We start from the raw sequence: 144,179 nt of genomic DNA on the forward strand, positions 1-144,179 counted from the left end.
TTACATTACATGTCATTTAGCTGACGCTTTTATCCAAAGCGACGTACAATAAGTGCCTTTCCACATAGAGATACAAACTCAGAAGAACAAGTAACAAGAAAGTACAATTTTCATCAAATAAGCAGTTTCAAAACAAGTTATAGAAAAGTGTCATTATAAGTACAATTTAAGTGCTACCATTTGTTAGTGCTACGGTTTGCTAGTGTTTTAGTCAAGGTAGAGTCTAAAGAGGTGTGTCTTGAGTTTTCAACGAAAGATGTACAGGCTCTCTGCAGTCCTGATGTCATCAGAGAGCTCATTCCACCATCTGGGAGCCAGGACAGCGAAGAGTCACAATCTCGCCGAGTGCTTTTCTCTCAGTGAGGGAGGAACAAGCAGCTTGGCAGATGCAGAGCGGAGTGTGCGGGTTGGGTTTCACCATGTCCTGGATTTAGACTGGTCCCGATCCATTCACTGCATGGTACGTCAGTACCAATGGTTTGAACTGGATGCGGGCAGCAACTGGTAACCAATGAAGAGAACGGAGAAGTGGTGTGGTGTGGGAGTATTTCGGAAGGTTGAAGACCAGTCAAGCTGCTGCATTCTGGATAAGCTGCAGTGGTCGAATGCCGATGCCCTCTGGTCACACTGACCCTTGGCAACACTCGGGTCGAATCGGCTCACTTCGGCCAGCGCCTCAGCCCAGACGACGGCCTCGGGTCAAACTGACCCTCGGCAACGCTCGGGTTGAATCGGCTCGCTTCACCACCGTTGGCGAGGCCTCGAGAGATGACGGTTTGCTGTGTGTCACGATCACAAGGAGTGGATGTGTTCCAAACCTCTCTCTCACACACACACACACACACACACAGATTTTTCATTTTTAGAAAACCTTTATTTTACATAAAACAATATAAAACGAGCAACAAACATGCAATCAGACCACAACAAAATGCAATGCAACCCTGTGGCTCCTCACATTGTATTGACGTGAGGTTTAAAAACTAGTTCTTTTCCAGGCACACAACACACTATTTCCCCGTAACACCATCTTTCATTAAAATCTCTCATGTTATCCATGCTAGTAAAAAACCTAAAATCAATCCAGATTCTGGCTCTGACCCTTACAATGAAGATATTCAGGGCTTCCTGCACTACTCTGTCTTCTACTCTGTTTTTCCTGCTGGTATAGATTGCCAGTTTTGCCTCTCCAACCAAATGGTTGGGCAGTTTCCCTTTAGCGGCGTTCGTTTTTGTGTAGCTAGCTCCTAAAATAAATGTGACCCTGGACCAGGTCTCACCCTTTAACCCTTTAAAAACATTCTGCAGTGTGTTAAACAGGTCACAGAGCCTCACACAATAATAAAAACAGTGGAACACAGGAACACAAAAAAGGGCAACTTTTGGAAACTGTGGGATTAATAACCGAAATAAAAGCATTAACCGCAATGGCACCGTGTAGTATCCTCCACTGAAGATCCCCCTTCTCTTTTTTATGGGAGGTTTGTACAAAACCCTCCACACGGGTCTCACGCCAATGTCCAAGTTCTGCCTCCACACTGTGTCCGCTCTCTGGTCCAATTTTTTCTTATTGAGCGCTTTCACACACTTTTTATATATTGCCTTCCCCTTCACCATGTGGAAATCCAAGGGTTTTCCAACGGATTCCTGGAATAGTGATCCTAGGGCCCCATCCAGGTGCGGCATTAATCCTAAATCCGGAAAGGGATCTGTAGCATGTGGCGTTTCCTCTCCTTCTCTGTACTGCTGAAGCATCCATCTCGTCCTCGGTCAGCCTCCCTGCCCACCTGCTCAGGATCCTTCTGCTTTGCCGGATGGATTTCAGAGTCGAGATGCTACTGCCGATGCGTCTGCCAGTTCAGGACCAGCTACATCCACCAGTCTCCTCAGGGTGGTGGTTCCAGAGGAGCACAGCATGGTGGTCAGCCCTGGTGTTGTGTCATCTTGGAAGTCCAACCTGGCTCCAAACACAAGCGGTTCCTGAAGCAGCCAGTGTATGGAGCACGGAGGAGTCAAACTTTCGCACGCGCTGACGCATTCGGCCTCTGTCCATGGCCGGAACACATACAAGGGAACGTCTTCGTGGTGTGGGTTGGGGACTTGTATCATCGGATATGTTTGCACTTCTTTTATTTCTTTGTTACTTCTACGGCGATTCTCTATTGGCGAGAAATTCGAGTTTTCGGGATCAGGTTTGGGGTCGCCGACATCTCGCAAGTTGGGATAAATGAGCGCTGATGGGGCTGATATGGGGGCCTGGGGACCGTAGGCCGGAGGAGGGTCCTGTCGTTGGTTCACCCCAGGCCCTCCGGCTTCTTCCCCAACAGCCACGTCGGCAGCGACTGGTGCGGGACGAGCCGCGCGGACTATGGACAGATCATCTAGATCGGTATTTGAATACAGAGTGTCCTCGGCCGCGGCTTTTCCTTTTTGTTTTTTCACTTCTGCTTTACTTTTCTTTGCTTCCACCCATGCTTGCTTTCGGACTTTTGCTGCTTTTAACCCTCACGTTGTCCTCGGGTCTCTCTGACCCTCGGCAACATTCACACAAGAGAGGCCTGCGCTGTTCGGGTCAAAACGACCCGACAAGGTCTCGCGAGATGACGGCTAGCTACGCGTCACCATCAGAAGGGCCGGGACCGTCGTCTCGTCTCCGTCATTCGGGTCAGAACGACCCGGCGAGATGTCGCGAGATGACGGCTCGCTACGAGTCGGCATCGCTCGGGTCTAATCGGCTCGCTCCGGCGAGCGCCTCAGCCCAGACGACGGCGTCGGGTCACACTGACCCTCGCCTCGGCAACGTCATTCGGGTCAGAACGACCCGGCTCGTAGCGAGCCGTCATCTTGCGAGAACTCGCGAGAACTCATCGCTCGGGTCTAATCGGCTCGCTCCGGCGAGCGCCTCAGCCCAGACGACGGCGTCGGGTCACACTGACCCTCGCCTCGGCAACGTCATTCGGGTCAGAACGACCCGGCTCGTAGCGAGCCGTCATATCGCGAGAACTCGCGAGAACTCATCGCTCGGGTCTAATCGGCTCGCTCCGGCGAGCGCCTCAGCCCAGACGACGGCGTCGGGTCACACTGACCCTCGCCTCGGCAACGTCATTCGGGCCAGAACGACCCGGCTCGTAGCGAGCCGTCATCTCGCGAGAACTCGCGAGAACTCATCGCTCGGGTCTAATCGGCTCGCTTCGCCACCGGGGGGGGGGGGGGGGGGGGGGGGTGGGGGCTTCGGCGAGAGATGACGTTTTCCTACATGTCACGATTGCAATGGGTGAATGTGTTCCGAACCTCACACGCACACACACAGAGAGAGAGAGAGAGAGAGAGAGAGAGAGAGAGAGACGATAACATGCATCGCCGCCGAGTGCGAGAGAGGCTTCAGGTACGCGATCAACGTCCGCAAAAGATCCACACAAAGTATAATATCCAACCGCGGCAAGGCCTCTCGAGTTGACCTTTCGCTGTATGTCGCAATCAAAAGGGCCGAAGGGGTGCCGAACCACACACACACACACACACACACACACACACACAGACAGAGCGAGAGAGAGGGATTCTTTTGGTTTTTCAAAAACACTTTATTTTTCAACATCCCAAGAAAACAATTCACAACATCAAATCAGCTCAACACAAAGCACATAATAAACACAACCCCAAATAAACAAAAGTACTAGTAGAGAGAGAGAGAGAGAGAGAGAGACCTCTGCGCTCCTTTGGCTCCTTTAGTGATGCGGTGCAGAAATCCCTCTACGTAGTCCACGGCGTGAAGGCCTCCGGGAGCCGCAGCTGCAGTCGGAGGACTCAGCGGAGGCCTCCTCCTCCTCCTCCGTGCGTGCATGCGTGCCTGCCTGCCTGCCTGCCTGCCTGCCGGAATCGCGATCCGCCGCTCCACTTGTCACTTTTTATTTTTGTGAGAGCCATTTATTTAGCCTGTGAGCTTTCTCCTCTCCCTTCTCTTCGTTCGCGAGGAGGGGCCTCGAGGAGCTGTTTTTCTTCCGCCCCGATCCTCCCCTTTCTACATTACATTACATGTCATTTAGCTGAGGCTTTTGTCCAAAGCGCCGACGTACGAAGTAAGTGCATTTTCACATAGAGTGAGCGTACATTTTTCATCAAATAAGCAGTTTGAAAACACGTTACAGAAAAGTGCCATTACGAGTCCAATTCAAGTGCTACCATTTGTCAGTGCTACGGTCCGCTAGTGTTTTAGTCGAGGTCTGAAAAGGTGCGTCTCGACTTTTCCCGCGGAAGACGTAGAGGCCCTCCGCAGTCCCGACGCCTCATGTCGCAGAGCTCGTTCCGCCATCTGGGAGCCAGGACGACTGCAAAGAGTTGCGATCTCGCCGAGTGCTTTTCTCTCAGAGCGAGGGAGGAACAAGCGGCTTGGCAGATGCAGATCGGAGTGTCGAACCCCGCCGCCGCCTACCTGTCCACCGAGGTCCCTCGCCTCCTGTACAGCACCCCCCCCCCCCCCACACACACACACACACACACACACACACACCCTCTGCAGAGGTCGGTTGGAGGAAAAGGAAGAAGGGGGGGGGGGGGGGAAAGGCCGCCGCGGGAATATAAGTAGCGGCTCCGACCCACAGACGCCAGCCGGTGACGATGGCTTTCTATCTGAAGCTAGCGACCGCCTTGTGTCTCGCCGTCGCAGTCCCGCAGAGTGACCCGCGCGTGCCCTTTTCGGCGGTTTCCTACGCGGGGCGCGGCAGAGCGGTGCGCAGAGACCTCGGAGGAACTGTGTCCATCCGGTGCCGAGCTGTCGGAGCGAGCCCGAGGTCCCTGAGGCTGGTCAAGAGCGTCGGCGACGAGACCTTCACGCTCGCGGCCCGGGGCGCCTCGCCGAGAAAGGTCATGGTCGACGCCGTCGTCGGCGGAAGACTTCGGTTCAGCGGGACGTTCCCGGACTCGGAGGCCGTCATCGAGAACCTGATCGCCGAAGACACGGGCCAGTACTGGTGCTTTTACTCGGGGCGCGAGCCTGGGTTCGACCTGTCCTTGGACCAGCGGGGAACCGGGTCGGTGCTCCTGGTGGTGGCGGCTGGCCCTCCTCCTTCTCAACATTCACGCAAGTTTCCCAAAAGGGCTGCGGGGGGTGTAACGCAGGCTAGCTAAACGCGCCGCGGGCTAAACGCATTTTATTTGTATTTCATTTGCTGTTCCCGACGACGACGACGATGACGACGACAGGTACGGCGAGCTGGGGCGACGGCTTGGCGGCCCTGGTGGCGAACGTGACCTGCGTCGGCGCGCTGCTTCTGGGAACCGCCGTCGTCATAGGGCTCCTCGCGTGGATCATCCACGAGGTAGCCGCGTAGTCCGAGTGGTGTGTGTGTGTGTGTGTGTGTGTGCGCGCGTGCAAGCTTTTCTCAATCCCTCACAACAACAACCGTTCCTGTGTGTGTGTGTGTGTGTGTGTGTGTGTGCGCGTGCGTGCGTCCGCAGACCCGGATGTGCCGAACGGCCGAGCGCGCCCGGCGGCCCGACGACGCCGTTTACGAGGACATGCGGCCGACCGTCGTGCCCTGAAGACGAAGCGAGGGAGCGAGCGGGCGGCCACTTCTCACCGTCGCTTTCGCGTGACGCGAAGGAGCACCCGGACCCTCGTGCGACACGTGTTTTCCACGTAAACGAGCACCCGTCCCCGTCGCTGCGACTTTGGAGTCCGTGTGCGTGCGTGCGTGCGTGCGTGCGTATGTGTGTGAAATAAAATAAAAGGTTAAAACCAATCTCCACGTGTCGTTGCCTTGTCGTGTAGCGTATGGCACAAGATTTGAGGGGCCGCTTGTGACAATTTAATTCGCGGTGGCCACCTCGGTTCGCGTACCCTCGGTCGGGGTTCGTGTGGCCGATGACATCGATGTCGGTGACATACTAACGAATGCGCACGCGGAAACGGTCGCGTGCTACTCACGGATCGCCTCGACGCCGGGAAGCGCTCTGCCGACATGTCGACTTTCTACCTGAGCCTCGCGGCGGCGACCCTGTGCCTCTCCTGCGCGGCGGCCCCGCGCGGTCCCGGTGAGCGTCGCGTGCTTGTTTCTGTGTGTGTGTGTGTGTGTGTGCGGGCGAGGCGAGGCGAAATGATTTGGGGCGTGGTTTTTTTTTTAAATCGTCGCAGGGCCCGACGAAGCGGTGTGGAGGGAGCCCGGAGAAGCCGTGACCGTCCGGTGCCGATCTTCCCATCCGAAGCCCGAGTACCTGAGTCTGATGACGGGTCGCGGCGCCGGCGGCCGCGGCGACGTAAGGGTCCTGTTCAAAGACGACCAGCCGGGCGGCGGCACCGTCGCCCCCGAATACCGAGGCAGACTTCGGTGCAGCGAAACGTTTCCGGACGTGGACGTCGTCATCGACCCCGTGACTCCCGCCGACGCGGGGCGGTACGAGTGTGTGTATTTGAAATACGATCGCCAACGGCGACCCGTGGAGTTGCCGGGCACGGGGTCGGTGTTCCTGGTCCTGCCGCAGCCGTCGTCGCCGGGTGAGCAAAAATATTGCACGCGCGCGAAACAGGACATCGCGTCGAGGCCGAGCGAATGACCCGCTCTCGCTCTCTCTCTCTCTCTCTCTCTCTCTCTCTCTCTCTCTCTCTCGTGTCCGCGACAGGCGAGAGGTGTCGAGACGAGCGATGGGATGACACCCCCCCTACGACACTGGCGACCTGCGCCTTTGTTGTCCTGGTCGTCGTCGTCATCGCGTGGTGCTTCGCGTGGACGCTCCTGAAGGTAGGCGCCCGACCAAAAAAAAAAAAGCCTCGCGACGCTGCAATGACTAACGCGTTCGTTTCCGACACAGGCGTGCAGGATGTCGAAGGAAGCGCTGCGGCGGTGGCGGCAGCGGCAGGAGAGGAAGAAGCTGCAGCGGTTCCCCCTCGACGACGTGTACGAGGACATGAACGCGACGGTGGCGCGCTAGAGACATCGGCCGACCGGGGCAGAGAGAGAGAGAGAGAGAGAGAGAGCGAGAGAGAGAGCGAGAGAGAAATTCCAGCACCTCGGACAGACGCCTCCCCCTGACTCTCTGTCCGCGCGTTTGCCTGCGCTGGCTGCGCTGGCGGGTGACCAAGGAGGAGTTTGTGCAAAGTTCTTGGTAAGAATCATGAAAGTATACATGTCTCTCTATCTCTCTCTCTCCTCGCGCGCTCGCAGATAGAGCTTCAGGGGGTGTGGGACGCGGGGGCCTCTGTCCGAGGTGCTGGAATTTCTCTCTCTCTCTCCTCGCGCGCTCGCAGATAGAGCTTCAGGGGGTGGGGGACTCGGGGGCCTCTGTCCGAGGTGCTGGAATTTCTCTCTCTCTCTCCTCGCGCGCTCGCAGATAGAGCTTCAGGGGGTGGGGGACTCGGGGGCCTCTGTCCGAGGTGCTGGAATTTCTCTCTCTCTCTCCTCGCGCGCTCGCAGATAGAGCTTCAGGGGGTGGGGGACTCGGGGGCCTCTGTCCGAGGTGCTGGAATTTCTCTCTCTCTCTCCTCGCGCGCTCGCAGATCTGTCCGAGGTGCTGGATTTGTGTGTGTGTGTGTGTGTGTGCGTGCGTGCGTGTAGGTGACAGAAGAGACAGACAGAAGAGACAGAACGGGTCGGCGAGAGAGGCGATACTAACGTCGCGCGATAAAGTCGGGCGAGGCGACGCGCGAAACACTCGTCTCCCCGAAAGGGCCCGAAGTCATGACTGCCGCGACGCCGACCGCGCTCGAGCTCCTCGAACGTCTTTTCGCAGATCCGGTGGAGCCGCGAAAGGTCTACCACTACTCTGACATGGGAGAGGGAGAGGCTTCGACCGCGGCTGACAACAAAGAACGAGAGCTACGAGGGGAAGAAGAAGACGACGACGGCGACGACGACGACGACGGCGGCGAAGAATACAACCCAGAGAACGAAGCTTTGTCTTTGGAGGAGGAGGAGGAGGAGGAAGGAGAAGAAGAAGAAGAAGGAGAAGAAGAAGGAGGAGAAGAAGAAGAAGAAGAAGAAGACCGCGCCATGGGCGAAAGACCCGAGACCTGCACCTTTCCGTCCAAAAACGGCGAACTGACGTGGTCCTCGACGGCGCACGGCAGACGGGGCGCGACCGACAAGCAGGGTCGGCCGGGTCCGCCGACCCCCGGGCCCACGGAGGAAGCGGCGTCCCGCGCCACCGACATCGCCTCGACGTTCCGGCTGTTTGTGACGCCCGCGATAGAAGACATTGTCCTGGAGATGACCAACCTCGAAGGTCGCAGAAGATACGGGGACGACTGGAAAGGCATGGACCGGGTCGACCTGCGCGCCTACGTGGGCCTCCTGATCCTGGCGGGCGTGTACAGGTCCAGAGGGGAGGCCGCCGCCAGTCTGTGGGACGCGGAGAGCGGAAGGGCCATTTTCCGCGCCACGATGCCGCTGAAGGACTTTCACGCGTACTCGACACTGTTGCGATTCGACGACCGCGAGACGAGGCGCGAGCGACGAGCGAGCGACAAACTGGCGGCCGTGCGAGACGTGTGGGACGCGTGGGTGCTCCGACTGCCGCTCCTCTACAACCCGGGGCCCGAGGTGACCGTGGACGAGCAGCTGGTTCCGTTCAGAGGTAAGCGGCGGCTGCGGCGGAGGGGCTTTTTTTTATTTTCTTGTAAAGATTCGCGAAAAGACAATGCCGATGATGATGACGACGCTCTCTGTCTTGTCTCTCTCTCTCTCTCTCTCTCTCCTCGTAACCCCCCGCCGCCAAGGGCGGTGTCCCTTCAGGCAGTACATGCCCAGCAAGCCGGCGAAATACGGAATCAAGACGTGGGTGGCGTGCGACGCCAGATCCAGCTACGCGTGGAAGATGCAAGTGTACACCGGCAAGCCGACGACGGGCGGCGGCGGCCCCGAGAGGAACCTGGGGATGAGGGTCGTGCTCGACGTCACGGAGGGCCTGGCGGGTCGCAACGTGACGTGCGACAATTACTTCACGTCCTACGAGCTGGCGCGCCGGCTCCTGGCCAGGGGGATCACCGTGGTCGGCACGGTTCGAAAGAACAAGCCCGAGCTTCCGCCCGCTCTGCTGGCGACGAGGGACAGGGCGGTGTTCTCTTCGATGTTTGCGTTCACGCCCACCACGGCCCTGGTGTCCTACGTGCCCAAGAAAAACCGCAACGTGGTGCTCATGAGCACGCGGCACGCCGAGGCCGAGGTCGGCGACCGCCCGGACGGGAAGCCCGCGATCATCCTGGACTACAACCGCAACAAGGGAGGCGTGGACAACCTGGACAAGGTGATCGGCACGTACAGCTGCAGGAGGATGACGGCCCGCTGGCCCCTGGTCGTGTTCCACAACGTCGTCGACGTGTCCGCCTACAACGCCTTCGTGATATGGCGAGAGGTCCGTCCCGACTGGATGTCCGGCAAGCGGAGCAAGCGCAGGTTCTTCCTCGAGCGGCTCGGAAAAGAGCTCGTGACGCCGCTCGTCGAGAGGAGGGCGTGTCTCCCCCGCACGGAAGCGTCCGCGGCGGTCGTGCGGGCCGCCCGGAGGGCGCGCGGTCGAGCCGAGGCGGCGCCGGAGGCGGAACGGGAGCCGGAAACGCGGGCGGCGGCCGTCGCCTCGGCTCTGTCCAGGGTGGCGAGCAAGAGGAAGAGGTGTCAGATTTGCCCGTCGAAGAAGGACAGCAAGACGCACACCGTCTGCTGCGCGTGCAGGAGGTACATCTGCCGGGGCTGCTCGCGCGCGTTCTGCCCCGCCTGCGCCGACCGGCGTGTCTCGAGCGACGGAGGCGGGGGCGCGGAGACGACGACGGCGGCGACGACGGCGGCGCGGCGCGCACCTGCGACTATTGGAGGACGCGAGGACGACAAGGCGTGGAGGGGGGTGACGGCTGAACGCGTGCGTGCGTGCGTGCGTGCGTGCGTGCTACTAACGGAGGGCGGGGGTGAAGGCTGAATGCTTGACGTAATAAAAACACAATGGATGTACACACCAATCTGCATTGTCTTTATTCACATTTACACAAATACTTGACGGATACATATATATATATATATATATATAGTTTGCTTACTATAGTAAAAGTTGCACCGTTTAACGTGAAATTCTAAAAAAAACGCGGTCATAATACGCGGATGCGACTCGCGCCGCCCATTGTACCCACAATGCATCGGAGCAGGCTCGCCTGTTGTTGCGAGAGCCAAATATCCCAGAATGCATTTCAACCTAAGCGGCAGGCAACAGCGACCGACGGAGGAAAATAAACACACAGTCCGAGTTTTATAAATACTACTTTATTTAAGTAACGTTATGTAATTTTATGACTAAAGTTAGTTGTTAAAGTAAATGTTTGTCAACAGCCTTTAACGTAACAATCTGCCCCGTGGACGTGTAGTCATGACGGACCGTCAGACACCCTCCAGCGCCGGGAGGTCAGCTGATCATCTCGCAGCCCGCGGAGAGCGGCCTGTTTTCGTCGAGTCTGCTGTGAAATGCTCCGCCGGTCGTTTTCGCGTCTCCGTAGCGGTTTATACGTGAGACTTAGCTGTACCACGACGAGTCTTGGTACGTTTTTAACGTGGTGTCAGAGACGGAGGTTGTTCACCGTCCGTTTGTTTAGATTCATAACTTCATGTTTACATGTAACTTTTGTACATACGTATTGTCTGTATGCGCAGAGCGCAGCTTGTTTATTGTCCATCGTTGTGCATTAAAACTAACAATGTTTTAATTAAAGGACACGAGGTGAGCACCGCGCTCGAGAGTCTAAACTGGCGGAAGAGCTTCAAAGAAAATCTGAAGCTCTGAATTGTAAAAATAATGAATAAAAAAATCCACATATGGATTATTGTACTCTGTAAGATCTTTGATGTGCGGTCAGCGGCTTGCTGCACGAGGACCACTACGCTGATTATCAGCCTCTTGATGAGTAACAAGACAAACGGTAGGTGTGTGTGTGTGTGTGTGTGTGTGTGCATTAAATAGTTTATTTTTTATTACAACCTCCTTGATAAAGCTATCTATTTTACGACTGCTTATATATACAATTTCTGAGACAAAAAATGAGACAAAAGCTTGTTAATAGTAAAATATTTAAATCAAAAACTAAATTAAAGCGTATTAGCAAGACCAGCTGACGTGGTGACGTCATCAAGTCAGCTGCTGTTCCAATGGCGGAAAGGACCGTTCTCCCCCCCCCCCGAACCTCCCGAGTGTATTCTCGCGGGAACGCAAGTCCGTTCTCGCCGTCTCAGGTATTGCGAAAGGGCCATAATAGTCTTGCACAGAGAGGTGAAGGCTGAACGCGTGACGTAAGCGCGTACGTTCGTACGTGCGACTGCTGGAGGGCGGGGGTGTGTGATGGCTGAACGCGTGACGTAAGCGCGTACGTACGTGCGTGCGTACGTTCATACGTGCGACTGCCGGAGGGCGGGGGTGTGTGATGGCTGAACGCGTGACGTAAGCGCGTACGTACGTGCGACTACCGGAGGGCGGGGTTGTATGATGGCTGAACGCGTGACGTAAGCGCGTACGTACGTGCGACTACCGGAGGGCGGGGTTGTATGATGGCTGAACGCGTGACGTAAGCGCGTACGTACGTACGTGGGTGCGACTGCTGGAGGATGGGAGGACAACGGGAGGGTTAAGCAAACAGGTGTTTGCACAACTGATGACTGTGTTGAAGCAATTGGTTGGACGGTGTGCTTATTTGACAGTCAGTGCTTTGGTATTGCAAGGACATGACTTCATGATAGATTTTTGTGTGTAATGTATGTTAAGAGTGTTTAGTGTTTTGCAAATCACTGTGTGTAGAGTTTTGCAACAGGTGTGAGGTTGACAATGTGCTTATAGTTGTGCAAATATGGGCTGATGTTTTGCATCTTGAGTGTAGTGTTTTGCTAATAGTGTAATACTTTTAATTTTAGTGTGTAAGCGATCCAAAAAAACTGTAAGACCATTCAAATATTAAAATGTTCAGCTCCTTCAGGAGAGGTGTGCTATGACTCTTCAGATTTTTAGCTCTTATAATTGAATTAATATAAATTAAAATCATCAACCTTTTTAACATGATTTCCAATGGATTACATTTTCAAATCCTGTCAAAACTTCTTCAACTTTCAACTTTTCCAATCTTTCAGCTATAAAAGCCTCAATGATTATCTGTACCACAATGGGTACACCACAATTGCTTTCAAATACTAGTGAAACTAGTACTTACTTCTTCTACTGCTGCTAGAACTAAACCTCATATTACTACAAAACATATATGTTTTAATTCTCAGCTTTTCCTATTTCGATTATTTCAGCTTTTATTATATCTGTGTTTTCAAATTCATAGAAGCTTCTCCCATTTCTGTTTTTTTTTGCGATTCTTTCAAATTCATTTCAGCTTTTCTCATTTCTGTATTTTCAACCATTTTTAAATGTATTTCAGCTGTTTCTATTCTTTCCGCAATGTTTAGAATACTTTCAGCTTGTTTCATTTTTGTACTTTAAGCAACTTTTTCAAATTATTTCAGCTTGCATTCCAACGCATTTTCAGCAGGAAATGCATTTTCTAGTTTTTCTTAGCAGAAATGCATCAGTACAGTACACTGTTTTTCAAGTTTATGTATGATTGGTCATATCACCTGTTAATCACCTCCCTGCGAAGGGTCAATTGCATGCTTAAAACAGAGCATAACGGTTAAAGCCCAGCCCATTTCAAGACAACCCAAAAACAATTCTGTCATACTTGAAACTGAAAACAATTCTGTCATACTTCCAACAAAGTCAACAGTGTGAGTTCATTCTACAGTTGAACCCTGCACAGGGTTGTCCCGCTCTATTGGGGATAATTGTTGGCCATTTAGAAGAACAACAAAGGCCGTCTTGTAGTACTGCAGGTGACACTCTGAGGACATGATGGCCAGAACACAACACTCGTTTTTGTAAAATAAATTAAAAAGCGGTGGTGATCAACTTGCAAAGGTGCATATATTTGGATCCTTAATATAATTCAGAAAATAAACTTGAGTGACCACTCAAGATTTATGGAAACACATATTTTACATTAAAACACCTTATGCATAGCGATTGTGTGCGTAAGTAAACGCTATGGCACCAGGATGGCAATGTTTCACTAAGGTCAACAGCATTAAGATGACCTTTCTAAATTGACTTCTGCTGTTTAACTTGATGATAGTACCTGTAGCACCTGAAAAAGTAAACCCTTCGGAGACACAACTTGTTCGGGAGAAGAGAATGATTTGTTTCAATGTTTGTCTAATAAGAAAAACAGGGTCTTGATGAATGATCAAAGTTGTAAAAGTCCATTTATTACTTGTAAGCAGGAGGTCAAATACACAAGCACGTATTACAGTGCTCTGTGGAGATGGCCTCTCCGAGCAGTTAAAAACACAGAGCTTTTATACAAACACATGAAGGCCATCCTTAGTGGCAGGTATGAAAAATTGCAAACCAAGTTGAGATAAGAACCACGGTTAAGATGGTGTTCCTTTGTCCGAGCATTTGTGTTAAAGTATGTTTGACTGCCCTCTTTTCTTCATACACAGCTGAAAATGGAAACTTTTGAATCACCCTGCTTTTCGCACATTTCTTCAATTCAGACAATAATCACTCTTTTAGCATAACACTGTTATAACATATTTGACCATTACAAGAGTCAGATGGTGGATCCTTACCTTTGCAGGTAGGAAATCTTTTTATGTCATGCCAAAAGTGTTCCTTACATCCATAAGCGCTAATCTAAACTGCGCTTAATGTTAAATATTTAGAAATGGAATGTTCAATTTTAGCAAGCAAATCATGGAAAAACTGATTTTCGGTTGAAATACATTTTCTAGTTGTATAAATTATTTCCGTCTTTTGAATTTAATGTGTTGCAACTCGGTTATGTAATTCATTCTGCATGAATGAAATCTATTGAGTTCTGCCCATCTTGGAAAAGGGTTTCTTCCACCTAAGTTTTCTTCCTCTCCACAAAATATTCAAATTTGGGTAAAATTTCTTATTCCGAAGCGAGGGTCTCGGGACAATCAATGTTGCATGTGTGGAGATTGTTAAGGCTTTTTAGGGCAATTTGTGATTTAATTTGAGCATTGATGTGTTCTGAGCATTAATTGATGAATAAAATGAAGCACTTGCTGTAAACAAAGATGACCTTACCATGTGTTCAAATACACAGTAGGCACCCCCCAAAAACACAAACATCTAACCGTGCTTTTGAGGACATACATAGGACAACATAGAGTTTACCATATTCTGAATAATGGGAGGTGGTGGGTGGAGGTTTAGCGGCAGGTGGTGGGCCAGGGTCATTTCCCAGGCATCGATCAGATGAACTTTCAGTCCTTTGAACATGGCTTTGAGCACCTTATCACACTGCAGCGAATACCAGTCGCTGTTCAGTGGGGGCACTTTATCGTTCAAACTTCTTGAGTTTCCAGTCCGGACGATGACCAGCGTGCCGGGATTTGTGTCCAGCAGCTGCACCACCGCCCTACGGATGCTCTGTAGCCTCCTGATATAGATATCCATTGGGGAAGTGGTAAAGTGAGCCCAGATGCCTAGGACTACGACGTCGTTGGGGCCTGCGTCCAAGTCATCTAGCTCATTAGCAGTGTAACGAAGCTCTCTGATTGGGATAGGGAGCGAAAGAAGAGGAGGAGCGTGGCAGCGGTAACTCACCAAGATGTTGTTTTCATTGTCCAAAGACTTTAAAGGTGCAATGTGTCTGGGGTTGTGCAAGTCAAATTCCTTGAGACCTGAAAGTATGACATGGGTAAAATATTAAACTGCAGTCAAAACAAAATCAAACAATACCTAGAAATGCTTTGGATCAGCTACCTGGTAGAACTGCATTGAGAAAGTCAAACCACTGCCTCACTGTGGAGTCTCCATACATGTGAACTGCTTTGCCTTTCAGACACTGCGTGATGGCAGACGTGTTGAATTGAGATACTGTGATGCCTCCTAGAGCTCGCCACACACCCTGGTAGTAATAACCAGATGGTAGAGATGTCACTGAGCTGCTCTTCACCTTCAGCTGACCTGAGAGGAAGATAATAACGCTTGGATTATCCCATTAAAAAACAAAACTAAGGTATAAAAGGTTATACCCAAGAGATTCTATATATTGCTAACTAAAAATAAATAAATAAATAATACCATCCTCTGGCAACACAGTGACGTTGGAAGGTCCTGCAGCCTGAATGGAGACTTTCATGTTAACGCCACTGAAAAAGGCAAAATAAAAACATGTCTAACAACTTCGTACAACAACTCAAATAAAAGTAAAGCATTTGACATAATTTAAAGTTAAATCTAGGAAAAAATAAAAATCAACATTGTATCAGTTATGCTGCTTTTAAAAAGATTTGTATATACTCCATATCAGAAATTGTGTTTTGGATACTCAAAAACAGGGCTTTTACTTTGAAGAAATCTCCAAATCTTTACAGTAAAAATCCTTCATATTTATTATGGTAGGGAAGAGGTCCTTAACACTGTCTGGAACTATAGAAATTTGTTTTTATTTCAGTTCAAATATGGAGAAATTATCTTTTTGAACTTGCAAAAATGACTTGATATGGGGCTTTTACTTGAGAAATCCCTAGAAATGTACAGTAAAAATATTGCATTTATTGTACAAGGTCCCGAACTCACTTCAGTCATTGTCCCGAATATTTGATTAAACAGCTTTTATTCCGGTTACTTGCTCAATACCGTAACTATCTGCATACACATGCACTAAAATTTAATCGTTGGCTGAGTTGACACGGATCAGTAGTACAAAAGGTATTATGCACTTTGATGCATCAGAATGAGTGATTTGCTGTGCAAAGATACATAGGTGCAAGCTCACAAAACATACAGGTGAATAAAAGCAACCAATTGCATGATTCTTTTTGCACAGAGAGTAAAACCTCCAAATGTGGAAATGGAGAGTGAAGTAGTGTTTGTATTATTTTTAATGTCAATGTTAACTCCCTGAGGTCACAAACCTCTAAGCCTCTCATGATTCTCTGTTCACTCACCTCTGAAAGAGCTTATTCTCCTCAGCTGAAAGGTAATTATCGTATCCTGCCTTGAAGTGGTTGATCCTGGTATCACAGCTCAGGTTCTTTGGCTTGTAACAGAACCAGGGCTCGCCTGATCGGAGGTCAGTGTGGTTACACACCGGCTGTTGGGTTGACCGCAGGCAGACGTTACAGGGGGTGGTTTCAGAGAGTGAGCCTGAGCGGTAGAGGCTCTTGTAGTAAACCCTGTCGGGATGTTGTCTGTTTATCCTGTTTAGCACAGTGACAGCTTCGCCAGGATGAACCAAAGTCACCTGATTGGAAAGAGAACAAGAATTATTTTTCACCATGTTAAAGCATTGAAGCTCCTCAATGTCTCAGCGCTATCAGTCCTACCCTGTAATTTCCACCTAATCAGTATATTCTGTCCAGCTGCTATTCACATTCACCTTGTCAGGCCCAGTGTTGTGCCTGAACGCGTTCATTGAACGATAGTTCATGAACTTGTTCATATTTTGGGCGAACGTGAACTGAACGTACTGTTTTAATGCCCGATGAACGTCACTGTGAACTCGTTCATTCTGGTGTCTGTGAACGGTACGTTCTTTCAGGTTAACATCGTTCAATAGGGTGCCAGATATCTATAGAAAACACTCCGTAAACGCACCTTAATAAGTAGTGGAAAAAACACCCAATCTGGCAACACCAGCCACCAGCGTCGCACCGCACATGCGTCATAAAAAAAAAAGAAATGCATGGAGGCGACAGCTGCGTGTTGCAAGAGGCGGCGTATAAAAATTTAAATGAGTTTTATGAAGTTACTGACAAGGTCGGTGAGGATGGGAGGAATCTGACCTTTCTTTGCAAACATTTGCACCTTAATGATAACTGTCGTGTTTTTATTCCTTATTTTAAAAAGACCATTCAAGCAGCATGTCACAACGAGGGGTGCGAGGTCGAGGCAGGGAGGACTCAGACGCAGGGTTAATGAACAAAATAAAAGGACTTTTAATAGTCAAAGAACTCTAACTCAAAATCACTCCAACCAAAAAAACAGGAAGGAGGCAAAAACAAAAACCAAGAAACACAAACAAGGACCTGGACTTGAAAACACAGACTTGACTTACACATGGACGGGTCGACATGTAATGACGCCACACAAGACAAGAGACTCACAGGGCTTAAATACACAAGGGAGGTGCAGGTGATTGGACACAGGTGGAAACGATCAGGCACGGCAGACAATCACAAGGGACGACAGGACAAGGCAGGAAGTGAAGTCACCCAGGAACACAAGAGACATGAAAACTACAAAATAAGACATAGAGCAGACCCAAACCGTGACACAGCATGTGTTTGAGAATGTACTGTAGGAGGGAACGCTGCAGCTGCTGCTAGTGTGGAGTGAATGGACAGCAACATTAAAGCAACAATCCCCCCAATGCTAATGTAAACTGGTTGGATAAGGATTCAAAATTTGGATATGAAGATGAAATCTGATGCATAGCTTCAGTGTTAAAACTGATAAAATAATTGCTGTCTGTGGTTCTATATGGGCTTTGGCAATACTTTTGAAAAATAATAGCTTGCAGCAACATATGGAAAAAAAGAACTGAACTAGTTGGAACTGTGAACTTAGTTCAAGTAGTTTGAACTATGAAAAATTTGTGAACTGAACTTTGAACTAGTTCATGTAGAAAGTGAACTTTCCCAACACTGGTCAGCCCAATCACACTCATCTGTCTACCCCACTCACCTCATTCAGAATTTAAACCCCTCACTCACTTTCTGCATTGAAATTATGTACCTGAATGTTTTTCAACATTAAAACACCGCAAAAAAATTCAACTTAAAAAAAAAAACTGTTGAAATATTCAGCCGCAACAGAAATGGAGGTTACAATATTAAACCCAAAAAGTTTCAACCTTGACACACCAACATCCGGGATACTAAGGAAGAGCAATCGATTCTATATTCAAGATCAGGAGCGTGCGTCAAGCTAAAGGAGCGAGCACCAAAAACACCTTCGGCTTTGGATTGTAGCCATGTCCAATAATAACAGGGCTTTAACTCTTCTTTATGCCATCAGTGTGGTTTGTGTCTGTAAGATTCCGTAATAGACAGCTGACATTTGTACATTAACAGACTGTATTGGACATGAACTAAGCGGAAGTTAAACGAGAGCGTACAGCCACTCAGAATGCGACTCTTCTTCTAGTTTAGAATTAATTTAATGATGCTGAGATCCTTTGACAAGCTGTTAGGAGAGATTGGCGGAGTTTTGAATCCAGGAGCGCGCTTGAAGAGGCACATGAGCCGCTGTATCGTAGTGGGGGGGGGGGGGGGGGCAGCGGCTTTAACGGAGCGTGGAGACGCATAAACCCGACAGGACATGCAGGAATAACCGCAGTAGCGCGAGTGCGGAAGTGGTTGCTGGAAGGATCCTTTTTCTGAGCGGCACAAGCCGATCTTAGTTGGGTATGAAGCGGCATTCAAAGTCTACGTAACGTTAAATGAAGATCTTCATGACCATGGGTAAACTTTATTGAGGATCTGGCGCAACACAGCGACCTGCAAGTAGCGCAGAGTCTTACATAAAGGGATGTACGTCTTAATGTGAGGCTTTAGAATTCATCTCAAAGGGATTCTGTATTTGCTCATAAAGTCTGAAACAAGAACCCATTTTTCAGTGACGATGTTACGTGCCTACTGGTTTTTGAACTACTGGTTTGGCTACGTGTGTGTGTTTGTTTTCCCCCGACAGGCAGGTGTTGTCTGCCTCCGTCACTTGAGTTGTCACACATTTGCGAACATATTGTGCTGAAAATGTTCAAAAATGCATCCCATATCCATTGCAGCAATTACGATTGTATAGGTGAGCACTAAGTGAGCACCACTTTAGCTTGACGCACGCTCCTGATCTTGAATCTAGAATTGATTCCGCTTCCTTAGTGTCCCGGATGTTGGTGTGTCAAGGTTTACATTTTTGGGGTTGAAAATTGTAACCTCCATTTCTGTTGCGGCTGAATATTTCAACAGTTTTTTTTTTTAGGTTGAATTTTTTTGCGGTGTTTTAATTTAAACATTCAGGTACATCATTCCAATGCATAAATATTCAGTGCTAGAAATTCAATCACCTTTTTATTTCAATCCCCAATGGCACAGATTTACTTCCATAGATTGGTGATTTTCAAATCAAAGCTCAACTTCAAATGGTCTAATATAGGTCTGTCAAACTTGAAAGGTTTGCTTGGGAAGAATATGAATTAGAAGGGACAGGGCTTTGTGAACAATGTATTATGATAATAAAAAGACTTTATGTATCAATTCATTCAACATCATGGTTTAAGCATCACCTCAACACGTGCGTCTCCTTCCCAGAGCAAAGAGAATACAGCAGAGTAGCTCCCATTCAGATGATCCACAACTTGCCCAGCCACACCTGCTTCAAGCTTCCGGTTGTGCAGACTGGCGGTCAGGAAGTCCCCCCCAGACTTCTTGGGATGACCTTGGAAGTCAAAGGTTTGTATCATAACCTCCAGCTGGTCCCCTACATGCCACTGCCCCCCTTTCCTCCCTGGGAAGATGGTGAAGGTGCTGTGGGCTGGATCAGTTGTCTGCTCCAAGGAATTAGGAGATGGTAAAAGTGGATTTTCAGGCCGAGCAATGGAGTCTAGTATGAGGCGTTCCTCCAAGGCGTCCTGGGGGGACCGTGGCTGGAAGGTGCAGAATCTGTGATTAACAATATGATGAGGAGAGACTCGTGGCATGATGATGGTGGAGTTGACTTCAGGCTGAAACTGACAGGGGGTCGAAAGAGAGAAGATGTCAAAATACACTTGCACTGAAAAATCTGCCATATAAATTAAAAACGCAAACATTCCAATAACTATTTCCTAATAATTGACCCATGGGACGATTTTTGGACAGGTTTTGCTTTCTCTTTTGCACAAGCCTAGATTGTATATGTTTTCTGGGATATTCAGAAAGATAATAAATAAAGTACTGTTTAGTATCCACCTCAGTTTTTACAATGATTCCAGTTTAACTTTCACACTCACCATGTCACTTTCTTGACTACCCACCCTCATGCCTTCCAAGTGTGCTGATTGCAGCTCCCCACTTGTGTCTTGTTGACGCACCCTCCCCTTGTGTACATAAGTGAAGTGCTCTCTGTTGTTTGTCTTGTACTGATTGTCATGGGTGCCAGCACCTTTATGCCCTCCCAAGCCTAGTAAGTGGTTTAATGATAAAGTTTACTACATTATCTGGATTTTGGCTCTGCCTGACCCTCTTAAACTTCTGCCTTGAACTATTTTTTGTACCGGACCTTGCCTGCCATTGACTAAATTCATGAATAGAACCTGGGACTTCTACTTCAGTCTAAAGAGTTGTGCACTGGAGTCCTCCTGTGGCTATGCTTCTCAGTTATAGAATAGTGCTAGTTTCATCACTGCAGAAGCTGCTGCTGTCAGCAAGTCAAGGTGCAGGATTGAGGGAAAACACAATTTAAATCAAATTCCTTTTTTTATTTAAACACATTTTAAAACTGTCACAAAACCTGACCAATATTAAATAATTGAAACAAGGTCCTCCCTTCAAAAAAAGTTCTTACTTGCAGAATTTCCATTTGATGTAGCACAAAGATCAAGGCATAGACCATCACAAAGAGGAAGATGATGCCGAAATCCCGTCTTGTACAAGATGTGGTCTTCATGGTGGCAAGTCTTCACCTTTTAGCAAACTTACTCTGAAACAGTGTACAAAGAAAGTTATACAAAAAAAACGGGCTGTCAATAGATTAAAAAAAAAATAACAACAATCACGAATAATGAATTTAAAAATGCTAGTACATTAGTACTAACATGAATATTTTATCATTACAGATTACTTTTTACTTCTACGCCTTTCACACAAATTTCTGTACTTCCTACTCCTTACATTTTAAAAATGGCTTTTGTTACTCCTATTTAATTACGGCTATTCAAAAACACACACACACAAAAAAATTAATTAATTAATTTAAATTAAATAAAGTGATGTATGTCCTGATACAAGGCTTTAGAAATGAACAAAGGGATTCTGTATTTGCTCATGAAGCCTGAAAAAACAGGTTATTAGGCCAGTGTTTTGATAACTGGCTGCTACCAATTCAGTGTTTCCCCATCATCAAAACAGGGGTACGGCCCCCGCCCCGGAAGAAGTCAGACTCTTTCTCCCCCCCCTCCCCCATGAAGTTGTAAACCTAGGGGAGACAATGCAGTATACCTAATCAATGGGAACAACGTGTGTGTAAGTCCTCCGTCCTCATGTCATTAAGCGGTCACTGGAAAATAGACTGGTAGACTGCTGTATATAGTCATGTATATACTGTTATGCGGGTTAGTGTTATGTTTTTTAAAAAGTGCTAAAGGCGGGAAAATGAAAATTTGCATAGCTAACGTTAGTTGGGCCGTTGGGCCAACGGTGGGGGAGGGTAAAAACAGCATTAAAAATCTTTCCAATCCTAAATGAATTGTGAAATCTCTCATAAATGCCATGCATGTGTTCTCTATAAAAGTCTTGGTTTTCTAAAATTTCTCATTTTATATCATTGCTGTACAGGGCTGGTCCCAGTCCAGCCCTGGCATTTTTGCTCAGACCGGCCCACCCCAATCGGTCGAACACAACCACCAAACAGTACACTATCCTTGCGGTCCCTGTAGATATGCATATCTACTGTTCCTTTCCCCAAAACCCAAACAAAGCTGAGAACTACTGTAAGTGCCATGGACCAGTTTACAATTGCAAGTATAGGTTACTTTGTTTTGGACCCCATTGACTTTCATAGTAGGAAAAAAATAGATATGCATATGTGACCGGATGAGGGTTTTCCCCTCCCTCTTTCCTGCACACAGGGGTGTGGACCAGCACACCTGGGGCTAATTGTAATTGATTGGGAGAGGCAGGGATATTACTTAAGCCTCTGGTGTGTGGACTCGTCCTGTGGTCTTCTCCTGCTGGGTGTCTGTGAAGACGTGTCCGGGAGGCACGCTTTATGTTTTGGCCGCTGCCCTAGGTCAACATTCTGCTGTGGTGTGGTAAGGTAAATTTTTCCATCTTTTGTGCCTTTTTAGTCTCCTGTGTATGCGGCACTAATGTGCATCCTTCCATATAGCGACCCTGTCTGGGTCATGGATGTCCCCGCGTGGGTGGATGTATGCCTGGACTGCTGGTGTTCGGTGTCTCGGTACGATGCACGCCTCCCGTTTCCGACACATTTGGGCGTTATTATAAAAATCTAAATTGTCTTAATTGTTATAGTGTGGGCCGCTGTCTGTGAGTGTGTGCGCGCAAGGTGGGTGCCACCGCCGGGGTCTGTGGGCAGCTTGACCTGTAGTTCGCTATGTCTGCCTGTTTGCTGTACATTAATTATTGTCTTGTTCTAATGCTGTGTTTCACAGCATAGCTGGACCGGGCTGCAGCCTGGGACATACTGTTGTGGGGCTATCCTGGTGCCACGACCAATTAATGGGCCAATCTTCCCCGGCGCGCACTCCCCCCCCCCCCTCACTGGGACTGTTCTTGATACCGGCCAAAAACCTTTCTGAAGAACTGATACAAATGTAGCTCTCTATTGGGTGAACTGTTGGACATATTACATGTGGGTTTTTTTCCTGTTTTTTTGTTTGCATTTTCTTTATTATGCATGCTGGTTTATTGATTTGAATTGTTTGTTTATTGTTTTCTTTATAGTCCTCAAACTCCTTATCGCAGAACATATTGCCATTTTAAAGAGTATTAAACAAATAAAACTATATTTTTATAATTATCTTATGGTCTCTGACCCCTGATTTGGTGAACGGCTCTGCGTGCCTTAATAAGAATGGTCTTGGGCCTATCCAAGTGGCGTTGCTGGAGATTATTATTCTTTCTGGAGTGTCATAGGAAGCTCGTATTGCCACACATATCTACTGTTCCGTTCCCACAAACCCATACAACCCATACAAAAACCTAGGGATGAGCGAGTACAGCATTATCTGTATCTGTATCAGTATCTGTTGAACCATAAGAATTATCTGTATCCGTATCTGTACTCTGATTGGGCGGGCTTAACCCGGAAGTATGAAGGATTTTACCCGTTATGCTCTTTTTTTAAGCATGCAATTGACCTGTGGTGGCGGGCGCGGTTTCAGCTCAGCTGCAGGTGTGGGAGAGAGGGGGAGTGGCTCAGGGAACAGTGCCAGGTGCGAACGCCGTGCAATTAGCTGCCTGTAATTGACGTGTGTGTCCTCTCCTCCCTATTTGAACAGTGAGGCGAGCGAGCGAGGAGGTGTGTGTGCGTACGAGCGAGCGAAACGCCGGCACGTTATACTGCCAACGGGAAAAATAAAAACACATTGTGAACTCTTCACCCTGTTGTCACGTCCCTTTGTCCGACGCCAGAACAACCCACACCGTACAGTGGCGCCTAACCCGGCGGAGGATGGCAGACGAGGGACAGCAGGCAAAGGTTAGCTCCCACCTGACGCACCCCGTAATTCTGGGAACGTATTGGGAGGGACGTTAATGGGGCAGGCGGCGGGGGTGCGTTCACGTCCGAGAGGGACATGCGGTATGTGTGCTGTGCTCAGCGGTGACGCGAGGTCGTCCGACACCGCCGGGGGAACCGGCGGAGACTCCCGTGGAGACGCCGGCGGTTCCCGAGTTCCGCTCCATGGAAGATTTTCCACTCGAGCAGTCTCGTGACGATACTCTACGCTCAGCCTACGACCAAGTGATAAGAATTAATGGTCATCTGATGCGCCCTGACGCAGCACAGTCGTACCCGCACTTCTCATTGATTAGGGACAGACTGTATAGAGTGAATCGTGACACTCGGAGAGGGCAGGAAAACACCCAGTTGCTGGTGCCGAAAAGCCGCCGGTAAATGATTTTCCAGGCGGCTCACTATAATCCGATGGCGGGTCACATGGGATACGGGAAAACAATAGACCGGAAAATGGCCCGATTTTATTGGCCAGGCATCCGGGCGGACGCGCGCCGCTGGTGTGCGTCCTGCCCAGTCCACCAGCCACCAGCCATACCGCGTGCCCCGCTGCGGCCACTACCGTTGGTGGAAGTCCCGTTCGAGCGCATCGGCATGGACCTCATCGGGACATTCCACCGGAGCGCACGCGGATACCCCTTTTTGTTAGTCCTCTTGGATTACGCAACCCGGTATCCGGAGGCAGTGCCATTGTGCAATATCTCTGCAAAGAGCGTCGCGCAGGCTCTGTTTTAGGTCATCTCCCGGGTTGGAATCCCGAAAGAGATTCTAACAGACCAGGGCACCTCGTTCATGTCGCGCACACTGGGAGAACTTTACGGGTTACTGGGCATTAAGTCCGTCCGCACTAGCGTTTACCATCCCCAGACCGACGGGTTGGTAGAGCGGATGAATAGGACGCTGAAGTCCATGATTCGTAAATTTATTAGCGACGATGAACGTAATTGGGACAAATGGCTTGACCCTCTGTTTGCAGTCCGGGAGGTCCCCCAGGCCTCCACAGGGTTTTCCCCTTTTGAGCTTCTGTTTGGCAGGTCACTAAGAGAGGGTGCTGGACCTTATTAAAGAAAGCTGGGAGGAAGGTCCGAGCCCCGGAAAAAACGCGATCCAGTACGTCCTGGACCTGCGAGCAAAGCTCCACACACTGGGTAGGATGTCACGGGAGAATTTGCTTCAGGCCCAGGAACGACAACAGCGGCTGTACAACAGAGGAGCCAGGCTGCGAGAATTCACACCGGGAGAAAAGGTACTTCTATTACTTCCTTCTTCCAACTCAAAACTCCTGGCTAAGTGGCAAGGGCCCTTCTAGGTCACACACCGGGTGGGGGATGTTGATTATGAGGTGGTGCGGTCTGACAGGGGCGGTGCTACACAAATATACCACCTCAACCTCCTGAAAGCCTGGAGGGAGGCGGAGTCTGTTTCTCTGATTTCCGCAGTATCGGAAAGAGACGACCTGGGGCCGGAGGTGCCAAAAGCGGTTAATCCCACCCCGCTCCCGTGTGAGGGTCGTCTCTCTGAGGACCAGAGAGCAGACATTGCCCAGTTGCAGAAGCGGTTTGCTGATGTGTTCTCCCCCCGGCCAGGCTGCACTGACCTGATAGTGCACCGAATCGAGACTCCTCCGGGGGTGACGGTAAGGTCACGACACTATAGACTACCCGAACACAAAAGAAAAGTGGTTCGGGAGGAATTAGCGGCTATGTTGGAGATGGGGATAATAGAAGAGTCAAACAGTGCCTGGTGCAGCCCCATCGTTCTGGTGGCCAAGAAGGATGGGACTGTGCGGTTCTGCGTGGACTACCACAAGGTGAACGACGTGTTACGATTCGACGCCTACCCAATGCCCCGGGTCGACGAACTCCTGGACCGGCTGGGCACTGCACGTTTCTTTATGACCCTGGATTTGACTAAGGGCTACTGGTAGATTCCCCTGTCGTCAGAGTCCAAAGAGAAAACGCATTTCTCCACTCCGTATGGTTTGTACCAATTCACCATGCTTCCCTTCGGCTTGTTCGGTGCCCCGGCCACGTTCCAGCGGCTCATGGACAGGGTGCTGCGCCCGCACGCCGCATATGCGGCCGCATACTTGGATGATGTTATTATCCACAGCACCACCTGGGCGGAGCATGTGCGGCGGGTGGACGCAGTGCTGGGGTCGCTGAGGCGGGCCGGGCTCACCGCCAACCCCGGGAAGTGTGCAGTTGGACGGAGGAAGGTACGGGATTTGGGGTACCACTTGGGGGGGGGCAGGTGCGTCCTCAGGTAGACAAGACAGCAGCAATTTGCAGCCTGCCCGCGCCCCAAGATGAAAAAGGAGGTGAGGCGGTTTATGGGGCTGGCAGGTTACTACAGACGGTTCGTCAGATCCGGTCCAGTGGTCGGAGCAGTGCCAGCGGGCGTTTGAGAAGGTAAAACACTCTGTGGGGAGCCGCTCCTCCACACACCTAACTTTTCTCTCCCGTTTGTGCTGCAGACCGACGCGTCGGACAAAGGGCTGGGGGCCGTTTTGTATCTGGCCATGCAGCCGTTTAACCTCTGGAGGGAGGGGGGGGGGGAGTAGGCTAGGCCGAACGGCTCCCCGGCCTAAGTCGGGCGGTTGGGGGTATGTGGTGGCGGGCGCGGTTTCAGCTCGGCTGCAGGTGTGGGAGAGAGGGGGAGTAGCTCAGGGAACAGTGCCAGGTGAGAACGCCGTGCAATCAGCTGCTGGTAATTGACGTGTGTGTCCTCTCGTCCCTATTTGAACAGTGAGGCGAGCGAGCGGAACGCGGGCACGTTATACTGCGAACGGGAAAAATAAAAACCCATTGTGAACTCTTCACCCTGTTGTCACGTCCCTTTGTCGGAAGCCAGAACAACCCACACCGTACATGACCCTTCGCAGGGAGCTTGATTAACAGGTGATATGACCAATATAAAACATGAACTTTGAAAACAGTGTACTGTACTGACGCATTTCTGCGGTTAAAACGGCATTCCTTCTTAATTATTGTGGTGTGTGTGTGTGTGTGTGAAGAGAGCCAGCAGGCGGTAAAAAAAAACTCCGGCAGAGAGAGGAAATGAGAGGTCAGTGCGTGAAGTAAAAAAACTGGTTAGAGCCAAATTAAAAAAAAATTCCGACAGGCAGAGACGCAACGCGAGTCACGTCGAACCACGTCTCAATAAACCCCACGTTTACCTAAACTCTACTAGTTAACAACAACCAAAGTAAAATAAATAAATCTGAAGCCGAAGAAATCCTTTAAATTTATCGCGAAAGACCCGCGAACCTGACGACAGAGAGGGAGAGAGAGCTTTTCACTTCTCAGTGTTCTGTGTGTGAGTGACAACACAGACAGTATGTGTGTAGGGGAGGGGCGCTGTGACTACCAGCCAATCACAGAACGCAGACACAGACAGCTACCCAATGAGGACTTGTATTCAATCCGAGCACAGATATTGACTCGTATTACTCGTATAATACTCGTACTCTGCAAAAGTGCTTTATCCGTACCGGATACTCGTTTCAGCCGAGTATCCGGCTCATCTCTAGTTTCTACGTCATCTTGCTCTAATGCTATGGACACTCCAGAAACCGATTTGGAAGCTTCAATGGATTGTCATGTTTCAGTCCATCGTGAGACTGCAGCTTCATCTGTTGCCAAAATGTACTGTGCATCAAATTCCACCCTAACTGATGTGCAAAAAAGCATTGCTTGCAACAAAGAGCTACTGGACAAAACATTGGATGATTTAAAGGATAAAACTGCATCTGTAATTGATACTCTTTATCAAATGTTGACGCTGTCAAATCTTTAATGCAGGATTTTGAAAATGCACAAAACATATTTTCAGAGGTGGATACTCCCTACAAAATGTCCAAATAATTTTCTGAAAAAAACTCTCTTGTGAAGCCCACAGAAGTTTTCTTAGGGTACAGAGGTGACACGGCAAGAAAGCAGGGGAAATTGACTCAAGTACTGGCTGCAGACAGTATATCTCCATTATACAGTGGGGAAAAAAAGTATTTAGTCAGCCACCAATTGTGCAAGTTCCCCCACTTAAAAAGATGACAGCCTGTCATTTTCATCATAAGTAAACCTCAACTATGAGAGACAAAATGAGGAGAAAAAATCCAGAAGATCATATTGTCTGATTTTTTAAGAATTTATTTGCAAATTATGGTGGAAAATAAGTATTTGGTCAAAAACAAAAGTCCATATCAATACTTTGTTATATACCCTTTGTTGGCAATGACAGAGGTCAAACGTTTTCTATAAGTCTTCACCAGGTTCTCACACACAGTTGCTGGTATTTTGGCCCATTCCTCCATGCAGATCACTTCTAGAGCAGTGATGTTTTGGGGCTGTCGTTGGGCACACGGACTTTCAACTCCCTCCAGAGATTTTCTATGGGGTTTAGATCTGGAGACTGGCTAGGCCACTCCAGGACCTTGAAATGCTTTTTACGAAGCCACTCCTTTATTGCCCAGGCAGTGTGTTTGGGATCATTGTCATCCTGAAAGACCCAGCCACGTTTCATCTTCAGTGCCCTTGCTGATGGAAGGAGGTTTTCACTCAAAATATCACGATACATGGCCCCATTCATTCTCTCCTTCACACGGATCAATCGTCCTGGTCCCTTTGCAGAAACACAGCCCCAAAGCATGACGTTTCCACCCCCATGCTTCACAGTAGGTATGGTGTTCTTTGGATGCAACTCCGCATTCTTCTTCCTCCAAACACGACGAGTTGCGTTTTTACCAAAAAGTTCTACTTTGGTTTCATCTGACCATAGGACATTCTCCCAATCCTCCTCTGGATCATCCAAATGTTCTCTAGCAAACTTCAGACAGGCCTGGAGATGGACTGGTTTAAGCAGGGGGACACGTCTGGCACTGCAGGATTTGAGTCCCTGGTGGCGTAGTGTGTTACTGATGGTAGGCTTTGTTACCTTGGTCCCAGCTCTCAGCAGGTCATTCACTAGGTCCTCCCGTGTGGTTCTGGGATTCTTGCTCACCGTTCTTGTGATCATTTTGACCCCACGGGGTGAGATCTCGCGTGGAGCCCCAGATCGAGGGAGATTATCAGTGGTCTTGTAGGTCTTCCATTTTCTAATAATTGCTCCCACTGTTGATTTCTTCACACCTAACTGCTTACTGATTAGAGATTCAGTCTTCCCAGCCCGGTGCAGGTCTACAACTTTGTTTCTGGTGTCCTTCGACAGCTCTTTGGTCTTGGCCATAGTTGAGTTTGGAGTGTGACTGTTTAAGGTTGTGGACAGCTGTCTTTTATACTGATAACGAGTTAAAACTGGTGCCATTAATACAGGTAACGAGTGGAGGACAGAGGAGCCTCTTAAAGAAGAAGTTACAGGTCTGTGAGAGCCAGAAATCTTGCTTGTTTGTAGGTGACCAAATACTTATTTTCCACCATAATTTGCAAATAAATTCTTAAAAAATCAGACAATAAGATCTTCTGGATTTTTTCTCCTCATTTTGTCTCTCATAGTTGAGGTTTACTTATGATGAAAATGACAGGCATCTGTCATCTATTTAAGTGGGAGAACTTGCACAATTGGTGGCTGACTAAATACTTTTTTGCCCCACTGTATCTCCATTATTGACACTATAAAGTTTCTCTTTAAAAGTGAAAAGATGCAGAGACTCTCTCAGCAATCTAAAAAAAGTGTTAATGGTAAAATGCACAATTATTGTGATGGCACAGTTTGCACATCATGCATTATACAATACTTATCCTAATGCCCTACAAATCCAACTTTATTTTGATGACTTGGAAACGACTAATCCTTTAGGTTCAAAAACCAAAGTTCACAAAATGGGTGCAGTTTACTTTTGCTTGAGCAACTTGCCTGTGCAATTCAACCCATCCCTTGCAAACATTCACCTTTGTCTACTCTTGAGTATCCGGCTCAACCCTAGTGTCATTGCACTTTATTGCATTGACTAAAGTTGAGCCGGATACTCGGCTGAAAGGATTTCTTCGGCTTCAGGTTTATTTTTTTTTACTTCGGTTTGTTGTTAACTAGTAGAGTTTAGGTAAACGTGGGGTTTATTGAGACGTGGTTCGACGTGACTCGCGTTGCGTCTCTGCCTGTCGGAATTTTTTTTTTCAGTCGGCTCTAACCGTTTTTTTTTTTTTTTTTACTTCACGCACTGACCTACTCTCTCTCTCTCTCTCTCTCTCTTGGCCGGTAATTAATATTACAAATTAAGCCACACACACACTTCCCCCCTCTCTCTCATGATCATCGGTGATACAGAATAATGAGTGCTAAACATAAATGAACATAAGAATTAAGAAGGAATGCTGTTTTAACCGCAGAAATGCGTCAGTACAGTACATTGTTTTTCAAGTTCATGTATGATTGGTCATATCACCTGTTAATCACCTCCCTGCGAAGGGTCAATTGCATGCTTAAAAAAGAGCATAACGGTTAAAGCCCAGCCCATTTCAAGACAACCCCACAACTTACGGGGTAAATCCTTCCTACTTCCGGGTTAAGCCCCGCCCACTTTCAGGTTAGGCCCCGCCCAATCCGAGTACAGATACGGATACAGATAATTCATATGGTTCAACAGATACAGATACAGATAATGCTGTAGTCGCTCATCTCTAGCATTGACTAGCAAAGGGGCACTCACAGTTTGTCGTTGCATTTTATTCTTAACCAGTCGTTGTCTTGGGACCCCAAGCCAGCTCAACGCCCCAAGCAATTGCTTGTTTTGCTCGCCTTGTCGCGACGGGCTTGTGTGTGTGTCCTAAACTTATTTCACCACTGCTTTTTAATCTCTTTTCTTTCTTGTGCTAATGTCAGGATATTGTGTCATGTAAGTTGATTCCTAGATGATTTCCTATTGACTTGTCGGGAAAACCCTATGTTTTTAGAAAAAGAACATGATGGCCTAGCACAAAGCCTACATTTCATTATTTCATCTTTCAACTACATATTTCCACTCCGAAGGTGAAGACCTCTGAGTGGCCTTGATGACTGCAAACGTTAAAGATCCTGTTTAATGATTTTACACGGGTGTTGAGTATAATTTTTCTAATAGTATGAGCAAATATGGCAAAACAGTTTTTTTGTAACAAAGCTTTGTTCGACATAAAAATCTGCTTCTGGCTCCGGCTAATTCAGTTGTATTTTAATGCTGATACTTTTGTACTTTAGTTACATCAAGTTTGATTCTATAAACATGGTCGTATATTTTTAAGTGAATGTAAATATTAAATTGACAAAGTATCCAATAGTACAGTTAAATAACACAATTGGAAAAATGTAGCGTGATGTACCAAGAATGAATTTCCCAGTGAAATGTGGTGAAGCAGAAATGGAAGTAAAATGCAATGTCAAACAAGTACAGAAATTACATTTAACTGATACTAATTTTTGGTAAAAACTAGCTTCATATGTTATTTGTTTTAGCGTTTCATCTGACTTACCGCATCTAAGATTCCTTTGGAGAGTCTAATTATCAGCTTGTGATCCGTCACTTGATTTAAACACTGAATTACCACCTCACTGTTTTCTGTGCACTTTTGGTGCACCGCTGAATCTTCGTCACAGATGCAATTAAATACAGGAACAGTAGAGTATCATGTTTCACGTCAATGAACTCTATTGAGAGAAGGTATTACCAGTTTGGCAAACCAGTTTGGCAAACCGTCAGTCTGTCATGGTTCAGATGTGCCTCGCCGCGCCCATTTTAACGGGCATGCATCGGAGCAGACTTGTCTGTTCTTGTGAAAGCCAAATATATATAGAGCCAAGAGCAGCAAGTGTAGTCGCCTACTGCTGCTAACAGCCAAATTATATATTTTATATAAATATAAAATAAATTTTACTCCAGAAATGCCATAAGTTGCAGATGAATGGTTACCTTGTTTATAATGTAATAAGTAAACAATCTATAAATAAGGGTTCTAAAACACATGCTGCTGTTATCATTATTATTGTTACTAATTGTAAGTAGCTTTGGATAAAAGCGTCAGCCAAATGACATGTAATGTATTATTAGTCACTTTTTTATTACTGTCATTGTAAACCCAAATTACAAACTTTGCCTTTTCCCTAAAGTCTTTGTTCTTCCCTACTCACAGGTTCCTGTGGATGGAGTTTGTCCCTGCAGTTGTCCTGCCTTACACCTGGTGTACTACTCTGAATATTTGAATAATTTCTGTCATAGGAATTGAACGTACTGTACATCTTTAAGTTGTTCTTTCTGTACACACCTACTCCTCTGCTGATCACCCTTAGGTTTTGTCAAGTTGAAGGGAGTTTTACCTGTGCCCATGTGATGGTTTTGGGACAAGATGCTGCATGTTTACAGACTGTAATTTTTAATTTTGGGTTAATGATTTGAATTGAATTAACATGTTGACTAGAGGAATCTGCAACTGATGGGTGTTCTGCGCATTCTGAATCATTGAGTGACGATGAGGGAGACGGAGCTGATTTCAGGTATACGATCCCGATTCAAGTGACTCAGAGCCAGATCTTATTACAGAATCTGAAAATGAAGTGCCAATGATTCCGAAAAATGGTTTACAAACACACAATTCTAAACTAACTGGTTCATGTTGTTGCTGCACTTATAATTTCATAGTTTTTCTTTTATTCTGTTTTGTATAGGAAAAGTGTTTAGTGTTATATTGATATTAATAAATACAAATTAATCAAATGTGTTGTCCTTGTTAAGGGTGTGGGATGTGGGGTTCTCTGTGTGTGTCTTCTTGTATTTACTTTTTAGCTTGTAGAATAGATGTCCCCTTGTAGGACAGATGGCGTGACCGGATCGGTCCTTATAAGGCAGACAATGTGAATGGTGGAAGAGAGAGCACAGGAAAAATGAAGATAAAATGTTATCTGAGATAACACACCTGCGACCGAAGGGAGAGCCAGTTTGAACCCATTTTCAGAGCAAGGCCGAAGGCTGCAGGAAAGAGTACCAGACACTCATTGTTCGGGGAAGGCATTTGTTACAGAAGGATGAACTGGGTTGAACCAACGTTCAAGGGCACCAGAGGGTTTAAACAGGTCAGTGCCAGAAGGCTGGCGGACTTTGGAAGGGATTTGCTTGCGATGCGTATTTCATTGTCTCCAGATATATCTGCGGAGAATTGCTCATGTACAACTTTTTAACTAATTCCCTGTAGTGGATTCTTCTAGTCAACCAACTCGGGTGGATAAGGAATATCCTAACAAGGGCTGTTGACATGACAACTGTGACTGTGTGTAACTTTCCACCGAGCAATTTTGCTGTTGAAAAGACGTTGCAAAATGGTTTAAAAGTGAAAGTTGTTTCAACGTCTATGTTTAGACCCATTTTCAACGAGATTTTTAATATCGGTGGTAAACGTACAAATGTGGACGTCATTTCTTTTTCAATTTATAAAATAATGCTTTAGCACAAAGTAGAGGACGACATTTTACCGTATTTAAAATCACGTTGACGTCTTTTCAACGTCTACTAATAAACGTTGAAACAACTTTCACTTTTGAACCATTTTACAACGTCTATTCAACGTCGGGCATAGACGTCTATTCAACGTCTTTTCAACCATAAAATGCTCACTGGGTAGTATTACACGAGTAGTGAGAAGTCCTGTACATACACAATTCTATCATTGTATAGAATTTGGAATTTACTATTTAAATAAGACTTTTTTTCGGTTACTTGCTCAATTCCGTAAATGTCAGAATTAACATGCACTAAAATTCAAGTGTCGGCTCAGTTGCCCGCAGTAAATGGGTCCTTGTTTTATTCTCTAAGTCATATAATACGTCCCTATTGTTTTAGCGCTGCCATGCCTCTCTGAATATCGCTGTTTTAATCATCCCAACGGCCGGTGGTATGATCTGAAGGCACCTTCCGATAATATGGCGGACTGACATGTTCTGTGAGTGAGGTTACACATTAAGCAAAAAGCTTGGGTTGATACTTTTAAACCCTACTATTTATACTTCTACTTGAGTAATGAATGTGAATACATCTGGTTAATGTCGTGGTGTGATTTTTGATACTTGTTGTTTTTTGTGTTCTTCCATTTTCCTGGCAGTAGGAGACGGCGGAGGGCGAGGTTGGTGCTGAACGAGACACACCTGGTTCCCATCCCACTCAATCACTTGTGCCATAAAGACAGGCTCTGCTCGTCACTCCAGTGCCAGAGTATCCCCGCTCGTACCCGCTGTAACTCGTGGCTCCCGGCTCTTTTCTCCCGTGCTCGACTCCAGCCCAGCCAGCTCAACCTCCGTCGTCTCCTCCGTTTCCAGCGCCTTGTGTTTTTTGTGTATCCTGCTGTGAGGATTAAACCTTTTGAAGACCATCTCGTCTCCTGTCTCTGCATTTTGGGGTCCACCGAGAACCGCACCGTGACAGTTAATACACAGTGCTTATGAGGACCAACATGTGAAACTAAATGTCCGATTGGTAGAAGACAATGACAAACAATATCATCCCTATATACTTCAAATTGCAAAGTTGGAGTGACGCTGTGCATGAAATAGAGACTGTGTAGGGTAACTGCAGGGGTGACGATATTGAGCTGCCCCATGTGCTGTGTTGAAGTGTCCTTGAGCAATACACCTAACTTGTCAGATCGCTGTCAGTCCTTACTTGTCCTGTACACTTGCTACTCAAAGTCACCTCGTCAGCACAATCACACTCATCTGTGTCCCCTACTCACTTAAACTCCAGTCACTCACTCAAACACTGCCAGATTATTCTCCTCATTTATTCCAGACCATCCAGCACTCTGTCTTGGACTGCCCCGTCTCAACCCACATTCCGGTAATTACCCAGTCTTCCGTCCCGACCACGATGATTCCCCGTTGCCTACCGTGCCTGTCTTGGGTCCTTTCTCAATATGCGTTCTTGTGTGGACTTTTGACCTCGTGAATCATCGGTCGCAGCCAGGAAACTGTTCCAATTCCCCGCCCATTTTACCGGGCATGCATTCGGAGCAGGCTCGTCTGTTCTTGTGAGAGCCAAATATCCCAGAATGCATTTCACCTCAGCAACAAGCAACAACGACAGAGGGAAATAAATGCAACTTCATGTCGAAGTTGATAAATACTACTATATTTAAGTAACGTAATGTAACTTCTTAGTGTTCTGTGTGCGAGTGAGCCGAGCGGGACAATGCAACACAGACAGTATGTGTGTAGGGGAGGGGCGCTGTGACTACCAGCCAATCACAGAACGCAGACACAGACAGCTGCCCAATGAGGACTTTTATTCAATCCGAGCACAGATATTGACTCGTATTACTCGTATAATACTCGTACTCGGCAAAAGTGCTTTATCCGTACCGGATACTCGTTTCAGCCGAGTATCCGGCTCATCTCTACTCTACAGCTTTTATTACAGACAAGGTTTTTTCATCCAGTGCATCGTAGTTAAAGGACCAGTGGAATACAAGAAAATTTCCACGACACCGTTCTCCCGAACCTGCGAGTCAGGACTCCCGAGTCTATTCTCGCGGGAACGCGAGTCTGTTCTCGCCGTCTTACGTATTGAATCTTGGAGTGAACAGTTAAAATCAAAAGTATTTAATAAATGAAAGGGTGTTGTGCTAAAAAGGACATCTCAGCTGAGGAGCCGCTGGTCTCCGCAACCAACAGGCCACAGGGCAGTCTCACGACCATCCCTAGACCATGTCTGTTGTTTACAACCAGCGAACTCGAGAACAATGGCTGCCTACAAGTATTTATACTGATCAGAAAAGGTGTGAAAGTCGTTGGCCACGCCTCTTGGGAGTGGTGACCACGCCACCTGGGAGTGGTCTCCTGGTGAGTTCATTGTAGCTTGGCTTTTGAAGGCCTCTCAGTCGATCAGTTGTGGCGTTATCAAGTATTACATGAATGCATTTCGGTAGATCTCATTACATTGAATACAATCATAACTGTACATTGATATTATTCTATTGATTACAGTTTCAAAATTACAGTGGTTTTACAACATTCCCATTACTTTATCGAATACATATCCCCAGAATCATGGTTGTGTTTTGTTGTACACTAAATGCATTTTATCTATAGTTAATTTATGAACCTAGTCGTCAATTCATTTTTTAATATCCTACAACTGTCAGACTCCTCCACACCAGGCGGTATTCACATCTCCGCAGCGGTTATACATGAGATATAACTATACTATAACTAGGCATAAGTGTTCATTTAATTTAACTTTCAATCTGTTGTCAGAGACTGATTTTGCTTACAGGTGTTACACCGAAATCTGTGACCCATCAGGAAATGTGAGTGCTAGACAATGGAGGGCGAAGAAGAGCGCCTACGCAAACGTAAACGTTAATACTTTACGTCCACGGATGAAAGCATATGGACCAGCACATTGGCTATGTTGTCAGAATGTGTGACCCCACTGTAACTGCTTAATAAAAGAGTTAAACTTCAAAATATTGTTTGGGGTTGTTATTTCATCTCTTCACATTACTCTGGACACATATTTTCTTATTTGGAGTCTTCACAGAGCCAGTACCTCAGAGGTCACCATATCTGACAAGTAGCAGCCGTCAGAAGGTGTGACCATTAGGCTAATTGCGAGCAATGTTACCTCCCCTTAGCACTGCGGTCACAGTTCCTGATGGGTCACAGATTTTGGTGTAACACCGGTACCGCTACGTCTGTTTGAGGACAGTTTAGATTCATAAATTAATGTTTTAATTGAACTTTGTCTTCTCTGTATCTAGAGAGTGCAGCTTGTTATTGTCTATCATTGTACATTACAACTAACTATGAGATTGTCATCGAGACTCTAAACCGACAGCGGATATGAATTATTATATTTTTCTCTGTAAAATATGTAATGTCTGGTCAGCTGCTGGTGTACGCTTGAAGATGTTTCTATTTATTTAATTGTTTGAAAATGTAAATCTAACTGTAGCACAATTCTATGATCGCTGCATCATAGATATTGAACACTAATGATGTCACCTATTTTAAGATATGTAGCCTCATTGATCACTATATTATATACATAAATACTATAAGATTAAACACTAATAATATAGAGACACGGAAGAGGTTCAGGCATAATTTTATTTTTATAATTATCTGCCTCTTGATGTTTGAGTACCAAGAAGACAAATGGTGGAATGTAGCCTTTTCAAGTAAAATATTAACTGTTTAATTATTACTGTATCCAACTTCTTACTTTTATGAAACCATTAAAAAGCTAATCTAGTGTAATGAAACAACAGCCCTGAATGAAATGTTCACTGCAGTGAAAAAAAGGGTTTTGTGTTTCTTCCATCCAATATGAATACAAATTAGATCTACACCTGTCAGTGTAAACCAGTAAAGTTCAGCAGCACCACAAACTACAGCTGCTCCTCTTCATCTGCTTTAAAAAAATGTTTGACTAGAACTCGATTATATATATATAATGTAGTCCATGAAAACGAAATAAAAGCTTGATAAAAGTAAAATACTTTTATAACTACATATTGATCTATTGAAAACATTAATGTATGTTTCCTCATCCAAGGTGTCATGGCTGCTATACACAGCTGAAATGGTCTACAGATGCTGGATGATGGAGAGGCAGTAACAGGGTTGGACTCAGTCTGAAATCTCTGATGATGACGAACCAGACTATTGTCCAGGTGGCAGTGACAGTCCAACTGAACAGGATCAATCTGACTCAGAAGATTCCTCTTCTGTATCCTCTGAATCATGTCCAACAGAATGCGTCGGAAGTATGGAAGTAAATCTGTGTCATCAGGGGGTTAAAATAAAAAGGTGATTGAATTTCTAGCTCTGAATATTTATGCATTGAAATTATGTATCTGAATGCTTTTCAACATTAAAATACTGCAAAAAATTCAACCTAAAATATTCACTGTTAAAATATATTCAGCCGCAAAAAAAATCATGGTTACAATATTCAGCCCAAAAAATTCAGCGGTGAGACACCAACATCCAGGACACTAAGGTAGGTTCATACGTGGCAGTGACGTAGTGCTCACTTATACAATCGTAATCGCTGCAATGGATATGGGATGCATTTTTGAACATTTTCAACAATATGTTTGTGTTACACTCCAGCTCCCAAAAGGGAGGGGAACATGACAGACCTCTGCTCAGGGCCACCAATGACACAAAAGTAGTGGAGTCGCATCACACGATCAAGGCGCCCTTACTTACAGTTGGTGATCCGCCGAGGTCTAACTAGTGTGTTTAGACAGAAGTAAACCTACGGGTGATGTAAACCCCGGGGTAGCTCTAAATCTACTCCCCAACTCCCTGTGAAAAACAAGAGAAAACAAGATAATTAGAACAAATATATATTTCTCCACAAACAAACAAACAAAAAAAAGTCATACAACGAATTCTTTTAAGGGGTATTCCCCCCACACAGGGTACACACAAACTGGAGAGCCATACAGACTCCAAAACCGAACGGAGAGAAGAGATTCCTGGGCTGTTCCAACTGGGCTTTTTAAAGATTCAATCCAGCTGCAACCACTGACGAGTGGGTGGAGCTCCATGTGACAATAGGATCGTTTGTTGAAGTACTGTTGTACGGGGGACGGATTTAGAGGTCACACCGCACACGCGAAGCGGACGGGATAACGTTGAGGCAGAGTATTAATGACTGCACACTAATAAAGTTCAAGTAAGCAAGACTGCTTTAATCGTCCATTATGTATAGTCTAGAGCAGTGGTTCTCAACTTGTCTGGCTCCGGGACCCACCTTTACCCCTAAACGACATGCCGCGACCCAATTCGATCTGTCGACCGGGGGGGAACTCAGCCTCACTGCTCATTTCAACAGATAGGACAGCTCTCACCCGGCACCCGTGCGCACACTGGTCTGATGCGTCACAACTTCACAACAACCGGGAGTTTTTCGCGCGTCATTGACTTAGAAGCCTGTGATTTGAATCGGGACTGGAGCTGTCCCGGACGGGACAAATCAAAATTGTGACTAGCCTTAGCGATAGCGGTGCTTGCGGCTCGCAGGCAGCAGAGGAGAAAGTGCAGCAGGTGTCTGAGTCTGACAGTGAAGTCAAGGAGGGACAGAGTGAGCAGGAGAGTGTCATTGAAACGGTAAGCAAGCAGGTAGCTACATGAACAGGGAGGGAGTGTTAATCAGGGCGGTGCACGAGGATAGTGTGTGGGCCTGGCTGGGCCACAACAAAGATGACGACGATTTAACAGTTACCTAAATTATTGAATATTATAATAAGGCAACTAACATAATCGTTGTCGGTTGTTGCTATTATAAAGTCTGAGTATCGGGTTGTCATTGGTCAAATTGTCACTTAAAAGTTAGTGCAATGGCCACTCAGCTGAAGTCAAATAACAAAGCATACGCTATTTTGCACTGTTTTTGTAGCTAGCAGAGTTGAGAGTTCACTTATTCAATTGCAACGTCAGATATTCTATTGTAAACATTTAACACTCATAAGGGCCTTCTTCTCTAGAAAAAAACTTAAATGATGCCATTTGATTATTTAATTATTACTCGCCCACAACGAGTTACACGTTAGAAGAGGTAGCTAATGTATGTTATTTGGGGGTTAAAAACCCGCTTTGCATTTTGAAAGCTGTATATTCAACTAACTAGATATTTTCTAATGTTTCATCTGAATTTCCAATATCATCAATATGCAATATTACGGCAAGTGAATACTCTAAATTCTAAGGTTTTTATGGGAAGTATCAACAATTAGAGGTAAATGTTGTTTGGTGTCATATTAAAGAGCTCTTTAAAGGGATAGTTCACCCGAAAAATGAAAATTGTGTCATCATTTACTCACCCCCAAGTTGTTTCAAACCTGTATGAATTTCTTTTCTGCTAAACAAAAAGAAAGATATTTTGAAGAATGTCGGTAATCAGACAGTTGATGGACCCCATTCACTTCCTTTTTCCTACTATGGAAGTCAATGGGGTCCAAAACAAAGTAACCTATACTTGCAATTGTAAACTGGTCCATGGCACTTACAGTAGTTCTCAGCTTTGTATGGGCTTGTATGGGTTTTGGGGAACGGAACAGTAGATATGCATATCTACAGGGACCGCAAGGATAGTGTACTGTTTGGTGGTTGTGTCCGACCGATTGTGGTGGGCCGGTCTGAGCAAAAATGCCAGGGCCCTTTTTTTGTCCCAGTCCAGCCCTGTCAGTAGCCACATTGTAACGGACCTGGAGATGACTGGACTGGACACGGACTGTTTCTGTGCACTATCAGAGCTCTTAACACAGAAATGCATGCTTGATCTTCTGAAATGGACACATCTAAAAAGGATCTGAAGCTAACGGAAATTGACTCTGAAGTGGACCTGCTCATTGGGACGAATGTTCCTATGGCCTTGGAACCATGGGAGGTCATCCGCGGTGCAGACAATGGTCCACTGAGGGGGGGCTGCACTGATGACTCCACCTGCGTCGAACGAGCAGCCACTGTCAGCAGGATTTATATTTTCACACTTGATGATCTATGGGATCAGCAGACAAAGGTTGACTTTAGGGCTGCAACAACGAATCGATTAAAATCGATTATTAAAAGCGTTGGAAATGAATTTCATTATCGATTCGTTGTGTCGCGCGACTATTATGTTTAAGTATTAAAAGAAAGTTGAGAAAAGAGAGAGAGCAGAGAAAAAAAAAAGTTGAGCGCTCGCGCAGCAGAACAGAGAAGAAAAAAAGCTCCGCCCAGCAGAGCACTGCTAAGAAAAATAAATAAAGAGTAGAGCTGAGTCAGAGGAAAGACCATCGGAGAGACCCGTAATACTGTTCTGAAACATGCGGAGGAAGAGAAACCAATGCGACCTAAATCCTCCCAGGTATGGGAATATTTCACACTGGGGGTGCGGGTCCTAGCGGGCAACGGGGGGGGCTAGCGGTTTTCTTTGCAGGGCCAGTCTCATCTTTTTCCGTTCTAATTGCTGCGCTTGACTTCAAGGTGTAACATTTATTATTGTTCGGTCTGAAACGGCGCGCCCAGTGACGGATGGTGCAGCAATATTGTTGTCCGGGTGGAAATCAGGAGAAAGGTCGGTCCGGTATATTTTCGGGAGGGGCTTTGAAATTCGGGAGGGTTGACATGTCTGATTGTAAGATATGCAAAAACGACAAGGCCTGGCACGGGAGCACCACGGCGATGATTCAGTAACTTAAACATGTTGGAAAAATGTAATCTAAATATTTTTTGTGCCTAATATATTTAATTTGGCGGCTGTAAAGTATACATGCGATGTGTGTATGTTTTTTGTGTTAGTCCATTTTATTTGCTTACTTAGGGATGTTCCTCGAGCAATCTGTTGGTGCAAAACATATTTAGAAAGTGCACTGTCAGTTCTATTTTTCAATAAAGGGTTGGAAATTAATGTTTTTAAATGTTTTCTTTTTTTATCCGATTCATCGATTAATCGAACAAATAATTGACAGATGAATCGATTATTAAAATAATCGTTAGTTGCAGCTCTAGTTGACTTCCCTGAATGTGCTCAAGATGAGCAGCCAGGCTTATCCAGAGAAGATAGTTCATGAAGTCGGTTAAGGAGTTAGTCAAGTTGGTTTATGGGCATTACAGCATTGGCTTGCCCCTGAGAAAAGCAGACACAAAGATGCCCAACAGGAATGTGGCAATGCGGCGTGCCTTGAGCCTCAAAAGGAGGTATGCTAAGAAGAGGAAATATTTACCTCTACTTCAGGAGCGACAGGCCATCAAACGGAACTTCATCCCTGGAGACCTAGTTATCATTGTGGATGACACTGCTCCACGCAATTCATGGCTCACTGGAAGAGTTGTGGAAGCAGATCCAGACAGAAATGTCCGCAGAGTTCGTGTCAAAACAAAAACTGGATTCTTGGAGAGACCCATCACTAAGTTATGTCTTCTTCAGGAAGCAGAAGATTAATGAGCTGTATGCATGATGAATAAAGGGAGTAACACAACATACAAAATGTATTGAAAGATTATTCTCAGGAGTTCTAGATCCAAAATTGTTGTCACCTACATATTTGGTTGTTTTGTAATCATGGTCTGAAGCATAATTAGGGGCCGGAATGTAAGAGCATAAATGTTTTTATATATTTTGCTTCCCATAAATCTTAAACTTTATGGGTATTTATATTGATTTGTGTTTTTGTTCATTGGTTATCATGGGACATGGGTGTGGCGGTGGGCGTGTGTGGTGCGCGATTGGAAGTCTTGATTAACCCTACCTGACACCTGTGGGGGTTCAGTTTGCCGTGGGGTGAGGACGGGGGAAGGCGATTCTTTTGTATACTGCACTTCGCACACCGCATTAATTCATTTAAAGCCTGGTATCCAAACGTATTGCTCTGCCTTGCATTTAAAAGGACTATTGAGTCTAAAAAGATGTGGAGAGCAATAAACCAAAGGAACGGGATCAAGTGTGTGGAAATTGGATTCTTCAATGCGCATAAGACAAGTTGATCTCCCCCAACTTAGCCCGCCGCGGCCTCTGAACAAGTTGGTCCGTTGGATCTTGTATAGCCGCAATACATACAATACTTTGAGGTTAATCACTTAATGTAGAGACATAGAAGAGGTTCAGGTACATCGTCAATTTAATTAATAGTGATGTTTGTGCATTTAACGTACATTTAATGTACTGAAGTATTGTAATGGAGGGTCTAACTGCTTGTAGGCATAGTATTCCATGTATATTTTTTGTAACTCCATGATCTCTTTTTGTAGAATTGAAAGACTGCCACATGGGGGTGGGAGGACAGGAATGTTCTCCCCACACCAAGAGACCCGAGTTGTTTATATGGTGCGTGAGAACAATGACATTAAACTGAGTGAAATTCGACAGAAGATCATTGAGGACCATGTAAATTTTGAGGGTATCAACCGTGGCCGCTTCTCTACTGTTGATCGTGTCCTTAAGAGTAACAGAAAATGAAGCAGCTATACGGAGTTCCCTTTGATCGCAACTCAGACAAAGTCAAAGAGCCAAGATTCCAGTATGTACAGGTTTTCATATATCCTGACACATTCAATGTTGATTATTATGTCGTGATTTACTGTAGTGGCCTAAATCACTTTTTCCGTATCACTTACAAAACTATACATCTACATGGATGAAGCTGGGTTTAATCTCACCAAAAGGAGAAGGAGAGGCCGGAATGTGATTGGCCATCGGGGCATTGTTGGTGTTCCTGGGCAGCGCGGTGGCAATGTCACATTATGTGCTGCCATCAGCAATCATGGGGTTGTCCACCATCATGCTAACACTCACCAGCTCCTCATTTTCCTCAATCACATGCGAGATGCTCTGCTAGGGCAGCAGGATGAGCATCCCATCTATGTTGTTGTTTGGGACAATGTGAGTTTTCACAGAGCCCTCCTGGTTAGAGTATGGTTCAATACGAACCAAGGTTTTATCAATCTTTGCCTTCCACCGTACTCCCCTTTCCTAAACCCCATCGAGGAATTCTTCTCCTCATGGCGGTGGAAGGTATATGAACGCCAACCTTACACCAGGGTAAATCTCCTGAAAGCCATGGGACTTGCCTGTGGTGACATAGACATAGCCAAGCCTGGATATGCCATTCCAGGGTTTTTTTCCCCCGTTGCCTGGCCAGAAGAAATGTGGCCTGTGATGTGGATGAAGTCCTGTGGCCTGACCCAGTATGGAGACATGATGTTGTGGCTGAGTAATGCACTTATTTGTATATTTTTGTACTTTATTTTTACATGGGCTTACTGTACACAAGTGGCAAACGCATACGATTTTTTTTTTTACAAGTGCAACATGTAAATGATTTTTCTCTTTATAAAAGAGCTAAATGCGCATGTTATTTTAGTTTTGAAACATGCATTTAGCCTACGGTAAACAATAAACATTTATTTCTAATAGGAAAAACAGGGTATTGATGAATGATCAAAGTTGTAAAAGTCCATTTATTGCTTGCAAGCAGGAGGTCAAATACACAAGCACGTATTACAGTGCTCTGTGGAGATGGCCTCTCCGAGAAGTTACAAACACTGAGCTCTTATACAAACACATGAAGGCCATCCTTAGTGGCAGGTATGAAAAATTGCAAACCAAGTTGAGATAAGAACCACGGTAAAGATGGTGTTCCTTTGTCCAAGCATGTGTTAAAGTATGTTTGACTGCCCTCCTTTCTTCGTACACAGCTGCAAATGGAAACTTTTGAATCACCCTGCTTTTCGCACATTACTTCAATTCAGACAATTATCACTCTTTTAGCATAACACTGTTATAACATATTTGACCATTACAAGAGTCGGATGGTGGATCCTTACCTTTGCAGGTAAGAAATCTTTGTCATGCCAAAAGTGTTTTCACTTATGTTCATCCATAAGCGCTCATCTCAAGTACAAAAATTGCACTTAATGTTAAATATTTAGAAATGGAATGTTCAATTTTAGCCAGCAAATCATAGAGAACGACTCAAGGACCAATGTGTAATGGGTCAACGCATGTTGCAACAGGAATGAAATGTTCTCTTCATTTTTGTTTCAATGCATCAATATTTCCAAATTTGTCTTCAAAACTGAGAAAACCCAATTGTGCATTGCTAAAAAGCAATGCTCAAATGTTCTGTACAAGATGGAGTGCGGACTAGTTAAACTACTTTCTATTTCTGCACTACATCCAGAGTGACCATGACGACAAAAGTGAATTGCTCACTCCTGTCCAGATGAGAAGGGCTGACCCGAGGACCGGCTGGAGTCATGTGGGCGTCCACGGTTCAGTGGAGTAAGTGAGGAAGAAGCTGGTTACTAACATTTACAGACAGCAACAGACATGACATGTGATGCTATATGTTCTAGCTAACCTCCCCAAACATATTTCATTCAATTAATACCATTTGTAGAAGCTGAAGCCTGCATCTTTTCTAGATTATAATAACATGCAAACAATTGTCCCGCAACCCTCGCTTAGGAACAATCCATGTTGTATGTGTGGAGATTGTAAAGGCCTTTTAGGGCAATTTGTGATGTGGTCTGAGCATTTATTGATAAGGAATAAAATGAAACACTTGCTGGAAATTCTGAGATAACAATATCATGTGCTCAAATACACACTCTGCACCCCCAAAACACAAACATCTAACCATGTTTTTGAGGACATATATAGAACAACATAGAGTTGACCATATTCTTAATAATGGGAGGTGGTGGGTGAAGATCATGCGGCAGGTGGTGGGCCAGGGTCATTTCCCAGGCATCGATCAGATGAACTTTCAGTCCTTTGAACATGGCTTTGAGCACCTTATCAAACTGCAGTGAAAGCCAGTCGCTGTTGATTAGGGAAAGTTGAAGGGTCAAAGCTCTGGAGTTTGCAGTCCGGATAATGACCAGTGTGCCGGGATTTGTGTCCAGCAGCTGCACCACCGCCCTACGGATGCTCTGTAGCCTCCTGATGTAAAAATCCATTGGGGAAGTGGTAAAGTGAGCCCAGATGCCAAGGACTACCACAGTGTTGGGGCCTGCGTTCAAGTCATCTAGCTCATTAGCAATGTAACGAAGCTCGCTGGTTGGGGTAGGGGGCCAATAAATAGGTGGACCGTGGCAGCGGTACCTCACCAAGATGTTGTTTTCATTGTCCAAGGACATAAAAGGTCCAACGTCGCTCCGGCTGTGTAAGTCAAATTCCTTAAGACCTGAAAGTTTGACATGGGAAAAATATTAAACTGCAGTCAAAACAAAATCAAACAATCCCTAGAAACGCATTGGATCAGCTACCTGGTAGAGCTGCGTTGAGAAATTCAAACCACTGCCTCACTGTGGAGTCTCCATACATGTGAACTGCTTTGCCTTTCAGACACTGCGTGATGGCAGATGTATTAAATTGAGATACTGTGGGGCCTCCCAGTGCTCGCCACACACCCTGGTAATAATAACCAGATGAGAGATGTCACAGAGCTGCTCTTCACCTTCAGCTGACCTGAGAGGAACATAATAAGGCTTGGTTTATCCCAATAAAAAACAAAACTAAGGTATAAAGATTGAAGCTTTAATAGACTATCCTTATACCCGAGAGATTAGATATAACTAAAAAACTTTAAAATTATACCATCTTCTGGCAACACAGCAAGGTTAGAAGGTCCTGTAGCCTGAATGGAGACTTTCAGGTTAACACCACTAAAGAAGCGGGGAAAAAAAAACATGTCTGAAAACTTAGTACGAAAACTCAAATAAACGTAAAGCATTTGAAGTAATTTAATTATAGTTAAATCTAGAAAAAACAACCACTATAACAAAAGCCTCAGAGGTGATTCAACATTACATGAGTTATGCTGCTTTTATCAAGATTTTTATATACTCTTTTTATTTTATTTTATTGTGTGATTACATTCTGTGACTACATTTCCATCCACTTCGTCTTTGTTAGGGATTTAAGTAGAAGTGCACCCCTAGCGGTGAGAAGTATGTTACATGTATCAATGTTTAGTATAGAATTGTAGTTGTGTGATGTTAGCAGATATTACATTTGTATGTTAAATGAGGTGAATGTATTATAGTCAATAACAATTTAAAGTCATATAAATCATATAAATACTGTACACATCAACATCCTGTCATGATGTAATGTTAAAACCTGGATTACCTAAATGGATTTCTCCTACCTTTCCCCAGAGAGGGTTTTTGGTAGGAGTTTTTGTTCCTGTCAGGTATTAATTTAGCAATTGGATGCAAGACAGCCGCATGAGGCAATGTGTTGCACCAGATAAACTGTGATAAACCATTAAGTACTGTGATCTTATATGTTGTGTTGTAATTGAAGTGTACTAGTTATAAGATGAAGACAAACTATGTATATGATGTTATTTTCACTCTTTGAGGCATAAAGCCAGATGTTTACAAGAGAATGCATTGGAATGTGAGGGAGAGAGAGACAGAGAGGGGGATCCAGAGTCACACGTGGCAGTTCACACCTAGGTGTGAAAAGGCTGGACCAGGATGGAGCCAATGACATTCGAATACACCCAGAAGACCACCCCCCCCAGGAGCCTTTGAATCATCGAACCGGGAGAAGAAGAGTTAGATTTTTCCTGCAGCCGTCCTGAGGAGTCACTTTTGACTTGGCCGGGGAAATCTCTATTTCGCGAAATATATCACTATTCACAATTTTATTTCACTTTGTAATTGTAGGCCTTACTCTTTGTTTAGTTATTAAATACTTTTTGATTTTTAAAACCCGAGCTAGTTGACTTTTGATTCACCGTATCCTGCCTGGACGAGAACAAAGGGAAGCTGGTCTCCCCTTCGGCCTTCAGAACCCAACATCTTCATCCCCTTCACTTTCCTCTTTCGTTCCCTTGTCTCCGTACCAGGTTCTCACCTTAGTAACCTACGCCCGTCCAGTGGCTGCCTGCATTCGTTTCAAAACATTGGTACTTAGGTAACGTGCAGCCAATAGATGAGCAGCAGGGCCAACATCCTTCTTGTGGCATTGGCAAGCAATGGCAGGTCTGTGGCAAGTCACAGACTTGTTGTTTCTTGCCACTGCCACAAAGAAGATCTCGCTGTCTGTCCAGATCAGGGCCCTATTCCTCGTACGTGGTTCAACTAAGTCAATCAAATAAGCCAGCTCAAATTAACAAGATAATTGATATTGGGCAATTTTTGGTACCTCAAAGGTGGATCAATGCTCAAACAATCTTGTTAGTCATCAGGATAATTGCACGTGCACGCCTTACTTCAGAAAGTGGAAGAGCTGATCACCAAAACCAGGATTATTTAACAGTACAACACCAAATAAACTTAAAGGAAGAGCCTATTTTTTTTCTCCGGTGACAAGCAGGACATCGTGAACGCAGATGACTTCCGAGGAGGGCCAAAATTCAGGGTTTTGGGACAAAGGATGTTGCATGTGTACAGACTGTAAAACCTGAGGCAAATTTGTGATTTTGGGCTATAGAAAATACAAGCCCGGCAAAGTATTGGAACGTGTAACTCGTTGTGGACGAGTAATAATTAAAAATAATCAAATGGCATTATTTAGGTTTTCCAAGTGTTGGAAAATGTGTAGGCTCATTTTAATTGTCTGACCACTTTAAACAATCAGATTATATGTTGTTTTTGGATTTGTTGCTGTGGTGATTTTGGCAAACTTGCTTGGTGGAACCAAAAAGCCTGATCTATCATCTTATCCTGAAAATGATCCGATATAACCCGGTTTAGACACGTTCGAGGAACAGAGCCCAGGTCCTGTCTACATCCAGAACACGGTCAAGCCTCACATCACCGCCCACTCGCTCCGCTCTGCGTCTCGACAAACACTCAACAAAATACCCATAGTGCCATTGACCAAACATACTGTTCAGAGCAACGGAAGTGAGCTGCTAAGGAGTGCCGAGAGAGTAGAAAGTGGGAGATGTTCAGAGCGTGTTACAGGAACGATATAAGATCTTTCAGTATGCAGCCATGAATGAGCACCAAATGTATTATGCAGTTGGCTGCATCAGAATGCAAGATTTGCTGTGGAAAGAGGCGCAAGCTAACAAAACGTAAACATGAACAAACCCGGATAGTAAAACTTCCAAATGTGGAAATGGAGAGTAAAGTAGTGTTTGTATTATTTTTAAATCTTAAATTACTATAGGGTCAATGTTAACTCCCTGGGGTCACAAATCTCTAAGCCTCTCATGATTTTCTGTTCACTCACCTCTGAAAGAGCTTCTCCTCCTTGGCTGGCAGGTTATGCTCGAATGCTAACTTGAAGTGGTTGATCCTGGTATCACAGCTCAGGTTCTTTGGCTTGTAACAGAACCAAGGTTCGCCGGTACGAAGGTCAGTGTGGTTACACACAGGCTGTTGGGTTGGCCGCAGGCAGACGTTACAGACGGTGGTTTCAGAGAGTGAGCCTGAGCGGTAGAGGCTCTTGAAGTAACTCCTGTCAGGCTGTTCTCTGTTTAGCCTGTTCAGTATTGTGACAGCTTCACCAGGGTGAACCAAAGTCACCTAATTGGAAAGAGAACCAGAGTACTCAATTGAAATTTACAATTCATAGCTAGAAATTAAACAACGCTTTTGAATTAAATTAAAAGGTATAGTCTGTTACAAATGGACTTGGAGCATTACAATTACAAGCTGAATATTGACAGTACAAAAAGTGAACGTTAACAGGCATACCAACAGTAAGATAGAGAGGGAAGACTTTGTGATCAATCATTGAGAAAATATATTTTTTTGCAGAGCTACACATTACAACAATATACACTCACCGACCACTTTATTAGGTACCCCATGCTAGAAACGGGTTGGACCCCCTTTTGCCTTCAGAACTGCCTCAAATCTTCGTGGCATAGATTCAACAAGGTGCTGGAAGCATTCCTCAGGGAGTTTGGTCCATATTGACATGATGGCATCACACAGTTGCCCCAGATTTGTCGGCTGCACATCCATGATGCGAATCTCCCGTTCCACCACATCCCAAAGATGCTCTATTGGATTGAGATCTGGTGATTGTGGAGGCCATTTGAGTACAGCGAACTCATTGTCATGTTCAAGAAACCAGTCTGAGATGATTCCAGCTTTATGACATGGCGCATTATCCTGCTGAAAGTAGCCATCAGAAGTTGGGTACATTGTGGTCATAAAGGGATGGACATGGTCAGCAACAATACTCAGGTAGGCTGTGGCGTTGCAACGATGCTCAATTGGTACCAAGGGGCCCAAAGAGTGCCAAGAAAATATTCCCCACACCATGACACCACCACCACCAGCCTGAACCGTTGATACAAGGCAGGATGGATCCATGCTTTCATGTTGTAGACGCCAAATTCTGACCCTACCATCCGAATGTCGCAGCAGAAATCGAGACTCATCAGACCAGGCAACGTTTTTCCAATCTTCTATTGTCCAATTTCGATGAGCTTGTGCAAATTGTAGCCTCAGTTTCCTGTTCTTAGCTGAAAGGAGTGGCACCCGGTGTGGTCTTCTGCTGCTGTAGCCCATCTGCCTCAAAGTTCGACGTACTGTGCGTTCAGAGATGCTCTTATGCCCACCTTGGTTGTAACGGGTGGTTATTTGAGTCACTGTTGCCCTTCTATCAGTCTGGCCATTCTCCTCTGACCTCTGGCATCAACAAGGCATTTCCGCCCACAGAACTGCCGCTCACTGGATGTTTTTTCTTTTTCGGACCATTCTCTGTAAACCCTAGAGATGGTTGTGCGTGAAAATCCCAGTAGATTAGCAGTTTCTGAAATACTCAGACCAGCCCTTCTGGCACCAACAATCATGCCACGTTCAAAGTCACTCAAATCACCTTTCTTCCCCATACTGATGCTCGGTTTGAACTGCAGGAGATTGTCTTGACAATGTCTACATGCCTAAATGCACTGAGTTGCCGCCATGTGATTGGCTGCTTAGAAATTAAGTGTTAACGAGCAGTTGGACAGGTGTACCTAATAAAGTGGCCGGTGAGTGTACATATACACCAAAACAAAGAAGTTCAGAAATAAAGTTATGTGTAATAATGTTAAATTACACGGGGAAAAAGTATTGAACATGCTTACTGATATTTATTCAATACTTTGTACAACTTTGTAAAGCACCGCTATACTAAGGTTGCTGCTAGGCTAGCTGAAAGAGTAGCTAGTTCCACCCAGTGGGATTCTGCCTCCGGTTTGATCAAATGTGTGTAGTTTTGCGTTTAAAATAACATTTACAATTAAACAGTGTCTAAAAAACATGTTTTCTAAATTGATTACTCATTACTTGTAAGATTTAGTCTTTAGAAGAAAGACAACATTGTAACAACAACAAAAACATTCATAAATCAAGATGAATGAATTTCAAAATGTGCGATTGATTAGTTAGCAATTTTTGACAGCCTAATAAAATGTTAACATCCATCTGTCTGTCAATTTTTCTACCAAGTTTTTTTTCATTTGCTTTTTCTAAAAGGGCCAATCTTTTTTATCCTAGTAGTTATTGTAAAGAAAATTTAAATAATAATAAAATACTTTATAACTATTGTTATACGATCCATTTGTTAGTGGAGAATAACACTTTGGATATATTATTGCAATGCCTGATTTAAGACCTCCTAAGACCTCTGATTGCATTACTTAAGCTGTCATATCTATTGATCCTGAGGAATCTGTTCTCTGGTACCGTCAAACACCATTTTTTTCAGTCAGAGAACTGAGCTATAGTTCTGTATTTTGGGAAACCCTGAAATTAATTTGTCCATTAAAGACATTCATCAGAGCCCCAGAGTATGTTTGCACCCCAGAGTGTATATTGAAGAAGACTTAAAACTAGCATTTGAGAGCACAAACTAATGTGTATAATGTTGTGGTGGCGGGTGTAGTTTGGCTCTGCTGCAGAGGAGTCCAAGAGGGAGAGTGGCTGAGAGAAAGGTGCAAGGTGGAGGTGTAATTGGCCTCAGCTGCAATTGATTGCAGGAATTCATTTCATCCTGTTTATATAAGCACCAAAGGCAATCTAGCAGAGATAAGTGGAGTCATTTTCTCATAGACTTCTATACAAAAATGCAAGTTTAAGACACATTCGCGTTGGAATCACTCCTCAGAACCGGAAGGTGCAGCCTAGTTTGCGGATGCAACCAAAACTCTATAACAGCGCTATTCAATTACAAATTCAGTTGGGCCAGATTTTCAAATCGAGAAAGGTTAGTTGGGCCAGTCATTTCAGCGGCGAAGCAGCTCGTAATGACACATTTTAAAACCAACACAAACAAATTTATTAAAAAACATTTATTCATTGCTCATCCAATTGAATAGCCCTGTATTAGGGTGTTTGTACGTCATTCTCCTGACTACCTTCTCTTAAATTGTTTCCGCCAAAAAACGGATTGACATCAAATGCGAAAGTTTCGGAAAGAATTTTAAACAATTTAACGCAAATGAGAAATGCCTTATCTATACAATAGGCATCACTTTCCTTTTTGTATAAGTACAAAGACATAAAAACTGTATGTTTGGACACTCACTACATCAACACATTTGAAAAAGTGATGACTCTATTGTATTATTTTCAATGAAGTTGGCATGAGCTCTCATTTTCTGCAGTGGCTAAACCAAGCAGCAACAAGTTCAAGTCAAAGTGTGGTTTATTACAGCGTTGGCATATTTTTTGAGTTTTATGGAAGTGCACTGCCAGTAAAAAAGACATCACAGACACCGCACTGACGGCTGATAGATGCAAACATGCAGTGTATGAACACCCGAGTGATGGGCGCTTAACAACAACTACAACCTCAAATGATGAGAGGAAAAGCATTTCACCTTAGTAGAAACCAAAAGTGTTAACCCATCCACACTGATCCTGCTCACTGAGCTATTATACTACACTAAAGCAGCACAGGATGATGATTGGCAGGGCTGATTAACTTGGCTGGCGGCAGCTAAAAACATGCCCAGCGTAGTGCCGTCACCACCCACGCTCGGGCATCCATTTGCCCTTCTCATACCCGTCAGGTCTGCTGCTGTTTACACGTCAGATTGAATTTGCTCAGCGAGGCTGTGCCGTCTGTTCGCAGCGAATCAGCCACGTTTCCTGGCCTCTTGTAACATCAAACCCTGATTCCACTGGACTTTCTGATGAGGCCGGAAGGCCCTTGCACACCTGTAGCTCTGGTTAGACAAGAACAAAAGGTAAAGACGCTGAGGCACATTGCCACCTATCACATCTGACAGTAGTAAGAAAAAGGCATTTAAAGAGTCGTGCACACATGGATTGGTTGTGTTGGTGATGCTCCAACACCCTTTCTGATTTTTGCATTGCTGACAAAAAAAAAAAAAAAATCTAGCACGCAAAGGGTTATTGAGCAATAAGGGTTCATGGTCGGGCAGGTTTCCGAAATCAGTTTCACGCACCGGACGGATTGCAATGAAAACAGGCCGTGGGGATGAGCGATGATGTTGCCATGACAACAGGCCGGCTGAGCGTGCAGCCTGGATGTGTATCTTCAGACGTGCAGCAGGCAGCACCCAGACAGTTTGGGTTTTTGACCTCTAAAGTGGAAGAAAGCAAGCTGCAATATCAGATGGGTTCATGGGAGGATGGGGAGGTGAGGCAGGAGATGCGTGGGTGGGAGATGGTGAGGTGTGTGTGGGCAAAGAGGGGAACGTCAAAGTCAGGCATTGGATAAACCTCTAGATAAACCCCGCAGACATGAAATATGACAACGGTGATGTTAGTGTTTTTTTTTTTGTTACCATCACAATCCAGCAATGGCCAACTACAGAGATATGAGAGGAACAAACAAACAGATTAGCACATTGGAGAATACATACATCTACACACAGAGCCATATACAAGGCCTGTTCTCCCACTCTTTTCTTGAAAAACCCATATCTTAAACAGGAAGATGCTTTCTAGACAAGTGAACAGACAGCAACAGCCGTTGTTAAGCACACACTGCATGCAGATCAAAGAACCAGCACTGAGAGCAGTGGGAGAACAGGGAAAAAACGTCTGCTCCCGCTGACTGCTGGCACATGAACACTGGAAAACCAGTTGGTTAAAGGGCCTTTTATGCTTACCTGGCGAAACAGACCCATGAAAGGCTTGTTACAATAGTGTATATAGGTAAAGGGAACCCAACTAAGAAGACAGCATACAGAATAGTGGCGGCAAACCTTATATTAAGCTGACTTAAAAGTTGTCTTTAGCACATCTGATAATCTAAAATGACTCAGAGCCTTTCTGCTAATGGCATTGGATTGTCTGATATTAAAGAGCCTCCTCACAGGGTAAAGCATTAAACTTTCCACTGGTATGGGATCACAGGACTGAAATTCCACCTTCCATTTCCATGGAGTATAATTCAACACTACTCTCTACATGACATCAGGGCGCAAAATAGAGCACCCCAACAGATGCTGCTGTTTGTGTGCTTTGGTGGCAGCGAACTGTGGCGTTACTTAATTTCTGAATTTGACTGCTGGGTGGCTTCTACATCTGCATTGAAACAGATTTATGTAAACATAAGCACTCGGCTCCAACCGCTTCCTTCTGTCAGTGAACTTGTTATGAATATTTACATCCCCACTAGTTCAAAATATGTTTACAAGACAATACCAGTGAAATTTGCTATAAGAGTTGGAGGAGAACTGTTATTTTAACACAACCTCAAATTTAGCTTTGGGGACAATATCTAGGTAATAGAGTTCAAATATTACACTCTGCAAGAATCTTCTAATTAAAAAGTACACATCCTGTATTTATTTCACAAATAAAGACAAATCCCTGCCTTCATCCACCTGGAATGTGTAACCCTGATTGCTGCGGTGCAAGGTAAATTGTGATACATTATTCTCCAGAACAAATGCCTTCTTTTAGTTTAACAGCCAGATGGCACAAAGACTTTGGAATTCAGAAAAGGACGAAACAACTACGTATTGATCGAATCGAGCCGAACACATCACTGACCATCATCCAGGATAACTCTACATTTCAGTTTGTGGGTTCTTTATCCATTTTTTCTTTTTTTCTGGATCTAGATGAAATCAGAATTTTTAAAGTTGAGTCCTGTTTAAAAAGCCACCTGAACATAATAAAGAGGGAGAAAGACGTTGCACATTCTACTCTCTTTTTGCTGGTGGTATGAAGAATGTGCAGCCAGCTCATCTGTGTCATTATAGCGGGGAGAAACTCTGATTACAACACACACAGTGTGACTTCAGGTAGACGTTACATCACTATATCTCTATTTGCAACTGTTGTTTTCCGAGTACACTAATTCTCCCTACAACATTTCAGCTTGAACATGTTGCCCAAGTATTCCAAAAAAATCAATGATGAAAAGCTAACTCAGAATAGGCCACATGTGGTATATAAACCAACATTTCTTTTAATCCTGGCATGAGACGCAGCACACATTTTTGCCCCAGACATTTCTTATGCGTTGATAGGAATCGAGCATTTCTGATCACACTGTGACTGTCGAAGTGACATTTCTATAGAGCCGTATATAAGCCAGAGAAACCTCGGACATGGGATGTTTCACTAAAATAAACAGCATCAGAGTGCAACAAATTTGGGCTGTAGACTTTCTTTTGGCACAGGCACGCACAACAAGCTGTCAACATCCAACCTGACGTTGTTAACACCTTGTTTTATGGGTTCTGACACTTTCTGACACTTCAATTATATTATATTTACCATTTCTGGGAAATTGTAGGTTAAACTGTGAATGAATTCATGGTGGGGAGCTATGTGTAAGGAAGGGGGTTACTGTGCATGTTTGGAGAGCCCCAGACGCAGCCGTGCGCCCTTACCCGCGCCGCTCTGGAGGAGTAGGGATCCTCGAATAGATTCCAGATCACCGGTTGCCACTTCCTCCACAGGCTGACATTACCGTCGGAGGCCACGTCCTCGATGCCGAGCCTCTTCCCTATCCCTTCGTCATCCTCCCCGTTGTCCACGTTGAGCTCGAACACGTCCAGAGCCTCCTCCGCGTCCCGGTGCTGCCTGTAAGTCATCCAGCAGCATGGCTCCACATCCGTCTCATCGATGCCCCAGAAGGAGAGCTCCTCCTCGAATAGGGGTCCGCACACATCCGCCGGGCAATGGAGTTTCCCGGTGCGGTAGTAGTTGAGCACGTAGGAGAAGACGCCCGGGTGGCGATCGAAAAAGTACTCGTTGGTCCCGGCGTTGTACTCGATGAAGCCGGGGACTTGTTGCAGTTGATCCAGCACGGAGTCTATGTCCGAGTCGGAGGCAAGTAGGGCCAGGCGCGTCCCAGGCAAGGTCTTCAAGGTGGTTTTGTAGGTTTCGTGCCTGGTGCCCCCGACGTTGAGGATTATCCTCTCGTTGTCGTCAAACTTGCCCATCGCTCTGTATCAGACATGACTTGATGAAAAGCGGGTCAAGTTGTCGAGTGCAGTCCTGATGTAACGGCGAGCCCGACGCGCTCACACACCCACAGAGCTGTTCAAAAAAGCTCCGGGATTTTGGCCAAGGTGCGCATCATCTCCCATTTCACTCCTCCAACATGGCTATTTGGGGAGGGGAGGAGGGATCCATCGTTTGCGAGTGAAGGACTTGTGTGTAGATTGGAGGTGGTCGCGTGTTGTCGCAAAAACCGTTCGGACAGCCGTTGAGTGCTGGACGGGATCTCCGACCAGACTGCGCCGCTGCAGTTGCGCGTCTCTGGCGTCTCAGCCCTCTCCAAGACGCACAGCCGCTCGTCAGCGCCGTGCTCGTTACTCAAAGGGATGTAACGCGACACCAGGGATACGAATATCCTGTTAGACACATTTGCGCTGTTTTTTCTTTGCCTAGCTTCGGGGGAAATGAGACGGCTCTCGCGCAGACTTCACCGTCTTGTTTCGAAAAACAAACTTATCTTAATTCCTCCTCAAAAACCAATGAGCAAACTAATTTTGTGTGCTGTCAGAACAATGTTGATTCTAGACCGAACAGATACAGATTATAAACCGTTTTTAATAACAAGATTTACAAGAATTTGAATTGAAGCCTGACATTCTTCAACGGGTCATGGAGCAAACAGCCTCCTTGTGTTGTTTTTTTTAATCCTGAAACTGTTCCAGTGGGTTATGATTACGGAACGAATTGGATTCATTTGTTATCTAGGCTCCCCATGTATGTGTGTTTAAGGGCAGAGGAAGTTTGATTCCAAGCATCACACAATGAGGGAATAGCACTGCCTTGTGTTTGAGCACCAGCATACCATTTTAACATGTGTATATAAATCCCTTTAATCCCTGACAGCATCAAATACAGTACTCCCTTGACTTTAATAAAATAAAATTAGCTTCAGTTACCCGCGTGTACCCCTGAGGTGCACTACGTACAGGTAAGGAAGGAGACACAGCGTTCTTTTGCAACACATTTTTTTTGTTACTAGTGAGACTCCTTGACTCTTAAAAAAAGCTGAGAACTTAAAATAGGGAGGCAACCAGCTGCAAAGCTTTTTTGAGCATACTCAACTAATGGATAATGTGTTGTGTCAATTCGTGATAAGAAGTTTGCTCAAAGTGCTATCCTAAGTTGGTCAAAATTGCTGTTTTCAATCTAAAAAAAACACAAAATTTCAAGTTCCTCCAATCTAATATATGTGTTCTGAAATACCTGAGTACACTTTGATTAATAGAAATATTCCAAAAATGATGGTTGTACTCGTTGAAGGAGCCAATATATATTTTCTTTTTTGTACTCTGGGTGGCGCTCTATTAAAAACTAATGAGCTCAGGTATATAGATGGTGGATTTATGGCTGTTGTGTTTGATTTCAGAAGGTCAAAGTGTTTTTTAATCCAAATTATAATGACTCCTCAGCATTTTAAACTCAACTAATTGGGCCTTAATTAGCCAAGGAAATGAGAAAGTCAAAAAAGCCATTAGCTTGTAGGGCTAATAGGTTAATTATATGACAAATCACATGGAGCCTCATCCTGAAGACTGTTTCAACATTTTGAAACAATACCTCTCGTTATTTTTGTTTAATGACCTATTGTGAAAATGTGTCATTTGCACACTTCTGTAGTTTACAAGTAGTGTTGAGAGGATAAACTGGGGCTAGTGTTAAAATAGTCCTGCTGGGTGGCATGATGGACAGCTTGTCTAGACATAGCTGAGGTTTGATAAATCGGGTTTCTGTTGAAATACAATGAGACAAAATGGGCAAGTGACACTTTCTTATTCAGTTAAACTAGTGGTTCCCAAACATCTTCTGTCAGGGCCCCTTTGAGGATATAGGGACATTATAAGATCCCCCATATTATAAAATATAAAATAAAAATTCTGAACAGTGCAAAAATGTTTATTCAATTTTCTTGAGCGAGCAAAGAGCTTGCATGACTTTTGCTCTTGTGAGACAGACTTTTGCTTCAGAATGTTTGATTTCCAGCCTGCATAGACCTGATTTGCGCCGTTGGATTTTGACATTAATTTACCTTCATATAATAAGATCTTGGGAAATTGATGTTACATGTACATGTAACACCCTCAAAGTTGGATTTTTCTTGATCCACATATATTTATTCATTGAAGTTTATCACCTGTAAAACATGCAAAACACTCCCTTCAGGACAACAGTGCATATGTTTTTCTCCTGCGGCGAACTCGATTAATCCAGGAGCTGGCTTGGATGTAGCCACCAGTTTTAGCGCGCTGCTGCCACCTATTGGTAAAAGTCAATATGCACTGAATATTTGCACCAGTTTAACAACAAGTTAGTTTGTTTATATATCTGCACTATTATAATTTCATCTGTCTGTTTTGCCTAATTTATTACTTAATACATTAAGTACAAGGTCAGGCCATGAACCACCCTCTGTATAGTGCTTTATTAATTTTTGATCTGTTTAAACTGTTATTGTTGGAATGCATTCCAGGTATTGTTCTTCGAATCTTTATTTTAACTTATTCTATTTCTTCCGCCTTTAACTGCTTCACTTCTTCAGCTATTAAGACCGTTCGAATATTAAAATGTTCGACTCCTTCATGAGAGGGGTGCTATGACTTTTTAGCTTTTTAGCTCTAATGATTGAATTTATATTGATTAAAATCATAAGAGTTCATTTTCAAATCCTCTCAAGACTTCAACTTTTTTAGCGCTGCCAATATTTCAGCTAGTGACACCATTTAAACGTTAAAATGTAAAAGTCTAAACTATTTTATAAAAGAAACAGCTTGATGATATCTATTGTACTTTTTACAAATTCACTAATTTTGTTTCATTAGTTTTTCAGTCCTCTTCTGAGTTTTAGATGTGTTTCTATGTAGAGAGCTAGAGGGCAGTTTTGGAATTTTTCGGAAATTTAGAGTGAGAGCAGTGATAATCCAGTAAAAAAAAATGGCACCTTTGCCCTCACGACCACAATATTCAGGCTTTTTTTCAGGCTTCATTTTTGGATCAAAATAATATCATGCTTGTGCTGGTCAGACTCATATGGGTATGGAATCCCACAGTTATTTACTTTTGTCTTGAGGAACCCGAGAGTGAGACAGTCTGCCTCAAGCCCCATAGGCTCCAATACAAATCTGCCAACATATTAAAAAACAAACAAAAAAACCCAGAATGTACGTGTTTTGTAAACTGCTAATAGAGCATTTAAATTAAACTAATTAATTAAAACATGGAGACATGTAAAATACACTGATGTGTGCGTTAAAGTCTCTCTAAATCACATTATTTCTTGGATATCCTTTATAGTTTTGCTCCAGGGGACATTTGTTTGAGGTGTGGATTCTGTGTAAATCGCCGTCTCTCTGCCATAGCTGTTCCGAATTAGCTGATTAGTGCAGTCTGACAGGACCTGGAGTTATTCAGGTCTTACGAAGGACATTTCACAACCTCCTTTCTTCCACCCCTCCTCCTCCCAGGTGCTCCGTTGCCATGCAAACGTTCACACGTGCGCTGCACTCAGCCTCACATAGCTGAACCATAACAGCTGATTAGTTCAGAAATCAGGAATCAGGATACGTTTATTGCAATCATATGTCAGACATACATGGAATCTGACTTGGCGTCACATGACGCAGCTATGCTTTCTGTTAACAAACATCGCTCCCTTCCTTACCCTCTTCCTCCCTCCCTCCAGTTCTCTCTTTCCAAATCCAATCATTTCAAAACAAACCCCCCATGGAGGGAATTCTTACTGTAATGTTTGATGAGGCTTATCAATTTATAACTTCTTAGTCTGAATAATAAATATTCTGTCTCGCAAACCCCTGCTCACCTAATTCCATTATTAGTTGGTATTCTTATCAAAAATGTAAAAGCTGAAAAGACTAAGCATTTTTCTAACATTATTTCTTCTAATGGTCATAATCCTAGGGTTCTTTAAATCAAAACTGTTCTTAAAGTCCCACAACTACAGTACTTTGAGAACCCATCAAAATTGTGCGAGGAGTTTCTTAATTTTTTTATCTACAAGGTGGAGTGCATTAGGGCCCTTATTGGTCCACCTTTGTGTGACCCTGGCATTTTTGTAACCTGTTCTGCTGTTTTGAACCAGTATGAGCCTGTTAACTTGCCTCTTTTAGAAAAGAGTATTGGTCAAATGAAGATTACTGGCTCCCCAAATTATGTGATTCCCCCTTGTCTTTTTAAAGAGGTTTTTCCTACAGTGGCTCCTTGCATACTAGATATTGTTAATGTCAGCTTGATTACTGGAGTTGTACCTATGAGTTTTAAACACGCAGTTGTCCAACCTTTGTTAAAGAAACCTGGCTTGGACCGACTTAAACTCTCTAATTATCGGCCTAACTCTAAGCTCCCATTGCTTTCCAAAATTATGGAGAAAGTTGTTGTAGGAGCCAAGCCTATGCTTTAAGCTACTGAGGCGTTTTGATCGGAAATTTTAGTTGACATTGACGTTTAGTTTACACTTCTTGTACCATGCAAAGTTTGGTCACAGGTCTTTCAATAACGCAATTTTTAGTCTTTAGCTTCACAGAACGCACCATGCCCTTTGCATCAAGAAAAATCTCTAACACTTTCCCGAGAAGCCGGGAACCACGAGGGGCTGAGGAATCCATAATGACAACAATATCTCCAACAGCCAGACTTTGTTTACTCTGATTACACTTCTGTCTTTCTTGCAGTAAGGGAAAATATTCCCGGATCCAGCGCTTCCAAAACGAATCTGAAATGTACTGAGCTTGTCTCCAGCGCCGCTTCACGTACATATCAGAAGATTTGAAAACTCCTGGTGGTAAAGCTGGTTGTCCCTTCAGAAGAAGAAGATGGTTGGGAGTGAGCGCTTCCAAGTCATTTGGGTCGTCAGACAGCTGTGTGATCGGACGATCATTCAGAATAGCTTCAACCTCACACATAATCGTGTGAAGCCCGTCATCATCAAGTGTCTGCTGGTGTAAAACTGAGTTGAGAACACACCTGACTATGCGTATCATGCGTTCCCAAACTCCGCCATGATGAGACCCAGCCGGAGGATTGAAGCTCTATTTAACTCCTGTTGAGATTAAAGCTCCTTGAATGTGCTCATGATTCAGCTCACCAACAGCCTTACGTAGTTCTCGCTCAGCTCCAATAAAATTTGTTCCGTTGTCCGATCTGATGTGAGTGACTTGACCTCTCCTGCTGATAAAGCGTCTTATTGTATTAATGCAAGAGTCTGTTTCTAGCGAGTTTGCCACCTCCAGATGAACTGCTCGGCTGGCCATACAGGTAAATAACACTCCATACCTCTTGCAAGTTGCTCTCCCTCTTTTTACCCCCACAGGTCCAAAATAATCAACCCCAACGTTTGTGAACGGAGGCAGATCTGGAACAATTCTCTCCTTAGGAAGATCTGCCATCTTCTGTTTGATGGCCCTGCCATTAAGGCGTCTGCAATAACTGCACTGGGATATGATCTTCCTCACAGCTGCATTGGCATTGGTTATCCAGTATTTTCTCCTGAGTGTAGATAGTGTGTGGTTTCGCCCACTGTGTCCCAGTAGTTGGTGCATGTTCCTGAGAAGAAGCTTGGAGATGTGCTGCTCCTTAGAAAGGATGAGGGGATGTTTTTCCTCCGACGGCATTGCTCCTTTGCTCAATCTCCCTCCCACTCTCAAGAGTCCATTTTCAAAAATGGGATCCAACTTGTAAATGGAACTTTGTCTGCTCACTATGCTTCTTAGACAACAGTGAGGAAATTTCAGGTGCAAACCTTTGCTGCTGACAGTAGCAAATAACAGCTAGTTCATTCGGTGCATCCTGAACAGTAACATTCACATAGGCCTCCTTCCTGACCTCTGGATCATCTGAATCCATCCTAACCTCGTGATTACTTATTGGCCAAGCTGCCTCAGCCTTCCAGAGAAACCTGGGTCTCTCCAGCCAGCTCCGACTTTTCAAAAACTCTGACACTTTCATACCCCGCGATGCAGCATCGGCCGGATTCTCTTTGGTGCCAATGTGCCTCCATTGAGCAGGGCTTGAGATTTCTCGTATGGCCGAGATCCTATTTGCCACAAACGTGTGGAACCGCCTATCTTCATTATTAATGTATTTCAATATGAACGTGCTGTCCGTCCAAAACACAGACTCATCCAGCTGGATTTGAAGCTCTGCCTTTAGCATGGCATCCACTCTAGCAGCTAAGACAGCAGCAGTCCATTCCAATCTTGGGATTGTTACAGCCTTTAATAGTGTGACTCTGGCTTTGCCCAAAAGGAATATTACATGACATTCACCTCTGGAGTTCATCAGCCTGATGTAACTTACAGTACCATAGCCATCTTTGCTGGCATCTGCAAAGTGATGCAGTTGGCTACGTATGGGGTCACCAAAGTTTTCCGGCTTTAAATTGCGTTCAGCTTTGAAGGATGACAACAACTTGACCTACTGTAACCACACTTCCCAATGCTGCAAGATGTCTGGTGCTATAGGATCGTCCCATCCACAATTTCTTCTGCAGAGCTCCTGTTGTAGCAGCTTAGCTGATTGCGTGCCTGGCGACAGAAATCCCAGAGGATCAAATACAGAGCTGGTTGTAGACAACATCCCCCGTCGGGTTAGAGACTGCCGTTTGACTTCCATCTTGAATTTAAACAAGTCGGATTCTACGCACCATAGTAGACTCAAAGCGCTCTCAATCGGAAGCTTGTCCCTGTCCAGATCAAGCTCTTTTAGATCCTTCGCCCTCTGATCTTCAGCAATACTCTGCAGCACTGAACGACTGTTACTCATCCACCTCTCCAAGACAAATCCACTTCTCTTACAGAGGACTGAGCTCTTTGACTCCAAGAAATGAACTTGTAAGGTTTGGCCCTTGCAACAGTTTGCTGTTCAATGACATGCCTTGATACGTGGCTCCACCATCAAACACCACTCGAAGAGAACCCTTTTTGGGATGATGTACTCCGTGGTGAGATATGTACCACACTTTTTCTGGTCTGCCTTGCGACTGGCCCAGAGGCACCCTTTCTGCATAGCCCTTTCCAATGACATCATTTAGACAACTTGAATATTCCTTGTGATATTCTGGGTTGCTCATAAACCTTTTCCTCAATCCAAGTATCCTTTGTTTTGCTACGTTAAAGCTGTTTGGCAGGTGATCCTCCTTTCTCTTGAAGGGCAACTTAAGGCAGTAGCTCTCTTCCTGTAGAGTTGCAGAGGATTTCATAATCTCCATAGACTTTGTCTTCTCTAGACATCCCTTTATCATCTGAAGGCCGTTCATTAAAATCATGCTTATACTGATTGTTTAGCATGACTTCCAAATTAGACACTGAAATTCGATTCACCACAACAGAGGAAAGCTTCATCTCATCATTGCTGCAGATTCCATTTAAAGGCCCATTGATAACCCAGCCCAACACCGTTCTTATTGCGTATGGACCGTATCCACAACTGTTCACCACTTCCCATGGTTCCAGTAACCAGGGAGCATTGGTTCCTATCAGTAGGTCCACATTTGCTCTTATGGAAGGGATGTGAACCTTTGACAAATAAGGCCACCTTTCCAAATCAGCAGCAGTAACAATGTTGTCTGGAGTGACTGGCATCTCCCTCTGTGTGAGAACTTCAGGCAAAGGGTAAAAACTTTTCCCTGCAAGATCTGCGACCTCCATTCCAGACAGAGCACAAGTGGGAACAACCTTTTCCTGCCCCATCGTTTTCAACAGAAAAATTGTTCTTTTTCCTGTGATGTTCAGTCTCTGCATAAGGTGTTCAGAGCAAAATGTGGCTTTGCTCCCAGGATCCAAAAAGGCATATGTATGAATGATCATTTCCTTTTGTAGATTTGACCTGCACTGGGAAAATTGAGAGGATGCAACGGTCATTACCGGCACCTGTGCGTCCACATACCTGGGAAAAAATTGATGGATTTTCTTCAGGTGGCTCCCGTGCACGTTGCAACTCAACATTGGTCTTTGGAATATGAAGTGCAGTGGGATGTTGTTTGTTACGTTCTGCCTCCCCAGGAGGGGAGTGGGATCTACGCCACTGCTTGACGGCGTCCTGTGGCCAATAAACAGCGTGTGGTGTTGAAGGTGCAAGAAACAGACTGGGGCTTGAAGTTGGGGTTAACAGGCTTGTTTTTATTTATAGCGCTGTTAACAGGGGAAATGAGGAGAGCAGGCGGTACCAAAGCAACGAAAAGAACAAAATGCTTCCCACCCCCTTACCTGTCCTATCTCCCAACAAAACCACAACCTAACTGGCACACTACCGAGGCGCCCTAACAAAACTTACATTGGGTGGCCCAGCCAGGTGTAGCTAGTGTTGTTAGACAGGGGAGTAACACTACGTGCAGGAGTGTAAACTCCGGAGCAGGACTAAACTACTCCTCACCCCCCCCTGTAATAAAGATAACAAAGAAACAAACAACACGTATTAATTGTATACACACTTATATCAAGTCACCAGAAATACAAATCTTATACCATCAACCAGCACTCATGTATACACAACCAGAGTGCCACCCACCCAGGTGAAACAAACACAGGGGTACATATACTGACAGAAGGGCATGATGGGATTGGAGATGAGTGAAAACAGCTGAACCGGGTAACGAGCGGGGGTGGAGTCAAGATGAATGGAGATCATGGATGATCAGTACCACCTGTATGCACACACACACACACAAAACAGAACACACCCACCAACCGATACACAGAACAGGGGACGTAACATTGTTGATCACAAACCTCACAGACCAAGCGTTTCTTACAGTCACGGCTTATATGTCCATCCTTTAAACAACCAAAGCATATTCCCCTTTTCTTTATGAACCGGATCTTTTCTCTGTGTTTTTTACGTTCGAACTGTTGGCATTTCTCCAGGAGGTGAATACGTGTGCAGCGTAAACAATACAAAACGTCCTGTCTCTTTGCATTGCTTGTGTGAGCAGTTTCATCAGATTTGTTGACAGGCATTACTGTTGTGGCAAAACTACTTCCTTTCCCTCTGAATGGCTTTGTTTGCATTTTGAATTTGTTACTGGGTCTGGACGCGGCTAAATTCTGTGGTACAGGTAGTTCAATATTTCCAAAAATTGGATCAGAAAGGATCCTTACTTGTTTCTCCAGAAATTCAACAACATCCACAAAATGTGCCCTCTGATTGTATTTTTCCATTATATCATGGGCGACAGCTCTCCACCTTTCACAATATTTATATGGCAATTTACAAACCACTGTTTTCACATTGCTTGGCATGTCCATTTCCTGCATGTGGGGAAGCTCCATCATCACATTACAGCAACCACGGAGAAACAACCCATAGGCTTGCAAAGATTTAACATCCTCTGACTTTATTGCTGGCCAGGTTAAAGCCTTTGCAATATATGCACTAGCAATCTTGTAGTCATTACCGAAATGTTCCTGAAGCAAAGCTTTGGCTACAATGAAGCCACGTTCAGGATCCATGTGTTGACAACTTTGCACTAGTTCCCTTGGTTGTCCTCTGGTGAACTGTTCCAAGTAGTACAAGCAGTCAGCTTTACTTGCTTTGTCCTCCACACTTTGTTCAAAAGATTTTATGAAGGGTTTGTATTTAAATGGATCTACCTCAAAGACCGGTATGTCACGTGGGGGCAGAGAAAGCAGGTGTTGTTGGTTCACCAAAGTTGTTGTGATTTCATTTTGTTTGCCCATAATTCTCACAATATCACCAAGAAGAGTGTGATCATTTTGTCCATTGTTCAAGCTTTGTCTCCTGGTTTGTGTTACCCAAGCAGTTGTTTGATCCTGCATCAATCCTTGTGACGTTTCCACAGATGACAACTTTTTATTGTGTCTTGTTTGCATATCCATTAAGTGCCTTTGGTTTTGTTGCATTGACAAATTCACTTGCATCTGTGTCTTACAGGCTGCAGGCTCATACTGTTTGGCCAGTGGGTTTAGTGTTTGTGGTGCCAGTTTCCTTTTTTGCTTTTCAAAATAAGAGTTCATACCATCTGTTGGTGCCTGAGAGAGCCTTTGTCCATCCATAGATTGAACGACTTCCAACATAGCATCCGACGCAGCAAGTTCCGTCTCCAAGTCGAGCTGTTCCTTTTTTCTTTTTATATTTTGCTCTTGTTCTTCCAGTGCATGTCGTTCCTTTAACGCTGCCATTCGAGCCATGACTGCAGCTTTTTCTGCTGCCGCCTTTATTCTTACAGAGGAAACTGTGCTTGACCTGTGACTTGTGAAACTTTCGTTTGAATTTCATTTTTACCCACATTAGAAACACTGTCGTTTGGATTTATATCAATATTTCTGACACCTTTATCACCATTATTCTCAGTTTTAGACACCAGATTTTCATTTGATTTCACCCACATTTCAACTTCATCAATAAATTCATCCTTGAACATCATTTTAGCCTTGAACCATGTTTCATGCCTTTCCTTTTCCTCCTGTGGCAACAAAACCATTAAAGAATCATTCAAACATCGCATTTCATCACACAGTTCAATAAATCCATGCAGAGAATTTTTTACCTCAGACAATTTACTACTTTGCATACACTCTTGTGTTGATGTCTTTAACGCACTTGCTTTGTTTAGTTTAACCTTTCTAACATGTTGTAGTTGTTCGACCTTGCATGCGAGCCCTTTAACGGAGAGTTTGACCACTCGTTGGCCCGTCCGTGTGTCGCTCCTGCCGGTGTTACACCCCTACTGGTTTTTACTAGGGCTGTCAAATGATTAAAAATTTTAATCAAATTAAGGAGAATTTTCAGTGGATTAATCATGATTAATTACACCTGAATCCTAACCATTTTTTCTTTCTGAAATGCATGCTAAAGATAAATAATGGGACACAGATACATAATTATCATTATTATCATCATTATTATTTTTTACATAAATACATGTTATTGATATTTGATTTTTTAATTCATTCCAGAAAATAATCAAAGCAATGTGATAAGTTACAGACTGATTTCCCTGATTGCCTCTGCAGTTTATCCCACTCTGCTGTGAGTTTTTGCTCCTGATGGTCCAGGGCTGCGATGACCAGACATGACCAGACATGTCAACCCTCCCGATGTTTCAAAGCCCCTCCCGAAAATCTCCCGGACCGACCTTTCTCCCGATTTCCACCCGAACAACAATATTGCTGCACCACCCGTCACTGGGCGCGCCGTTTCAGACCGAACAATAATAAAGGTTACACCTTGAAGTCGAGCGCGGCAATTGGAACGACTGGCGCTGCAAAGAAATCCGCTAGCACCCCCCATTTCAGTGTGAAATACTCCCATACCTGGAAGGATTTAGATCGCATTGGCTTCTCTTCCTCCGCATGTTTCAGAACAGTATTACGGGTCTCTCCGATGGTCTTTCCTCTACCTCAGCGCTGCTCTTTATTTATTTTTCTTAGCAAAGCTCTGCTGGGCGCTTTTTTTCTTCTCTGTTCTGCTGCGCGAGAACCAGGGGGGGGGGTGCGGGTCTCTGGCGCAAACGACTTGCTGAACCTGACGGCCTGACATATGCCTGCAGGTAGCAGTAATGTGTTGTATAGGATGAAGTGCATTCCCTAGAGGAAGAGGCACTTTCCTGACCTGAATAATTTGTCACACTGCGCATGCGTGAAATGCGTAAAAAAAATTGACGTAATTAACAGCTAATTAACGCCGTTAACGTGCTATTTTTGACAGCCCTAGTTTTTACACCTACTGGTTTCCCTACGCGTGCGTGTTTGTGTTTACCCGACAGCAGCAGATGTGTCTGCGTCTGTTTCCTGATTCGTCACACATTCACAAACATATTGTTGAAAATCTACAAAACGCATCACAAATCCATTGCAGCGTTCACGATTGTATAAGTGAGCACTACATCACACCCACGTATGAAAACATTCTTAAAGATCGGAACGATGGGGAATCGAACCCCGTCGGTCAAAACATCCTAATGCTAACAAGCTCACAGCTCTACGCAGTGAGCTAAGGAGATTCACGTTTTCTTTTTCACTTTATGTACTAAATATATTGCATTAAAGCAGAACATGATGGCTGGAAGAAACGTTTTGGTGTGGGATCTAAAACAACTGGTTTCCTCGCGGCGTGTCGTAGAACATGTCCAAACAGTTGTAACGCTACTTTTTCGCGAGGCTGCTGCCTTGCGCCGACACATTTGGATAAAAACAGATAACGTTTTCTTACGGCCTTGGTGTGACGTACACCACACACTTGCACATTACATTTAGGAAAAAATATAAATTGGTTGACCCGACCAGGATTCGAACCCCATGGGGCAAAACACCAAACTCCCTCTATAAGCTGTGCTCTATGCGTTGCGCCACAGGCCAGTCCTTAAACACTTGAGAAATTTGTCTTATTAATTTATAAATGTGATACGTCGGTATGGGGGAAACCTTCTGGTGTGGGCGATCTGAAACAACTGGTTACACTGGGCGTGTCTTAGAACACTTCGAGACAAATGTATTGATTCTTAATTTTCACCCAATTCAAAATGCAAAGATTCTAGTAGGAATCAAATCTCATGAATGAAGTTCTCAAATTAGGTGGTTTGCCAGTGCAAAGCCAGTGGAACCACAGACTGCATGTTGAGCACTGGATCTGAGGATAAACAACGCAGTAGATTAATACACCATATGATTTAACCCAAATCCTGGTCTGTAATAAAATGTCATTTGAGAACTTCAACGTTCGAAGTGTTCTAAGACACGCCCAGTGTAACCAGGAGTTCCCTTTGAGCAAAGATTCCAATATGTACAGGTTGGCATATGTCCTGACACATTCGGTATTGATTACTCTATGTAGTGATTTATTGTAGTGGCCTAAATCACTTTTTCCGTATCACTTACAAAACTATCTATTTCTACAGAGGGTTTTTCAACTGGATGCAATGGAAAGACCCCATGAATACATGGATGGAGCTGGGTTTAATCTCACCAGAAGGAGAGGCCGGAATATGATTGGCCATCACCAGCTCCTCATTTTCCTCAATCACATGCGAGATGCTCTGCTAGGGCAGCAGGATGATCATCCCATCTATGTTGTTGTTTGGGACAATGTGAGTTTTCACAGAGCCCTCCTGGTTAGAGAATGGTTCACTATGAATATATATACCATTTCTATAAAATGAGACAACATCTTGTTAATAGTAAAATATTTAAGTCAGAAACTAAATTAAAACGTATTAGCAAGACCAGCTGACAAGTGACGTCATCAAGTGAGCTGCTGTTCCAATTGCGGAAATGACCGTTCTCCGTTCTCCCGAACGTGCGAGTCAGGACCATATAGACATGTATAGAAAGGCTAGATGGCTCGAGGCGGAGTCAGCTGTGTCGTCACTTGGCGGCCATCTTAGGTCAGGAGACTGCGCTGCTGCTCCCTGCTGCTGTGGACAGAAGGTGAGTAACATACGCCAACTAAAATGCTCGTAACTTGCTGAATTCTTGACGGATTCACAAACGGTTTGGTTTATTACAAACCTTATTAACGTGGCTATGATTATTTTCTTAATAAACTCCGTGGCTATGATTTTTCACAAGTATGCAGTTAAATATCCCCATCCCTGACGTTTATGACACACCAAGCCATTTGAAAATTGAGCAAAATATAGTTATTTCAGCACTACATGCACAATAGACTTTAATGTTATAAATGGACGAGCGGTCCTGTCCTATGATGGCCGCCGTGTGACGTCGTCGGGTCCCATTGGCTCTCAGCGCCGGTAAGCCATCTAGCCTTTCTATACATGTCTATGGTCAGGACTCCCGAGTCTGTCTCCCGAGTCTATTCTCGCGGGAACGCAAGTCCGTTCTCGCCATCTCAGGTATTGAGAAAGGGCCAGGGCCTCAGTATCTGTGCTCGGATTGAATAAAAGTCCTCATTGGGTAGCTGTCTGTGTCTGCGTTCTGTGATTGGCTGGTAGTCACAGCGCCCCTCCCCTACACTCATACTGTTTGTGTTGCTGCGTCTTGCTCGGCTTACTCATACACAGGACTCCTCTCTCTCTCTCCCTCAGTCAGAAGGTTCGCGACTCTTTCCCGATGAATTTTAAGGATTTCTTCGGCTTCAGGTTTATTTTTTTTACTTCGGTTTGTTGTTCTTAACTAGTAGAGTTCAGGTAAACGCGACTCGCGTTGCGTCTCTGCCTGTCGGAGATTTTTTTTTTCCAGTCGGCTCTAACTAGAGCTGCAACTAACGATTATTTTAATAATCGATAAATCTGTCGATTATTTGTTCGATTAATCGATGAATCGGATAAAAAAATAAAAAATTTAAAAACATTAATTTCCAACCCTTTATTGAAAAATAGAACATACAGTGCAAAACATATTTAGAAAGTGCACAAACAGATTGCTCCTTGAATATCCCTAAGTAAGCAAAAAAAATGGACTAACACAAAAAACACACACATCGCATGATGTATACTTTACAGCTGCCAAGTTAAATATATTAGGCACAAAAAATATTTAGATTAGATTTTTCCCACATGTTTCCGTTTAAGGTGCTGAATCATCGCCGTGGTGCTCCCGTGACAGGCCGTGTCGCTTTTGCATATCTTACAATCAGACATGTCAACCCTCCCGATTTTTCCGGGAGACTCACGAATATTAAAGCCCCTCCCGAAAATCTCCCGGACCGACCTTTCTCCCGAATTTCTCCCGATATCCACCCGGACAACAATATTGCTACACCATCCGTCATTGTTTCAGACCGAACAAAAATAAAGGTTACACCTTGAAGTCAAGTGCGGCAATTAGAATGGAAAACGACTGGCGCTGCAAAGAAAACCGCTAGCACCCCCCATTTCAGTGTGAAATATCCTCATACCTGGGAGGCTTTAGGTCGCATTGGTTTCTCTTCCTCCGCATGTTTCAGAACAGTATTACGGGTCTCTCCGATGGTCTTTCCTCTACCTCAGCGCTGCTCTTTTTTATTGTTGGAATGCAGTTATGCATTCCAAGTATTGTTCTTCTAATCTTTATTCCGCCTTATTTTTTTTTCTTCTTATTTTTCTTCTATTTTTTCCGCCGCACCTTTCAACTCCTTCACACTTTCAGCTATTACAGTTTTTTTGGATTGCTAAAGCACAATTTTCAAAACAGGGCCCGTGTTTTCAAAACACTACACACAATTATCACAACCACACACCCAATTAGCAAAACACTAAAGATCCTTTGCAAAATTAAACACACTTGTTAAAACTATACACTTCTTTTTAAAAAACACACTTTGTTACCATATGAAGCACACACGTTTCACATTACTATACTCTGTTTGCACGAGTTACACTCTACTGTGATAAACTTAAAACACTTTTAGCACTTCTACTTTCCTATGATTAGAGTAGGCTACTACATCAACAAAGTACAAATATAATGTAAATTCACCAAACACTACACAAGACCAATGTTGCTGATTGAAGATACTTATTTATTTCTCAACACGCCCAAAATGTTGACATGGAGATCCATGATACTGTAACCAAGCGTCACTTTACGTATTGTAAATGAAAAAAAATATATTAAAAAAATAGATATTGTCTCTTTGCCTAGCTGGATCTGGCCAGAGAATTTCATCAACATCACAAGCAATGTTGTCATTAGCAAGACACCTTGGAAAGAAACGTCTTGAATGACGAATCCATCCTTGCATTGCTGCTACCTCCATCTGGTCACAGGCGTCCTCCATGGCTTGGATGAGGGGTACCTCAACCTGGAGACAGAGATCATATACCTTCCACCGCCATGCAGAGAAAAACTCTTCTATATGGTGGAAGATATAGGACGGTGAACTGTGGATGTTGCTGAAACCAGTTCTGAACCAGAGCAGAGCGGTGGAAAGACACATTGTCCCAGACAACAATGTATTGCATTCGATCGATTTGATGCTGTTATGTTGTGCAATTGGTCCAAGAATGCAAGAATGAGTGCTGTGTTGTAAGGGTCCATATGGGCATGGCGGTAGAGGACCCCATTCTGTGTAATGGCTGCACAGAGTGTTATATTACCCCCACGTTGCCCTGGGACATTGACTATAGCCCTGTGGCCAATGATGTTTCTTCCCCTCCTTCGTGTTCTTGTCAGGTTGAACCCAGCCTCATCTACATAAATGAACTCATGCTGGATCTCCTCTCCATCCATTTGTAAAACTCTCTGAAAAACGGTGTCAGGCAAAATGGTGTAGTTCAGTGTAGATCTAGTAGACATATTACAGTAAAAGATTATGAGACAGTATGCAAGATCACACTGCTAAAGTAAATACACACCTCTGCATAATCATGCCGCGCTCGTTTCACTCTTTCGGAATTGCGCTCGAAAGGCACTCGATAAATTTGCTTCATTTGAATAGTTTTTTTTTTTAGGATGTGTGCCAGTGTTAATGTTGAGACCTGATGGATATCGTTGAAAATGGCGTGGTCATTGACAATGTTAGCTTGGAGCTGCTTGAGTGTTATAGCATTGTTGGCCAAAACCAGATTTACTATCTCCCTCTCTTGCTGTTCTGTGAACATAGGAGGTCTTCCCCCTTGTCGTCCCTGACCCTCAATCCTATGTAGAAAAAAAACAGTATACAATAGTACAATAATTTCACAAGAAAAGGTAACAGAAGTGCTGATAGTGCATAGAATACAGTACTGTAAGCAGTTACTGAAACCGTGCAGATGTTGTTGATATATTTTTACAATACCTATTTTCCAGTCGAAATGTTCTCATCACACTTGCCACTGTATATCGGCTTAGATTTGGCTGAACTCGCAGTCCAGCCTCCCTCAGCGTCAGCCCGTGGTTGACAACATGGTCAACCAGTGTTGCGCGGATCTCATTTGTCAGATTCAGTCCTCTTTGAGCACATGCTTGTCTTCCTCCTCTTCCTGGTCGTTCTGGTCGTTCTTCTTCTTCTTCTCCTTCTCATCCTCGTCCTACTCTTTCCATTGTGCTTGAAGACCGATGAACTCACCTGCTGCTTTTTATAGTGCTTATACACCTGATTGGTGTGTCTACAATTAACCCTCACGTTGTCCTCGGGTCTCTCTGACCCTCGGCAACATTCGCACAAGAGAGGCCTGCGCTGTTCGGGTCAAAACGACCCGACAAGGTCTCGCGAGATGACGGCTAGCTACGCGTCACCATCAGAAGGGCCGGGACCGTCGTCTCGTCTCCGTCATTCGGGTCAGAACGACCCGGCGAGATGTCGCGAGATGACGGCTCGCTACGAGTCGGCATCGCTCGGGTCTAATCGGCTCGCTCCGGCGAGCGCCTCAGCCCAGACGACGGCGTCGGGTCACACTGACCCTCGCCTCGGCAACGTCATTCGGTTTCCTACATGTCACGATTGCAATGGGTGAATGTGTTCCGAACCTCACACGCACACACACAGAGAGAGAGAGAGAGAGAGAGAGAGAGAGAGAGACGATAACATGCATCGCCGCCGAGTGCGAGAGAGGCTTCAGGTACGCGATCAACGTCCGCAAAAGATCCACACAAAGTATAATATCCAACCGCGGCAAGGCCTCTCGAGTTGACCTTTCGCTGTATGTCGCAATCAAAAGGGCCGAAGGGGTGCCGAACCACACACACACACACACACACACACACACACACACCCTCTGCAGAGGTCGGTTGGAGGAAAAGGAAGAAGGGGGGGGGGGGGGAAAGGCCGCCGCGGGAATATAAGTAGCGGCTCCGACCCACAGACGCCAGCCGGTGACGATGGCTTTCTATCTGAAGCTAGCGACCGCCTTGTGTCTCGCCGTCGCAGTCCCGCAGAGTGACCCGCGCGTGCCCTTTTCGGCGGTTTCCTACGCGGGGCGCGGCAGAGCGGTGCGCAGAGACCTCGGAGGAACTGTGTCCATCCGGTGCCGAGCTGTCGGAGCGAGCCCGAGGTCCCTGAGGCGGTCGCGTGCTACTCACGGATCGCCTCGACGCCGGGAAGCGCTCTGCCGACATGTCGACTTTCTACCTGAGCCTCGCGGCGGCGACCCTGTGCCTCTCCTGCGCGGCGGCCCCGCGCGGTCCCGGTGAGCGTCGCGTGCTTGTTTCTGTGTGTGTGTGTGTGTGTGCGGGCGAGGCGAGGCGAAATGATTTGGGGCGTGGTTTTTTTTTTAAATCGTCGCAGGGCCCGACGAAGCGGTGTGGAGGGAGCCCGGAGAAGCCGTGACCGTCCGGTGCCGATCTTCCCATCCGAAGCCCGAGTACCTGAGTCTGATGACGGGTCGCGGCGCCGGCGGCCGCGGCGACGTAAGGGTCCTGTTCAAAGACGACCAGCCGGGCGGCGGCACCGTCGCCCCCGAATACCGAGGCAGACTTCGGTGCAGCGAAACGTTTCCGGACGTGGACGTCGTCATCGACCCTGTGACTCCCGCCGACGCGGGGCGGTACGAGTGTGTGTATTTGAAATACGATCGCCAACGGCGACCCGTGGAGTTGCCGGGCACGGGGTCGGTGTTCCTGGTCGTGCCGCAGCCGTCGTCGCCGGGTGAGCAAAAATATTGCACGCGCGCGAAACAGGACATCGCGTCGAGGCCGAGCGAATGACCCGCTCTCGCTCTCTCTCTCTCTCTCTCTCTCTCTCTCTCTCTCTCGTGTCCGCGACAGGCGAGAGGTGTCGAGACGAGCGATGGGATGACACCCCCCCTACGACACTGGCGACCTGCGCCTTTGTTGTCCTGGTCGTCGTCGTCATCGCGTGGTGCTTCGCGTGGACGCTCCTGAAGGTAGGCGCCCGACCAAAAAAAAAAAAGCCTCGCGACGCCGCAATGACTAACGCGTTCGTTTCCGACACAGGCGTGCAGGATGTCGAAGGAAGCGCTGCGGCGGTGGCGGCAGCGGCAGGAGAGGAAGAAGCTGCAGCGGTTCCCCCTCGACGACGTGTACGAGGACATGAACGCGACGGTGGCGCGCTAGAGACATCGGCCGACCGGGGCAGAGAGAGAGAGAGAGAGAGAGAGAGCGAGAGAGAGAGCGAGAGAGAAATTCCAGCACCTCGGACAGACGCCTCCCCCTGACTCTCTGTCCGCGCGTTTGCCTGCGCTGGCTGCGCTGGCGGGTGACCAAGGAGGAGTTTGTGCAAAGTTCTTGGTAAGAATCATGAAAGTATACATGTCTCTCTATCTCTCTCTCTCCTCGCGCGCTCGCAGATAGAGCTTCAGGGGGTGTGGGACGCGGGGGCCTCTGTCCGAGGTGCTGGAATTTCTCTCTCTCTCTCCTCGCGCGCTCGCAGATAGAGCTTCAGGGGGTGGGGGACTCGGGGGCCTCTGTCCGAGGTGCTGGAATTTCTCTCTCTCTCTCCTCGCGCGCTAGCAGATAGAGCTTCAGGGGGTGGGGGACTCGGGGGCCTCTGTCCGAGGTGCTGGAATTTCTCTCTCTCTCTCCTCGCGCGCTCGCAGATCTGTCCGAGGTGCTGGATTTGTGTGTGTGTGCGTGCGTGCGTGTAGGTGACAGAAGAGACAGACAGAAGAGACAGAACGGGTCGGCGAGAGAGGCGATACTAACGTCGCGCGATAAAGTCGGGCGAGGCGACGCGCGAAACACTCGTCTCCCCGAAAGGGCCCGAAGTCATGACTGCCGCGACGCCGACCGCGCTCGAGCTCCTCGAACGTCTTTTCGCAGATCCGGTGGAGCCGCGAAAGGTCTACCACTACTCTGACATGGGAGAGGGAGAGGGAGAGGCTTCGACCGCGGCTGACAACAAAGAACGAGAGCTACGAGGGGAAGAAGAAGACGACGACGACGGCGACGACGACGACGACGGCGGCGAAGAATACAACCCGGAGAACGAAGCTTTGTCTTTGGAGGAGGAGGAGGAGGAGGAAGGAGAAGAAGAAGAAGAAGGAGAAGAAGGAGGAGAAGAAGAAGAAGAAGAAGAAGACCGCGCCATGGGCGAAAGACCCGAGACCTGCACCTTTCCGTCCAAAAACGGCGAACTGACGTGGTCCTCGACGGCGCACGGCAGACGGGGCGCGACCGACGAGCAGAGTCGGCCGGGTCCGCCGACCCCCGGGCCCACGGAGGAAGCGGCGTCCCGCGCCACCGACATCGCCTCGACGTTCCGGCTGTTTGTGACGCCCGCGATAGAAGACATTGTCCTGGAGATGACCAACCTCGAAGGTCGCAGAAGATACGGGGACGACTGGAAAGGCATGGACCGGGTCGACCTGCGCGCCTACGTGGGCCTCCTGATCCTGGCGGGCGTGTACAGGTCCAGAGGGGAGGCCGCCGCCAGTCTGTGGGACGCGGAGAGCGGAAGGGCCATTTTCCGCGCCACGATGCCGCTGAAGGACTTTCACGCGTACTCGACACTGTTGCGATTCGACGACCGCGAGACGAGGCGCGAGCGACGAGCGAGCGACAAACTGGCGGCAGTGCGAGACGTGTGGGACGCGTGGGTGCTCCGACTGCCACTCCTCTACAACCCGGGGCCCGAGGTGACCGTGGACGAGCAGCTGGTTCCGTTCAGAGGTAAGCGGCGGCTGCGGCTGCGGCGGAGGGGCTTTTTTTTATTTTCTTGTAAAGATTCGCGAAAAGACAATGCCGATGATGATGATGATGACGACGCTCTCTGTCTTGTCTCTCTCTCTCTCTCTCTCTCTCTCCTCGTAACCCTCCGCCGCCAAGGGCGGTGTCCCTTCAGGCAGTACATGCCCAGCAAGCCGGCGAAATACGGAATCAAGACGTGGGTGGTGTGCGACGCCAGATCCAGCTACGCGTGGAAGATGCAAGTGTACACCGGCAAGCCGACGACGGGCGGCGGCGGCCCCGAGAGGAACCTGGGGATGAGGGTCGTGCTCGACGTCACGGAGGGCCTGGCGGGTCGCAACGTGACGTGCGACAATTACTTCACGTCCTACGAGCTGGCGCGCCGGCTCCTGGCCAGGGGGATCACCGTGGTCGGCACGGTTCGAAAGAACAAGCCCGAGCTTCCGCCCGCTCTGCTGGCGACGAGGGACAGGGCGGTGTTCTCTTCGATGTTTGCGTTCACGCCCACCACGGCCCTGGTGTCCTACGTGCCCAAGAAAAACCGCAACGTGGTGCTCATGAGCACGCGGCACGCCGAGGCCGAGGTCGGCGACCGCCCGGACGGGAAGCCCGCGATCATCCTGGACTACAACCGCAACAAGGGAGGCGTGGACAACCTGGACAAGGTGATCGGCACGTACAGCTGCAGGAGGATGACGGCCCGCTGGCCCCTGGTCGTGTTCCACAACGCCTTCGTGATATGGCGAGAGGTCCGTCCCGACTGGATGTCCGGCAAGCGGAGCAAGCGCAGGTTCTTCCTCGAGCGGCTCGGAAAAGAGCTCGTGACGCCGCTCGTCGAGAGGAGGGCGTGTCTCCCCCGCACGGAAGCGTCCGCGGCGGTCGTGCGGGCCGCCCGGAGGGCGCACGGTCGAGCCGAGGCGGCGCCGGAGGCGGAACGGGAGCCGGAAACGCGGGCGGCGGCCGTCGCCTCGGCTCTGTCCAGGGTGGCGAGCAAGAGGAAGAGGTGTCAGATTTGCCCGTCGAAGAAGGACAGCAAGACGCACACCGTCTGCTGCGCGTGCAGGAGGTACATCTGCCGGGGCTGCTCGCGCGCGTTCTGCCCCGCCTGCGCCGACCGGCGTGTCTCGAGCGACGGAGGCGGGGGGCGCGGAGACGACGACGACGGCGGCGACGACGGCGGCGCGGCGCGCACCTGCGACTATTGGAGGACGCGAGGACGACAAGGCGTGGAGGGGGGTGACGGCTGAACGCGTGCGTGCGTGCGTGCGTGCGTGCTACTAACGGAGGGCGGGGGTGAAGGCTGAATGCTTGACGTAATAAAAACACAATGGATGTACACACCAATCTGCATTGTCTTTATTCACATTTACACAAATACTTGACGGATACATATATATATATATATATATAGTTTGCTTACTATAGTAAAAGTTGCACCGTTTAACGTGAAATTCTAAAAAAAACGCGGTCATAATACGCGGATGCGACTCGCGCCGCCCATTGTACCCACAATGCATCGGAGCAGGCTCGCCTGTTGTTGCGAGAGCCAAATATCCCAGAATGCATTTCAACCTAAGCGGCAGGCAACAGCGACCGACGGAGGAAAATAAACACACAGTCCGAGTTTTATAAATACTACTTTATTTAAGTAACGTTATGTAATTTTATGACTAAAGTTAGTTGTTAAAGTAAATGTTTGTCAACAGCCTTTAACGTAACAATCTGCCCCGTGGACGTGTAGTCATGACGGACCGTCAGACACCCTCCAGCGCCGGGAGGTCAGCTGATCATCTCGCAGCCCGCGGAGAGCGGCCTGTTTTCGTCGAGTCTGCTGTGAAATGCTCCGCCGGTCGTTTTCGCGTCTCCGTAGCGGTTTATACGTGAGACTTAGCTGTACCACGACGAGTCTTGGTACGTTTTTAACGTGGTGTCAGAGACGGAGGTTGTTCACCGTCCGTTTGTTTAGATTCATAACTTCATGTTTACATGTAACTTTTGTACATACGTATTGTCTGTATGCGCAGAGCGCAGCTTGTTTATTGTCCATCGTTGTGCATTAAAACTAACAATGTTTTAATTAAAGGACACGAGGTGAGCACCGCGCTCGAGAGTCTAAACTGGCGGAAGAGCTTCAAAGAAAATCTGAAGCTCTGAATTGTAAAAATAATGAATAAAAAAATCCACATATGGATTATTGTACTCTGTAAGATCTTTGATGTGCGGTCAGCGGCTTGCTGCACGAGGACCACTACGCTGATTATCAGCCTCTTGATGAGTAACAAGACAAACGGTAGGTGTGTGTGTGTGTGTGTGTGTGTGTGTGTGCATTAAAATATTTTAGTATAATAGTTTATTTTTTATTACAACCTCCTTGATAAAGCTATCTATTTTACGACTGCTTATATATACAATTTCTGAGACAAAAAATGAGACAAAAGCTTGTTAATAGTAAAATATTTAAATCAAAAACTAAATTAAAGCGTATTAGCAAGACCAGCTGACGTGGTGACGTCATCAAGTCAGCTGCTGTTCCAATGGCGGAAATGACCGTTCTCCCCCCCCCCGAACCTCCCGAGTGTATTCTCGCGGGAACGCAAGTCCGTTCTCGCCGTCTCAGGTATTGCGAAAGGGCCATAATAGTCTTGCACAGAGAGGTGAAGGCTGAACGCGTGACGTAAGCGCGTACGTACGTGCGTGCGTACGTTCATACGTGCGACTGCCGGAGGGCGGGGGTGTGTGATGGCTGAACGCGTGACGTAAGCGCGTACGTACGTGCGACTACCGGAGGGCGGGGTTGTATGATGGCTGAACGCGTGACGTAAGCGCGTACGTACGTGCGACTACCGGAGGGCGGGGTTGTATGATGGCTGAACGCGTGACGTAAGCGCGTACGTACGTACGTGCGTGCGACTGCTGGAGGATGGGAGGACAACGGGAGGGTTAACCAACATTCGGCTTGTTCTAACTCGTCATGTCTTTTTTCGCTTTTTTGGGGTTTTGTATTTAACCTAACTTTTGCCTTTAGGTCCTTACACATAGTTTCTAGAATTAAGACGTTTAATTTACCGGTGAATCCATATTTCTTTTTCCACTTCCACAAGTATTTCACACTCTCTGGATTTTGTTGGAACATGAAAAGAGCGTCACCAATTAAGGTCGCTTCGGTTTTGATACATGAATTACCCATGATAACGTGATTGTAATACTTTTATTTTGTACCCAAAAATTGCCAATCTGTGGTTGTTTACTTCAACAGACCGTTGGTTTATGTTCACACTGTGAACCGTGGTTTCGGCCAACGCGCTGATTCAACAGAGCCACAGCATTCACACACACAGAACGCACTACACAATACGTATTTCCTAGTTTTTAATGTGCACGTTTTTTGTTTTGTTTTTTCTTCGATCTTTCTTCTTCAACGAAAAAAGGATAAAAAAACAGCCTTTCTTATTCTAGGATAATAATAAATACATTGAGTGATGGAAATATTGTAAAACTCATGTAATTTTGAAACTCAATTCAATTCAATTCAATTCATTTTATTTTGTATAGCCCAAAATCGCAAATTACAAATTTGCCTCAGAGGGCTTTACAGTCTGTACACATGCAACATCCTCTGTCCCGAAACCCTCACATCGGCACAGGAAAAATTCCCCAAAATATGAAAAAACCCTTCAATGGGGAAAAAAGGGAAGAAACCTTAGGGAGAACGTCAGAGGAGGGATCCCTCTCCCGGGATGGACAGACTGCAATGGATGTCATGTGTACAGAATCAACAATAAAAAAGATGTACAATACATTCAATTTCTCTAACTGAAATGATACAAGTAATTGCAAGTAGCAGAAGAGGTGTACGGCAGGACCACTGCAGGGACAACCTCCATCAGATCGAACCACCATCCACAGAGGCTTCTGTGGGGAGGGAGAGCAGAAAGATGTTGGTTTTTGATGACAGTAATATGAATCATATTTAAAGTAATGATGATGGCAGCAGCAGGTGTCAGCAGAGCCATGAGCCAGGAGTCAGAACCGGGGTCCGCACGAAACTATGATCCACGGAGACCTGCTAGGCGAGAAAGCACAAAAAACTCCCGGAAAGAAGCTTAATTAGTGATGTACATTAATAAAGCATGGATGATTGTGGGAGGAGAGAGTGAGAGTGAGAGAGGGGCTCGGTGTGTCCTAAGAAGTCCCCCGGCAGTCTAAGCCTAGAGCAGCTTAACTAAGGGCTGGTCCAGGCTAACCTGAGCCAGCCCTAACTATAAGCAATATCAAAGAGGAACGTTTTAAGCTTTATCTTAAATGAACTGACCGAGTCTGCCCCCCGGACTGAAAGTGGAAGCTGGTTCCACAAAAGAGGAGCTTGATAACTGAAGGCTCTGGCCCCCATCCTACTTTTTAAAACTCTAGGAACCACAAGTAGCCCAGCATCTATGGAGCGTAGATGCCTTGTAGGACAATACGGTGTAACAAGCTCTTTAAGATAAGACGGTGCCTCACCAGCAAGTGCCTTGTAGGTGAGGAGAAGTACCTTAAATTCTATTCTTGATTTAACAGGAAGCCAGTGCAGAGAAGTTAATACAGGAGTTATATGATCCCATTTCTTAGTTCTTGTTAATACACGTGCTGCAGCATTCTGAATCAGTTGGAGAGGTTTAAGCGATTTACAAGAGCAGCCTGATAACAAAGAATTACAGTAATCCAGTCTAGAAGTAACAAATGCATGAACTAGTTTTTCTGCATCACTTTGAGACAGGAAGTTCCTGATTTTTGATATATTCCGTAGATGAAAAAAGGCAGTCCTTGAAGTCTTCTTTATATGAGAGTTGAAGGACATATCCTGGTCGAAGAGAACTCCAAGATTTCTGACGGTGCTGTTGGATACCAGAGCAATTCCATCCATAGAGACTGTATCACGTGACAGCTGACTTCGAAGGCGCTCTGGGCCTATCATGATAACCTCCGTTTTTTCCGAGTTTACACTTCAGGAAGTTGCAGGTCATCCAAGTTTTGATGTCTCCAAGACAGTCCTGAAGTCTAACAAGTTGGTTGGTGTCTTCTGGCTTGATCGATAGATACAGTTGAGTATCGTCTGCATAACAATGGAAGTTTATGCGGTGTTTTCTGATAACGTCGCCCAAAGGAAGCATGTACAGGGTAAATAGAATCGGTCCAAGCACAGAACCTTGTGGGACTCCGTGACCAACATTCGTGGTCCTCGATGATTCACCGTTCACAAACACAAACTGGGATCGATCCGATAAATAAGATTTAAACCAGCTGAGTGCAGTTCCTTTGATGCCAATCAAGTGTTCCAGTCTCTGCAGCAGGATACGGTGATCGATGGTGTCAAATGCAGCACTGAGGTCCAGCAATACAAGAAAAGATACAAGTCCTTGGTCCGATGCAAGTAGAAGATCATTTGTAATTTTCACCAGTGCCGTTTCTGTGCTGTGATGCATTCGAAATCCTGACTGGAAATCCTCGAACAAAGCATTGTTTTGTAGAAAGTCACATAATTGATTCGCGACAGATTTCTCCAGGATCTTAGCGAGGAAGGGAAGATTAGAGATGGGTCTGTAGTTAGCCAACACCTCTGGAGCTAGGGTAGGTTTCTTCAGAAGAGGTTTAATTACAGCTACCTTGAAGGACTGTGGTACATGTCCTGTCAACAAAGACAGATTCATAATATCCAGTAGGGATGTGCTAATTAACGGAAAAACTTCCTTAAGCAGCTTAGTTGGAATCGGATCCAGGAGACAAGTGGAAGAGTTGGATTTCAAAATTGTAGAAGTCAGTTGATCAAGGTTGATGGAAGAGAAACCATCCAAGTAGGTATCAGGGCCCACGGCTGCATCCAAGGATCCTACATCCGCGGACGGGTTGGCTCCGGTTGGGGGTAGTAGACCATCAATTTTCTCTTTGATAGTCAGAATCTTATTATTGAAGAAGTTCATAAAGTCGTTGAGTCCACAGGAATACACGGCTCGACAGCGCTGTGACTCTCTGTCAGTCTGGCTACAGTGCTGAAGAGAAACCTGGAGTTGTTTTTATTTTTCTCGATTAATGATGAGTAATAAGATGCTCTTGCGTTACGGAGAGCCTTCTTATATGTTTTAACGCTGTCTTGCCAAGTTAGCCTAGATCCTTCTGATTTGGTGGAACGCCATTACCGCTCAAGTTTCCGCACAGTTTGCTTTAGGTTCCGGGTTTGAGAGTTATACCAAGGCGCGAACTTCCTTCTTGTTGCCATTCTTCTTTTGAGGGGAGCAATACCGTCCAGCGCCATTCTCAAAGAGCCTGTGGCAGTATCGACAAGATGGTCGATTTGTGACGGACTGAAGTTTTCACAGGAGTCTTCTGATATCTTGAGACAGGACACTGAACTTAGAGCAGAGGGAATGGTTTCTTTAAATGAGGCTACAGCGGTGTCCGATAAACATCGACTGTAGAAACCCTTGGCAGGAGGAGGAGATTCTGGCAGTAGAAATTCAAAGGTTATCAGACAATGGTCGGACAGGAGAGGGTTCTGTGGAAAGATTGTTAAGTGTTCTATCACAATACCATACACAAGAACCAAGTCGAAGGTGTGGTTAAAACAATGAGTTGGTTTGTTTACAGTCTGACGAAAACCAATTGATTCCAGCAAAGAGAGAAATGAAGTACCAAGGCTGTCGTTATCGACATCCACATGAATGTTAAAGTCACCCACTATAATTACCTTGTCCGTTTTAAGGACCAAACTCGTTAAGAACTGTGAAAATTCACATAAAAATTCAGAATAAGGACCTGGGGCCCTGTACACTATTACAAAGAGAACCGGCTGGATTATTTTCCAGGTTGGTTGTGAAAGACTGAAAGTCAGACTTTCAAATGAGTTATAATCCAGTTTAGGTTTAAGGTTTATTAAAAGGCAGGAGTCATAAATAGCTGCCACTCCACCCCCTCGGCCTGTGCCTCGGGGGATATGAGTATTAACATGACTTGGAGGAGTCGCTTCATTTAAGCTAAAGTACTCCCCATCCGATAGCCATGTTTCAGTAAGACAGAAAATATCAACATGGTTGTCAGATATTAGTTCATTTACTAAAACAGCTTTAGAGCACAGAGATCTAATATTCAAAAGACCCCCTTTAATTCTCATAGTTTGTTGCACAGTTGTATTGTTACATTTAACTTTGATTAAGTTATTAAATATAACTCCTCGGTTGTTTACCTTTAACTTAAATAACGGTGTCCGTGGGGCAAAAACAGTTTCTATAGAGTTAATTACGCTGAGTGACTGCTCGGAATGAAGCGCAGAGAAGTGTGTAAGACTGCGACTCTGCTTCCTGGTCTGAACTCTGGGTCATGGATTAAGTCCATTAAGAAACTGGGTCAGGTTCTTAGAAATGAGTTGAGCTCCATCCAAAGTTGGATGGATGCCGTCCCTCCTAATCAGACCAGGCACTCCCCAAAACGTTTTCCAGTGATCAACGAAGCCCACATTATTTACTGGGCACCACCTCGACAACCAGCGGCGGAATGACGACATGCGGCTATACATGTCGTCACTGATCAAGTTTGGGAGGGGGCCAGAGAAAACTACGGTGTCCGACATTGTTTTAGCGTATGTACACACCGATTCCACGTTAACTTTTGTGACTTCCGAGTGGCGTAACCGGGAGTCATTACCGCCGACATGTATTACAATCTTACTGTATTTACGTTTATCCTTAGCCAGCAGTTTAAGATAAGACTCAATGTCGCCCGCTCTGGCCCCGGGGATACAAGTGACTATGGCCCCTGGTTTCGCTAACTTCACGTTCCTCAGAATGGAGCTACCTATAACCAGAGTTGGCTTCTCAGCGGGTGTGTCGCTGAGTGGGGAGAAGCGGTTTGAAACGTGAAGTGGTTGGTGGTTAACCGTGTGCTTCGACTTAGACTTATGCTTATTCCGGACAGTCACCCAGCCTCCCGGCCGCTCGGGGGTTGCCGGGGGACGGTTAGCAGGAGCAAACGATACGTCTATGTGGTCCGCACCGACTATAGGAGATGGCTGGTTAACAGCGGCTACCTCCATGGTGCGGAGCCGTGCTTCTAACTCACTAAGCCTTGCCTCCAAGCGATCAAATATACTGCACTTCTTACATGTACCATTATCCGTAAGGGAGGCAGAGGAATAGCTAAACATGTGACACACCGAGCAAGAGAGAGCAGGGGAGGTAGGGAGGGAAGACATCACAATGTTAGCTGCTAAGCTAATGCTAAAAGAGGTAGCGCTAACGCTAAACAACGTCTAAGCAACTATTCGTTTAAACGACAAAGTGCTGGACGGTGAGGCGTTTAACAACGTCTCACGTAGATAATTCGCCGCTTGTACTGACAATATCACGACAGAATCAACTTGGTATCGCTAGAGCTCTGAAAAAGTTCAAGACATCAAACACGCTGTCGACAGGAAGTGACGCAACAGACTCACCGCTATCCCGGTACTCAATAGAATAATACCATTGTACAGTTATGATAGTATTCAATGTAACGTAATCTACCGAAATGCATTCATGTAATACTTGATAGCACTACAACTGATATTGACTGAGAGGCCTTCGAGATGTTCCTTTTAGCACAACATTCCAAGATGCCCCCTGTCCGTCTGTTGTTTCTTCATTGTTTGGACACAATATTATTCTACGGAAAAAAGGGTAAAAAACGGCCTTTCTTATTCTACGGAAAAAAGGATAAAAACCGATACGCATGTAGCACCCATATCACCACTCTGTGAGTCACTCACGTGAGAATGGGGGGTGCTTGAGTTCGATGTATTAACGTGTATAAAACCGTTTTAACAATAAGCTACTTAACAAATAATGAGACCCAGAGATGGTTGTTCTTTTATCAAAAGTATAATAATTAGGGTAACACCCTCGTTTATTTTAATACAATAATTACTTTCCCCCCCAAACACAACATTACCAAACAGACAGAAATAAATAACCAAAACTTCCCCAAAACGTAAATAACAAACTCAAAATGTAGTGATACACCCAAATAGTATCAATGACGTTACCTCAAAATACGTTTACAACAATAACAACAAACACTCCCCCCTCCCAAGTGTCTTGCAACCAGTATTAGCCAATGCGGTGTTGGGCCCAACCACACACACGGCCACACAAGTTCCAGTTACTTACGGCACACGAGAGACGAGAAAAAAAACACGTTGCCGGCCTGTTCGGTCCGACAACAACTTTGAGTGCGATGCAATCCCTCTCAAAACATTGAGTGCGCTGAAACTCCGGTACGCGATGCGATCCACCACAAACTCCCGGCCTCGACCACCGTTCTAGCAAGCTCAGCTCCCTCGATGGCGACCTCCGCTGCGTCTTTCCCGCTCCGTCCGACCGGGTGTCGGCTTCGGTCTTTCCGCCGTTTCCGGGCTCACAAATCCACCGAGTCCGCGGTCAGCTTCTTCCAGCCTCCCGCGCCGGTTTATTCCGCCTTCGCCTCTCTTGCTAGCGTCTTGTTGCTCTCTTCTTCAAACGCCGGCGTTGTGTCCTCTTTACGATCCCTCCTTTTTTTTCACACCCCCAAAACCTTCCAGCACTTTCTAGTCACGTGTCTTCCCAACCCAATGACCATTGGCTATACAGCGTGAATACCTAGCTGACAAATAATACTGTAATATACAGTAAGTAATAAAAGGCTTTATATAACTCCAAGACAAATAAAACATCTCCCTATTATCTGTTTAATATAAAATAAACATTTAGTTGGTTTTTTTTATAGGCAGGCCACTCATTTTAGAACGTACAACTATAAGTCCTAAGTTCCCCAGGGAACTACACGCACTCTGCTCTGGGTCTTCTTCCTCGGTCCTCAATTCACCGGATCCCGTCAATCCACGCCTGGACCCCACGTCCGCGGAAGTTCTAGCCACTGGCCGTGCGGAGAATTTTGCTCCCTCGGTCTTTGTTTCCGATGCTGAGTCGGGCCGTCGACGGGCTTCAGTGTCTCCGCAGGCTGAGGTCCAGGCGCTGAGTATGTTGGGGTCCGGGTCACGGCACCAAAATATGATAGGTATCTCTGCTACCTTACCGAGAGGTGAGAACAAACCACAGACAAGTCGTATATTTTTCACTTTGCAAAGGGGAAGCCCAGCCACACAAAAATTTAAATTTATTAGCGACGATGAACGTAATTGGGACAAATGGCTTGACCCTCTGTTGTTTGCAGTCTGGGAGGTCCCCCAGGCCTCGACGGGATTTTCTCCCTCTGAGCTTCTGTTTGGCAGGTCACCAAGAGGGGTGCTGGACCTTATTAAAGAAAGCTGGGAGGAAGGTCCGAGCCCCGGAAAAAACGAGATCCAGTACGTCCTGGACCTGCGAGCAAAGCTCCACACACTGGGGAGGATGTCACGAGAGAATTTGCTCCAGGCCCAGGAACAACAACAACGGCTGTACAACAGAGGAGCCAGGCTGGGAGAATTCACACCGGGAGAAAAGGTACTTGTATTACTTCCTTCTTCCAACTGAAAACTCCTGGTCACACACCAGGTGGGGGATGTTAATTATGAGGTGGTGCGGTCTGACAGGGGCGGTGCTACAAAAATATACCACCTCAACCTCCTGAAAGCCTGGAGGGAGGCGGAGTCTGTTTCTCTGATTTCCACAGTATCGGAAAGAGAGGACCTGGGGCCGGAGGTGCCAAAAGCGGCTAATCCCACCCCGCTCCCGTGTGAGGGTCGTCTCTCTGAGGACCAGAGAGCAGACATTGCCCAGTTGCAGAAGCGGTTTGCTGATGTGTTCTCCCCCCGGCCAGGCCGGACCAACCTGATAACGCACCGAATCGAGACTCCCCCGGGGGTGACGGTAAGGTCACGACCCTATAGACTACCCGAACACAAACGAAAAGTGGTCCGGGAGGAATTAGCAGCTATGTTGGAGATGGGAGTAATAGAAGAGTCCAACAGTGCGTGGTGCAGCCCCATCGTTCTGGTGGCCAAGAAGGATGGGACTGTGCGGTTCTGCGTGGACTACCGCAAGGTGACCGACGTGTCACGATTCGACGCCTACCCAATGCCCCGGGTCGACGAACTCCTGGACCGGCTGGGCACTGCACGTTTCTTTACGACCCTGGATTTAACTAAGGGCTACTGGCAGATTCCCCTGTCGTCAGAGTCCAAAGAGAAAACAGCTTTCTCCACTCCGTATGGATTGTACCAATATACCATGCTTCCCTTTGGCTTGTTCGGTGCCCTGGCCACATTCCAGCGGCTCATGGACAAGGTGCTGCGCCCGCACGCCGCATATGCGGCCGCATACCTGGATGATGTTATTATCCACAGCACCACCTGGGCGGAGCATGTGCGGCGGGTGGACACGGTGCTGGGGTCGCTGAGGCGGGCCGGGCTCACCGCCAACCCGGGGAAGTGTGCAGTTGGACGGAGGGAGGTACGGTATTTGGGGTACCACTTGGGGGGTGGGCAGGTGCGTCCTCAGGTGGACAAGACAGCGGCAATTGCAGCCAACCCGCGCCCCAAGACGAAAAAGGAGGTGAGGCGGTTTTTGGGGCTGGCAGGTTACTACAGACGGTTCATCGCCGGTTTTGCAGACCTCACCAGCCCCTTGACCGACCTGACCCGGAAAGGTGCGTCAGATCCAGTCCAGTGGTCGGAGCAGTGCCCGCAGGCGTTTGAGAAGGTAAAATAGACTCTCTGTGGGGAGCCGCTCCTCCACACACCTAATTTTTCTCTCCCGTTTGTTCTGCAGACCGACGCGTCGGACAGAGGGCTGGGGGCCGTTTTGTCCCAGGAGGTGGAGGGGGTCGACCGCCCCGTGGTCTACATCAGCCGGAAGCTATCGGAGAGGGAGGCCAGGTACAGCACGGTGGAGAAGGAGTGCCTGGCCATCCGGTGGGCGGTGGGCTCCCTGCGCTACTACCTCCTGGGACGCTCATTCACCCTCTGTTCGGACCACGCCCCGCTCCAATGGCTCCACCGCATGAAGGATACTAACGCCCGGATCACTCGGTGGTATCTGGCCATGCAGCCGTTTAACTTCAAGGTGGTCCATAGGCCGGGGACGCAGATGGTCGTGGCGGACTTCCTCTCCCGCCCTCTGGAGGGAGGGGGGGGGGGGAGTAAGCTAGGCCGGACGGCTCTCCGGCCTAAGTTGGGCGGTGGGGGTATGTGGTGGCGGGCGTGGTTTCAGCTCGGCTGCAGGTGGGAGAGAGGGGGAGTGGCTCGGGGAACAGTGCCAGGTGAAAACAATAATCAGCTGTTGGTGATTGTGTGTGTGTGTGTGTGCTCTCCGGCATTTAAGTAATGACGAAATAGGAGAGAGGGGGCGACGAGTGTGCTGGACGCCGGAGTGGTTTCGCCTTGAAACAAACAAATAAAACTGATTACACTACCCGACCCTGGCCTCAAGTCCCTGTGTCCGGAGCCCGAACGACCCACGTTACGTACACTGCCATTTATCTTCAGCACACTCTCAATGTCCCTGTACAACACTTTGATCTTAGCTATGAAACCAGCGCTGAACCCAAACTTCCCCATGACTTTCCAGAGGAAGTTGTGTTCAACGCGGTCAAAAGCCTTTTCCTGGTTTAGAGAAATCAGGCCAGTATTAATGCCCAACGAGCTGGAGACCTCCAAAACATCTCAAATAAGGTAGACATTGTCCACAATGGATCTGCCAGGGACACAGTAGGTCTGGTCCCAATGGATGACTTGCTCCATAGCTTCTCTTCTCTCTCCTGGAGGCAAAGACCTTGAACAGGAGCTTGTAATCCACACACAGCAGGGACACAGGGCGCCAGTTGCCGATGTCCTGCAGGTTTCCTTTTTTTGGCAGCAGAGCTATTACATGCCGTCCCTGCATACTTTTCAAGGCGGCCCTCAGCTCCTGCACCTCTATGGGCCTGTTGAGCTGCTGGTTGGTCTCCTCGGAGACTAGAGGTAGCTCATGGCTCACTGGCATACAGGGAGGAGAAGAAATCCTGAGCTCTCTTTCGAATCTGGCATGGTTCCACCACCGGCTGCCCTGCGTCACCTAGCAGTGAGTGGATCACCCTCCCCTGCTCACTCTTCTTCTCCAGGCCAAAGAAGAAGCTAGAGGGAGAGTCCATCTCCGGTCTTCATAGATCTTTTGATGTCTCTGGTGACGTTGAAGGTGTGCTGTTGACAGAGGAGCCTAATCTCAATCTTACCTCGGTCCTACCACTGCTTAAGACTGCGGAACTCGCTCTTCCTCAGCCTAAAAACACTCCAGAAATAAAAAAGCACCTCTCTAAAATTCTTATCGAAAGCTAAAACTGAATTAAAATGCCAGTATGCACTCCTAGGAAAAACATTTCCAATAGGGTCTGAAATCGGGACCTGACCAATGCGCCCTGTACTTTAACGTCAAACAGGTGATTTTAATGCCATGCGTCTTTATCATCGTTTGCACGCACGGCGTGTTCGCCGTACGTTCGGAGGCTTAGTTTTTTTGGGGGGGGGCTCTACGGACATGGACACCTGCGAATGTCGCGAAAACAGGACACCGCGTCAAGGGCGAGCGAATGACCCGCTCTGTCTCTCTCTCTCTCTCTCGTGTCCGCGACAGGCGAGACGCGCGGAGGCGAGCAATGGGACAACATCCCCCCTACGACTCTGGTGACCTGCGCCTTCGTTGTCCTGGTCGTCGTCTGGTGCTTCGCCTGGACACTCCTCAAGGTGCCTAATATTAACCAATATTTTTGGTTAGGTTTTAACTTGTATCTGTCCTACGTAAAAGAAAATCAAGACTTATAGTGACGACTATATTTTAAGGAATAAAAAGTATACTTCACCACACCTGACAGGGTACAGGGTACAGGGTAAAAGTAAAAAGGAAATGAGTCCTCCGGAGGGACACATTGTGGATGTGATGAGACAGAAATATGAAGATAAATCAAAATGTTTGGATGCCATGAATGTGAATGTGGTCAATAAGAAACGTATGACTGAAGAATTATTGTGCGTTACGACCAGTGATTCACGAACCAGATACAAAAGTTTCTGGACAAGATGACCAAAGGGTTTCTTTTCTGCTATGTGTCCGAGTCTAACAGATGCTGGAGGCCCTCTTCTCATCACATGTCCGCCAATACCGCACCCTGCCCCACAGGCTGATCCGCAGAAATAACCACAACAACCAGGTTCCACAGCACACAATCTGATTGACGTGAGTAAAGGGAGCGGGAGGCTGCATGTGAGGGGGAGACGGCATCCATACTGAGATCCTCAAATGATAAGGGAAGTGAAACAAACACACACACCGCCGCCTGCAATGAAGAAACGCTTTCTGCACCAACTGCATGTCACATGCTCACATGGACATCACAAAGCCATTTGAAGCACAACAAAAGCTTTCACTCAAACACACATATAAGAGTTCAGGAAAATCATTTGAAATTATGCCCACCACTATGGGGAGAGTTCAAGAGAAACTTTAATTAACTTTCATTTTCCAGGTCAGAAAATGAGTGGCAGACGTGTCTTCTCTTTTTCTAACATAATTGGTCCTTCGAGTCGGATCTCAAGAACTCTTTTTCCTCTCACGGTTTGGACCTGAAACTATGCACAGGGAGTCTATGACTCTTCTCAAAGTCCTCTGCCCTGGTCCGTTACAGGATTAGTTTGGTTTTGTGAGGCCAGGATCCACTTGTGCTGGAGAAGAGTGACGACATCCGTTTGACTAGCAAACCCGGACTGGTGTTTTTATTATTATTTTTTTAAGTTTAAATCCCTAAAAGCCAACTTTTCTTTACATAAGAATTAAAGTTCCTGTTAGGCGTAAAAACAAAAGCAGGTTTCTATTCTATCTAAATCAGTCCGTGTAAAATAGTTTAGATAAATGCGCTAATAGAAAATAGATGTATAGAATGGGGTCGTTCCCCAGCAGCAAAAGATGGAAGTTATGAAAGCAAAAGATGATGATGGATGGGTTTTGAAAAGGGAAGTTGGAAAACTCGGAAAGTTGAGGATAGAAATGTTACGCATTTAAGGAAATGGGAAGACCAATATGGTTGATGGAAGGTTGCTAAGGAAATAGGTTTTTTATGTTGAAGAGGTGCAGGAGCAAAAGGAGGAAGTAAGAGGAGACAGTGAGAAGTGAATAACAAGAAATGTGATAATATGTGATTAATTCTCCTGATTTGTTTTTTCCTTTTAAGAAGTGATATACGGGAGACGAAGCCTCCTCTGCTTGTTTATCCTCCAGCCTCCATCCACCTGTCACATCCTCCTCTATCTCCTCAGTCCCCATCACAAACCACAGCCCTGGTCCCACAGAGCCTAGACCCTGTCTCTGCATTGAAAAAAGCTATGAGCCAGAACTTCAGCATCCAGCTGCAGGCCAGCACCCACCAGATGGGACAGAGTGACTGGTACGCAACAAATACCAGTACATTACTCCTGGCAGACCAAAACTAATGAGTTTATGCCAGCAGCAACAGTGCTGCAGAGCATAAGAAAGAAAAAGAGAAAGAAAATACCTAATACGATGATGTTGAAGTATCTGAAACCTGTTTGTTCTTGTGTAAATTCCTGAGACAAATAGAGACACGGAGGCCTGTGGACAGGGGTCTGTGGGGGGACAACATGAGTGGAGCAGGGAGGAGGCCTTCAAAGGACGGGATGGCGTTTGGATGGAGGAGAGGACAAGTGGAGGTGGTGGATCCCTCTTCAACGGACAACAGGTTATACACAAACACAAACACACAGTCATAGACGGATGGGGAACAGGAGAGAAGTAAAGTTCAATCAGGAGAGACTTATTTGATAGTAACAACGGTTTATTACATATGCATCAACTATGACTTGTGCAACTTCTTTGGCGATTGGACTCCATCCTGAGGGACTATTCCCGAAGGTAGGGATACTGAGGTCCAATAGGCCCAATCCCCCTGGAGTCCAGACACTGGCGTGGGTGGTAAAAGGAATAGCAGCAACTAGATGATAAACCAGGAACCACGCCGATGCCGAATGGAGGTGACTGGGGTGGAGGAGGGTCGCCTCAGCTACACACTGAAAATGACAGCTGACAGCCAACGGAGAAGAGAACACTTTTAAACGTTTGACAGCAACAAATTGATTGGCTCCAGGGAACAGTTGTAGAATCTGATTGGTTACTAAAATGTGCACGCCCCAAATCAGCTGATAGCGTGAATACATAGGAGGCAAAAGAGCCCGACTGGTTGTCTTCCTGACTGAACTTGCGCTTAAACTACATTTCAATCAGGAGGGACTTATTTGATAGTAACAACGGTTTATTACATATGCATCAACTATGACTTGCGCAACAGGCGATTGGACTCCATCCTGAGGGACTATTCCCACTGTTATGATACAAACAAGCAATACCAAATGCCCGGTGAATGCCACCACCACCACCAGTTATATCCAATCATACAGGATTTTATTTTATTTATTTATTCATTATATTATATTATATTTTTATTTATTTTAAGGCTTCAATGATCGTTGAGTTTCTAGTATCATGTTTAAGTCTGGGCGGATATAAGATGTGAAAGCAGAGGAAGACCACCGGCCCGATTTCTGAAGTGATGTAGCCGGGACGCCATGGTTTGCAGCCGAAGTAGCCGCCCCTATTCTAAAGGAGTGCCCAGTGTATAGCTGAGGTGATAAATTGAGTAGAGAAAGGATAACCTCAAAATGATCGTTAAACAAAGTCCTGGATAATGGCACGTTGCCAGGGATCAGAAATAGTTGAGAAATGGAGTCCGTTATCAGTCTCAGCCTTAGGAACTTAACCATGGAATTAAACGGGCAAAACCTAGTGCCGATCCGGGCCACGATTACCGTTCAAGCACCTCCACATTTTGAGTGTTTGTTGTGAAACGTCAAATCGCCAGAAGCGATGTCTGTTTCAGCGTTGAAATATTTAGTTGAGGTAGTAAATTCACCACACCTGAGAAAAGCATAGAAAGCTAAGGAAAACACAGTTTCTGTCACGGTTTGGGTCTGCTCTGTCTTATTTTGTAGTTTTTATGTCTCTTGTGATCCTGGGTAACTTCACTTCCTGCCTTGTCCTGTCTTCCCCTGTAATTGTCTGCCGTGCCTGATCGTTTCCACCTGTGTTCAATCACCTGCACCTCCCTTGTGTATTTAAGCCCTGTGAGTCCCTTGTCTGGTGTGGCGTCATTACATGTCGACGTTCTTGTGTCCCGTCAAGTAAGTCAAGTCTATGTTTCCAGGTCCAGGTCCCTGTTTTTTTGTCTGTTTTGTTTTTGCCTCCTTCCTCCCCTTTTTTGGTTGGAGTGAATTTGAGTTTGAGTTTTTTGACAATTAAAGTCTTTTATTTTTCAAACTCCGCATCTGAGTCCTCCCTCCTTGCCCTCGACCGCCCCCCCCCCTGACAGAATGACGCCACCACCTAAGGACTCAGCAGGGTTTGACCTGAGAAACCCGTTTTTGGGAACTCGCCTGGCGTTTGGGGACCCACACGGCACGCAGCTGGCTGCCCGGCGCAACGCCAACCCCGGCTCGAAAGCAGGCTCCAGGCAGCGCCCCGGTCGCCGCCCTCGCCGCTCTCCAGACCAAGGTTGGGCCTCGCCGATGGAGGCCAGCGTCCAGCCCCCAGTCCTCAGCGCACGCTGGAAACAGGTGCTGGAGCTGGAGCTGGCCCGTTCCGGCCCCAAGACTCCAGTCTCCGCCCGTTCCGGCCCCCAGAGTCTCGCCTCCGCCCGTTCCGGCCCCCAGAGTCTCGCCTCCGCCCGTTCCGGCCCCCAGACTCCAGTCTCCGCCCGTTCCGGCCCCAAGACTCCAGTCTCCGCCCGTTCCGGCCCCAAGACTCCAGTCTCCGCCCGTTCCGGCCCCCAGACTCCAGTCTCCGCCCGTTCCGGCCCCAAGACTCCAGTCTCCGCCCGTTCCGGCCCCAAGACTCCAGTCTCCGCCCGTTCCGGCCCCCAGACTCCAGTCTCCGCCCGTTCTGGCCCCAAGACTCCAGTCTCCGCCCGTTCCGGCCCCAAGACTCCAGTCTCCGCCCGTTCCGGCCCCAAGACTCCAGTCTCCGCCCGTTCCGGCCCCAAGACTCCAGTCTCCGCCCGTTCCGGCCCCAAGACTCCAGTCTCCGCCCTTTCCGGCCCCAAGACTCCCCGTCCCCACGGCCCCCGACCATGACCCCTCCAGGCCCGTCCCCACGGCCCCCGACCATGACCCCTCCAGGCCCGTCCCCACGGCCCCCGACCATGACCCCTCCAGCCCCGTCCCCAGTCGACGAACTGTATCGGGATCGTTAACCGCTGACTGCAGATTTTTTGCCACAAACGTTACACAAGGCATAGCAATGACTCCGACACGGAACCCTTGTGATAACCTTGTGAGCAGATTGTCTACAAACACTGAATCCGGATGAGAAGACAGTTCAACAGATAGTGCTTGCAGATTTATTGGTGTGGACGGATGCTTCATCAACATGTCCATGATGTTTCCCTCCCCGTAGAGAAAATCTGGACGTGCGCCAGGGGCAGACTGACCTTGCAGAAGCTGCATATGTGAAGAAAACGGCAGTTTACATACGTACACAGGCTTTCGTTAAAGCTCCTACAAACAGGTGGATTGTTCAGTTTAGGCACCTTGCGGCCAGAGAATGTAGCCGGATGTCAGGATCGGTGCTGGTGCAGGTTGAAGGCAGGCAGGCAGGCAGGACTCAAACGCAGGGTACAAGAAGGTGCTATTTATTTCACCAAAACAAATCAAACCGAAGCCAAAGAACGGACGTGCACAAACCAGGACTGACATGGACAATGACGCGACAAAGAACAACTGGCACACAGGGCTTAAATACACAAGGGAGGTGCAGGTGATTGGACACAGGTGGAAACACTCAAGCAATCACAAGACAAGGCAGGAAGTGAAGTTAACCCAGGACCACAAGGAACATGAAACTTCAAACTAAAACCAGAAGGGAGACCAAACCGTGACAGAACCCCCCCCTCAAGGACCGAATTCCAGACGGTCCTCAAGGGGGACAGAACCGGAGAAAATCAGACAAGGGGGAGGGAGGGTGGGGACCCGACGATCAAGGCCGCGCGGGGAACTCTAGGGGATGGCGGCCATGTGTCGTGTCCTTCGGGGGGCCGGCCGGAACAGCGGCCGAGCCTCAGGGTCTCGGGGGGCCTGCCGGAGCGGCGGCCGGGCCTCAGGGTCTCGGGGGGCCTGCCGCAGCGGCGGCCGGGCCTCAGGGTCTCGGGGGGCCTGCCGGGGCGGCGGCCGGGCGTCGTGGCGGGGGCCGTCGGGCTCTGCAGCGGCGGCTGCTGTCTGTACACCTGATTAGCTCAGGTAGCTGGGACAACGGCAGGCCTGGAGACGGAGTAACACCCCGCTCCTCAAGCTGAGCCAGGAGTGTTGCTCGTTCGTCTGGAGGTGAGCTGCTGTGCAGCGCAAGGCGAGAGCTTCTGCGCTGGGAGCCCTGCGGGCTGGGATCTTGCACTTTATATGGAGATTTGGTTATTTTGAGCTATGTGTTAAATGAACACATGCTCAACAGGAGGTTCTTGACAGTCTGCAGAGCACGTAGCTGTTGTGACCTTTCTTCCCTTGCAAGGAAATAAACGGAGAAAGACATGGAGCCTTTTGTTTCTTACTTTACGATTGTCTGTGCAAAATCTTCCACCACAGGACCAAGTCTCGGATTGTTTAGCAAGCAAATGTGAAACAAAATTTAGAACACTAGGAATGAACACAGAAACATGAGAATATAAAAATGTCACTATGCATATGTATCAAGGTCGTAAGTGTTGAGGTCTTCAAGGGAGTCAGAGTCACTGTTGGGGTTATTGTCAGAGTCATGTCCAGGGAACAAGTTTGGTGGTGAGTCGTTAGGTGGCACCAGGCTGTACACAGTCATTTGTTTCGCAATGGTCGAGTTAGAGTGAGTCTTGTTGTTGTGTTGGTCACGTAAGTCGTCTAAATGTTTCTGGTGGAGGACAAAATATGGAATTAACACAAAAAAAGTGACTGTAGTGGCCATTTGTCCTACGTATCCTTGATCTTAGGGCCACTGATGCACCTATTTTGACTTCTTTTACGCAGAAAAAGAGTGTTGTCCAGGCGGTGTTTTCTTGTTGTTTCTTGTTTATTTTTAACCAAAATATCACCAAAAAACATAAAATAAATTGAGCTGCTTTCCTATGCAGTTCCTATACACTGTCTAACTGTTGACTGTTTCACTGTTTTACCAGTTTCACCTGTTTCACTGCTGTAACTGGTAAAAACGTATACGTCACCCCGGTGCATGCTGCTCCCACCTGGCTATGCCCTTAAGTAAACTGGTGCCCACCGCATTACCCAATTAGTGATCCAGCTACCCAAACAATCAAGAAAAATATATTTAAAGAATATATATCTAAATTATAGCTCCTACAGTGACACTTGCAAATAAACACATGGTTAGACGAGTTCCCCCCAGTCGTCTAAGGGGGCTCCATGGGCGTTGTCGCTCCATTATAAGGGAGAACCACTCTTTAGATAGCTGATTACAAATCACAAAAAGAGGCCAAGATACAATGAAACTGAAGCAAGCAATAATACGAATGAAACCGTAGTAATACAAACAACTACTGTGTCTATGTGGAGGGGTCCTGGCTGTGTTCTTCTTCTTGTGTTGGTCCGCAGGTACACGTTGGGATGTGGAGTCTGCCAACCTTCTTGTGAGGCATCCGTGTTGTAGACAGTCAACACAGATCACAATGCACTGTGTGTCTGTCGGTCAACTGCCCGTTGTGAACCCGTCCGTGGTCACTGCAACGGTGGTGTCGGTTGATTGACACTTGTTGTGGGGGTAGGGTCGCCTGAGCCCACTGCTGGTACTGGATCTGGAACCTTCTTGCAATTGGATGCGTGGATCCAAGTTGCCCTTTCAGCTACTTTAACAGCTGTTTGGGTGACAAGGAGAATCTGGAACGGTCCCTGCAAGCGTCGTGCTTTCCAGTTCTTTCTTCGGAAGTCTTTCACCAGGTTTCAGTTTGTGGAGCGGTCCTTCAGCTGGTTTCGGGAGGGCGGCTGCAACCTGTTGTCGTATGTTAGACAGAGCAGAAGAGAGTTATGCACAATATGTTAACATTTTATGTTCACATAATGCGGTTGAAGGGAGTGGTGCCGTCGGTGCCTCGGTGAGGAGAAAAACCAAACAATATCTCGAAGCCACTCAGGTTGCTTCGTGTTCGTTTTCTCATGTGCATGTACATCAACACTAGAGGCAGGGCTTTTGTCCAGGGCAGACCTGGGTCTGCACAGCAGACAGCAGTTTTGAGTGTCAGATTTTCTCGGTCCCCAGCCCCTCCACTGGCTGGATGGTATGCGCAGTGTGTTTTTAAATCAATACCCAGGTATGCACTTAATTCTGTAATGGCCTCGTTGACAAAATCAGAACCATTGTCGCTTGATATTTTAGCCGGAATGCCCCATCGAGGAATGATTTCAGAAATCAGGGCCTTGGCCACTGTTGCAGCGGTTTGTTTGTTTGATGGAAAAACCTCAACCCACTTGGAAAACATGTCTACCATCACAAGACAGTGTTTCTTACCTTCAGATGGAGATAACTCCACAAAATCCATCATAATGTGCTCAAATGGGCGGGTTGGTGGTGGGTGTGCAGCCTGGATGGACACGCCCACGGGCCTGCCTACATTGTGAGTAGAACAGGTGACACACGCAGAACAAAATTTTTGTGCACATGCTGTGAACCCTTTTGTAAACCACGTCTCATTAAGTGCACGTAACATTCCACCTTTTGACACATGGTCCAACCCATGAGTCAACTTAGCATAATGGGCAAAATAATGTTTAGGTAAACACGGCTTGCCCTCGGGTCTAGTCCAGATATGGAACAAAGGAGTCTTTCATCAGGGGTGGAAAGTGACTGCATCGCTGTAAGAGAGGAGGGAACTGAAACCTCAGAGCACATGAAAACAGAGGAAGCTCGGAGCAAGCGCAAGCGCAGAGCAGCAGCTTTTGCAGCAAAGTCTGCTCGAGCATTTCCCCATGATACATCATCCGTATTAAACGTGTGGGCTTCACATTTACAGACAGCAATAGCTGTGGGTAGCAAGATGGATTCCAATAGTTCAGCAATGAGAGTGTGATGTAGGATGGGCTTACCGTCCAATTTAAGAAAATTCCTGTGTCTCCACAGCGCCCCAAAATCATGTACTACACCAAACGCATAGAGAGAGTCAGTGTGAACTGTGACTGTTTTACCCTTAGCCAGTTTACAGGCTTCGGTCAGAGCGATGAGCTCAGCTGCCTGGGCTGAGCGGTAACATGCCAGAGGACCTGAACACAGCACACCAGAATCAGAAACAAAACCAACACAATTTTCACCAGACTGAGGATCGCAAGAGGCGGATACATCCACATACATTACCATGTCGCTGTTAGTTAGTGGAGTGTCCACTACGTCTGGACGAGGAGTGCACTGAGCTTGGAGCTCAGCCAAACAGTTGTGGTCCTCCCCATCCCCAGGCATAGGAAGTAAGGATGCAGGGTTAAGGTTAGTACAACGTTTTATTGTGACATTCGGCATGTCGAGGAGACATGTGTAGTACTGTAAATAGCGAGCCTATCTAGACGACATTGTTGTTTACACCGATGATTGGGAGGGCCACAAATCCACATTAAGGGAAGTTTTCTGCCGACTTTCAGCGGCATCTTTGACCCTTAACCTTGCAAAATGTGATTTTGGCAAAGGCACTGTTCTTTATCTTGGTCAGCAGGTCGGTCAAGGAAGGGTGCGTCCTGCAGATGCAAAGGTAGCTGCCATTGCTGCATTCCTTGTACCCACCACCAGGAGGGAAGTACGACATTATCTGGGGATGGCCAGGTTCTTTCGTCGGTATTGTATGAACTTTTCCACTGTGGCGGCCCCGCTGACTACTTTGACCAGTCCATCCAAGCCCTTTGTTTGGACGGATGAGTGCCAAAAGGCCTTGGGGAGTCTGAAAGCTCTATTGTGTTGTGGGCCAAGTTTGTCTGCCCCAAATTATTCCTTGCCTTTCAAGGTAAAGGTTGATGCCAGTGGTGTCGGGGCTGGAGCAGTGCTTCTGCAGGAGGACACTCAGGGTGTTGACCATCCAGTGAGTTATTTTTCTCGCAAATTCAATAAGCATCAGCTTAATTATTCTACTATTGAGAAGGAGGCCCTCGCTTTGTTGTTGGCTTTGCAACATTTTGAAGTCTACCTTGCAGCCAGTGTTGAACCCATTAGAGTCTACACAGATCATAATCCTTTGGTGTTCCTCTCAAGGATGTACAATCACAACCAGCGTTTAATGCGTTGGTCGCTGATGGTTCAGGGGTTCAACTTGGAGATCGTGCATAAAAAAGCGTCTGAAAATGTGGTAGCTGATGCACGTAGTTAGCAATTTTGTAGCATGTGTGTGTGTATATAATTCCAGCCATAGTTGGAATCTTATGGGGGGAGGTGTTACGTGCCGGCAGGGCCAGACAGGCCTCCAGAGCTTCCTTGTGTGGTGCTCTTCCCTCCCCCATGTCTTGCAGGTGCTTCCAGGATCCGGCGTTAGTGGAGGTGACTGGAGTCCACCTGTGCAGAGTTGCCATCTGCGGAGTGGCTCACAATTGTCCCATCCAGCCAATCGCTGTTGTGGGCTGACTACAAAAGAGGCGCACTCTGGGATCTTGGGTGGGCTGTGTCATTGAGGATTGAGATCTGAATGGAAGAAACCTTTTGCAGAATTATTAAGTTGTTTGTGTGGCAAGGAGGTAGAAGGCATAGTAGGGTATTTATGTCATGTCCAGACACACTAGGTTTAGTGGTTGGTCCCAGTCCCTGTACGTTTTGTGAACGGTGGTTTTTAGAGATCCCAGCCAGCCTTTTGTTTGTTTTGTTTTCTAAAGAAAGAGTTAGTTAGGCCTAGTTTTGGTTTGTTGCTTTTGTTTATTTGGCACAACTGTCCTGTCTCTACCACCGCCACATTTGTAAATTGTCTGTAAATAAAACTTGTCCTGAATGGCACTTTGACTCAGAGAAATTTGGTTGTTGTTAGTTATTGTTCCACTTTGTGGACGTAACAAGAGGATTTCTGTTTGAGGAGAATCAAAGAAACCGCATGCGGAACGAGCAGAGTGAGTGGTGCCTAACCCACTGTCATGTGAGGCAGTGAGCGCTTTTTCAGCCGCGGCCAAAGCACGCATACATTGTGGCAGTCCTGCAGCGACAGGGTCAAGTTTTGTGTCAGGGTCGAGTTTTATTCGGATTCGGCAGTCCAAGAGGCGGAGGAGTTTGCAAAGCACATTTAATTTGTGTGAAGGCCGCAAGACCCTCTTCAGTCCAGATTATTTTGTCGTGTGCTGTAAGATTTTTTTCATGTATTAGGTTTGATAACGGTTGTTCCATTTGTGAGTAGTTCGGAATAAATGATCGACAGTATGAGCACATGCCCAGAAAGGACATCATCTGTTTTTTGGTGTTGGGTTTCGGTATCGATACAATCGCGATGATTCTTTTTGGGGAGAGGGTTTTTCTTTCTCCAGATATGTCATGACCTAGGAAACGCACATTTTGAGACACAAATTGCAATTTAGAAAGGCTGGCCTTGTGGCCTTCCTTCGCTAAATGTTTGAGTAGTTTAAGCGTGTCTGCCTGACACTGCGTCTGTAAGCACATGGAAACGTTTAATCATTATTTGGAAGAATTTATGGAATTGCAAGTTGCAGTTCAGAGTTTGATAGTGAGCGAAGATGAGCGAGAAGCTGACCATACCTACTGGTATGAGCCAAAGTTAATTAATTTGAAGGCGTTTATTGAACAAACGCAAGCATGGATGAGCGATGGTGTTGAAACACCAGATGATATTCAGCCAGAGGACAGCGTTTGCCAAGTAGGCTCGTCTCTAAAGGCACACGGCAATGGGGCAGTTGGCGATGCCAAAACCTCTGCTAAAACACCCGACAAAGCGCCCAGTAAAGTGTCGACTGCTGTCAGCAAAGCCTCCAGCAGAGGAAGTAGAACATCGGGAGCCTCTTTGGCACAAATGCAGGCCAAGATAGAATGCGCTACTATACGTGTAAAAGCGCAAGCATTGCAGGAAAGGCATGCGCTGGAATTAGAGGAGCATCAGCTAAAAGCACGCAAAGAGGCTTTGGCTTTAAAAAAAGACTTGGCCGTAGCTGATGCAAAATTACAAGTTTTTTCCTCCATGCAAGACCAGCAAGAGAGTGATGTTGGAGCTCAAAGAACATCAAGTAGCTTGGTCACAGCCACCACTGAGTTTGTACAACTGGCAACAGTGCAAAAACCTTTGAGAACAGTGGAAAGACCAAAGAAACCCCCTGTTAATTTGAAAATGGCTCCTTTATTAATTCCCCCAGGCAGCTTACCCCAACCATCACCTAGACTTAAAACAGAACGTAGTCCAGTGCATATTCCCCCAAAAGAACTTGTTGATGCTGGAAGCGGTGCTCTTGCTGAGGTAATGAGAAAGCACAACCAGATTACTGAAATGCTTGTTGCACAGCAAAGAATGTCCCGCCTACCACCTGTGACAATTCCCATTTTTGATGGCAATCCTCTTCATTTCAGATCTTTCATCAAAGCCTTTGAGCAGGGCATAGAAACCAAAACTGACAACATGCAGGACCGTCTGTATTATTTAGAGCAATTTACAACTAGTCAACCCAGGTGCCTAGTTCGCAGTTGCATGCACATGGATCCAAGTACAGCATATGATGAAGCAAAAACTCAGCTGGAATGGAACTTTGGTAATACAGTTAAAATAACATCTGCATTCATGGATAAAGCTCTGAATTGGTCGGTTATCAAACCAGATGATGCTTCTGCTTCACGATCCTATGCTTTGTATTTGCAAAGCTGCTTCAACACCATGGATGAAGTTGGTCACATTGATGAATTAGAAAACTCAAGCAATATGCGAATACTTGTGTCAAAATTGCCTTTCAGATTGCGCGACAAGTGGCGCATTGCTGTGTTTAACATAGGAGAGAAGTGCAAGCGTAGGCCAAGATTCAAAGATCTTCTTGAGTTTATACAAAAGCAGGCAGCAGCTGCATTGGATCCTGTCTTTGGAGAGGCCAAAACCCAAGGGAGAAGGCAACCTTTACAGCAACAAAAGCAGCTCACAAGCCCAAAGGCAGTAACTTTGCGATCTCTGTCGCTGCTGTGTCAGAACAGTCCAATGGCAAAACACAGTTGAATTGGAACTTAAAATCAAAGCCTGAAAAGGAAAATGCACTCCAAACCCACTGCTTGTTTTGTGGTAGAAACCATTTCATTGACTTGTGTGAGGCATTCAAAGAAAAACCCAACAAAGAAAACATGGACTTCATCAAGTCTAAAGGCTTATGTTTTAGATGCTTGAGACATGGGCACATGAGTAAAAGCTGCGCTGAACGAATGTCATGTGAAATATGTGAAAAAAAACATCCAACCATTCTTCACATACACCCAAAAGAAACCCCCAAACAGTCTCAAATGAATAAGCCTGAATCTAAAACATTAATGTCAGCAGCTCTGGTGTCCTTCGAAGCTGAGAACCATACTGGGGCCGGAGCAAAAGAGTGTGCACTGTCTGTTGTCCCAGTGAAAGTAAAGTTGGACAATGGAACCAAAATTGTGGAGACGTAAGCCTTCCTCGATCCAGGCAGCTCTGCCACATTTTGCACTGAGGCGTTGATGATGCAGTTAAATGGAACTGGAAAGAAAGTGGAAATACTGCTTAAAACCATGGGACAGGAAAAGCCTGTAAGTACCTATAAGATCTCTGGATTGACAGTTTCTGCTTTAAACGAAAATACTTACCTGAAACTGCCTGATGTATATACCGAAAAGTCAATACCTATCACCAAAGAAAACATACCTAAAGAGGAAGATGTAAGGAAATGGCCTTACTTGAAGGATGTTGAATTGCCACTGATTGATGCAAGCATTGGGCTGCTTATCGGTGTGAATGCTCCTAAAGCACTGGAACCTTGGAAAGTAGTGAGCAGTGAGGGTAGTGGGCCCTATGCTATGCTAACTCGTCTTGGGTGGGTCATTAATGGTCCACCCAGTCACTATGAAGGTGTTGAGGGGAAAAATTCTGCTTTTGCGCAAGTGAACCGCATATCTGTAAGCAGTTTGGAAGAAATGTTCATCAGACAGTATAATCAGGATTTTGTGGAACACTGCGATGAACAAACAGAAATGTCTGTGGAAGATATACAGTTTATGGAAACCATGTCAAACTCTGCTGTGCTAAAAGATGGACACTACCACTTAAGATTACCTTTTCGTAACCCTGATGTCAGAATGCCCAACAACAAACAGATGGCCCAGCAGAGAGTGCAATACCTGCTGAAAAAATTTAAAAGAGATCAGTCATTCTATAATGAGTACAAGGAGTTCATGAGCAATGTCAGCGCTGAAGGACACTCAGAAATTGTGCCATGGGATGAGTTGGAACCTGAAGAGGGGAAAGTGTGGTATATACCACATCACGGTGTTTATCATCCGCAAAAGAAAACACTGCGTGTTGTGTTTGACTGTGCCTCAACTTATGCTGGAGCCTCATTGAATAAGGAACTCTTGCAGGGGCCTGATTTGACAAACACCTTGCTAGGTGTGCTCATTCGCTTTCGTCAAGGTCCTATTGCCCTTATGACAGACATCAAGGGAATGTTCCATCAAGTCAGAGTGGTGAAGGATCATGTCAATTTCCTGCGCTTCCTCTGGTGGCCTGATGGCGACATCAATAAAGATCTCGTTGAGCACAGAATGTTAGTGCACATCTTTGGAGCAGTGTCCTCCCCTAGTTGTGCCACACATGCGTTGTTAAAGACTGCTGATGACAACCAAGATCTCTACCCAAAAGAGGTTATAAACACAATCCGACAAAATTTTATGTTGATGTTTGTTTAAAGTCTATTTATTCTGTACAACAGGCCATCTCTCTCTACCATCAGCTGACAGAAGTGTGCGCCAAAGGGGGCTTCAGACTCAACAAGTGGATCTGCAACGACCGTGCTGTTCTATCCCAGATCCCAGAGGAAAACCGAGCGAAAGGTGTAAAGACACTAGATCTGAGCCGGGACCAGCTTCCCATGGAAAGAGCTCTGGGAGTGGAATGGGATGTGGAACACGATGTGTTCACGTTCAGCATCGCAAACAAACACAAGCCACTGACGAGACGTGGAATTCTGTCTGCCGTAAGTTCCATATACGACCCCTTGGGCTTTTTGGCACCTGTCATACTTACTGCTAAACAGATTCTGCAGCATCTCTGTAAGATGAAATTCAATTGGGATGAGACAGCTCCATTGGAATTGGCTCAAGAATGGCAAAGATGCGTGGATGATTTGCTTCTGTTTAATTCGTTCAGCATCCGTAGATGTTTCACACCCAAGGATTTTGGTGAAAACACGTTGGCACAGCTGCATCACTTTTGTGATGCCAGCGAAACTGGATATGGTGATGTGTCATACCTTCGGGTATCAAACAGCAAACAAGAACCACTAAAACAAATCACCATACCACGCCTGGAGCTTGCAGCTGCTGTTCTGGCTGTGCACTTAGACAAGATGCTCTCAGCTCAACTGCAGCTTAACCTGAGTGAGTCAGTCTTCTGGTAAGACAGTATGACTGTTCTCAAATACATCGCAAACACCACCACACGGTTTAAAACCTTTGTGGCCAACAGGGTGTCTGTCATTCAAGCACTGTCCAAAGTCACTCAGTGGAGACATGTCCGCTCAAAGATGAATCCTGCGGATGCAGCCTCTCGTGGCATGAAGGTAGGTGTGGCACCCTGGACATTTTAAGGACTGCTATTGGTTGTTTAAATTGTATTGTTTAGTGCCATTCCCCTGTCATTGTGTTTGTTTATTGTGTTCAAAAGACCCTGTCTGACTGAGTCTGGCTCTTTCCCCCTGGAGTGGCTACGGGACAGAACTCGTTTCCGCCAGCAGGTGGCGGTAGCGGGTTTTGTAGGCGTGACGGGCGCTGTAACACTTCCACAGAGCAAGTGACTCCGCTAACGTCGGAAGTACAGACAGTTGTTGTCGTTTCTGATTTTGAGTGCGCTGTCTGTCTGTTATCATTGCAGAATAAAAACACACCTGAACGGAGCCTGTCGCAGTGTGTGTGTGTGTGTGTGTGTGTGTAACATAGGCCCTTTTTTAAGTTCTTCTTCCTGGATCAGTGGCCCTGATTTTGTCTCACAGCCCCAGAGTCAGTGGCCTGCAAGCATGAAGGAAACATCTGTCCCTCTAGATGCTGATCCTGAGGTGAAGGGTGAGGTTCTGTCTTGTGCTGCTGTATTGAAGCAAGATAGGTGTCCCTGTCCCACAACTAAGCTTCTGACGTACTTTTCCAGTTGGGCAAAGCTTAAAAGAGCTGTGGCATGGCTTTTAAAGCTGAAAGAAAAACTTAAACTGCAAGTAAAAGAAATTCAATCAGGAGAGACTCGTTTAATAGTAATACAATAATTTATTCCACAAGCATAAAATACGAATTGTGCAAGGTCTTTGGCGATTGGACTCCATCACGAAGTACTATCCCCGAAGGCAGGGATAGTGAGGTCCAATAAGCCCAATCCCCCTGGAGTCCAGACACTGGTGGAGGTGGTGTAAACAATAGCAGCAACCTGATGACGAACCAGGAACAACGCTGATGCCAACTGGAGGTGACAGGGGTGGAGGAGGGTCGCTTCAGCTACACGCTGAAATGACAGCTGACAGCCAACAGAGAGGAGAACACTTTTAAAGATTGACAACGACAACGTGATTGGCTTAAGGAAACCGTGTGTAGAATCTGATTGGTTACTAAAATGTGCCCGCCTCCAATCAGCTGATAGAGTAATTGCAAAGGAGGCGAACAGAGTCAGACTGGTTGTCTTCCTGACTGAACTTGCGCTTAAGCTACATTTCAATCAGGAGAGACTCGTTTAATAGTAATACAATAATTTATTCCACAAGCATAAAATACGAATTGTGCAAGGTCTTTGGCGATTGGACTCCATCACGAAGTACTATCCCCGAAGGCAGGGATAGTGAGGTCCAATAAGCCCAATCCCCAAAAGACATTTATTTTCTACGAATAAGTAAATAAATAAATACCGTACCCACTGCCGTAGTGAAATTCCTAAGCAAACGCCAAAAGTTAGTCATGACTGAAGTTAAACTTGCATGGGTTGATGTCAAAACAGAGGTAAGAGATCTGGTGAGTCCAAGCCCAGAATAGGACGTCGCAATGGACTGCCGATCGCTCACCGGGTTTACCAGACTGAGACTTAGAAAGAAGGTTACCTGGATGGGTCTTACGAAATCGGCCCCAGACCTTGAAACTTGTGTTGCCTTGCTGGGACTTACGCACTCGGCCCACAAACTTAGGATGATGTCATCTTGCTGGGACTTACACCTTCGGCCCTCAACATGGCAACGATGACATCTTGCTGGGACTTACACATACGGCCCTCATTAGAATGATGTCACCTGATGGGTCTTACACATTCGGCCCCCGCCATAGTAAGATGACATCTTGCTGGGACTTACACATACGGCCCTCACTTGACTGATGTCATCTGCTGGGTCTTACACAGCCGGCCCCCTCCATAGTAAAGATGACATCTTGCTGGGACTTACACATACGGCCCTCACTTGAATCATGGCATATGGTGGGTCTTACACACATGGCCCACAAACTTTGCATGATGACCTCCTGATGGGACCCTACGGCCTCTCTTCCAAGGGACACTAAGGAACCACGGCGGTCCACTGTAAGGGGACGCTGAAGTGACCTCCCCACATTGCCAAGGGAATACACCACCACCACCAGTTATATGCATGATTGTCTGTTCTTTTACCGCTTCAGGGATCTTGCAAGTACCGTGTTATGGTCAGGCTGGAGGAACGTCGCAGCAGCCGCCGCCGACGACCACCGCCCTGTCAGCGGTGAGCTTGTCACTCACTTGGGTAGCTGCTGCAGCTCTAGCCCTTATCTGTATTGAGCGTGTGTAGGACAGCCTCTAGTGGAGCTTGAGCATGGGCCAGGTCCGGAGCCGCATGGGCGGCGATAGGAAGTCTGGAAACGGGAAATTGCAGCGACATTTCGCAACCTGCCAGTGACTCGTTCCCGGGGTGAGGGCTCAGAAAACGCAGGTTAGATCTACCTCCAGTGCCGGTGCGCAACCTGCGAAGATAAGGGGGGTTTAAAATGCTTAACAGTAGCTAAAGCAGATGGCAGCTGCCATTCGACGTGCTAGTGCAGTTGCTACTTCCTAGAACTGCAAACTTGTCAAGTTGAGCCAGATTACCGAGTCTAACCCTCGGGCGTGCAAGGACTTCTAGGGACACGAGAGAAGATCCCCTGCCTATATTGTGGGAACCATTTAGTGCTGCAGCACCCTGCATGAGGAATACTGCTACATCGGCAACCACCCAACGAAAAGAGCTTTCCTGAACCCAACTTACCATCCTCGATGTTTGTGACTGTAGGGGTTGCCGCAGTTCAACGTCCCATTAGTGGCAGGGATGAAGAGGAGATACCTTTGTTTATAGTTTAACGTAGCTGCCCCTAAACGAATGTCTTGCGTACTGTAGATACTCACTTCCTTAAGTGGACCATCTAATATTTCAGCCAGCTAAGAAAAGAATTTTAACCTTAGTTGATATTAATGCTGCACTCTATTGTCACACTAAATGCCATCATCTGAAGAAAGGAGGCCATGGTCTAGCCAGCTGTGGCTCTGACTGAACCTCCCCAAAAACGATGGCCTGCATTGTCTCAAGTTGCTGATCAGAACCGGTGTTGTGGCGGTTACCCTAATCATATGAAACCCCTGCCATCCACGCTCTGTCCGTACCGATCCTGTTGCCAGATTCAGTTTGCAAAGACGCCATGTCCTGCTAGCAGAACGGAAACGCAGGTCCGCCTGAGATGAAGCATATGGCAAAAGAGCCTCTCACTCTAACGCAATCTCTCGTCAACATGCTGCGAGTGTAGTTTAGCTTGCATGGTGCTGCAATGCAGCTCCATCTTACGCGCACTTGTGTCGATGACTCGTCCCAATTAGTGTTCCTAAAAGGGGCCTGCACGTGCTTCAAAGAACTTCACTGCCAGCACAGTGGAGCAACGTCCCTTGTTGAAGACGACCCAGAGAACGACGTCTGGTGTGTTAAAGCCGTTTGTTTGTTCATTTGTTTCCGCTGTTCGCGGACATATTTGTCCCGTGTTCTCCTGCAGAACTATCGGACCCCTTAACCAGCCACCCGACGTTTGCAGAGATCTCCCGCCATGAATTAGAGTCCCTATGGGTGTCCTTGTAGTTTGCCAATGACTGGTTGAATAAGTGGTCCTATTTCCACATTACTTCCGACAGAAGCTATTCAATCTGATTAATCGCTTAGCATCCTTTAAAATGCCGGTATTATGCGAAAAGGATGGATGGAAAGGATGTTAGCCAACCAATCGCATCCCGCAAGAACATCGGTCGGAAGAGGGTGGAACCAAGCACGCCCCTGCGTTTCTCTGAAAAGCAGGACCATAAACTAGGCTTTAGGACCTCAGACCCGAAGATTTCTTGCTGCCGCAATGACTGTTCCATGTCCAAAGCAGGTGGTTGACGCGTCGCTGACAGGCCATCGGAGCTGGGTAACCCAATGCCGCACGGCTAGAGAGCGCAGTTGACTGTCGAGAAAGTAGAGTTCCTTGAAAGCTTCCTGTCCAAGTTGTTATTAACTTCTTTTGCTTGAAAGCCTCGAAACCCATGTACCTGCATACAGACATACCATTATTTATTTTATTCTATTCTATTGCTAGTGGTCCTGTAGTGTATTTATTTATGCTATATGTTGAGGATTAAATATAATCATGCATGCTCACGCTAGACTGCAATTACACTCGAACAATAATTGAATACTAATAACGAGTGGAGGCTGTGTATGACCCGGAGCACACAAACATGTTGATAAAAAGGCTACACACACTCTCAGGGTCACGTCCATACATGGGACGGGGTGACCATGGCTCACACGCAAAACAGCCTTAAAATGGAGTGAACCTGTTGCTAAAGAACTGCACGCCCTCCCAGGGTCAAATGTAGATAAAACAGAATATTGAGACTAACATGTCTCACACACACAAACTGTCTCAAGTATGCAGTGAACTCATGAACAACAGGAGACGTGATGATCCGAGAGCCTGAAGGGATGGACATCCCTGTGCTCCAATGGGGCTCCCCGAAGGTCATAAACAAAGGAGCTGCCTCCATCATAGTGAACCAATCAAGAATGCTCTTAAAGACTTTATATTCCGAGCGCACTTTGAATTAAGCGCCCTTTCATTGCTGTTGCTAGACAGATTGCAACAGGTCCGTGCACGTATGACTGCAGGACTGAATACTCCGGTCACAAATAAACATTGTCATATCGCTTTGATTAAAGTCTCAAGTCTGGTCCTTGTTTTGCGTTCACGACATGTACATTATCTACATCATAGCCTATAGAATAGTCCAGGTGAAGCCGTTATTCTGCTATGGTCGTGTAGAGGATCCCTTCCTTGTAGTCAATGCGGTGGAGTGGGCCTGAGGACTTTGAAAGCTTTACTGGCTTTACTGGTGGCAGAACGATTACTCCCGTAGTTCGCGCTGAGATCGCTACCCAGCTCTGTACGAGTCTAGCTCATGCTCCCCCTCAGGGTATACATTACATTACATTACAACGCCAGAGCTACGTGCTCCCCCGTGGAGCGGTACTTTAAACAGTGCTTTACTTAACCAGACGCTGCGCTAGCATCACATAGAGGACGGCCGGATAAATGCTAACCGGGGTATAGCTTTGCATCGCGGAGCTTCAGCTGAGCGCGTCGTTACGTTAGCAGTTTAACGTGGATGGGGAGCGTCGACTTGCCTTACCGCGTGTTAGCCTTTTGAGAGGCTGCTATGCTGCTTGCTGGACGTAATGCTGCGTGTTTCCCAGGCGTTGGAGATGAAGGAGATTCCCGTCCTCGATGTCCCGCAGTAGCTGGAGAGCCCGTCCGGGGTGTAGCGCTCTCCCGGTTAGCCCGCGTAGCGGGTGCGTGTCGCTCCCTCAGAGAGATCTAACGTAACCCCTTAACAACAACCCGACTGTTTATGCCCTGGCTCTTAATAAAGCACTTGTAGTTTGGCTTCTTACTTATTTGTACTATCTTGCTTCTTGTTCTGTACCCTCTGCTGAATGCATTTATTGTGCCTTGGATTATATCTTATGGTGAATGACGTTACATAAAAACATAATGGTCTGTTTCCGATTCACTCCGCCCGTCTGCCAGCTGTGAGCCTTACCCACTCACACCTGGGCAGAGGAGGCTTGGTACCGCGCTCTTACGTTTAGCATGACTGCTTCCTGCTGCGCCTCGTAGGCGAGTGCTACTACACCGGTACCTCGGCGGGCTGCACGACGGCTCAGATTATTGATTTAGTTTATCCACAATCGATCATCGTCCAATCGGAGTTTGGAGTTTACCGCAACACTGTGTTGCCGGACCCGCTAATTGAACGCCTTGCTTTGCTTCGCCTCGCTTCAGCTACACGCTGAAATGACAGCTGACAGCCAACAGAGAGGAGAACACTTTTAAAGATTGACAACGACAACGTGATTGGCTTAAGGAAACTGTGTGTAGAATCTGATTGGTTACTAAAATGTGCCCGCCTCCAATCAGCTGATAGAGTAATTGCAAAGGAGGCGAACAGAGTCAGACTGGTTGTCTTCCTGACTGAACTTGCGCTTAAGCTACATATAACCTGCACTGTGAAAATGAAACCTGTGTTAAACAGGAAAATAGGTGGAACTCTCAACTCTCAGCTGATGACCTGTCTTTGGCTGAGGAGGCCATAGTGTGCTTTGTGCAAAGAACACATTATGGAAAGGAAATGGCTGCTTTGAGCTCTGGTGCCGTGAAGGAGTCAAGCCATCTATATAAGCTTGATCCAGTGGTCATTGATGGGGTGTTAAGAGTTGGCGGCAGATTAAGCAAATCAGCCTTACCTGAGGAAACAAAACATCCTGCAATATTGCCAAAAGAAAGTCACGTTTCAAAGCTCATTCTGCAGCATGTTCATGAAAGAGTTGGTCACAGAGGACGAAACCATATGCTGTCCACTCTTCGTCGTCATCATTGGATCCCTCATGCCAACGCAGCAGCACGAAAGGTCATCAGAGAATGTTTGGTGTGCAGAAGACAGCGGCAAAAAATGTCTGATCTTCCAATGGACAAAATCTCAGCTGACTTTCGACCATTTACATACGTTGGCATAGATTACTTCGGACCAATTGAAGTAAAAAGAGGCAGAAGTATAATCAAGAGATATGGTGTCCTTTTCTGCTGTCTAACCTGTCGTGCAGTCCACCTTGAGGTGGCACATTCTCGTGATACAGATTCCTGTATAAGTGCTATCAGGAGATTCATATTCATATTCAAAGAAAATCTTGTGCTCTGTGGTAAAACAAAAATTTTTGGATGACGAGGCCTTGCAGACAATCTTCTGTGAGGTAGAGGCAATATTGAATGACCGCCCAATCACCCCTTCTTCAGATGATGTATTTTATCAAGTTCCTTCAACTGTGAATCAAGTTGGCATAACATGGAATACATAATTGATACAACTCACGATTTGTTGACTTAACTTTCTGTATCAAGTAATGTGGAGTGGAAAACATTACTTAAGAGAACTAAAAAAGATGTTGGTATAACTTATTTTATCAAGTTAGGGTAACATTATTAAATGCCAGTCAAACTTAAATATTAACACATGAAAAAAATAGCTTAAAAGACAATTCAATAAGGACCTTTATTTATGCTCTTTTAACTCTTTCAGGGCTGGTCAAAAACTGAAGTTACACTGTGTCCCACTTGTAAGAACCAAATTAAAATAAAGAGCATCCTTTCTTTAAGGGGAAAAAAACCCAACTCTCTAAATGACTTTATCAACATCTACATCTTGATCCATTCTAAGGGAATGTTCAGCCTTGCTGCAGTAAAATGCAGCAAGATATACATACAAAATAGGGATCTCTCTCTGAGAAACTTGCTCAAGTGTCAGCCAGAAAATGAACACGTTCAAACATTACTGAAATCTCCACTCTGTTCATGTTTGGTCTACAACATTAACGTCTGCATTAGTGTCTGCAAGAGACATTTCCTCCACAGAGAGCAATAGAGATCGGTTAGAACATGAAAACATAAAAAACTTGTGACCCACAGAAGGACTTTACATTTCTTTTCCTCTTACTACATAGTGAACAAATGGCAAAAAAAAACACTTCCTCAGGGCCAAATGCAGAAACATCCTCCTGAGCCATCCCTCTAGCGTAGCAGTTTATTCTTTAGAGAGCGGACTCTGGGAGTGCAGATCTCAGACTCGATTCCCATGAACAGGCGCTGAATCACCTCAAAAGTATATTTAATGTCTTTTGGATAGTCAAGGTTCAGCATGTACAGCAGGCCCATCAGGTTCACAAAAGCGTTGGGTACATCGCCGAGATGACGCATGACAATCTTTTCCTCGATGACGATGGCAACATCGTTGTAGGAAACTGGAAGGGGCTCCTTCACATCTTCAACGACCAAGAGGATTCCAATCACCATTCCCTTGATGACGTCCTCCCCAGGATCTGTTGGCTTCATGCATAAACAAACAAAAAACAAAAAGGTGCCTGTGCTTTAGACATGTTTTGCTATATAGTGTATCCACACAGAGGATGCCTGAAATGATATGCATATGTGATATGCCTATTGTGAACTAGTTTTTGTATCATTGAACAATATTTTGCTGCTTACCTCACATCTCTTCATCAATGTAAAAGGATTTTCCTTCATGTACCATGGCAGTCCCTGCAAAGCTGCTGCTCTCTTCCTTTGGTTTGATGCCTGCAAAAACACAATATGTGAATTCAGTTGATATCAGAACTCTGATTTTTGTCAACCCTCAAATGACGGATACTTAGCTTTCAGTTCAAAGAGGTAACTTAAACTCTGACCTTCTCACAGGCAGGTTACATTCAACAAACCCAGAGTTTCTCTCCATCTCCTCCATCTTACTGAGCCATTTCTTATTCATTTAGTACGTATCAAAGTGCTTATCCAAGCACATTAATTAGAGGAAGTTTACTGTGTCATAATCTACATCTCGGTCCCTTTACTCAGTGGGGTTTCACTATTAATGTGGATCACAACTACAACTAATATGCACTTACATCCTTGTCGAGACTCTCCATTAAGGATGTCATTTCTTGAACTTCCAAATCTCCGAATCAGTTCGGGATAATGTTCCAAGAAGTGGTGCTTGGGCAGGAGGTGGAAATCAGGAAACACCTCTTTTAATAAACTTAATAGGCACCTGTGATCGGAGATTTTACACTCCAAGTATGCCAATGTCTCTTCTGAAAAATGTCCACTAGCTAGAAGCTCTACTATTTCTTTCAAATCTAATAGAATTCCCCATGTTTTGTCATCTTCTGGTATAATGTGACCGATCATCAGAGGTAGAAGTCTCAATAGTGTCCAGTTTTCGTGGCAATTCCCACCAATAGATTTTTTGGATGCAAAAGACTTTGAAATTGGATGAGGTCTGTTGGTTTTATCTGTAAACTTGAAAGGGAAAGATTCAATGATGGAATTCAGCTCTTCTATTGTAAAGTACTGTTTGGATATCAGAGACTTTATGCATATACTTAATTCCCGTGGCACTATTCCTTCAAAAAGGTCGTGCATAAAATCTGGGGGGAAGCCCTGGATTGTGTGGAAATGAGAAAGTCTATTGAGAACACAGTCACTCTTTACTCCATTCACGGAAACTAACTGATGTCTGTTTAATTCCAGAAGGTCCTGTTTGTGAGCTTCAACCGTCCGGAGCGGAAATACTCTCTCCTTTACCTCGTGACTGTCAATATCTTGCCGACTAGCTAAACAAAACCGGCAAAATTTGTCAACATTAAAACTCTCATGAAGCCCAGCAAGTGAGTGGGCCCCTAAGTTGTCTGCAGACACATAAAGTACAGTACCTCTTACAGTTGTTCCCAATTTCTGAACATACAATCCTTGCTGCTCAAGTAGTTCAAGGTCTTTTATCAGTGGTTCAAGAATGGCTCCATACCCATATTTCTTCACATCATTGCTATGACACAGACATGCAAGGTAGATTGACTGTACAGATGATCTGTATCGTATAGGTAAATTAGAAATCACCCAATAGACTGCACAGACCTTGTGCTTTTTTTTTGATGTTCCTAGTGGGTTGCAAACCTCGAAGTCATCTATATACAGTCCTAGGGCAAGATCTTCTGATGAGAGCAAAATATTGTCTTTGTAATATAGACCGTCTCTGTATGTTTTGTAATGAGACAAGTGTTCAACTGTTTCAATATGTCCCGTCTCCAAGACTTTATCTAACACATCATTACGATTTAACAGCTCTGTCAAAACTTTCAAAACCGGAATATAAACAAATTTCCGCCTTGAAGATGCATCTAAAACATATTCAATTGGCTCAATCACTTTAAAACTTTTCTTGTAAAAAGTTTCTCTTTTGTATTCAGAGCCAAAAGGCCCGTCTTTCGACAAGAAACTTAGGGGGTTTACTTTTTTAACTATCTCGGTTACAGCAGCAGTGACTGCACTGTTTACTGCACAATTATGCTTGATCAGTACACTTTCAATTATTTTAGGTGTGCACTCTTCTACAACTGAGCTAATACTACAAAGCTCATTTATTTTTTCCTGAGTTGTTGTTTTAGACACATACAAATTTGTTTGCATACGCAGTAAGAGAGATGCAACTTTGTGTTGAAGTAAATCATGGAGGTCTTGATCCTCTAGGGAATCATCTGTTAAGTCTAGATCGTCTGAATGTGTCTCAAAGTCTGGACTTTCAGAGTTTAAAGTGGTGCCTTGAATAAAAGTTTGATACAGGTTTTCTCGAAAATTGTCAATGGTACAGAGGTGATGTTTCTTACTCTTATGTGCACGAAAAGTACTGTACACACTTGACTGAAAACTACAGTCTTTAAAGGGACATTTAACAGTTTCCTTATTGTGTATGTGTATTTTCAAATGTGCAAAATACTGTGTATCACTACAAATCTCAGAAAAGTTGCACAGTTCACAATTTAACCGTGCAGTCACTTGCTTTGAGCGGGCTTGACTATGGTCTCTAGTTAAATGTTTTTTCAGAGATGATTCTGTCCTGAAGGAGCACACACAGTCTGCATAGACACAGGGAAGAGGACAGTGCCTTGCCTGATGACAGTGCTTCAGCTTATAATGGACAATTAGTGTGCGTTGGTTCGGCGAGGAGAAATTGCAACACTTGCAGGACCACCTCATTGAGGGGCAGTTGCCCCAAACAGCACAGCATACACTGAAGTGAAGTAACCCTGTACAGAAAAAACAAAGACAGAAGTGTAACAGCGCACATATCACTATGGACATGAAAACAATCACCTAACACTACGTGTTTATACCGCATCTAACTCTACATACAACTCCACATAACGGCGTTAGGTAATGCCGTTATTTTTTTAGTAACGGGGTAATCTAACTAATTACTTTTTACTTTTTCCAGTAACGCCGTTACCGTTACTGGACGTTAAATACGGTGCGTTATTATTAGAGATGAGCCGGATACTCGGCTGAAACGAGTATCCGGTATGGATAAAGCATTTTTGCCGAGTACGAGTATTATACGAGTAATACGAGTCAATATCTGTGCTCGGACTGAATACAAGTCCTCATTGGGTAGCTGTCTGTGTCTGCGTTCTGTGATTGGCTGGTATTCACAGCGCCCCTCCCCTACACGCACACTGCTTGTGTTGTGTCCTGCTCGGCTCACTAATACACAGAACACTGAGAAGTGAACAGCTCTCTCTCCCTCTCTGCCGTCATGTTCGCGGGTCTTTCGCGATAAATTTAAAGGATTTCTTCGGCTTCAGATTTTTTTTTTTTACTTCGGTTGTTGTTAACTAGATGAGTTTAGGTAAACGTGGGGTTTATTAAGACGTGGTTCCGTAAGAATGCGACTCGCGTTGCGTCTCTGCCTGTCGGAGATTTTTTTTTTTCATTTGGCTCGAACCAGTTTTTAGTTTTTTTACTTCACCCACTGACCTCTCTCTCTTTTCGTCTCTCTCTCTCTGCCCGAGTTTTTTTTTTACAGTCTGCTGGCTCTCTTCACACACACACTCACACACCACAATAATTAAGAAGGTATGCTGTTTTAACCGCAGAAATGCGTGCGTCAGTACAGTACACTGTTTTCAAAGTTCATGTTTTATATTGGTCATATCACCTGTTAATCAAGCTCCCTGCGAAGAGTCAATTGCATGCTTAAAAAAGAGAATAACGGTTAAAGCCCCGCCCACTTACGGGGTAAATATTTCCTACTTCCGGGTTACGCCCCGCCCACTTTCGGGTTAGGCTCCGCCCAATCTGAGTACAGATACGGATACAGATAATTCATATGGTTCAACAGATACTGATACAGATACAGATAATGCTGTACTCGCTCATCCCTAATAGAGACATAAAAACTAGACTCAAACGTTCGGTAGATTCTTGTGTCTCTCAAAATGTAATTATTTTTTGGCTACTCCAAATAGTTTTGCTCCAGGAAGCATTTGTTTGACGTGTGGGTTCTCAGTAACTGTCTGTGAGCTAAGCGCAGCTGCACCGTTGCCGCAACAACGAGCTGGGGCTCTTTCTGTGACTCACAGCTGATCCTAAATAGCTGATTAGTGCAGCCTGACATGACCACCTTCTCTCATCATTTCAAAGCAACCCCCATGGAGGGAGTTCTTACTGTAATGTTTGATGAGGCCTATTAATATATTCTGTCTCTCAACCCCCCCACCCACTCACCCAATACCATCATTTCAAAATAAAAGCTGCAATGATTATGTTATTTAAACATGAAGCTTAGGATTCAGCTGTTTCGTTGAATACTTATTGCGCTTTCAAATAGTACTACAACCACTACTGATATTTCTAGTACTTCTAGTAGTACTTCTAGTATTTCAACTGGTATTATTACTAAATGACTATTACTACTACTAATATTACTAGTACTACTAGTATTTCAACCCCAATGGAGGGAATTATTACTGTAATGTTTGTTGAGGCCCATCAATTAATAACTCTTTAGTTTTCTTAGCTTAGGGCGACTGTGGGTGAGTGGGCAGCGCGGCCGTCCTCCAATCAGAGGGTTGGCGGTCTGATCCCAGGCCCGGCTAACCTGCAAGTCAATGTGTCCTTGGGCAAGACACTTGATCCCAGCATTGTTCCTCTAGCTGTGACTACACTGTGTGAATGTTAGTTACTGATGGCTGGGTGGATGGCTGGCACCATCGCATGGGACCAGGCGTTTGAAGCATGCCGACAAGTAAAAGTGGAAGCAAACCGGGACACCTGCTGCACCTTCTCCTCTGCTGCCTGCGAGCTAGGTTTGCCAACCGTCCCGTATTACCCGGGACATCCAGAATTATGGGCAATTTTGATTTGTCCCGGCCGGGACAGCTCCAGTACTGATTTCCAATCACAGCCTGCTAAGTCAATGACGCGCGAAAAACTCCCGGTTGTTGTGAAGTTGTGGCGCATCAGAGCAGTGTGCGCACGGGTGCCTGGTGGCCAGAGCGGAGCATGTGAGGTTTTGCAAGCCCGGCCGCCGACTGCTAGCACCCCCCCGTCAGCCCGCGAAAGTGTCCCTGATTTGGGGTTGGGAGAGTTGGCAACCCTACTGCGAGCCGCAAGCCCCGCTATCGCTTCGGCTAGTCACCTCTCCTCCTCAATGTGCTATGTTCACCTGCTGTTTCTGCAACATGTCATCAGGTTCTGTAGTAGTTTTGGAAACTGAAACTACAGCACTAAACACGTCGGTTATTTTTGAACATGTTGAGGCAACAACCTCTAGATTTTTTTTGGAGCCTGCTAAGAGATGATTGGGCCAGCCCAGTGTCAGTATGGAAAATGAACCAATGGGCCGCTGTCCCTGCTTTATGGGCCGGTCGAAAGCAATTTTTTTTTTAAATAAAATGTTTTTATAGGCCTATCGACCGGCCCCCAAGTGCGTCGGCCCACCGGGCATTTGCCCGGTATGCCCGATTACCAGTCCAGCCCTGGTAAGAGGAATGCTTTAGCTTACACTGTTTCTATCAAGCAAATTACCTTTTTTCATCAATATCATTATGGTATGAAGGATTAGGTTAAGTTTTAGAACCTGATTCACTCAACTACATTTTGACCATTATTGTTACTTTCAAAGCTTTTGCAGAAGGAGTTAACAGCTAAAACGGACTGTATGAAGAATGCTTTAGCTTACACTGTTTCCATCAAGCAAATTACCTTTTTTCATCATTATCATTATGGTATGAAGGATTAGGTTTAGTTTTAGAACCTGATTCACTCAACTACGTTTTGACCATTATTGTTACTTTCAAAGCTTTTGCAGAAGGAGAAAACAGCTAAAACGGACTGAATGAAGAATGCTTTAGCTTTTACTGTTTCCATCAAGCAAATGACCTTTTTTCATCATTATCATTATGGTATGAGGGTTTAGGTTTAGTTTTAGAACCTGATTCACTCAACTACGTTTTGACCATTATTGTTAGTTTCAAAACATTTGCAGAAGGAGAAACAGCTAAAACGGAATCTAATGAATAATGCTTTACCTTTTACTGTTTCCATCAAGCAAATTACCTTTTTTCATCATTATCATTATGGTATGAAGGATTAGGTATAGTTTCAGAATCTGATTCACTCAACTACGTTTTGACCATTATTGTTACTTTCAAAGCTTTTGCAGAAGGAGAAACAGCTAAAACAGAATCTAATGAATAATACTCTAGCTTACACTGTTTCCATCAAGCAAATTACCTTTTTTCATCATTATCATTATGGTATGAAAGATTAGGTATAGTTTCAGAAGCTGATTCACTCAACTACGTTTTGACCATTATTGTTACTTTCAAAGCTTTTGCAGAAGGAGAAAACAGCTAAAACGGACTGTATGAAGAATGCTTTAGCTTACACTGTTTCCATCAAGCAAATTACCTTTTTTCATCATTATCATTATGGTATGAAGGATTAGGTATAGTTTCAGAATCTGATTCACTCAACTACGTTTTGACCATTATTGTTACTTTCAAAGCTTTTGAAAGTAACGTTTTTACCATTATTGTTACTTTCAAAGCTTTTGCAGAAGGAGAGACAGCTAAAACGGAATCTAATGAATAATACTCTAGCTTACACTGTTTCCATCAAGCAAATTACCTTTTTTCATCATTATCATTATGGTATGAAAGATTAGGTATAGTTTTAGAATCTGATTCACTCAACTACGTTTTTACCATTATTGTTACTTTCAAAGCTTTTGCAGAAGGAGAAAACAGCTAAAACGGACTGTATGAAGAATGCTTTAGCTTACACTGTTTCCATCAAGCCAATGACCTTTTTTCATCATTATCATTATGGTATGAAGGATTAGGTATAGTTTCAGAATCTGATTCACTCAACTACGTTTTGACCATTATTGTTACTTTCAAAGCTTTTGAAAGTAACGTTTTTACCATTATTGTTACTTTCAAAGCTTTTGCAGAAGGAGAGACAGCTAAAACGGAATCTAATGAATAATACTCTAGCTTACACTGTTTCCATCAAGCAAATTACCTTTTTTCATCATTATCATTATGGTATGAAAGATTAGGTATAGTTTTAGAATCTGATTCACTCAACTACGTTTTTACCATTATTGTTACTTTCAAAGCTTTTGCAGAAGGAGAAAACAGCTAAAACGGACTGTATGAAGAATGCTTTAGCTTACACTGTTTCCATCAAGCCAATGACCTTTTTTCATCATTATCATTATGGTATGAAGGATGATGTTTAGTTTTAGAACCTGATTCACTCAACTACGTTTTTACCATTATTGTTACTTTCAAAGCTTTTGCAGAAGGAGAAAACAGCTAAAACGGACTGAATGAAGAATGCTTTAGCTTTTACTGTTTCCATCAAGCAAATGACCTTTTTTCATCATTATCATTATGGTATGAAGGTTTAGGTTTAGTTTTAGAACCTGATTCACTCAACTACGTTTTGACCATTATTGTTAGTTTCAAAACATTTGCAGAAGGAGAAACAGCTAAAACGGAATCTAATGAATAATGCTTTAGCTTTTACTGTTTCCATCAAGCAAATTACCTTTTTTCATCATTATCATTATGGTATGAAGGATTAGGTATAGTTTCAGAAGCTGATACACTCAACTACGTTTTGACCATTATTGTTACTTTCAAAGCTTTTGCAGAAGGAGTTAACAGCTAAAACGGACTGTAAGAGGAATGCTTTAGCTTACACTGTTTCCATCAAGCAAAGGACCTTTTTTCATCATTATCATTATGGTATGAAGGATTAGGTTTAGTTTTAGAACCTGATTCACTCAACTACGTTTTGACCATTATTGTTACTTTCAAAGCTTTTGCAGAAGGAGAAAACAGCTAAAACGGACTGAATGAAGAATGCTTTAGCTTTTACTGTTTCCATCAAGCAAATGACCTTTTTTCATCATTATCATTATGGTATGAAGGTTTAGGTTTAGTTTTAGAACCTGATTCACTCAACTACGTTTTGACCATTATTGTTAGTTTCAAAACATTTGCAGAAGGAGAAACAACTAAAACGGAATCTAATGAATAATGCTCTAGCTTACACTGTTTCCATCAAGCAAATTACCTTTTTTCATCATTATCATTATGGTATGAAGGATTAGGTATAGTTTCAGAAGCTGATTCACTCAACTACGTTTTGACCATTATTGTTACTTTCAAAGCTTTTGCAGAAGGAGTTAACAGCTAAAACGGACTGTAGGAGGAATGCTTTAGCTTTTACTGTTTCCATCAAGCAAATTACCTTTTTTCATCATTATCATTATGGTATGAAGGTTTAGGTTTAGTTTTAGAACCTGATTCACTCAACTACGTTTTGACCATTATTGTTAGTTTCAAAGCTTTTGCAGAAGGAGAAACAGCTAAAACGGAATCTAATGAATAATGCTTTAGCTTACACTGTTTCCATCAAGCCAATGACCTTTTTTCATCATTATCATTATGGTATGAAGGATTAGGTTTAGTTTTAGAACCTGATTAACTCAACTACGTTTTAAACATTATTGTTACTTTCAAAGCTTTTGCAGAAGGAGAAAACAGCTAAAACGGACTGTAAGAGGAAGGCTTTAACTTTCACTATAATTATCAAGCAAATGACCTTTTTTCACAATTTTCATCATGGTATGATGGATGAGGTCTAGTTTTAGAACCTAATTCACTCCACTACGTTTTGACCATTATTGTTACTTTCAAAGCTTTTGCAGAAGGAGAAAACAGCTAAAACGGACTGTAAGAGTAAGGCTTTAACTTTCACTATAATTACAAGCAAACGACCTTTTTTGTCCATTTTCATTATGGTATGATGGAATAGGCTTAGTTTTAGAACCTGATTAACTCAACTATGTTTTGAACATTATTCTTACTTTCAAAGCTTTTGCAGAAGGAGAAACAGCTAAAACGGAATCTAATGAATAATGTTTTAGCTTACACTGTTTCCATCAAGCCAATGACCTTTTTTCATCATTATCATTATGGTATGAAGGATTAGGTATAGTTTCAGAAGCTGATTCACTCAACTACGTTTTGACCATTATTGTTACTTTCAAAGCTTTTGCAGAAGGAGAAACAGATAAAACGAAATCTAATGAATAATGCTTTAGCTTTTACTGTTTCCATCAAGCAAATTACCTTTTTTCATCATTATCATTATGGTATGAAGGATTAGGTATAGTTTCAGAATCTGATTCACTCAACTACGTTTTGACCATTATTGTTACTTTCAAAGCTTTTGAAAGTAACGTTTTTACCATTATTGTTACTTTCAAAGCTTTTGCAGAAGGAGTTAACAGCTAAAACGGACTGTATGAAGAATGCTTTAGCTTACACTGTTTCCATCAAGCAAATTACCTTTTTTCATCATTATCATTATGGTATGAAGGATTAGGTTTAGTTTTAGAACCTGATTCACTCAACTACGTTTTGACCATTATTGTTACTTTCAAAGCTTTTGCAGAAGGAGAAAACAGCTAAAACGGACTGTATGAAGAATGCTTTAGCTTACACTGTTTCCATCAAGCAAATTACCTTTTTACATCATTATCAATATGGTATGAAGGATTTGGTTTAGTTTTAAAACCTGATTCACTCAACTACGTTTTGACCTTTATTGTTACTTTTAAAGCTTTTGAAAGTAACGTTTTTACCATTATTGTTACTTTCAAAGCTTTTGCAGAAGGAGAAACAGCTAAAACGGAATCTAATGAATAATGCTCTAGCTTACACTGTTTGCATCAAGCAAATTACCTTTTTTCATCATTATCATTATGGTATGAAGGATTAGGTATAGTTTCAGAAGCTGATTCACTCAACTACGTTTTGACCATTATTGTTACTTTCAAAGCTTTTGCAGAAGGAGTTAACAGCTAAAACGGACTGTAGGAGGAATGCTTTAGCTTACACTGTTTCCATCAAGCAAAGGACCTTTTTTCATCATTATCATTATGGTATGAAGGATTAGGTTTAGTTTTAGAATCTGATTCACTCAACTACGTTTTGACCATTATTGTTAGTTTCAAAGCTTTTGCAGAAGGAGAAACAGCTAAAACGGAATCTAATGAATAATGCTTTAGCTTACACTGTTTCCATCAAGCCAATGACCTTTTTTCATCATTATCATTATGGTATGAAGGATTAGGTTTAGTTTTAGAACCTGATTCACTCAACTACGTTTTGACCATTATTGTTACTTTCAAAGCTTTTGCAGAAGGAGAAACAGCTAAAACGAAATCTAATGAATAATGCTTTAGCTTTTACTGTTTCCATCAAGCAAAGGACCTTTTTTCATCATTATCATTATGGTATGAAGGATTAGGTATAGTTTCAGAATCTGATTCACTCAACTACGTTTTGACCATTATTGTTACTTTCAAAGCTTTTGCAGAAGGAGAAACAGATAAAACGAAATCTAATGAATAATGCTTTAGCTTTTACTGTTTCCATCAAGCAAATTACCTTTTTTCATCATTATCATTATGGTATGAAGGATTAGGTATAGTTTCAGAATCTGATTCACTCAACTACGTTTTGACCATTATTGTTACTTTCAAAGCATTTGAAAGAAACGTTTTTACCATTATTGTTACTTTCAAAGCTTTTGCAGAAGGAGAAACAGCTAAAACGGAATCTAATGAATAATACTCTAGCTTACACTGTTTCCATCAAGCAAATTACCTTTTTACATCATTATCAATATGGTATGAAGGATTTGGTTTAGTTTTAAAACCTGATTCACTCAACTACGTTTTGACCTTTATTGTTACTTTTAAAGCTTTTGAAAGTAACGTTTTTACCATTATTGTTACTTTCAAAGCTTTTGCAGAAGGAGAAACAGCTAAAACGGAATCTAATGAATAATGCTCTTGCTTACACTGTTTCCATCAAGCAAATTACCTTTTTTCATCATTATCATTATGGTATGAAGGATTAGGTATAGTTTCAGAAGCTGATTCACTCAAATACGTTTTGACCATTATTGTTACTTTCAAAGCTTTTGCAGAAGGAGTTAACAGCTAAAACGGACTGTAGGAGGAATGCTTTAGCTTACACTGTTTCCATCAAGCAAAGGACCTTTTTTCATCATTATCATTATGGTATGAAGGATTAGGTTTAGTTTTAGAATCTGATTCACTCAACTACGTTTTTACCATTATTGTTACTTTCAAAGCTTTTGCAGAAGGAGAAAACAGCTAAAACGGACTGTATGAAGAATGCATTAGCTTACACTGTTTCCATCAAGCCAATGACCTTTTTTCATCATTATCATTATGGTATGAAGGATGATGTTTAGTTTTAGAACCTGATTCACTCAACTACGTTTTTACAATTATTGTTACTTTCAAAGCTTTTGCAGAAGGAGAAAACAGCTAAAACGGACTGTATGAAGAATGCTTTAGCTTACACTGTTTCCATCAAGCCAATGACCTTTTTTCATCATTATCATTATGGTATGAAGGATGATGTTTAGTTTTAGAACCTGATTCACTCAACTACGTTTTTACAATTATTGTTACTTTCAAAGCTTTTGCAGAAGGAGAAAACAGCTAAAACGGACTGTATGAAGAATGCTTTAGCTTACACTGTTTCCATCAAGCAAATTACCTTTTTTCATCATTATCATTATGGTATGAAGGATTAGGTATAGTTTCAGAAGCTGATTCACTCAACTACGTTTTGACCATTATTGTTACTTTCAAAGCTTTTGCAGAAGGAGAAACAGATAAAACGACATCTAATGAATAATGCTTTAGCTTTTACTGTTTCCATCAAGCAAATTACCTTTTTTCATCATTATCATTATGGTATGAAGGATTAGGTATAGTTTCAGAATCTGATTCACTCAACTACGTTTTGACCATTATTGTTACTTTCAAAGCTTTTGAAAGAAACGTTTTTACCATTATTGTTACTTTCAAAGCTTTTGCAGAAGGAGAAACAGCTAAAACGGAATCTAATGAATAATACTCTAGCTTACACTGTTTCCATCAAGCAAATTACCTTTTTAGATCATTATCAATATGGTATGAAGGATTTGGTTTAGTTTTAAAACCTGATTCACTCAACTACGTTTTGACCTTTATTGTTACTTTTAAAGCTTTTGAAAGTAACGTTTTTACCATTATTGTTACTTTCAAAGCTTTTGCAGAAGGAGAAACAGCTAAAACGGAATCTAATGAATAATGCTCTAGCTTACACTGTTTCCATCAAGCAAAGGACCTTTTTTCATCATTATCATTATGGTATGAAGGATTAGGTTTAGTTTTAGAATCTGATTCACTCAACTACGTTTTTACCATTATTGTTACTTTCAAAGCTTTTGCAGAAGGAGAAAACAGCTAAAACGGACTGTATGAAGAATGCATTAGCTTACACTGTTTCCATCAAGCCAATGACCTTTTTTCATCATTATCATTATGGTATGAAGGATGATGTTTAGTTTTAGAACCTGATTCACTCAACTACGTTTTTACAATTATTGTTACTTTCAAAGCTTTTGCAGAAGGAGAAAACAGCTAAAACGGACTGTATGAAGAATGCTTTAGCTTACACTGTTTCCATCAAGCCAATGACCTTTTTTCATCATTATCATTATGGTATGAAGGATTAGGTTTAGTTTTAGAACCTGATTAACTCAACTACGTTTTAAACATTATTGTTACTTTCAAAGCTTTTGCAGAAGGAGAAAACAGCTAAAACGGACTGTAAGAGGAAGGCTTTAACTTTCACTATAATTATCAAGCAAATGACCTTTTTTCACAATTTTCATCATGGTATGATGGATGAGGTCTAGTTTTAGAACCTAATTCACTCCACTACGTTTTGACCATTATTGTTACTTTCAAAGCTTTTGCAGAAGGAGAAAACAGCTAAAACGGACTGTAAGAGTAAGGCTTTAACTTTCACTATAATTACAAGCAAACGACCTTTTTTGTCCATTTTCATTATGGTATGATGGAATAGGCTTAGTTTTAGAACCTGATTAACTCAACTATGTTTTGACCATTATTCTTACTTTCAAAGCTTTTGCAGAAGGAGAAACAGCTAAAACGGAATCTAATGAATAATGTTTTAGCTTACACTGTTTCCATCAAGCCAATGACCTTTTTTCATCATTATCATTATGGTATGAAGGATTAGGTATAGTTTCAGAAGCTGATTCACTCAACTACGTTTTGACCATTATTGTTACTTTCAAAGCTTTTGCAGAAGGAGAAACAGATAAAACGAAATCTAATGAATAATGCTTTAGCTTTTACTGTTTCCATCAAGCAAATTACCTTTTTTCATCATTATCATTATGGTATGAAGGATTAGGTATAGTTTCAGAATCTGATTCACTCAACTACGTTTTGACCATTATTGTTACTTTCAAAGCTTTTGAAAGTAACGTTTTTACCATTATTGTTACTTTCAAAGCTTTTGCAGAAGGAGAAACAGCTAAAACGGACTGTATGAAGAATGCTTTAGCTTACACTGTTTCCATCAAGCAAATTACCTTTTTACATCATTATCAATATGGTATGAAGGATTTGGTTTAGTTTTAAAACCTGATTCACTCAACTACGTTTTGACCTTTATTGTTACTTTTAAAGCTTTTGAAAGTAACGTTTTTACCATTATTGTTACTTTCAAAGCTTTTGCAGAAGGAGAAACAGCTAAAACGGAATCTAATGAATAATGCTCTAGCTTACACTGTTTCCATCAAGCAAATTACCTTTTTTCATCATTATCATTATGGTATGAAGGATTAGGTATAGTTTCAGAAGCTGATTCACTCAACTACGTTTTGACCATTATTGTTACTTTCAAAGCTTTTGCAGAAGGAGTTAACAGCTAAAACGGACTGTAGGAGGAATGCTTTAGCTTACACTGTTTCCATCAAGCAAAGGACCTTTTTTCATCATTATCATTATGGTATGAAGGATTAGGTTTAGTTTTAGAATCTGATTCACTCAACTACGTTTTGACCATTATTGTTAGTTTCAAAGCTTTTGCAGAAGGAGAAACAGCTAAAACGGAATCTAATGAATAATGCTTTAGCTTACACTGTTTCCATCAAGCCAATGACCTTTTTTCATCATTATCATTATGGTATGAAGGATTAGGTTTAGTTTTAGAACCTGATTCACTCAACTACGTTTTGACCATTATTGTTACTTTCAAAGCTTTTGCAGAAGGAGAAACAGATAAAACGAAATCTAATGAATAATGCTTTAGCTTTTACTGTTTCCATCAAGCAAATTACCTTTTTTCATCATTATCATTATGGTATGAAGGATTAGGTATAGTTTCAGAATCTGATTCACTCAACTACGTTTTGACCATTATTGTTACTTTCAAAGCTTTTGAAAGAAACGTTTTTACCATTATTGTTACTTTCAAAGCTTTTGCAGAAGGAGAAACAGCTAAAACGGAATCTAATGAATAATACTCTAGCTTACACTGTTTCCATCAAGCAAATTACCTTTTTACATCATTATCAATATGGTATGAAGGATTTGGTTTAGTTTTAAAACCTGATTCACTCAACTACGTTTTGACCTTTATTGTTACTTTTAAAGCTTTTGAAAGTAACGTTTTTACCATTATTGTTACTTTCAAAGCTTTTGCAGAAGGAGAAACAGCTAAAACGGAATCTAATGAATAATGCTCTTGCTTACACTGTTTCCATCAAGCAAATTACCTTTTTTCATCATTATCATTATGGTATGAAGGATTAGGTATAGTTTCAGAAGCTGATTCACTCAAATACGTTTTGACCATTATTGTTACTTTCAAAGCTTTTGCAGAAGGAGTTAACAGCTAAAACGGACTGTAGGAGGAATGCTTTAGCTTACACTGTTTCCATCAAGCAAAGGACCTTTTTTCATCATTATCATTATGGTATGAAGGATTAGGTTTAGTTTTAGAATCTGATTCACTCAACTACGTTTTTACCATTATTGTTACTTTCAAAGCTTTTGCAGAAGGAGAAAACAGCTAAAACGGACTGTATGAAGAATGCATTAGCTTACACTGTTTCCATCAAGCCAATGACCTTTTTTCATCATTATCATTATGGTATGAAGGATGATGTTTAGTTTTAGAACCTGATTCACTCAACTACGTTTTTACAATTATTGTTACTTTCAAAGCTTTTGCAGAAGGAGAAAACAGCTAAAACGGACTGTATGAAGAATGCTTTAGCTTACACTGTTTCCATCAAGCCAATGACCTTTTTTCATCATTATCATTATGGTATGAAGGATGATGTTTAGTTTTAGAACCTGATTCACTCAACTACGTTTTTACAATTATTGTTACTTTCAAAGCTTTTGCAGAAGGAGAAAACAGCTAAAACGGACTGTATGAAGAATGCTTTAGCTTACACTGTTTCCATCAAGCAAATTACCTTTTTTCATCATTATCATTATGGTATGAAGGATTAGGTATAGTTTCAGAAGCTGATTCACTCAACTACGTTTTGACCATTATTGTTACTTTCAAAGCTTTTGCAGAAGGAGAAACAGATAAAACGACATCTAATGAATAATGCTTTAGCTTTTACTGTTTCCATCAAGCAAATTACCTTTTTTCATCATTATCATTATGGTATGAAGGATTAGGTATAGTTTCAGAATCTGATTCACTCAACTACGTTTTGACCATTATTGTTACTTTCAAAGCTTTTGAAAGAAACGTTTTTACCATTATTGTTACTTTCAAAGCTTTTGCAGAAGGAGAAACAGCTAAAACGGAATCTAATGAATAATACTCTAGCTTACACTGTTTCCATCAAGCAAATTACCTTTTTACATCATTATCAATATGGTATGAAGGATTTGGTTTAGTTTTAAAACCTGATTCACTCAACTACGTTTTGACCTTTATTGTTACTTTTAAAGCTTTTGAAAGTAACGTTTTTACCATTATTGTTACTTTCAAAGCTTTTGCAGAAGGAGAAACAGCTAAAACGGAATCTAATGAATAATGCTCTAGCTTACACTGTTTCCATCAAGCAAAGGACCTTTTTTCATCATTATCATTATGGTATGAAGGATTAGGTTTAGTTTTAGAATCTGATTCACTCAACTACGTTTTTACCATTATTGTTACTTTCAAAGCTTTTGCAGAAGGAGAAAACAGCTAAAACGGACTGTATGAAGAATGCATTAGCTTACACTGTTTCCATCAAGCCAATGACCTTTTTTCATCATTATCATTATGGTATGAAGGATGATGTTTAGTTTTAGAACCTGATTCACTCAACTACGTTTTTACAATTATTGTTACTTTCAAAGCTTTTGCAGAAGGAGAAAACAGCTAAAACGGACTGTATGAAGAATGCTTTAGCTTACACTGTTTCCATCAAGCCAATGACCTTTTTTCATCATTATCATTATGGTATGAAGGATTAGGTTTAGTTTTAGAACCTGATTAACTCAACTACGTTTTAAACATTATTGTTACTTTCAAAGCTTTTGCAGAAGGAGAAAACAGCTAAAACGGACTGTAAGAGGAAGGCTTTAACTTTCACTATAATTATCAAGCAAATGACCTTTTTTCACAATTTTCATCATGGTATGATGGATGAGGTCTAGTTTTAGAACCTAATTCACTCCACTACGTTTTGACCATTATTGTTACTTTCAAAGCTTTTGCAGAAGGAGAAAACAGCTAAAACGGACTGTAAGAGTAAGGCTTTAACTTTCACTATAATTACAAGCAAACGACCTTTTTTGTCCATTTTCATTATGGTATGATGGAATAGGCTTAGTTTTAGAACCTGATTAACTCAACTATGTTTTGACCATTATTCTTACTTTCAAAGCTTTTGCAGAAGGAGAAACAGCTAAAACGGAATCTAATGAATAATGTTTTAGCTTACACTGTTTCCATCAAGCCAATGACCTTTTTTCATCATTATCATTATGGTATGAAGGATTAGGTATAGTTTCAGAAGCTGATTCACTCAACTACGTTTTGACCATTATTGTTACTTTCAAAGCTTTTGCAGAAGGAGAAACAGATAAAACGAAATCTAATGAATAATGCTTTAGCTTTTACTGTTTCCATCAAGCAAATTACCTTTTTTCATCATTATCATTATGGTATGAAGGATTAGGTATAGTTTCAGAATCTGATTCACTCAACTACGTTTTGACCATTATTGTTACTTTCAAAGCTTTTGAAAGTAACGTTTTTACCATTATTGTTACTTTCAAAGCTTTTGCAGAAGGAGAAACAGCTAAAACGGACTGTATGAAGAATGCTTTAGCTTACACTGTTTCCATCAAGCAAATTACCTTTTTACATCATTATCAATATGGTATGAAGGATTTGGTTTAGTTTTAAAACCTGATTCACTCAACTACGTTTTGACCTTTATTGTTACTTTTAAAGCTTTTGAAAGTAACGTTTTTACCATTATTGTTACTTTCAAAGCTTTTGCAGAAGGAGAAACAGCTAAAACGGAATCTAATGAATAATGCTCTAGCTTACACTGTTTCCATCAAGCAAATTACCTTTTTTCATCATTATCATTATGGTATGAAGGATTAGGTATAGTTTCAGAAGCTGATTCACTCAACTACGTTTTGACCATTATTGTTACTTTCAAAGCTTTTGCAGAAGGAGTTAACAGCTAAAACGGACTGTAGGAGGAATGCTTTAGCTTACACTGTTTCCATCAAGCAAAGGACCTTTTTTCATCATTATCATTATGGTATGAAGGATTAGGTTTAGTTTTAGAATCTGATTCACTCAACTACGTTTTGACCATTATTGTTAGTTTCAAAGCTTTTGCAGAAGGAGAAACAGCTAAAACGGAATCTAATGAATAATGCTTTAGCTTACACTGTTTCCATCAAGCCAATGACCTTTTTTCATCATTATCATTATGGTATGAAGGATTAGGTTTAGTTTTAGAACCTGATTCACTCAACTACGTTTTGACCATTATTGTTACTTTCAAAGCTTTTGCAGAAGGAGAAACAGATAAAACGAAATCTAATGAATAATGCTTTAGCTTTTACTGTTTCCATCAAGCAAATTACCTTTTTTCATCATTATCATTATGGTATGAAGGATTAGGTATAGTTTCAGAATCTGATTCACTCAACTACGTTTTGACCATTATTGTTACTTTCAAAGCTTTTGAAAGAAACGTTTTTACCATTATTGTTACTTTCAAAGCTTTTGCAGAAGGAGAAACAGCTAAAACGGAATCTAATGAATAATACTCTAGCTTACACTGTTTCCATCAAGCAAATTACCTTTTTACATCATTATCAATATGGTATGAAGGATTTGGTTTAGTTTTAAAACCTGATTCACTCAACTACGTTTTGACCTTTATTGTTACTTTTAAAGCTTTTGAAAGTAACGTTTTTACCATTATTGTTACTTTCAAAGCTTTTGCAGAAGGAGAAACAGCTAAAACGGAATCTAATGAATAATGCTCTTGCTTACACTGTTTCCATCAAGCAAATTACCTTTTTTCATCATTATCATTATGGTATGAAGGATTAGGTATAGTTTCAGAAGCTGATTCACTCAAATACGTTTTGACCATTATTGTTACTTTCAAAGCTTTTGCAGAAGGAGTTAACAGCTAAAACGGACTGTAGGAGGAATGCTTTAGCTTACACTGTTTCCATCAAGCAAAGGACCTTTTTTCATCATTATCATTATGGTATGAAGGATTAGGTTTAGTTTTAGAATCTGATTCACTCAACTACGTTTTTACCATTATTGTTACTTTCAAAGCTTTTGCAGAAGGAGAAAACAGCTAAAACGGACTGTATGAAGAATGCATTAGCTTACACTGTTTCCATCAAGCCAATGACCTTTTTTCATCATTATCATTATGGTATGAAGGATGATGTTTAGTTTTAGAACCTGATTCACTCAACTACGTTTTTACAATTATTGTTACTTTCAAAGCTTTTGCAGAAGGAGAAAACAGCTAAAACGGACTGTATGAAGAATGCTTTAGCTTACACTGTTTCCATCAAGCCAATGACCTTTTTTCATCATTATCATTATGGTATGAAGGATGATGTTTAGTTTTAGAACCTGATTCACTCAACTACGTTTTTACAATTATTGTTACTTTCAAAGCTTTTGCAGAAGGAGAAAACAGCTAAAACGGACTGTATGAAGAATGCTTTAGCTTACACTGTTTCCATCAAGCAAATTACCTTTTTTCATCATTATCATTATGGTATGAAGGATTAGGTATAGTTTCAGAAGCTGATTCACTCAACTACGTTTTGACCATTATTGTTACTTTCAAAGCTTTTGCAGAAGGAGAAACAGATAAAACGACATCTAATGAATAATGCTTTAGCTTTTACTGTTTCCATCAAGCAAATTACCTTTTTTCATCATTATCATTATGGTATGAAGGATTAGGTATAGTTTCAGAATCTGATTCACTCAACTACGTTTTGACCATTATTGTTACTTTCAAAGCTTTTGAAAGAAACGTTTTTACCATTATTGTTACTTTCAAAGCTTTTGCAGAAGGAGAAACAGCTAAAACGGAATCTAATGAATAATACTCTAGCTTACACTGTTTCCATCAAGCAAATTACCTTTTTACATCATTATCAATATGGTATGAAGGATTTGGTTTAGTTTTAAAACCTGATTCACTCAACTACGTTTTGACCTTTATTGTTACTTTTAAAGCTTTTGAAAGTAACGTTTTTACCATTATTGTTACTTTCAAAGCTTTTGCAGAAGGAGAAACAGCTAAAACGGAATCTAATGAATAATGCTCTAGCTTACACTGTTTCCATCAAGCAAAGGACCTTTTTTCATCATTATCATTATGGTATGAAGGATTAGGTTTAGTTTTAGAATCTGATTCACTCAACTACGTTTTTACCATTATTGTTACTTTCAAAGCTTTTGCAGAAGGAGAAAACAGCTAAAACGGACTGTATGAAGAATGCATTAGCTTACACTGTTTCCATCAAGCCAATGACCTTTTTTCATCATTATCATTATGGTATGAAGGATGATGTTTAGTTTTAGAACCTGATTCACTCAACTACGTTTTTACAATTATTGTTACTTTCAAAGCTTTTGCAGAAGGAGAAAACAGCTAAAACGGACTGTATGAAGAATGCTTTAGCTTACACTGTTTCCATCAAGCCAATGACCTTTTTTCATCATTATCATTATGGTATGAAGGATTAGGTTTAGTTTTAGAACCTGATTAACTCAACTACGTTTTAAACATTATTGTTACTTTCAAAGCTTTTGCAGAAGGAGAAAACAGCTAAAACGGACTGTATGAAGAATGCTTTAGCTTACACTGTTTCCATCAAGCAAATTACCTTTTTACATCATTATCAATATGGTATGAAGGATTTGGTTTAGTTTTAAAACCTGATTCACTCAACTACGTTTTGACCTTTATTGTTACTTTTAAAGCTTTTGAAAGTAACGTTTTTACCATTATTGTTACTTTCAAAGCTTTTGCAGAAGGAGAAACAGCTAAAACGGAATCTAATGAATAATGCTCTAGCTTACACTGTTTCCATCAAGCAAATTACCTTTTTTCATCATTATCATTATGGTATGAAGGATTAGGTATAGTTTCAGAAGCTGATTCACTCAACTACGTTTTGACCATTATTGTTACTTTCAAAGCTTTTGCAGAAGGAGTTAACAGCTAAAACGGACTGTAGGAGGAATGCTTTAGCTTACACTGTTTCCATCAAGCAAAGGACCTTTTTTCATCATTATCATTATGGTATGAAGGATTAGGTTTAGTTTTAGAATCTGATTCACTCAACTACGTTTTGACCATTATTGTTAGTTTCAAAGCTTTTGCAGAAGGAGAAACAGCTAAAACGGAATCTAATGAATAATGCTTTAGCTTACACTGTTTCCATCAAGCCAATGACCTTTTTTCATCATTATCATTATGGTATGAAGGATTAGGTTTAGTTTTAGAACCTGATTCACTCAACTACGTTTTGACCATTATTGTTACTTTCAAAGCTTTTGCAGAAGGAGAAACAGATAAAACGAAATCTAATGAATAATGCTTTAGCTTTTACTGTTTCCATCAAGCAAATTACCTTTTTTCATCATTATCATTATGGTATGAAGGATTAGGTATAGTTTCAGAATCTGATTCACTCAACTACGTTTTGACCATTATTGTTACTTTCAAAGCTTTTGAAAGAAACGTTTTTACCATTATTGTTACTTTCAAAGCTTTTGCAGAAGGAGAAACAGCTAAAACGGAATCTAATGAATAATACTCTAGCTTACACTGTTTCCATCAAGCAAATTACCTTTTTACATCATTATCAATATGGTATGAAGGATTTGGTTTAGTTTTAAAACCTGATTCACTCAACTACGTTTTGACCTTTATTGTTACTTTTAAAGCTTTTGAAAGTAACGTTTTTACCATTATTGTTACTTTCAAAGCTTTTGCAGAAGGAGAAACAGCTAAAACGGAATCTAATGAATAATGCTCTTGCTTACACTGTTTCCATCAAGCAAATTACCTTTTTTCATCATTATCATTATGGTATGAAGGATTAGGTATAGTTTCAGAAGCTGATTCACTCAAATACGTTTTGACCATTATTGTTACTTTCAAAGCTTTTGCAAAAGGAGTTAACAGCTAAAACGGACTGTAGGAGGAATGCTTTAGCTTACACTGTTTCCATCAAGCAAAGGACCTTTTTTCATCATTATCATTATGGTATGAAGGATTAGGTTTAGTTTTAGAATCTGATTCACTCAACTACGTTTTTACCATTATTGTTACTTTCAAAGCTTTTGCAGAAGGAGAAAACAGCTAAAACGGACTGTATGAAGAATGCATTAGCTTACACTGTTTCCATCAAGCCAATGACCTTTTTTCATCATTATCATTATGGTATGAAGGATGATGTTTAGTTTTAGAACCTGATTCACTCAACTACGTTTTTACAATTATTGTTACTTTCAAAGCTTTTGCAGAAGGAGAAAACAGCTAAAACGGACTGTATGAAGAATGCTTTAGCTTACACTGTTTCCATCAAGCCAATGACCTTTTTTCATCATTATCATTATGGTATGAAGGATGATGTTTAGTTTTAGAACCTGATTCACTCAACTACGTTTTTACAATTATTGTTACTTTCAAAGCTTTTGCAGAAGGAGAAAACAGCTAAAACGGACTGTATGAAGAATGCTTTAGCTTACACTGTTTCCATCAAGCAAATTACCTTTTTTCATCATTATCATTATGGTATGAAGGATTAGGTATAGTTTCAGAAGCTGATTCACTCAACTACGTTTTGACCATTATTGTTACTTTCAAAGCTTTTGCAGAAGGAGAAACAGATAAAACGACATCTAATGAATAATGCTTTAGCTTTTACTGTTTCCATCAAGCAAATTACCTTTTTTCATCATTATCATTATGGTATGAAGGATTAGGTATAGTTTCAGAATCTGATTCACTCAACTACGTTTTGACCATTATTGTTACTTTCAAAGCTTTTGAAAGAAACGTTTTTACCATTATTGTTACTTTCAAAGCTTTTGCAGAAGGAGAAACAGCTAAAACGGAATCTAATGAATAATACTCTAGCTTACACTGTTTCCATCAAGCAAATTACCTTTTTACATCATTATCAATATGGTATGAAGGATTTGGTTTAGTTTTAAAACCTGATTCACTCAACTACGTTTTGACCTTTATTGTTACTTTTAAAGCTTTTGAAAGTAACGTTTTTACCATTATTGTTACTTTCAAAGCTTTTGCAGAAGGAGAAACAGCTAAAACGGAATCTAATGAATAATGCTCTAGCTTACACTGTTTCCATCAAGCAAAGGACCTTTTTTCATCATTATCATTATGGTATGAAGGATTAGGTTTAGTTTTAGAATCTGATTCACTCAACTACGTTTTTACCATTATTGTTACTTTCAAAGCTTTTGCAGAAGGAGAAAACAGCTAAAACGGACTGTATGAAGAATGCATTAGCTTACACTGTTTCCATCAAGCCAATGACCTTTTTTCATCATTATCATTATGGTATGAAGGATGATGTTTAGTTTTAGAACCTGATTCACTCAACTACGTTTTTACAATTATTGTTACTTTCAAAGCTTTTGCAGAAGGAGAAAACAGCTAAAACGGACTGTATGAAGAATGCTTTAGCTTACACTGTTTCCATCAAGCCAATGACCTTTTTTCATCATTATCATTATGGTATGAAGGATTAGGTTTAGTTTTAGAACCTGATTAACTCAACTACGTTTTAAACATTATTGTTACTTTCAAAGCTTTTGCAGAAGGAGAAAACAGCTAAAACGGACTGTATGAAGAATGCTTTAGCTTACACTGTTTCCATCAAGCAAATTACCTTTTTACATCATTATCAATATGGTATGAAGGATTTGGTTTAGTTTTAAAACCTGATTCACTCAACTACGTTTTGACCTTTATTGTTACTTTTAAAGCTTTTGAAAGTAACGTTTTTACCATTATTGTTACTTTCAAAGCTTTTGCAGAAGGAGAAACAGCTAAAACGGAATCTAATGAATAATGCTCTAGCTTACACTGTTTCCATCAAGCAAATTACCTTTTTTCATCATTATCATTATGGTATGAAGGATTAGGTATAGTTTCAGAAGCTGATTCACTCAACTACGTTTTGACCATTATTGTTACTTTCAAAGCTTTTGCAGAAGGAGTTAACAGCTAAAACGGACTGTAGGAGGAATGCTTTAGCTTACACTGTTTCCATCAAGCAAAGGACCTTTTTTCATCATTATCATTATGGTATGAAGGATTAGGTTTAGTTTTAGAATCTGATTCACTCAACTACGTTTTGACCATTATTGTTAGTTTCAAAGCTTTTGCAGAAGGAGAAACAGCTAAAACGGAATCTAATGAATAATGCTTTAGCTTACACTGTTTCCATCAAGCCAATGACCTTTTTTCATCATTATCATTATGGTATGAAGGATTAGGTTTAGTTTTAGAACCTGATTCACTCAACTACGTTTTGACCATTATTGTTACTTTCAAAGCTTTTGAAAGAAACGTTTTTACCATTATTGTTACTTTCAAAGCTTTTGCAGAAGGAGAAACAGCTAAAACGGAATCTAATGAATAATACTCTAGCTTACACTGTTTCCATCAAGCAAATTACCTTTTTACATCATTATCAATATGGTATGAAGGATTTGGTTTAGTTTTAAAACCTGATTCACTCAACTACGTTTTGACCTTTATTGTTACTTTTAAAGCTTTTGAAAGTAACGTTTTTACCATTATTGTTACTTTCAAAGCTTTTGCAGAAGGAGAAACAGCTAAAACGGAATCTAATGAATAATGCTCTTGCTTACACTGTTTCCATCAAGCAAATTACCTTTTTTCATCATTATCATTATGGTATGAAGGATTAGGTATAGTTTCAGAAGCTGATTCACTCAAATACGTTTTGACCATTATTGTTACTTTCAAAGCTTTTGCAGAAGGAGTTAACAGCTAAAACGGACTGTAGGAGGAATGCTTTAGCTTACACTGTTTCCATCAAGCAAAGGACCTTTTTTCATCATTATCATTATGGTATGAAGGATTAGGTTTAGTTTTAGAATCTGATTCACTCAACTACGTTTTTACCATTATTGTTACTTTCAAAGCTTTTGCAGAAGGAGAAAACAGCTAAAACGGACTGTATGAAGAATGCATTAGCTTACACTGTTTCCATCAAGCCAATGACCTTTTTTCATCATTATCATTATGGTATGAAGGATGATGTTTAGTTTTAGAACCTGATTCACTCAACTACGTTTTTACAATTATTGTTACTTTCAAAGCTTTTGCAGAAGGAGAAAACAGCTAAAACGGACTGTATGAAGAATGCTTTAGCTTACACTGTTTCCATCAAGCCAATGACCTTTTTTCATCATTATCATTATGGTATGAAGGATGATGTTTAGTTTTAGAACCTGATTCACTCAACTACGTTTTTACAATTATTGTTACTTTCAAAGCTTTTGCAGAAGGAGAAAACAGCTAAAACGGACTGTATGAAGAATGCTTTAGCTTACACTGTTTCCATCAAGCAAATTACCTTTTTTCATCATTATCATTATGGTATGAAGGATTAGGTATAGTTTCAGAAGCTGATTCACTCAACTACGTTTTGACCATTATTGTTACTTTCAAAGCTTTTGCAGAAGGAGAAACAGATAAAACGACATCTAATGAATAATGCTTTAGCTTTTACTGTTTCCATCAAGCAAATTACCTTTTTTCATCATTATCATTATGGTATGAAGGATTAGGTATAGTTTCAGAATCTGATTCACTCAACTACGTTTTGACCATTATTGTTACTTTCAAAGCTTTTGAAAGAAACGTTTTTACCATTATTGTTACTTTCAAAGCTTTTGCAGAAGGAGAAACAGCTAAAACGGAATCTAATGAATAATACTCTAGCTTACACTGTTTCCATCAAGCAAATTACCTTTTTACATCATTATCAATATGGTATGAAGGATTTGGTTTAGTTTTAAAACCTGATTCACTCAACTACGTTTTGACCTTTATTGTTACTTTTAAAGCTTTTGAAAGTAACGTTTTTACCATTATTGTTACTTTCAAAGCTTTTGCAGAAGGAGAAACAGCTAAAACGGAATCTAATGAATAATGCTCTAGCTTACACTGTTTCCATCAAGCAAAGGACCTTTTTTCATCATTATCATTATGGTATGAAGGATTAGGTTTAGTTTTAGAATCTGATTCACTCAACTACGTTTTTACCATTATTGTTACTTTCAAAGCTTTTGCAGAAGGAGAAAACAGCTAAAACGGACTGTATGAAGAATGCATTAGCTTACACTGTTTCCATCAAGCCAATGACCTTTTTTCATCATTATCATTATGGTATGAAGGATGATGTTTAGTTTTAGAACCTGATTCACTCAACTACGTTTTTACAATTATTGTTACTTTCAAAGCTTTTGCAGAAGGAGAAAACAGCTAAAACGGACTGTATGAAGAATGCTTTAGCTTACACTGTTTCCATCAAGCCAATGACCTTTTTTCATCATTATCATTATGGTATGAAGGATTAGGTTTAGTTTTAGAACCTGATTAACTCAACTACGTTTTAAACATTATTGTTACTTTCAAAGCTTTTGCAGAAGGAGAAAACAGCTAAAACGGACTGTAAGAGGAAGGCTTTAACTTTCACTATAATTATCAAGCAAATGACCTTTTTTCACAATTTTCATCATGGTATGATGGATGAGGTCTAGTTTTAGAACCTAATTCACTCCACTACGTTTTGACCATTATTGTTACTTTCAAAGCTTTTGCAGAAGGAGAAAACAGCTAAAACGGACTGTAAGAGTAAGGCTTTAACTTTCACTATAATTACAAGCAAACGACCTTTTTTGTCCATTTTCATTATGGTATGATGGAATAGGCTTAGTTTTAGAACCTGATTAACTCAACTATGTTTTGACCATTATTCTTACTTTCAAAGCTTTTGCAGAAGGAGAAACAGCTAAAACGGAATCTAATGAATAATGTTTTAGCTTACACTGTTTCCATCAAGCCAATGACCTTTTTTCATCATTATCATTATGGTATGAAGGATTAGGTATAGTTTCAGAAGCTGATTCACTCAACTACGTTTTGACCATTATTGTTACTTTCAAAGCTTTTGCAGAAGGAGAAACAGATAAAACGAAATCTAATGAATAATGCTTTAGCTTTTACTGTTTCCATCAAGCAAATTACCTTTTTTCATCATTATCATTATGGTATGAAGGATTAGGTATAGTTTCAGAATCTGATTCACTCAACTACGTTTTGACCATTATTGTTACTTTCAAAGCTTTTGAAAGTAACGTTTTTACCATTATTGTTACTTTCAAAGCTTTTGCAGAAGGAGAAACAGCTAAAACGGACTGTATGAAGAATGCTTTAGCTTACACTGTTTCCATCAAGCAAATTACCTTTTTACATCATTATCAATATGGTATGAAGGATTTGGTTTAGTTTTAAAACCTGATTCACTCAACTACGTTTTGACCTTTATTGTTACTTTTAAAGCTTTTGAAAGTAACGTTTTTACCATTATTGTTACTTTCAAAGCTTTTGCAGAAGGAGAAACAGCTAAAACGGAATCTAATGAATAATGCTTTAGCTTACACTGTTTCCATCAAGCCAATGACCTTTTTTCATCATTATCATTATGGTATGAAGGATTAGGTTTAGTTTTAGAACCTGATTCACTCAACTACGTTTTGACCATTATTGTTACTTTCAAAGCTTTTGCAGAAGGAGAAACAGCTAAAACGAAATCTAATGAATAATGCTTTAGCTTTTACTGTTTCCATCAAGCAAAGGACCTTTTTTCATCATTATCATTATGGTATGAAGGATTAGGTATAGTTTCAGAATCTGATTCACTCAACTACGTTTTGACCATTATTGTTACTTTCAAAGCTTTTGCAGAAGGAGAAACAGATAAAACGAAATCTAATGAATAATGCTTTAGCTTTTACTGTTTCCATCAAGCAAATTACCTTTTTTCATCATTATCATTATGGTATGAAGGATTAGGTATAGTTTCAGAATCTGATTCACTCAACTACGTTTTGACCATTATTGTTACTTTCAAAGCTTTTGAAAGAAACGTTTTTACCATTATTGTTACTTTCAAAGCTTTTGCAGAAGGAGAAACAGCTAAAACGGAATCTAATGAATAATACTCTAGCTTACACTGTTTCCATCAAGCAAATTACCTTTTTACATCATTATCAATATGGTATGAAGGATTTGGTTTAGTTTTAAAACCTGATTCACTCAACTACGTTTTGACCTTTATTGTTACTTTTAAAGCTTTTGAAAGTAACGTTTTTACCATTATTGTTACTTTCAAAGCTTTTGCAGAAGGAGAAACAGCTAAAACGGAATCTAATGAATAATGCTCTTGCTTATACTGTTTCCATCAAGCAAATTACCTTTTTTCATCATTATCATTATGGTATGAAGGATTAGGTATAGTTTCAGAAGCTGATTCACTCAAATACGTTTTGACCATTATTGTTACTTTCAAAGCTTTTGCAGAAGGAGTTAACAGCTAAAACGGACTGTAGGAGGAATGCTTTAGCTTACACTGTTTCCATCAAGCAAAGGACCTTTTTTCATCATTATCATTATGGTATGAAGGATTAGGTTTAGTTTTAGAATCTGATTCACTCAACTACGTTTTTACCATTATTGTTACTTTCAAAGCTTTTGCAGAAGGAGAAAACAGCTAAAACGGACTGTATGAAGAATGCATTAGCTTACACTGTTTCCATCAAGCCAATGACCTTTTTTCATCATTATCATTATGGTATGAAGGATGATGTTTAGTTTTAGAACCTGATTCACTCAACTACGTTTTTACAATTATTGTTACTTTCAAAGCTTTTGCAGAAGGAGAAAACAGCTAAAACGGACTGTATGAAGAATGCTTTAGCTTACACTGTTTCCATCAAGCCAATGACCTTTTTTCATCATTATCATTATGGTATGAAGGATGATGTTTAGTTTTAGAACCTGATTCACTCAACTACGTTTTTACAATTATTGTTACTTTCAAAGCTTTTGCAGAAGGAGAAAACAGCTAAAACGGACTGTATGAAGAATGCTTTAGCTTACACTGTTTCCATCAAGCAAATTACCTTTTTTCATCATTATCATTATGGTATGAAGGATTAGGTATAGTTTCAGAAGCTGATTCACTCAACTACGTTTTGACCATTATTGTTACTTTCAAAGCTTTTGCAGAAGGAGAAACAGATAAAACGACATCTAATGAATAATGCTTTAGCTTTTACTGTTTCCATCAAGCAAATTACCTTTTTTCATCATTATCATTATGGTATGAAGGATTAGGTATAGTTTCAGAATCTGATTCACTCAACTACGTTTTGACCATTATTGTTACTTTCAAAGCTTTTGAAAGAAACGTTTTTACCATTATTGTTACTTTCAAAGCTTTTGCAGAAGGAGAAACAGCTAAAACGGAATCTAATGAATAATACTCTAGCTTACACTGTTTCCATCAAGCAAATTACCTTTTTACATCATTATCAATATGGTATGAAGGATTTGGTTTAGTTTTAAAACCTGATTCACTCAACTACGTTTTGACCTTTATTGTTACTTTTAAAGCTTTTGAAAGTAACGTTTTTACCATTATTGTTACTTTCAAAGCTTTTGCAGAAGGAGAAACAGCTAAAACGGAATCTAATGAATAATGCTCTAGCTTACACTGTTTCCATCAAGCAAAGGACCTTTTTTCATCATTATCATTATGGTATGAAGGATTAGGTTTAGTTTTAGAATCTGATTCACTCAACTACGTTTTTACCATTATTGTTACTTTCAAAGCTTTTGCAGAAGGAGAAAACAGCTAAAACGGACTGTATGAAGAATGCATTAGCTTACACTGTTTCCATCAAGCCAATGACCTTTTTTCATCATTATCATTATGGTATGAAGGATGATGTTTAGTTTTAGAACCTGATTCACTCAACTACGTTTTTACAATTATTGTTACTTTCAAAGCTTTTGCAGAAGGAGAAAACAGCTAAAACGGACTGTATGAAGAATGCTTTAGCTTACACTGTTTCCATCAAGCCAATGACCTTTTTTCATCATTATCATTATGGTATGAAGGATTAGGTTTAGTTTTAGAACCTGATTAACTCAACTACGTTTTAAACATTATTGTTACTTTCAAAGCTTTTGCAGAAGGAGAAAACAGCTAAAACGGACTGTAAGAGGAAGGCTTTAACTTTCACTATAATTATCAAGCAAATGACCTTTTTTCACAATTTTCATCATGGTATGATGGATGAGGTCTAGTTTTAGAACCTAATTCACTCCACTACGTTTTGACCATTATTGTTACTTTCAAAGCTTTTGCAGAAGGAGAAAACAGCTAAAACGGACTGTAAGAGTAAGGCTTTAACTTTCACTATAATTACAAGCAAACGACCTTTTTTGTCCATTTTCATTATGGTATGATGGAATAGGCTTAGTTTTAGAACCTGATTAACTCAACTATGTTTTGACCATTATTCTTACTTTCAAAGCTTTTGCAGAAGGAGAAACAGCTAAAACGGAATCTAATGAATAATGTTTTAGCTTACACTGTTTCCATCAAGCCAATGACCTTTTTTCATCATTATCATTATGGTATGAAGGATTAGGTATAGTTTCAGAAGCTGATTCACTCAACTACGTTTTGACCATTATTGTTACTTTCAAAGCTTTTGCAGAAGGAGAAACAGATAAAACGAAATCTAATGAATAATGCTTTAGCTTTTACTGTTTCCATCAAGCAAATTACCTTTTTTCATCATTATCATTATGGTATGAAGGATTAGGTATAGTTTCAGAATCTGATTCACTCAACTACGTTTTGACCATTATTGTTACTTTCAAAGCTTTTGAAAGTAACGTTTTTACCATTATTGTTACTTTCAAAGCTTTTGCAGAAGGAGAAACAGCTAAAACGGACTGTATGAAGAATGCTTTAGCTTACACTGTTTCCATCAAGCAAATTACCTTTTTACATCATTATCAATATGGTATGAAGGATTTGGTTTAGTTTTAAAACCTGATTCACTCAACTACGTTTTGACCTTTATTGTTACTTTTAAAGCTTTTGAAAGTAACGTTTTTACCATTATTGTTACTTTCAAAGCTTTTGCAGAAGGAGAAACAGCTAAAACGGAATCTAATGAATAATGCTCTAGCTTACACTGTTTCCATCAAGCAAATTACCTTTTTTCATCATTATCATTATGGTATGAAGGATTAGGTATAGTTTCAGAAGCTGATTCACTCAACTACGTTTTGACCATTATTGTTACTTTCAAAGCTTTTGCAGAAGGAGTTAACAGCTAAAACGGACTGTAGGAGGAATGCTTTAGCTTACACTGTTTCCATCAAGCAAAGGACCTTTTTTCATCATTATCATTATGGTATGAAGGATTAGGTTTAGTTTTAGAATCTGATTCACTCAACTACGTTTTGACCATTATTGTTAGTTTCAAAGCTTTTGCAGAAGGAGAAACAGCTAAAACGGAATCTAATGAATAATGCTTTAGCTTACACTGTTTCCATCAAGCCAATGACCTTTTTTCATCATTATCATTATGGTATGAAGGATTAGGTTTAGTTTTAGAACCTGATTCACTCAACTACGTTTTGACCATTATTGTTACTTTCAAAGCTTTTGCAGAAGGAGAAACAGCTAAAACGAAATCTAATGAATAATGCTTTAGCTTTTACTGTTTCCATCAAGCAAAGGACCTTTTTTCATCATTATCATTATGGTATGAAGGATTAGGTATAGTTTCAGAATCTGATTCACTCAACTACGTTTTGACCATTATTGTTACTTTTAAAGCTTTTGCAGAAGGAGAAACAGATAAAACGAAATCTAATGAATAATGCTTTAGCTTTTACTGTTTCCATCAAGCAAATTACCTTTTTTCATCATTATCATTATGGTATGAAGGATTAGGTATAGTTTCAGAATCTGATTCACTCAACTACGTTTTGACCATTATTGTTACTTTCAAAGCTTTTGAAAGAAACGTTTTTACCATTATTGTTACTTTCAAAGCTTTTGCAGAAGGAGAAACAGCTAAAACGGAATCTAATGAATAATACTCTAGCTTACACT

At 43.7% G+C, this 144,179-nt stretch overlaps 6 protein-coding genes and 1 pseudogene across 8 annotated transcripts; 4 read left to right on the forward strand and 3 right to left on the reverse strand.

The window, feature by feature from the left end:
• The first annotated feature begins 5,204 nt into the window (after window positions 1-5,204).
• LOC134107819 (uncharacterized) lies at window positions 5,205-6,986 on the forward strand. Its single transcript, XM_062559597.1, has 5 exons — window positions 5,205-5,315; window positions 5,455-6,030; window positions 6,131-6,490; window positions 6,616-6,734; window positions 6,805-6,986. The coding sequence occupies exons 2-5, from the start codon at window positions 5,958-5,960 to the stop codon at window positions 6,922-6,924; spliced, it is 672 nt and encodes a 223-aa protein (XP_062415581.1). The 5' UTR covers window positions 5,205-5,315; window positions 5,455-5,957; the 3' UTR covers window positions 6,925-6,986.
• Window positions 6,987-7,415: 429 nt separating this feature from the next.
• On the forward strand, window positions 7,416-10,342 carry LOC119209571 (piggyBac transposable element-derived protein 4-like). The gene is made up of 3 exons (XM_062559812.1): window positions 7,416-8,565; window positions 8,708-9,852; window positions 10,337-10,342. The coding sequence occupies exons 1-3, from the start codon at window positions 7,671-7,673 to the stop codon at window positions 10,340-10,342; spliced, it is 2,046 nt and encodes a 681-aa protein (XP_062415796.1). The 5' UTR covers window positions 7,416-7,670.
• A 2,923-nt stretch (window positions 10,343-13,265) lies between these two features.
• Window positions 13,266-34,521, reverse strand: LOC119211033 (NXPE family member 3-like). 3 transcript variants are annotated; one of them, XM_062559836.1, is made up of 7 exons: window positions 34,288-34,521; window positions 20,578-20,712; window positions 19,319-19,762; window positions 15,981-16,276; window positions 15,112-15,179; window positions 14,791-14,994; window positions 13,266-14,708 (listed from the first exon to the last, which is right to left on the reverse strand). In XM_062559836.1, the coding sequence occupies exons 2-7, from the start codon at window positions 20,677-20,679 to the stop codon at window positions 14,155-14,157; spliced, it is 1,668 nt and encodes a 555-aa protein (XP_062415820.1). In that variant the 5' UTR covers window positions 20,680-20,712; window positions 34,288-34,521; the 3' UTR covers window positions 13,266-14,154. The 3 variants fall into 3 exon arrangements, with proteins under 3 accessions (XP_062415820.1, XP_062415818.1, XP_062415819.1); XM_062559834.1 differs by having other exon boundaries at window positions 34,329-34,520; XM_062559835.1 differs by lacking the exon at window positions 34,288-34,521 and adding an exon at window positions 30,933-31,053.
• An 8,673-nt stretch (window positions 34,522-43,194) lies between these two features.
• LOC119211036 (NXPE family member 3-like) lies at window positions 43,195-52,997 on the reverse strand (annotated as a pseudogene).
• Window positions 52,998-54,649: 1,652 nt separating this feature from the next.
• On the reverse strand, window positions 54,650-55,633 carry LOC134107824 (potassium voltage-gated channel subfamily C member 2-like). The gene has a single exon (XM_062559679.1). The coding sequence runs from the start codon at window positions 55,269-55,271 to the stop codon at window positions 54,651-54,653; it is 621 nt and encodes a 206-aa protein (XP_062415663.1). The 5' UTR covers window positions 55,272-55,633; the 3' UTR covers window position 54,650.
• A 17,611-nt stretch (window positions 55,634-73,244) lies between these two features.
• On the forward strand, window positions 73,245-74,294 carry LOC119223472 (uncharacterized). Its single transcript, XM_062559676.1, has 4 exons — window positions 73,245-73,339; window positions 73,438-73,797; window positions 73,917-74,035; window positions 74,106-74,294. Exons 1-4 carry the CDS (start codon window positions 73,267-73,269, stop codon window positions 74,223-74,225), a joined length of 672 nt encoding a protein of 223 aa, XP_062415660.1. The 5' UTR covers window positions 73,245-73,266; the 3' UTR covers window positions 74,226-74,294.
• Window positions 74,295-74,736: 442 nt separating this feature from the next.
• On the forward strand, window positions 74,737-77,044 carry LOC119223796 (piggyBac transposable element-derived protein 4-like). Its single transcript, XM_037481223.2, has 2 exons — window positions 74,737-75,779; window positions 75,936-77,044. The coding sequence occupies exons 1-2, from the start codon at window positions 74,879-74,881 to the stop codon at window positions 77,042-77,044; spliced, it is 2,010 nt and encodes a 669-aa protein (XP_037337120.2). The 5' UTR covers window positions 74,737-74,878.
• The last annotated feature ends 67,135 nt before the right edge of the window (window positions 77,045-144,179 follow it).

The sequence above is a fragment of the Pungitius pungitius genome, chromosome 20 (assembly GCF_949316345.1).
Source record: "Pungitius pungitius chromosome 20, fPunPun2.1, whole genome shotgun sequence".
NCBI lineage: Eukaryota > Metazoa > Chordata > Actinopteri > Perciformes > Gasterosteidae > Pungitius > Pungitius pungitius.

Bases quoted from the DNA above. Each gene is read 5' to 3' on its own strand.
- LOC134107819 (XM_062559597.1), top strand. From the start codon at position 5,958: ATGTCGACTTTCTACCTGAGCCTCGCGGCGGCGACCCTGTGCCTCTCC. The intron at 6,491-6,615 runs GTGAGCAAAAAT...TGTCCGCGACAG, and splicing joins GCCGCAGCCGTCGTCGCCGG to GCGAGAGGTGTCGAGACGAG. The intron at 6,735-6,804 runs GTAGGCGCCCGA...TTTCCGACACAG, and splicing joins TCGCGTGGACGCTCCTGAAG to GCGTGCAGGATGTCGAAGGA.
- LOC119209571 (XM_062559812.1), top strand. From the start codon at position 7,671: ATGACTGCCGCGACGCCGACCGCGCTCGAGCTCCTCGAACGTCTTTTC. The intron at 8,566-8,707 runs GTAAGCGGCGGC...CCCGCCGCCAAG, and splicing joins GCAGCTGGTTCCGTTCAGAG to GGCGGTGTCCCTTCAGGCAG.
- LOC119211033 (XM_062559836.1), bottom strand. From the start codon at position 20,679: ATGAAGACCACATCTTGTACAAGACGGGATTTCGGCATCATCTTCCTC. The intron at 14,995-15,111 runs GTATTATTTATT...TCTTCCTCTCAG, and splicing joins CACTGTGTTGCCAGAGGATG to GTCAGCTGAAGGTGAAGAGC. The intron at 14,709-14,790 runs GTAGCTGATCCA...TCATACTTTCAG, and splicing joins TCTCAATGCAGTTCTACCAG to GTCTCAAGGAATTTGACTTG.
- LOC134107824 (XM_062559679.1), bottom strand. From the start codon at position 55,271: ATGGGCAAGTTTGACGACAACGAGAGGATAATCCTCAACGTCGGGGGC.
- LOC119223472 (XM_062559676.1), top strand. From the start codon at position 73,267: ATGTCGACTTTCTACCTGAGCCTCGCGGCGGCGACCCTGTGCCTCTCC. The intron at 73,798-73,916 runs GTGAGCAAAAAT...TGTCCGCGACAG, and splicing joins GCCGCAGCCGTCGTCGCCGG to GCGAGAGGTGTCGAGACGAG. The intron at 74,036-74,105 runs GTAGGCGCCCGA...TTTCCGACACAG, and splicing joins TCGCGTGGACGCTCCTGAAG to GCGTGCAGGATGTCGAAGGA.
- LOC119223796 (XM_037481223.2), top strand. From the start codon at position 74,879: ATGACTGCCGCGACGCCGACCGCGCTCGAGCTCCTCGAACGTCTTTTC. The intron at 75,780-75,935 runs GTAAGCGGCGGC...TCCGCCGCCAAG, and splicing joins GCAGCTGGTTCCGTTCAGAG to GGCGGTGTCCCTTCAGGCAG.